General features: G+C 32.7%; 3 protein-coding genes and 1 long non-coding RNA gene across 8 annotated transcripts; 1 reads left to right on the forward strand and 3 right to left on the reverse strand.

Moving 5' to 3' along the window:
* Positions 1–841: 841 nt before the first annotated feature.
* Positions 842–28,375, reverse strand: LOC126739482 (zinc finger protein 808-like). Of its 5 annotated transcripts, XM_050445170.1 has the most exons (9): positions 28,187–28,331; positions 28,007–28,128; positions 27,658–27,877; positions 27,442–27,588; positions 16,648–17,203; positions 16,207–16,592; positions 10,012–10,303; positions 9,642–9,940; positions 842–3,490 (listed from the first exon to the last, which is right to left on the reverse strand). In XM_050445170.1, exons 1-9 carry the CDS (start codon positions 28,195–28,197, stop codon positions 3,160–3,162), a joined length of 2,364 nt encoding a protein of 787 aa, XP_050301127.1. In that variant the 5' UTR covers positions 28,198–28,331; the 3' UTR covers positions 842–3,159. The 5 variants fall into 5 exon arrangements, with proteins under 5 accessions (XP_050301127.1, XP_050301125.1, XP_050301126.1 ...); XM_050445168.1 differs by having other exon boundaries at positions 28,007–28,375; XM_050445169.1 differs by having other exon boundaries at positions 27,658–28,121.
* Positions 28,376–29,881: 1,506 nt separating this feature from the next.
* LOC126739822 (pinin) lies at positions 29,882–32,542 on the forward strand. The gene is made up of 2 exons (XM_050445644.1): positions 29,882–30,468; positions 31,057–32,542. Exons 1-2 carry the CDS (start codon positions 29,995–29,997, stop codon positions 31,873–31,875), a joined length of 1,293 nt encoding a protein of 430 aa, XP_050301601.1. The 5' UTR covers positions 29,882–29,994; the 3' UTR covers positions 31,876–32,542.
* Positions 32,543–36,735: 4,193 nt separating this feature from the next.
* On the reverse strand, positions 36,736–54,641 carry LOC126739365 (polyribonucleotide nucleotidyltransferase 1, mitochondrial). Its single transcript, XM_050445013.1, has 8 exons — positions 54,451–54,641; positions 54,090–54,384; positions 53,797–54,034; positions 46,194–46,943; positions 45,947–46,144; positions 45,586–45,860; positions 37,042–37,275; positions 36,736–36,984 (listed from the first exon to the last, which is right to left on the reverse strand). The coding sequence occupies exons 1-8, from the start codon at positions 54,576–54,578 to the stop codon at positions 36,856–36,858; spliced, it is 2,247 nt and encodes a 748-aa protein (XP_050300970.1). The 5' UTR covers positions 54,579–54,641; the 3' UTR covers positions 36,736–36,855.
* Positions 54,642–91,386: 36,745 nt separating this feature from the next.
* On the reverse strand, positions 91,387–104,859 carry LOC126739366 (uncharacterized). The gene is made up of 3 exons (XR_007661610.1): positions 104,795–104,859; positions 91,934–92,239; positions 91,387–91,877 (listed from the first exon to the last, which is right to left on the reverse strand). It is a non-coding gene; the product is annotated as an uncharacterized LOC126739366 (long non-coding RNA).
* Positions 104,860–144,179: the final 39,320 nt, after the last annotated feature.

Consider the following 144,179-nt stretch of genomic DNA (forward strand, 5'->3'; position numbering starts at 1 on the left):
AATTAAACAGAATAAACACACTTACTTCAACCTCTTCGACTGTACTTATATCTATTCTGAACTCGTTGGGATTCACGTCAAAATAATTATAATTAACTGGCCTTTTGTCAGGCATTATATTAATTTTATAATACCCTGAATGCAAGCTATAAACTGAATGGACGAGGATATAATTTAACATAAGCAAGTGAATAAATATACTGACTTTTGTTATTTTATAATGTGCCAACGTTTCAATTCCGTGTACATATTTTGCCTACGCTAGAACAACCGATGCAACGAATCAAGCCGAACGAGCTTAGCGTTGGCAGAATATGAATATGCGTACGGGCAGGGCTATACTCGGACTAGTTTTCTTCATATCTGTCATCGACCTGCCGCTTGTCAATCAAGTTGCTCATTATATTCTATTTGCTTCTATTTAAATTTAAAAAAAAGGTCATAATAATTTTTGTATCAATTATTCCCAATTACCTCTTTTAAAACATTATTTACGAGGTAAAAGTTAATTCATAAAACGTAACTTTATAGAAATATAACTCCAAAACTGTGACTGAAAAACTTCAATGTAATATAACTAGAAAAGATGGAAAAGCATTGTTTTCTCTCAAACTACTGATAAAATGCAGAAATTAAAAAAATTTCAGACAGAACCTTCTGACATGTCAGAAATATATGATGTTATTAAACTGTCAAAAAACTGGAATTTAAAGAAACCAACAATAATTTATATAAAATTTATTAAATATTTTATAAGGCTATAATGAGTACCTACAAAATTATATATTTGTTTAAAAAATAACAATGCCAATAAGACATTTTTACTTAACAATTTTAATACTTAAAATACAAAAAATGGCTGCCATAAATAACATGTTGTATACAAAAAAAAACGTGGATTGCACATAAAACACAAACACTCTTAATCTATTTATGTGATGTAAATAAAATTTGTATTGCCAAAAATCTGCACAGAATGTACTCGGTTTAGGGATATTTTTGGCAATATTGCTATAAAATTTGCTATAAATATTGCTAATAAATGTCATGTAAAGCTTACAAACTATTATATACAAAGTGTATAAAAATAATACTTTATTTATGTACAGGTGAGGAATTTATTTCTGACACTCTGAGAAAATTATACACTTTAGAATCAGTGTAAGGTATCTCAAAAAAATACATTTATTAAGATAGGGTTACCTGTTTTTAAAAATAATATTTTAATTTGGATATATCCATTCAAAACGAATTTATTGAATGCTTTGCTACAATATAGGCAATTTTTTTGCACTAATTTGCTCCATCTTGTAGCTATAGCTAAGTGCTCATTGAATTTCCCGCCTTTTGGCGTTAATTACAATTTGTCTCTTTTGTGGCTAAATACCACCATGTCAATGGGGTTCAGATCAGGCGAGCGCGGCGGCCATTGCATGACTCCTCCCCTTCCTATCCATCGATTATTTAAAGTAGCATCGATATGTTGCCTTACGATTCGGGTAGAGTGAGAAGGAGCTTCCTTTATCGTGTTGCAGCCACATGTCTTCGCGTGTTGCTAGAGATACGTCTTTAAGAAAATCGTTCAAGTTATGTTGAAAAAAATGTAAATAATCCTACCCGTTAAGTCTTCTTAATAGCTTGAATGGTCCAATTAATTAGCTCATAGATTGACTGAAAAGTGACGCTGAGAACGATCGTTTCTCACTGTTTAGGATTAACATAGTCCCAATAATGTAACTTGTGTATATTAAAAATCCCTGTTTTTTTAAACTTTCGTTATTCCACACTTGAGGGTGTCGTTTATTACCATGCAACATTTCTTTAATCATTTTTACAAATTATTTGACAAAGTATGTTTATTTTTCTTATTATAAAGTCTTTGACCTTATGAGAATCGGAATTAAATAAGATTATTTTTTCTGATAGATGTTAATTTTTGATCGTACATGTTCTTTATAGCAGCATCAATTCAAACATCAAATCCAGCATCAATTTGTATGTAAAACTTAAACACATTGATCAATTATCATTTTCTAAGTAGTGAAAGGAGCAATTATTCATGCAAATAGTACTTATGAAAAAATACACGTTTCAAGGAAATAATCGTAAAAAATATCAAGCAAATACCTGAGGATAGTCTTTTTATAATTTTTTTTACAGAATGAATTACACTATTTTTATAAAAAACACAAAAACGGTGATAACTTTTAAACCATCAACAATCGGATAATAATATATACGGTTTGTTTTATTGCCAACTTAGAACATTGAAAGGCTAGAATTAGTAAACAACAAGAATGTTTCACTTGAAGAAGTAGTCCATTCTTGCAATGGAGTTAATAAATCAATGGTTAACTGAAAGTATCCAGGCCATCCTCCAATAAATTTATTTAAAAGCATTAATCCAACATATTTCGGACATTTCTATCATCAGAGATAACAATTATGAAGTTCTGTCAATTCATCCTATAGTTCTAGTGCCTCAGACAAACGAATTAAAATGGCATATTAAAATACATGTGAATGGGACAAAACTTGGATTTATTAAAATACATTCACATGTATTTTAATATGCCATTTTTATTCATCACCTTCACTCTAATGAAGAACGTTCAAAAGACGCATAAAGAGTTCATAAACGGTAATATTCTTTATAATTTAAAGCATAATCAGTTAATAAATATTTATTATGTAAATATTTTTTGACGACGTCACTGTTAAATATTACTTGTATCGGTGGAATCAACAATGCGATCGAGCGGCGTTGCGATGTTGTCTAATATACGTTATTTACATTTATTTAACTTTAAATGATGACATCCTTCTAGAGTATTTTATCATATTTAATAAAAAAAAACAAAATAGTATGGTTTTGAGTCTGTCAAAATAAGTGACAAATTTTTATGATATTATAAAGGGTGTTTTTTTTGCCATTTTTACATAAGCATTTGGTAGCATTGCATCAGAGATGTTGCAAACAAATAACTGCTCATAGGCCCTTGCAATGTTCTCAGAATACAAATGTCTTCGTCTATTGCCTCCTTTCGTTTGGACGTCTACTTTTAGGACACCCTGTATTGTGCAGATCACCAACGGCTGATTCTAATGTGTTTAATTTTCAAATAGAAAAATTATTTACCATTCACTTTCATCCGTCTTTCAAAATCCACCGCCGTGACCCAAATTCTGACCCATATTCGGCACAACGGTGACTCCAGTGATGCTTCCCTGCGGTTGCGGTGGAGGGTAACTATATCTGGGCCACTGATCTTCTCCGTAATTCTCTACCACCCGATGATTCTCCATGTGACGCATCAGATAAACTTTTCGGTGGATTTTGTAAGAGCAGTAGGTGCACTGGAACATCTTATCCGGGTTCACGTTGTGCGTTTTCCGATGTTTGTTTAGATGTCGCTTCGCTACGGTCGTGTAGTTGCAATCTGGACAGGAGAGTAGAGGCACATCGGGAGAATCCTTAAGGTGACGTAGCCTGAATAAAATAAAATCTTAATTTTATCAAAAAATTACATACTTGTCTATTATGTAGGTACTAGCTCTATTCATAGCTAAATATGCTTGTAGTTTAAAAACTGTTCAAATCATGTAATGAGTTTTTTTTAAATCAAAATAAACCTATACATTCTTTAGTTCTTTAAAAAAATTAAATATTGGTATCTTCATCGATATCAATTACTTAGCTTAGATAAACGGCCGAAAACATTACCAGAAAATGTAAAAAAAGTCATCATATTACGATATCTGAAACAAAGTTCTACTGGTACTTGTATTCGTAGAAAAATCGCGGCAACTCAGCCCCAAATGCGACCTCGTATTTTTCGGAAAATTGCCGAATTATTTAAAAAATGTATATCGCCTTCTCTATAAGGTGTCATACGATAATATGAAACCTTTAAATTGCTTAGCAACCATGTGGATTCCCAAGAGAGAGAAAAGGAACAATACCTTAAAAAACCTTAATGAGATTTTGCCAGAAAATCTGAAAATGTTTTGGTTGAATATTCCAACTTCTAATTTACTTTTTTTCTCAGAAATGGCCCTGTTTTAATTTTATAGTGTTTTCTTTATGCACATTGATTTTGTTAAAATCAGAATAACGCAATAGCTCTATTCAGCTATTTTTTCACATGCAGGTTTTGCCTAATGTGGGGAGTGTATACCAGAAGGGGCTAAATTATTTGTGGCTCTTGAAAAATGTACCAGCGTTCTGTTTTCATTCTTGCGCTGCTTTTCATTATTATAGTTTATAAAATTATTAATGTTCCATATGTGTTTAAAATGTCTTTGAAATTACTGCATAGAGAAGTATTTCTAGAGAAAAAAGGGAATGAGAGCACTTTGAAAATTCGGAAAAAGTAATTTTGCAACCTCGTTTTTGAGCACAAAAATGGGCTCTAAAAATACGATATCTCAGCTAATATGAGAGCTACGTGGAATATGCGTACAAAATGAGACCCAGTCAATTTTTCGAGTTATGAACTTGTGTCGAATAAATAGAAAAAAAAAACGATTCAGAAGGACGAAACCAAGACAAAACCGTTGGAATTTTTCCAATAGTGCCTATAGAAGCCGAGATATCGACAAGTTTGGGATTTTTCATTCTTCGGGTATCCCCCCTTCGTATCGAATATTTTTACCAAAAATTGACATTTTCCAAAATCGAACCAACTATACCAGCGGCTTGCTCCCATCACCTACATTATGAAAACACCGAGTTATAACGGGAGTCGAGCAGAACTAAGGGAATAAGAGCACTTTGAAAATTCGGAAAAGAATCGACTTAATTTTTCGATTTCGGTTTTGAAAATAAGATTTTGAAAGACTGCCCTTTTGCTATGGGTAGAAGTAATGACTTAATATTCTAGGACAATAAAGCATTCAGTGGGAGCTTTCAAACGATGTCATGCGATCATGACTCCCCTTTCTATTTTATACATACTAATAAAGTCATGTAAATAAATAAATGTTATTATGCAACAACAAAATATTACATAAAAGGTAACGTTCACATAATGTGTTCTTCCATGCTACCTAAAAAATACAGCATTAGTGGCCAGTTTCAATACAATACTATTTTATACTAAACTCGTTTCTTAAACTTACTTAACATTACAATAAAGGTATATGTGAATCTAACAGAAAAGCCTTGTAATTCTTCTTAAAAGTGAACAGTGAGCATGATCTTATTAATTAAGTTGTAGACTTCAGAGTTTAACAAAAATACACCCTGGTAGGTAAATGAGTTTTTCAAACCTTCAGTTCTATGCACTGGTATTTGAAATCTTACAATGTTTCTTAGGCGGTGACTATGTAAATCTTGTCTTGCTGTGAAATAATCTGAAAGATATTTAGGGTACCTCGACTTGTAAATTCTATAAACAAACTGACCAAAATGTAAAGCTGCTCTCTCCTTTCATATTTTAGTATTTTATTGTCAATATATGTTGGTGTTATGTGATCAAATTTTTGTATGTTGAAATCAAATCTCATAGAGACGTTTTGAGCTAACTGAATTTTGTTCTTCATTTCAAGAGTGAGGTAATTGTAAAAAACAACATTACAGTAATCTAGCTGTGACCAAACAAGAGCCTCCACAAGCATTAATTTGATATTTTTGGGCAAATAATATTTAAATTGATACAAACTTTTAGGTAAAACACGCACGATAATTTTTTATTGACATGTACCTGAAAGTTTAGGACCTCATCAAAAATGACACCAAGATTTTTTGCTGATGCTGAACAAGGAAGGACACTGTTATTTATATGAAAAGTAGTAATATAGGGTCTACCAATAAGAATGATATAAGTTTAAATTGCTAAAAAATAAAAACAAATTGGTTAATTTCTATGATTGATGTTTCATGTGGTAGTTTTTTATGCAACATTATGTTTTAAACAAAATATCATTAAGATGTCCACCTCAGCTACGGCGGCAGAAGTTTAGACGATGAACCCAATTTTCAATCACTTTTTCTAACAAGTTGGGCTGAATTTCGCGAATAACCCTAGTTATGTTAACTTTCAACTCATTGATGGTTTGAGGATTGTTAGAATACACCTTCGACTTCACATATCCCCAAAGAAAAAAGTCCAGGGGAGTAAGATCACAGGACCTTGGTGGCCAGTTGATATTGCCATGTCGCGAAATTATTCGATCTTCAAAACGCTCTCTTAATAAATTAATTGTGGCTCGGGCGGTGTGTGAAGTCTCCACCATCAATTGCAGGCCAAAGAAAGTTTGTTATCATGTCGCGGTAGCGCTCTCCGTTGACTGTCACAGTACGCCCCCCTGCATCCTCAAAAAAGTATGGACCGATAATTCCACCGACATGCAAACCACACCACACAGTCACTTTTAACGGGTGTAATGGCACCTGAACTAATTTCTGGGGATTGTTCTGACACCAGAAGCGGCAATTTTGCGTATTGACAACGCCACTAAGACAAAAATGGGCCTCATCTGAAAAGATGATTTGTTTCCCAAAATCGGCATTTTGTTCCAACTGCAACAGGGCCCAGTCGGTAAACGTTCTTCGCAAACCATGGTCAGCAGGCTTCAATTCTTGAGTTAGAACCATCTTATATGGATGTAGGCCTAAGTCTTTCTTTAAAATGCGCCACAGAGACATTGGTGAAATGCCTAATTGCTGAGAACGGTGCAAAACAGACACATTGTTATTCGCGTCAACACTTTCTCTTGCAGCGGCGATATTTTCAGCGGTCCTTACACTTTTTTGTCGCGTTGGTGGCTTATTATCCAGAAGAGTGTACTCCCGTTCAAACTTATTAATTGTGCGGCTTATTGCAAGCTCAGAAGGCCGTCCACAATGGCCAAAATCTTCTCTAAGAGCACGATAACAGGCTCTAACCGATTGCGCATTTTCGTAATATTTTTTCACTATAGCTATACGTTGCTCTTGACTTAAACGATTCATGATGAAATGTCAAAGTATACTTAACACAACTGACGCTTGATCCGCGTTTTGACACATACCATTTTGCGTACATGGCCCACTAAACTTCTATCACTTCTATTGGTAGACCCATTATTAGATTGGAGAAATTGCTTTTTTAATGTATTAGAACCTATGAGAAAGTATGTGCTCTTGTTAGCATTCAAAATCATCCCATGCTGTCTTGACCATTTAAATATTGAGTTAAAGTCCTCATTAATTTGCTGCATACATTGACATGCATTATGAGGTCACACACACAATCCGGATAGCAGCTGTGTGTCATCTGCATAAAGATTTACAAAACAAAACCGAATTTGCTCTGGAAGATCGCTAGTTGTAGAGGTTAAATAATAAAGGCCCGAGGATACTACCCTGGAGCACTCCATAACCAGTGACGACAGGGTTAGATCTTGCTCCATCCAGCTTCACAATCTGTGTCCTCAGTTGAAGATAACTTTGGAACCATTTGCAAACACTCACTGAAAAACCGAAGAGGCTCATTTTAGCCAACAGCATCTCATGATTTATGAGGTCAAAGGCCTTACAGAAATCTAACAGTACCAGGCAAGAAGCACAAGAGGAATCCATATTGGCTGATATCTCGGAAGCTACTTTTGTCAGGGCTGTAGCGAAGCCACCGTAATATAGAAAGCCAGAAACATCATCCCACTCTCCAGCAGCTACGTCACGTCGAACGTCTATTGCCCGAACGATTTGACTTCCTTGCCCGGCCCGGCATTAGGTATGCGCTCGGTAGGAAGGCATTAGGAAGTATTAATAATAACTTTTAACATCTTTAAATCTCTAATATCGGACGGATATGAAGAAAATGATTTAAAATGCTCATCTCAGAGAGCCGTCCTCACCAAGCTTGCTGTTGGAATTATTTTCGACAATTCAGATATCAATCTTGAAATAACATGTGACTGTGGAATTCTTATGTCAGATCTTGTAAAAAATGCGGTATTTAAGTTTTCAAACATTTTATTAAATAATTACCGAAAAGTCCAAAATAATACAATCCATGCCGCCAAACTAAAAAAAAATTATAGAGAGAAAAGAAAAACAAAATGTGTCCAAATCAAAAGATGAAAACCAAAAACCAGAACCAAAGACCAGAAAATATAAAAAACTTTCCAGTTCATAAAATTAATTTATTAAATTTTTTATTCTGTTTTTATCGAGTTTTTTTATCTAGCTATTTGAGTTTACTTCTGTTGGTGTTTTATTAAATTCGTGTTAAACCAACTTTCATATTATTATATTTATTATTTCATTATAATTATATTTATTTTTTTTTAAGAGTTTTGTATTTATGTTTTAATTTATTATAAATATATATTTCGGAAGGTATTAAAAGCTTGTATGGGTTATTTGCCTTATATTTATACCTTGTTAAAGAATGTTATATTTTTTTACTACTACCTACTATTTGTATTTTGTACTACTACCAGCACACTATCAATTTTAAACAATTATTTAGTATTTTATTAAAACTGTTTTAAACAATATTACATTATATTATATTTATTATTTTCCTAAGAGTTTTGTATTTATGTTTCAATTTATTCTATTCTATATATGTGCATACATATAATATACTTTGGTAGCTATTAAAAACTTGTATGAGTTATTTGTCTTATATTTATAGCTTGTTGAAGTATTTTAGATTTTTTTTATGTTGTTTTGTTTTAATAAAAAATATTATTTTGTTTTTTTTTTGTACTACTACTACTATCTATCCATTTTATTAAATAATTATTTAGTATTTTATTAAATTTGTTTTAAACCATCTTACAGTGGTATATTTATTATTTTTTTAAGAGTTTTGTATTTGTTTTAATTAATATTTATAAATATATATATGTTTCAGTAGTTATTAAAAACTATTGTATCATATAGGCCTTATTTGCCTTATATTTATAACTCATTAAAGAATTTGTTGATTTTTATATCATTTTTGTTTTAATAAAGAATATGTTTTTATTATTTGTACTTCTTTCTACTAACACACTAATAATTTTATTAAACAATATTATCATTTAAACGATACACAATGATAAGATTATGATTTTAACAGCGGTAGTATTGAATAAATACGGCTATAACATACGAACGACACGGGATACTCAGACGTTCGACGTGACGTCACGACTCGAGGGTTCTGGCTTTCTATATTACGGTGGCTTCGGCTGTAGCTCTTCCATGATTTTTCCGAAAACCAGACTGTACTGAGAGTATAATTTCATGCATATTTACAAATTTAAGCAACATATCCAACACTATTAATTCAAACATTTTGGCAAAGATGGGTAAAAGAGAAATTGGTCTTGGCTCTAAAAGATTTTCAATTCTATTTTGCTTTGGTAGAAGCTTGATAATAGAAGTTTTCCATATTTGTGGAAATTCCCCTTTGTGTAGAGATAAATTAAACACCTTTGTCAGAAATGGAACAATAAGCTCAATGCTAAAAAGAACAAGATTATAACTTATTTGGTCAATACCCATACTTTCATGTATTATTATTATTATATTATTGTAGTGAAGCTTATTTTAATTTTCACAAATTTAGGGGCAGACTTTTTTCTATTTTGACCTCCCTTATATCAAACAACCCCTAAACCGCCACTGATAATAATATGTGCAAAATAAAGTCGCTACTTACCTATGCTGCACCATATTAGACTTCCTCTTCGTCTCGAAGGTGCAAAAATCACACTTGAGCATCACCACCTCCTCCTTACTTTTATGCACCATCAAGTGAGACTTAAGTTGCGCGTTCGTAAACGTTTGATAATCGCACGATGGACATCGGAAGATCTGCGCTTTCGATGGATCCGCGTGTCTCTTCATGTGCCACGCTAAATTCCGCTTCAGTCGCGATTGATAGGAACAGTGCGGGCACGGAAACATTGTCACTTCGTCGGCGTTTTTGTGGTTTATACAGTGGTTTTGGAAATTTACCTAATCAAACATAAATTATTTATTTAAATACAAGCAAACCTTAGTCATCTTGTAAATTATAATTAACTTACTTTGCTGTGGGTCTGGAACGGACAATCGGGACATTTAAACTCCGGGTTGTGCGTTTTTTTGTGCATTTTTAGCGAGCGGTCGTTTTTGCTTTGAAAACCACATACGTCGCATAAATATATCCGATTTTTCGGGTTCGATGTATGCATTTTCCGATGTTTTACCAGCGCGTAGGCCGATTCGAGGTCCTCATCACACACGTTGCAAGAATACTTTTTATGCTTGATCGAATGGGTTTTAAGGCTGTATTTGAAAATGGTTTTAAAGTCGCACTGATTACATCTGTAGACTTGCCTAAACACAGAAAATACAGTTTAAAATTTCAATCTTCATAAGACTGATTGATGTTCATTTAATATGTGAGAGCTTTTTGACAACCTAAATTTAATTTAAATGAAGAAACGAACGCAAAAGTAAACTATGCTTTATAACTTTGCAGATAAATAGCTTTAAAAGATGTCACACAATGTCCAAAGTAATAAGGAAGAAAGGTGTTGAATAGTATAAAAGAAATGGAACATGTATTTTTTGTTTGATCCACTATTGCACTTATAGTCTAAATTTTTCTTACGTTAATGGAGACCACATAAAAAAATAGGATAAAAAGACTAAAGCCACAAATCTATGAAATCAGTGGGTTTAACTGTTTTATTTATTGATTTATAAAAACACTGCTGAATAACGTAAATAGTAATAGTATATGACGGTTCCCCAGCGAGAAGTTCGAAATTTAATAAGACAAGTATTTAACAACAAAGTTATCGCAAACTGTGGACCTGTAAATTGGCCAGCTAGGTCCCCAAATATTACACCCCTCGATTTTCATCTTTAATCTTACAAAATAAAAATGAAGTGTTTGAACTTCGTGCAACTCTAAAAGAATTAGAACACAGATTTCGGGATGTCTTAAATAATATAAATAGAAACACCCTTGGCAAGGTAACTAAAACTGGCTAAAAAAAATATAAAAAATGCATTTTGAATAGTTTAACTTAATATTATAGTTACAAGTAGTTAGTGTTGTGTTATTTATAAATTACCTGAAAAATTATTGTTATTTATTATAAAATGTAATAGTAAAGAAAAGTTAGTAATTATGTAAGCATCGATCGAACAATAGTTAGGAAGAAAATAGTAATTAACTGTACGGCAAAAGGCTTTCGTAGTCCTGGCCAACTCTTGGTCATTATTTGACATAAAAATAAATTACCTTTATGAAGTGCCATACATCATTTTAAAGGAAAAAAATACTCTTTTTATTTGAGCAAAAAAAAAGGGAATGGCCGCCATAAGAAAAAAAACTTGATGATGAGCATTACTCTTAAAAAGTTAATTTTAAAAATATTTTAAAATAAGAAATATACAGCATTTTTTCAAAAATGTAACTTTTTGATTTTTCAAAAATTTACAATATAAAATCGTTCTCAAAGAGGCATTGGATTGGCAATTGAATACCCTACAACTTTTTTAATGTAAACAATTTTCTATCTTTTATAGTTTCCAAGATACCATGAAACAATGTCATATGCTAAGTAAAATCTGTATTCTTGTGACGAATTCATTGGTTCAAATTAGGTATTTTTAAAAAAAGTAGGTCTTCTTGTTGTTTTTTATCGTTTTTTAATTGTAATATTCATAACAAAGTCAGGTAGGACATTGAAAAGAAGAAACGAGCTCAGAGATTAATAGATTGAACCTCAGCTCCTAGGTATATAAAAAATCTATTATACCTCAAGTAAATTATTGTATTTAAAACTTATTGAACTTAAATTAAATTAAGTATATCGAACGGTATCGTTACAGATTTAACTTCATATTTCTTTTAAATATGTACGTGAATAAGTCTATTTTCTTCTTCTTTTCAATTGTTGAGTGTGTGAGATAAAAATGTCTAAATTGATTTTTGCTATAAGTGACGTAATACCCAAAGTAACTCATTACAATATATGTTTATATATGTATATTATATAAACATATATTTTCAAGAAAGTCGCCAGATTTTCTTTGATCTTCTAGCAAAAATGTTCATTATTGCAATTATTAATTTCCTTTGAAACTCAGCAGCTATTATATTAATTTATAAAATAATTAAGTATAAAATCCTCATCCATTTGCTTCAAGAGACCACACAAAATGTAAACAAACAAGCAAAAAACAAAAAACAATGTCACGGTCTCATAAGCAAATTTTTATTGGCTACACTTGTTTCATGTATAAGCAAGGTATAAGCAAGTAGTTTTACAGTGTATGTGTAGGTCTTAAGGCCTGATGATGCTCTGCTTATACAGGGCGAAACACGTGTAACATTGTTTTTTGTTTGTTTGTTTTTTAGTTTGTTTATATAAAATAATTAAGGCTTATCGATTTTTTTAACAGAGTATTTATTACAAATTTGGCATTCAAAATTCAACAACATGGATTTCACACATTCCACGCCTGAGGAAATCTTAATGATTCACCTATATATGTGGTGCAAAGACGTTTGGTTGGGTTGATAATGACTTATTGACTAATAAAATAAATGCATTAACAAAATACCAAAATTTAATTAGATTGGATTAATGGAATAGAGTTGTCTTTACAGATGTAAAGTTTAGGTATATATACACTTTGGTCGATAAGGTTCCCGCATTAAATTCTGTTTGAGCTTATGGGATCATCTTATTCAAATTTAGTGTGATTTAATTCAACTAATTCAATTGAATTATTGGTGCAAAAAAAGTATAAAACTCAACAAGTCAATTAAAAATGTCAAATTACTTAAACAGTATTAAAAATCTAAAGGTTACACATACAGTAGTGGCCAAAAGTAGATAGACAAAGTATTATTTTCATATAATTGTTTAAAGATTTACCCACAGGTCCCCTAGATTTTAAATTATTGTTATTTGTAAGGCGGTCTATAAAAAGATACCAATAAATTTCAGTTAAATATTTTGCTTGCTATCAGATAAAGCAATAATATAAATATAGCTGGTCAAAAGTAGATAGACAAAAACAATTTTGGAATTATTTTTTTGCCTAGATATTTATAAAATAAAATTATTATAGTATTGCTTCTCTTTAACTCAAGGCGGAATTAGATTCTCTCTTGATTTAAGACAACGCATTATTAATGCATATTGCGCGGGTGATCGTCAAATTGATATTGCTCGTAGATTTGATGTTAAAAGAAAAGCTGTTTGGGTAATTATCAAAAGATATGAAAGGACAGGCTCATTAGAGCCAAAAAATAAATCTGGTCGACCAAAAAAACAAAAAAAAATGGACATTAAAGCTGTACGCAAATTAAAACAAATTAGCCAGAATAACCCTTTCATGATTTCTCGTCAAATTCAGATAGAATTACAGGCTCTAGGGATTTGTAATGTGTCAAGGACCTTAGGACCTCCTTCTGGCCAGCGTTTAAATCCCAAGTTCACAAAAACCACAGTTAAGCATAGAGGTGGATCAGTGATGGTTTGGGGTTGCTTCTCAGGTTATGGAATGGGCCCGTTACATTGCATAGAGGACAGGTTTATGTACAGGGATATTCTCAGAGATGTTATGTTGCTCTATGTCGAAGACAATTTACCACTGAGATTCCAATTCCAGCAAGATAATGACCCGAAGCATTCCTCCAAAATTATGAAGCAATTTTTCGAAGAAGAAAAAATACCAGTTTTAAAATGGCCATCCCAGTCACCCGATCTTAATCCCATCGAAAATTTATGGGAAATTGTAGATCGTGAAATTAGGGATTTAAACTATTCAAATAGAGGTGAATTATTCGAACGGTTGCAACAAAAATGGAAAAATATTGGTTTTAAACTCATAAACAATCTTATTGAATCAATGCCACGTAGATGTCAGGCTGTAATAGACAATAATGGGTATTTTACAAAATACTAATATTGTAGATGGTTTAGTTTGTAATTAAAAAAAAATACTTCCGAAAAAAAAAGAGTATTGGTTTTTTTTTAAATTTGTCTATCTACTTTTGTCCAGCGTATATTTAGTTATTTCTTATTATTTACCAAATTAGGTCAGTGTTTCTAAAGAATGATTTATTATTTTTATACATGTTTATGTTGCCCATAATATACTTAAATATTTTTATTATAGAATTTTTATTTCCTTTGATTTTTTAAAAAACCATTTGTCTATCTACTTTTGGCCATTACTGTACATATAAAATTAATCTAACAATACTAACATAAAATCGATAAAATGAGAACACTAAAATGGGACTTACAGCAATCTCTGTAATCCACACATGCAATCACCCTTAAAGGTTGCAGAAAATATATTTTGGGCATATGTGCTGAATGACCCCAATTAATTGAATATACATCATTAAGGAGTGGAAATAGTCGAAATAGGCTTACCTGACTTTTGGAGTCGATACGGAACTAGCCAAGTTACGGATAAGGAAAGTACATTTTGATAGTCTGGAAGCCACTTCATCCACATGATATTGCCATGTCAAACCTTTATCCAGAGTAACACCCAAGAAGCTCACAGACACGACCAAGGCCTTTTGATGAGTAGCAGCATCATCACGAAGGGAAAAAGTTCTGTGTTGGGTATTTGATTCATTCAAATATAATCTATTAGACACAGCCCAATTTTTCCGAAAAAAAAACCAGATGACTTATGTGTGCTAAGACAGATATTTGATTTTTTTTAATCGAAAATCATCAGCATACGAGTAATGACGGTATATGCACCACAGTTGGGCAAGCCATTAGCATACACCAAAAATAAAATAAGGCCAAGGAAAGATCCCTAAGAGACCCATACTGAAGCACCAAAATATTAGACCTACACCCCTCAAAGAAAACAAACTGACTTCTTAAATAGGGCTGCAATATTTTTAAACTTTTATAATCAAAGCCATAAAAATTGGATTTTATGAACCCATTTATGGTAAAATGCACTGGTTAAATCGTAAAAAGTAGCATGGTTATAACGACCCCCTTCAAATATCTCAAGAACCTTCTCGCGCCAACTGCCGTGATGGTAGAAAGTTCCTTCCTAAAACCTAGAATTAAGTTCATTCTAATTCCTAAGTAAAACCTCAAATATCGATAATTGGAAGAAGGGAAATAGGGAAATAATTTACAGAAGGGCCTCGGTATCTACAGGACGGGCCTGCCTAAGTACTCTGGTGTAACTTCGTAAAATCACATACTATTGAATGAGAGGATAGAGGTTCAGACATATACTGGAAATCATTTAAATAAAGCGTTTGACAAGAAAGTTCCCAACTTGTTTAAATGCCCCTTGAAAAACCTCAATAACTATTTATTATTCTATTGATTTAGAGTTAATTTTTTTTAATTTCTACCTCAGGCTAATAAAAAATCAACATTTAAATCACGGTTGCAGTTTTAAATACAACATTAACATAAGGAAAAGCATCGCAAGGCAGCAATGTGATAAACCTTAAACCGAATAAAGAAATCAATGAAATATTGTTATATCCCTTTCTTTAACTTTAGGCTCTGTTTCTCTAATTTTAGGCTTTGTTTATGATTTTAAGCTACATGTTAATGCATGAGCATTAGTATTTTTGACACCCAAGAAAACCAGTTGCCAATAGTGTATATTAAGTGTAAACAAATTGGGTTAAGCCAGTTAAGGCAAAGAGCAGATTGTGAATCTGTATGTTTATATATAATAATATAAAAAGTGAACCAAGACTGAATTTAATTAGACGTAGAAATCCTAAATATATGAAGCTGCCAAGCTGTTCACCTTTTAGAATTTTGTTAAATAAATGTACTTAAGTGTTTCCAACTCTGTGATATAGATATTTTAAATATTAATGCACTATGTCTTAAATAACATATGCTTTAAATAACATTGCTTTAACAAATTAAATAGATTCAGTCCTCTTCCTTTTAAGTGATTTCATTTTTTTATTTTCTAAAAATGTTTATGTTTGTGAATGTAATGGGCCTTTATTGAAACTACATATAAGTGTGTTTTACTCTCATTATAAATAAATTAAAAAAAAATTAAAAACTTTAATTTAAAATTGAATTAATAATTTAATATTGAAATGGATTGTGTCTGTTTCAAAATAGTTACAAGATTTCTCTAACATAACTTGCTTTAAAACTGTTCTCATAAAAAAATAATAAATGGACTAATAAGTCGTTTAAGGCAAATAGATTGTCCAGCATCAAAAAAAATTTATATAAAAAACTTACTTTTCATGATTTAAATGCGCCCTCTGCCGATGCCCGTCCAAACTCTCCTCACTTTTCCCAATAAAATCGCAATGATCGCAAAAATGAAACATCACCCGTTGCGGGTTTTGTTCTTGATGCTTCCTCAGGTGGTGTACGTAGTTACTTTTGATTTTCGTCTGGAAGATGCAATTTCTGAACTTGCACTCATAACATTTCGATTTTTTCTCGGATTTTCCTATTCTTGTTTTGTCCGGTTTTTCGAACTTTAAATGCGACCGTTTAAGGTGCAAAACAAGATAATGTTTACTTTTGCTAGTAAAATCACAGTCATGGCATCTATATAAATCAGTTTTAGTCTCGAATTTCGAATCAACAGAAACGAAATCTGGTATGTCAGGAGGATCCTAAAAATGTTATTATTAAGGAAATATTGAGTGTGAAAATTTACCTCAGTCTTACCTCAATTTTCTCTTTCTTAACTTTAACGGGCTTCCCATCCGGATGTTCCCTATCTATATGTCTCTTCAAACACGGCTCCCAATTGGTCTGATATTTACAATAAGCGCATTTATGCAAATTAATCCCGTTACTATCGTTAGTAGAATGCCTGATTTTTTTATGAATTTCCAGTTGCTCCCTTGAAGCTGCCTCATAGCTGCATTCTGGACATTTAATACAGCTACCCGGAGCCTCTTCTTTTTTAATTTCATTCAAAATATTTTTGTCTTGTTTCCCTTTGTCTTTAATCTTCTTTGCCTTATTATGGGCCTGTATATGTTTTGCAAACATGACTTTGTACAGTGTTTCAAATTTACACTTTTGACACTTATAGGATTTGCTCTCCTTGTGGCTCAGCTGGTGCCTTTTAAGGAATTTTTCATGATCTGTTTGAAAGTGACATTGGGAACATTTCAAGGTTTCTGCGATGGGTTTTTCTTCTATCTTTACCGTGTGTATTAACATATGACGTTTTATGAAGGCCTTCAAGTTTGTTTCATAGTCGCAATTGTTACACCTGGAATAAAAAAGTATTAATAACAGTTTAAGTTCAATTAATTTAAACTTAGATTCTGGTCTTTTACTATTTAAAAAGCTTTACTGTAAGATTTACTGTAATGACTAGGCTTTTCTGATACTATTATGATACTATATACTATAATGATAGTCTTACGGCCAGTAAATGTCGCAATTGTATCATTATTACTTCGATTGACTGACATTATCTGTCATTTCAGGGATTGCCATGGATGATAACAAATACTGTAACCGTCTAAATGAAAGAACGGTATATCGAATTATAAAATCATAAATAATAATAATAATTAGTGGCGAAGCGCACGAGTAGACAAGGTAGACACTGTCTACCCAAAATTATCCAGTTATTTGTCATTAATTTATCGCGTAATTATTTCATGTAATTGTTGAATTAAAATTAAAAAAAAAATTAACATAGAATGTAGTCGCTCTCCTTACTATTATTATATAGTATATAAACATGATTAATCCGAAGGTGCGCCCCACCTGACGCACCAATTAAAATAAAAATGCAGGGCTGACACCCAACTAATGTATACGAGCCCCAGGAAGACACATTGATATTTTGTCTTCCGAAATTTGGAGCATCTAAACGAACCAAATACGCATCAAGCAGGTGACATAGGTCCGGCCGCATCAATATTCAGCCTATTACGTCTGCGAAATTTACTCGCGGGAAAAATATTCGAGCTTTTGTCTATCGAAGTGGACCAACTATTTTATTATGCTGTTGAGGGTTATTGTTTATGGACACGCTTGATCTGGTCGGACGCAATACATCTTCTATTTTGTTGTGTTTTGATGAATGCATTTGGCATTTGGTGCGGGCGCGTGCTATACTAATTTAATAATTAGTATTTTTATTTTTGGGTGTATAAGAAAAGGTTTTTCTAGTGAATATTTTAGTGGTTATGTATTTTAATTGTGTTTTTTTGAAAGTAGTACTTATCAATCAGCGTTTTTTATGAATATCTCTCTATGGGGATTGCATATTTTATTCCTTTAAAGAAATATAGAACTTCCTAATTTCCTAAGTGGTTCTCCCCTGAACTTAGAAAGTTAACTAGGAACAAAAGGAGTGCTCATTCATTATATATGAGAGATAATACAGACGAAAACTATATGAAATTTTCTCGCCTTAGGTCTGAATGCAAACGTATGTCTGATTTGTGCTTCCGACAATATATTGAAGGGATAGATTCCGGCTTACAGAATGACCCTAAATCATTTTGGAAATATATCAATGATAAGAGGTCCAATTATACCCTTCCCAATACCCTCTTTTATGGTGACAAGCAAGCGTCCAGTGGTTTGGATATTGCAAACATGTTTAAAGAATTTTTCCAAACTGTTTATTCTCCTGGTATCGATAATAATCAGCTGCAAAATGGTCCCGCTAATGGTTTAAATTTAAACATTACTAACATCTTAACATATGATATATTTGAAGGTATTAGTTCACTCCCTAACAAGATTACTGCAGGCCCAGATGGGATTCCGAATTTTCTCTTGAGGAAATGTGTATGTACTCTTGCCATTCCTTTATCTTATTTAATGCTTCCTTACAAACATCCACATTTCCAATTGCCTGGAGGGAAAGATTTATAGTGCCATTGTTTAAAGCTGGCCATCGGGATGTCATAGATAATTATAGAAGTATTTGCATTCAATCTTCAATACCTAAACTTTTTGATAGCCTTATAGCTAATCAACTTTCTTGGTTATGCAAAGGCTTAATATCAGATTCACAGCATGGGTTTTGCAAGAATAAGTCTACTGCCACTAACTTGATCTGTTACCAATCTGATCTTATGAGTAAATTAGAAGATCATAAACAAATTGATTCTATATACACCGATTTTAGTAAGGCGTTTGATCGTATTGATCATCAAATTCTTCTGTCAAAACTGATCTCCGTAGGGTTTCATGTTGATTTTGTGAGTTGGATTAAAAATTCTTTAACTGGCCGTATTTAAAGGGTTAGGGTAGGTGGACATCTTTCTGATCCTATCAGCGTAACATCAGGTCTCCTCTACATATATCACCCTTATTATTTAATTTATTTATTAATGATATAGTTAACTGTTTCCTGTATAGTCAGTGTTTGATGTTTGCAGACGACTTAAAATTTTGGAGGGTGGTTGGTAATATTGTGGATCAAGAATTACTACAAGCAGATATGGATCGCTTAAATAATTGGTGTGAACAAAACAATCTTCATTTAAATGTTAAGAAATGTTGTGTTATTAGTTTCACTCGCAGGATCAACCGGTTTCAATCCAATTACTTCATTAATAATGAGCCACTGAATTATGTTGCATCTATTAGGGATTTGGGAGTTATTTTTGATGAGAAACTCACGTTTATTGATCATATTAATTCAATTTCTGTAAAAGCATCAAAATTGCTAGGGTTTGTTATGAGAAACTGTTCATATTTCTCAGTCTCTTCAACAAGAAGGGTTTATTGCTCCCTAGTAGGAACTATATTGGAGTACTGCTCTGTAGTTTGGTCTCCATACCACCAGATTCATATCGATGCTTTAGAAAGAGTTCAACATAAATTCCTGAGATATTGTGCTCATAGAACTTTAACTGTTATTGAGAACCATGACTATTCTTATATTGAAAGTCAATTATCTATTCCGACACTGTGGCAACGCCGTAATATTTCTGGTGCTAGTTTTATATATAAGATCGTTAATAGGCTTATTGATTGCCCTGATCTGTTGGGTCTCATACGATTTAATGTTCCTCATCACGGGTTGCGCCATAATGTAACCTTTAACATTCCATTCCACAGAACATCCTATGGAATTAATAATCCTATGGATGAATTTGTTAAACAATTCGAATATTGATGTGTTTAACATAAGTTCCTTAATGCATCTAAAGAGGTCACTTACTTCATAATTGTGCATAAAATTTTGTATTTACATTCTTGCATATAAATTATTAAGGTTGGTTCTAGTATTTGTAGTATAGGTGTTTTTTACTTTAGTATTCATTTTTTAAGTAGGTTTAGATTATGACAGTTGTTTATGTAAATGTTATTGCTTTGTAAAATTTACAGTTAATGGGGTTTTCCCATATTATAAATAAATAAAAAAAAAAATAAAAAATTAAATTTTTATCTATCTATCTTTTTATGCTAGTAGTAATTATTTTTTCTTTTTTATATCACTACATAATTTTACTCTTTGAGTTAATATTCATGCGGTTTCATTCTCTATTTCATTAAAGTGAATAATATTGAATACACATTTTTTTCTAATTAACGATTTTTATTTGTCTACCCGAAAAAAAAGCTCACGCTTCGCCACTGAATTAATAATAAGCATTTATTTCCAACAGGCAACTTGCCCAATAATAGGAAACAGTTGCAAAAAAATGAACAATATAGTTTAAAGAAAAAAAAACATAAAATGATGAATGAAAATAAGATACAGTATTAAAATTTGATTTAAAAGTTGTATTTTGATGAGGTATAATTTAATATACTATAAAAGTCTAAAGTTAGATATAATTCGTTGACAAAAAATATTATGCCATATAAACTGTATGAAAAAGCTAAAATAGAAAAAGTATAAGACATTTGCATCTATTTTTAGCCTTTTGAATTTTATAGCATGCAATAAGAAATGCAACTTAGTCATTTTAATCATTCTCAATGGTTTCGAACTAATAATTTAAGCCTGTATTAGTAAGAATCAATATATTTGGAGACCTGCCTATACAACCAACATAGGGTGACTTCGCCAGTAAGCCGGACATAACCAGTTAGCGGACAAATGGCCTTTAACTTCAAATAATAACATATACCCGAAATTTATAGATGGCGTAAATGCACGTCACTGTCCATCCATGTTATATGCTCAGACTCAAACATTTTAAGCAACATAACCTAAAATATTCATGATCCAAACGACCGTTAAAAATCAGCTGTTAAGTGTCTGTGATTAAAAAAAAATAGTAGAAGTGCACATTTGTATGGTAAGTTAATATACCTAATTAGGTTTTAAATCATCAATTCTAGACGTGTATGTATTAGTCATAGCATAAAGATGCGAACTATTCTTTAAAACAGCGAGATTTTTCTCATTTATTTTAAAAAACGTGGTGGTCGGATATTGGAATATATTGTCTGCGAAATTTCCAGTAGTCGGACAGGTGTCCGCTTACCGGTAAATTTAATCATTAGTGTTTGCATCTTTATCTGTTTTGTGAAAAGTATGTATTGGTGTTTCAAAATATGCACACATGTTTGTGTCCGACCACTGGGCTTTTTCGTTTTCGGTATTGTTTCCAGTATTCGTCCACATATTTTTTTCTATGTTTCTTGCCCTAATTTAGGAGTTTTTTCGTTCAAGGTGAAAAACAAGCCATGAATTCCAATAAAAAACGAACACGAGCTGCTTACTCAGAAGATAATTTAATTGCCGCCTGCCAAGAAGTCCGCAACGGCCAAAAATGAAGAGACGTTTGTCGCCAGTATGGTATTCCGAAGTCGACTATCCTGGACCGGATTAATTAAGGGTCTGTCCTATGGGGTCTGATCCAGTTTTGAGTACCAATAACGAAAAAAAAAATAGTAACATGGTTAACAACCTTAGCAAAATGTGGATTTCCTTTGAAAAAAGAGGAATTCTTACTAGCAGTTCAAAAAATTGTTAAAGAGGGTCACTTAAATACAGCATTTAAAGATGGACGTCCTGGCCAGAAATGGTTTTCTGGATTTCTAAGAAGACATCCAAAATTGGCAATGACATCAGCAGAATCACTGGATTCTTCAAGAGTAGGGTTGCCACGAGACGAGACGAGATTAAGAATTGTCTCGTCTCGTCTCGAAAGTTCGAGACAAATATTTTTCGAGACGAGACGAGACAAGCTTATGTCTCGTCGAGACAAGACCTTATCTCGTCTCGTCTCGTTTTGTCTCTAAAAGTTCTGATACCTATGTAAAAGCCCAGGATAAAACTTAAAAATTTAATAGACCCCAATAAACAATAAACATATTATAGGTAGTTAAGTATGAAAGTTAAAAAATCATATTCGATTTTTAAATTAATTGGGCAGGTAGGCATGTAGGGACAGATTTTTTTTAAGATTTAATAAAATATTTATATGAGCACCCCATTAAAGTCATGCAAAACGCATTTTCCAACAATCTATAGTAAGCAATAATATAAAGCAGTCATAGTGTTTTTATAAAAGCGGCAATAGCGGAATATTGAAAATATTTTTATTGAAGATATTTTTCTGCTGTTAATAGGTATGTTGACAACTGTAGCTTAAATGCATATAAAATATGAAAAAGAAATGCGCAGCTAAAATAAAAACAGACGTGACTGGTCCAAGAGATTTAAATAAACATACCCCTAAATTCTAAGGATATTTTTTCCAATCTACCCACCACCTGTTACACAAATCGTAAGCCCATTAGTATAATAATGGGGAAATAAAAAAATAATCAAAACCTATTCCGTGATTTTAATGACAATTTTACCAATTATTACTGGAAGCATTTTACATATATCGAGACGTCTCGTCTCGTCTCGCCTTGTCTCGAACATTTTTATCTCGTCTCGTCTCGTCTCCAAATTCGAGACAAAATACTTTCGAGACGAGATAAAATGACTTCGAGACGAGACGAGACATCTCGTGTCTCGTGTCTCGCGGCATCCCTATTCAAGAGCCAAAATAACCAAAGAATGTATTAAATTATGGTTCCAAAATTTAGAAAAATATCTAGAAAAATGTGGCTGTGCTGATCTATTAAAGGATGCAAGTCGAATTCTAAATGCCGACGAATCAGGTTTTAGTCTTTGTCCTAAATCTGGCAAAATATTAGGCCTTAAAGGTCATAATGTATATAATGTAAAAAAAGGAAACGAGAAGGAGAATCTCACGGTTCTAATGACAATTACAGCCAATGGCAAAATATGTCCGCCTGTAGTTGTTTTCCCTTATGTACGGCCGCCAAAAGCAGTCGTAGACAGCATGCCTGAACATTGGGTTTTGGGAAAATCTAAGTCAGCTTGGATGCGTTCGGATATATTTTTTGAATTTGTTGCCAACAGCCTCAATAATTGGTTGACTGAACAAGATATACAGAGACCCATTTTATTTTTAGTGGATGGTCACCGCTCCCATATGTCTATGGAAGTAAGTCGATTTTGTGACGAAAATCAAATTATCCTTTATGCATTGCCCCCAAATGCAACGCATTTAATTCAGTCAGCAGATGTTTCAGTATTCAAGCCTATGAAAGAATATTGGCGACAATATGTACGAGAATGACGAGCAGAACACAATAAAATTGTTACAAGTGAGTTTTGCCCTATATTCCTTAAGGTTTTAGAACACCCAAACATGCTGACCAACATAAAAAATGGGTTTAGGGCTTGTGGACTTTATCCATTTGACCCAGAGGCCCCAGATTACAGTAAATGCGTACAAAATACGCTTGAAGACATGCAGCAAAATCACAACCTTAATGAAACGGTAAACCTTAAAACCAAAATAACTTTAAAAGATTTAGAGAGTGCATCAAAAGTGATAACTATTTTGAAACCGGATTTGCTGGACAATGGAATTGATATTGATGTTTTGTTAAATATGATAATAATGTTGAAAATAGATGAAGCTGAAGAAGAAAAGGTCGAGCGTCCTGACGTAATTTTAGAGGAACATAAAGAAGTTTTTATTGATGAAATGTTGGAGCCAAACTTATTTAAAAATGTGATGGAAGATGAGTATGTATGAGGTTGGCTATGACGGAATATTGGAGCCAGTTGCTAACGATGAACCCAAAATTGTGGTCTTAGAAAATCGTCTATTGCCAAGCAATCCAAGCATGGTTAATATTTATGAAAACCCTCAACTTTTTTTTAAAGTAATTTTTTTAAAATGATTTTAAAGTAATTGAAGCCACAGGAAAAAATACACTGGACAAAAACATTACAAATAAAGAAAAATCAGAAAGTAACAGTAAAACAAAATACAAAACCAAAGTTGAGTTAGCTTTTCAAAAACATCTTAAATTTCCAAAACCATTAGAAAAGAAAATCAAAACAAACCGAAATAGTAACTTTCCAAGTGCAATTTCATCTAATGAATGGAGGAAACATTATGAAGAAAAATTGAGACAAAAAGAGGAAAAGGAAAATTCAAAGAAGAAAAAAAAAGATGAAGGTGAAACTAAAACAGGAAAAAAAACAGTGCAAAATAGAAAATCATTAGCTACGAAAATTCTTAATGACCTTGTTAACTTATAAAATGATAAGCAAAGGTGTGTAAATTGTGAAGAACTTTTGGACAGTGACGCCGAAGACGAAAATGACAAAAATTTTGGTTGCGACAAATGCCCTAGGTGGTATCACATGGGATGTACAAAATTCAAAGGTTTACAATATTCTGATGTTCAATATTAGGATTTTATTTGTGATATTTGTATTGACGCATAAATAACAGATGTTTACTTGTTCTAGAAATTTGTTTTTATTTTACTGCCAGTATTGTAATAAGTAATAAGTTTTGTTTTAGAAATGTTTAAGATTTATTTTATATCTTTTATTTCTGTTCCTTAAGAGTTTTATATTTTATTTAATAAATTTTTTTGTTTTTAAGAGATTTTTATTATTTGGATCTTAAAATTCATAATTTCTTTATTACGGCTCTGTGCGATATCGGCCCTGTCTGACAACCGGCATAGCCCGGTCGACTACTAGCTGGCGCTGTCCATTCACTGGAAAAAAGCAAATTTTTTGGATATATTTTATTTAAAAATACATAAGTTATCGTATAAAATGTCTAAATTAGCCATTATGTAAAGAAAACGTTAAGCTATACAACAAACTCTTATTTGTAAGGTTTCAACAAAAAATTATTTTTTGGAATCAATTTAAAGTTAACTTTCATGTTATCTGTCCGAGCACTGGCAAATTCACCCTATTAATAATTTTCTGGCTTTTAACGAAAAATCTATAAAAAAACTACAATTAACCCTTTACTCATTGAGAATATACTATAGGTAGAAAAGTTTATAAAGAACCGGCTGCTCAATATGCGCACAAACCAATTTTTCAACACAAAATCGATATAAAATCCGGTGGCAGAGAGAAAAGACGACCGCAATATATTTCTCTCGCTTCTTATTAAAGAAACCGCAAGAACAAAGCAGCCGCCGTATTTCGTTTCTTTGTACCTACCGGGGATTTAAAGCCTATGACGTAGCCTGAAGGCCTACTCAGTGTCGTCTCGTACGGGAAGTGAGTTAATCGTGTTATAAGGCATTTAAAATCTGTTGTGTGTGTTTTTTTTTAAAGTATATTAGTGAAATAGACTATAGTTTTTTTAGTAAGACTATCCGATTTTTATTGTAAAAGGTAAGTAAAATTGGTTTAAATTATTCAATTGTCTAATAATTTAAAAAAATAAATAAAAATTAATTACTGTTAAGAATTATATTATTTAAAATATACTTTGATTTAAAGTGACAAAATAATAGGTATTTAACTTGTAGGTATATACGTACAGCCTAGAGTGTGCATGTGTATATTAATTTTTTTACTTTCTAAATTTTTTTTAGACGTCACCTAATAAAGTAGGCAAACAAGGACAAATAATTCACAGCCAAGGGAGAGATATTATTTCTAACGTGGCAGCTTTTTTTATTTTATTGTAGGATGTTTTCAAATTTTAATTTTTATTGTATTGATAACTTACAATAATAGTATATAATTATTTTAGACAACGTACGTTAGCTGCCACTCGAGTATCCCAATCAACTTACAGAAGAGTGGTCCAAGAGTCAGAAGATATAGAAAATATACCTTCCTGTTCCTTTACCAGTCCAAGGAAAAAAAGGTTAAGAAAATCTCAGAAGATTGGTAACATTACTTTGACCCAAATTAAAGGTATAAAACAAATAGTGTATGATTTCTACATAGTTGAAAAAAGAAGACCTACTCTAAAATGTAAGTACAGTATATTTCAGTCAGTTGTAAAACCCAAGTAATTTACTTACCCTATATTGCAATATAACACCAGAATATCCTGTAAAAACCAAGTTGGACGACCTAATGGAAAAGCATGGACACATTGTGTTACGCTTGCCTCAGAGCTTAATCCGATAGAAAAAACTTGGGCAACTGTTAAGAATTGGGTGGCAAGCAGAAATTTCACTTTTAAATTGGCGGATGTCAAAACTTTGATGAGGCAGAAATTTGCGGAAATTTCGAATGATGCGTGGATAAATATTTGCAACCATTTAGACAACATAGAAAAACAATATTTCGACAGTCATCACCTTTTTGATGAAGCATTGGATTCTTTAAAATTTACAGTAAATACAGGCTCATCTGATGAAGAGATAGAATGGTCTTCATCGGATGAATCTGATTTCGGTGGTAATATATTATCTGATAGTGAATAAAAATATATAATATGTAAAATAATGAAATAAAACTTTAAGCTTATACCAATTTGTTTCTTTACACAAGTCGTTTAAAATACCTAATCCTTAAAAAAATGCGAATAAAGAATAATTTTCAGCTACCTATTTGAAGTCCTGTTTTAAAAATAATTAGCGAACTGTATCCTCCTATAAGTAAAACTATTTTTTATTAGATTTTTTATGGGCACATCACAGTGCTAAAAAATATAATTTTAATTCATCTAAATTTTTTTTAAACGAATCTCGGAGCAATTAAATTTAAATATATGCATTCTTAGTTGGTATTTCAACTAAATCAAACGCACTTATAATATCGGTAGCTATACCTGCTAAAAATCTAGGGCTATTTAAACTCTAGTACAAATAAATATTATTAATTTTAACAAGTGTGCCGCCTCCACTGTCTTCAGACCTCGACATAGTCATCTGACCTGATCGATAGAATAACGAGATGCGCGGATTTTGCCGCCTGTTGATGTCACCGGTTCTTTATAAACTTTTCTAACTATATAAATGAAAGAAAAATCATTTCTCTATTTGATATTGAAGTATTATCCCTCTGAAATTAATAAATGACTGAAAAATAATTGTATGAGCTTTATTTTTACACAATAAATGCAAATAATGATCTAAGAGTCTCAAATTCAGGAGTCTATTTTCATAACACAAGTAAATACTTACTTTAAAATTATCTATATATGTACCAAATGCATAAGATAATATATTAATGTTTTGATTTGAGATGATTTAAATATCACTTACCGAAATACATCTGGAGGAATGGATGGATTTAATTTTGGTATTAATATTGTAGGTTCCTCTTTAACAATTTCTCCTGACTTTTCGTGCTGTTCTATGTGAATGTTCATAGTTGCTTCTTGAGTTGTCACAAACATACATTCTGAACACCTAAATAGCATTGATAGTTATAATCTTACTTACTGCAAGTATAAATCTAAGAAATTAACTAAGCCTTACTTCAAAAGATCTGGAGCACCAATCTGAATGTTATGAGTTAACTTGTGTTGCCCCCACATTTCTGAATCAGTAGTCTCAAAGGTACAATAGTTTACTGGGCATTTAAGAACTGCTACATTAAGAATGGGTATAGTGGGAATGGTCAAATCTTGGGCCCTAATACTGTTTACATGTTGTCTATCGAATGTTTCCGCCTTAGAGTTGAAGTGGTCTGCCTGCCCTAAAATGTACAGCTTACTATAGCTATCCTCATTAATATCAAAACCCTCTCTGTAAGCATTTATTGAGAACTGTGTATGAGTTGATAAATGTTCTTTATAACAGCTTTCCATGTCTGTTTCAAAATTACATTGTGAGCACTGCATTATAATGGGTATTGAGTCTTTTATACTGCTATTCTGAGGTTTCCGGTAGGCCTGGTGGTCGTAAGATGGTGTGTTTCGCTTCTGGTGCTCCACCAGTATCTGCAAACTGTGATTTAGACTATTATGCTGCTCCAGGTAATATTCGTGGTTGGTGTAAAAGTTACAGTGGGAACATTTAAACGTTTCTACCGGGACCTGGCCATCGGCGTTATGGTTCTCTGACATTCTCACGTTATTTCGAACATTTAATATACGAAAATTAATTTAAAAAAATGAAAAACGGAAACATTTTATTATTATAAGTTTAGCAGCTTTGTTTGTGTGGCCTTCGATGTCAACAAACATCTGTCTCTGTCAAGTCAACCGGTCTTTGCTGACACATCTAGTAACAGGAATAGAAGACTCTTAATACGCTGCAACCGTGTTGCTACAGCAAATATAATTTTTTTGTTTTTTTTTTTTAATTTAATTATATTGCTTTCGTGCTTCGTTTTCTTGATTACTTTTACTATATATAGTATCGGCTTGAGATACTGTCTGCAGTACACGTTTAAAGAAGTTAAGTCCGTCCCTGATCTGGTCTGTTGCTATGTAGCACAAGCCATGCTGCCATACGTAATTGAGGGACTTCTGACCATAACCTCAAAGTTTTGATGTATGTGAAGATAGCGTCCGATTGATACCCAGCAACCCCAATTCGCGAACGCAGCATATGTCGGTTGGCAGCGCCTATTTATAGTCCGCGCCCCTCTTTTACCAAAAAACTGTCGCTTGTAGAGGCACGCAATCATCTAAAATCGGTTTAGATATGTATTATATATTATAGAAAAAAGTTTTATTCAAATTGTCCATGAATCTTCCATTGAGTTCCAGTTTTAGGTGGCCATGCAATCTCGACTTGGGGCAGCAACTACTACACTAAGGCTCACTTCATATAAAATTATTAAGGATAATGACCTTCTCTATTACCTCTTTAACATTTTCGCATCTAAAAAAAAGCTTATTTTACCTCAAATAAGCCAAACAGCTATAGGAGTAGCAAGAAGTTACGAAATTAATAAATTTCTTAACTAGAGAGCTAGTATAGAGAACTAGTTAAAAGAGCTAGTATACGGTCGATATTCATTCAGCGATAAATCGAGAACGCAGCATATGTCTTTCGCTAGCAACATATTTATAGTCCGCGCCCGCTGTTATTTAATCGATATAATGCATTCATAAGGAATGTTTAAAACTTTTTATCCAGATATTAACAATTACTATGTTGATACGGGAAATTAAACCACTTTAGCGGCTAAACCGGTTAATTAGAGATAATTCAGTTTGGCTAGTGTTTATGAAAGGGTTAAAAAAGGAATTCCACCTTAAAATTAAACAGCGGTTTACCGTTGCCAACTTAGGAATTAAAAATAAAGGTTGAGCTGATTAGTTAGTTTATTAGTTAAAAAGTTGTTTTTATTTCATAATTCTTTAACTTTTGCGACAATATAAGCACAATCACAACAAAATCAAAGAGGAAAAAAGCCGTCTCGGTTTTCAAATTTTTGTAAGTTGACAGCACTGAAAATTAATGTGAATTTGGATCTTCTCTCGTATACACGGAACCTTAATGCGTATTATGGTAAGATCAACCACATATTTAAAACGTTTTAAAATATTGATAATTAGTGACGCTAAAACCGCGTCTACATGGGTTTTATCTTAATTCGCAATTCGCATTAACGATTGAGTGTAAACATGGTAAATGAATCGATTAAATAACAGCGGGTGCGGACTAATAAATTGATCGCTAGCACCGGATGTAAGTTGCGTTCTTGACATTTCCTAACAACCGTTCATGTCAAACTTGTCATTGTATCATTTTGTCAAATTTGACAGTTTTACGAAAAGTTTGTTGACGGAAATCTTGTAACCACATTTACAATTTGCACTTTTAATTACAGGCCGCGACTGCCCTATATTTAAACCCGAAATGGCGACAGAAATCTTAAAATCGTTCAGTCATCTGCAATCGGAACTAGAAGAGGCGAGAAGCAGCCTTAAGGGGGTCGATGAAAACATTAAGAAACTCATCGGTAGAGACCCCAACGAAATAACACCCCGCCAGCCCATAAAACGGACCCTGGAAGAGCCCAAGACGCGACAATCGTTTTCCAAATTCACCCGTTATGAAAGCGATGATAGTCCGAAGCCTAGACGAAACCAAAGTTCACTGTCAGTGTTTAAAAGGTTGTCTGATAAAGTACCTGATGATCATGTAAGACTACCTTCAAAGGGGCTGATAAGCAAAGTTATTGCAGCCCCTAAAGAAGTGCCTAGTAGGCAGGCTGTGCTTGATAAGCAAAATAAAGATGTAAAGTTTAAGGAGAGGAATAGGAGAATGTTTGGTGCCTTGTTAGGTACTTTACAGAGGTTTCAGCAAGAGGAGACTAAGTTAAAGAAGAAGGTAGGTTTTTTTCAAAATTTCAGACCTAAAATAAGCTTTATGAAACAACATAAACCAACAACTAAACTCAATTTCAATATAAATTATTTTGTTGGAGACTGTTCTAAACTAATTTATATGGTTTTAGTAATAACTGATTTGCCCCAGACTAAACCAGATTACACTGTTAAAAGTGTATCTATCTGTCTTTGATTGATTATTACATGAATTTGTAATTTAGGAGTTTTTCAGTTATTATGTAAAGTTTTTATTAAGAAAATGCTATATTGCATTTAAGTCCATTAAAAGCAAACCCTTCTCAACTAGTTGGTGCTTCTTGTATTGTGTTAATTATTCAACTTTGGGAGGACAAACAACCCTATTGGTATATTTATCAATCATAGGTGGTCAATATTCATTAAACTAGAGCATATAGCATATCATATACGATTTTGTTTACACAGATTACAGTAATATTCATGTAAGAGTTTTGAAATTAATACTCAAATAACATTTTTATTACAATTTTTTTTGACACCAAAAAAGTAAATTATTTTAAAAATTAATCCAACAACCTTGTATACAAAATTTAGTTAGTTTTTATTTTAGGAAGATAAGAGGACCCAAATAGAAAAAAAAATTGAAGAACATGAAAAACAAGAAAAAGAAGAAATCAAAAAGGAGAGGCAAGAACTATTTTTAAACAGGAAAAAGAAGCAACAAGAAATCAGGATGATAGAACTGAAAATGCTCAGAATGAAAGAGTATACTGTATGGGAACAGACACAGAAACCTAGAATGAATTTTATTATTTCCAAAGCAAAACCCCATATACACTACCTTCCTAGGAGGATGTGTGATAAAAGCAATGAATTACTGGACAAATCTAAAAAGAATATTGAAGAGCAAATTGAAAAACGGAGGAAAGAGGTGTTTGAAGAACTGAGCCACATAGAGGAAAGGATGAAGAAGAACTTTGAGTTCAGAAATCACATTGAAAAGAAAGAGGGAGAAGAGGAGGAACAGGAAAAAACTGGCGATAAACATGATCGGCATCAAAGTGATAGTGAACTGGATGAAGATGGAGATGCATTAATAACTACACTATCACCAGAGCATAAGCCACAAATTGAGGAAAAAGTAGCAGAGGAAAATCAAGAAACATCTAATAATCAGGAGGAAGAAAATAAAACTTTAAATCCTCAGGAGGCTTTTACAGAAGAAGATTCACAAAAAAATGAGACTCAGTTAGATGAACAAGTTGATCCAGAAATTAATCATGAACTATCTAATAAAGTTGAGGAGCCAGTGGTGACTATAAAAGCAGAGGTGAACACTGATAACTGTCAAAACAGTGATACCACTTACACAGCTGTCACTGAGGGTGATCAGAATACTTCTGTAGTGGAGAACAATGAAAGTATGTGACGTATGGAGTATAGACACATAAACACTTGGGTTTCTAGGTTTAACCATTGAATGTTTTTTATGGTGTGTAAATGAATGTTTTCTTTTGTGATGTCTGGAAAATGATCCTATAATATTGTTTTAGGAAGCTTTTGCTAAGAATAGCAGATTGTTTTACAATTAGAAATAAATTTTCTAGCCTTGTAAATACATGCTCTTAAAAAGTTTCAATTGAAAGTTAGAAGTTATTTTTAATAATAAGATGCAAATGATAATTATGAATTCAAAGAATATTAAAACCCACTTTCTTAAATACCTAAAACTGTTTTTTAGTGACCTATGATAATTTTTTGATTGAATATTGTAGGTGTTCATGATATTACTAATCAAGCAGCAATAGATCTATCAATGTTATGGATGTTAATATCAATGTAATAGGGTTTTTTGGGCAAGAAAACTTAGTGTACATTATTTGTCATGTTTCCACCTGTACTTACAGGGTTATTCCATGAGTATTAGAAAAAAACATTAAGAGAAAGTTGACCCTTCCTGGCAAAAAAGATTCTGATTTCAAAAATATAGTATGTAAACATTTAATCACACCATTTTAGAGTAATTTAAGCTTTAGCTTTTTAAACACTATTTTTTGAATATTGTTGGTATTTTACATTATAATTACTTTTTTCCTTATATGCCTTTTATTTGAATTAAGGATTTATTATAGTGGGTTATCAACGGCTTAGTCATGGATTGCATAAACGTCATTGTAAGATTTTTAACGTTTATATGTTTTGAAAAAAGACAAACTTGAAATAGTTTGTGTTTTTTTATTCCAACAAAAATATGACCAAATTAATTAGTTACTTATTTTGGTGGGTATTACATCACTAGCACAGTAAATATCAATAAAGAAGACAACATATGCTTAACAGATGAAAAGTAATTATACAAGCCAGTAAACTGAAAAAACTAAATACTTTAGGAAAACAGCATATAACACTTAACAGTATACAAAAATTGAATTGACTCAAAAGCAGCCGAGATTTCAAGCTCACAACTTCAAAGTATATGCTACAGGCAAGAGAGAATTTAATGGAGAGTTTATACAGGGTGTCCCGTTGAACTTGTGAAACCTTTTAACTGGGGTTAGGTATTCCTATGGGCTATCGAATATGTCATTATATGACCTTAGTGAAATGTTTACAGTTTTCGAGTTATAAGAGAATTTTAAAGTTTTTCAAAGATTCTGACCAAATTTTTTCAAAAAATCTAAACTACGCCAGTGACAATATCTGTCTAACTTTAATAACTTTACAATATTGTCCAATCATAAAATGCCTTATGAGTAATCACTTTTTCAAAGTTCTTCTTTATTGTGGAAATAATACAGAGAGGTCCCAGGATTATTGCTTTTTCACTTAATTACTATTTGTTTTGCTCTTATACTGTAAGAGAAATAATGAATGTTTTATCGTGGCCATCGGTTTAAAAACTTCCCAATTTCATAATGGTGAAAAAATATGCTTATCTCATAAAAAAGTCATGCTTTTTGCTATACTACGAAACATTCTTTTAGAAACAGTTAATAATACGGAAAACTAAAAACTATATTTGCATTAAAAATCACATCTATTTTTTAATGCCTAAAAAACAAGAAGGATTTTTTGTGTAAGACATTTGTCTCTATATAGGTTATAGGTTTCTGTGTTTATCAAGCAAAAATGTAAGACCTCATTACAAATCAAACCTGCCAACATCCGACTACCTCTGGAATTCAAACAAATTATTTGTTCGAGAAAACAATTAAATTCAAACTTGTCCAGTTTCTTTTCAATATCCTACCTAACTTTAATTTTCCTTTTATTGAAACTGAAAAGAACGAAAAAACCTATTTATTGAATAAAAAGACCTAATTTAAACCAATGATTCGGTAGTCAATTCTACTATCGTTCTGTACCTTGGTAGAAAAAGGGCCAATGTCCAAATTTCCTATATTTGAGTTATAGGCATAGGAAGTTAGTTTATTAATGACTTAACATTATTGAAAAGGCCAAAGTCCAAAATACTTGTGTTTTAGCAAAATAAACAAAATACACAAAGGCCTATGTCCAATTCTAGTTAAAAGAAAAAAGGCCAATCTCTGGACTTAGGCCTTTTTAATATATTAGAAGAATAAATTAAATGGCCAAAGTGGTCCAATATTGACATTGGCCCTTTTGTATTATTTTATTTAGGAGATTGGCCTTAAGATTTTAATGCGTACCTAGTTTTTATAACCTCAAATTTTTAGTGTAATTTATTATATTATTAGTAAACTGTGTTCTGTGTTTGAATAACGTTAAATTATCAAAATGAGCAAAAGGACCCTGGAAATTTTGCAGAGATGACTGAGAAAAAACGTGTAAGGAATGAAAAAAGTTGGATGGAAAATGAAAGAAGGGATCGCAAAGGAAAAGAATATAAGACAAAAAAAGGAATCCTACAAAGGGCAAAAGAGCTAAAGGAGCCATGCGAATGTATACTAAAATGTTGGCAGAAAATGTGAAGATGTCCAAATGCAGAATCTATTTAGAGATTTCTACAATTTATTAAGGCATGGTCAAGATCAGTTTATAGCAGAAACTATTAAGGAATGTGCAAAATTTAGAGAACGACAAAGAAAATCAGCTGATAAGCAAATTAAACCTAGTCGAAGAAACTTTTCAAGAAAGTACTTTCTCATAAATGAAGATCACAAGAATTTGGAGGTTTGTCAGAAAATGTACCTAAATACTTTTGATTTGACCCTTAAAAAAGTGAGAGTAATTGTCGAAAAAAAAAGATTAAATGATTTAAATATTTGCTCTTCAGACGGTCGGGGAAAACATCAAAATCATAATAAAGTTACCGAGGAAAAAAGAGATTTTATTAAATCACATATTAATAGTTTTCCTACATACAGCAGTCATTACTCTAGAGAGAGGACATCAAAAAAATATTTAAGTCCCGATCTTTCAATTGCCCAAATGTATCGACTTTACATTCAGTATTGCGAGGAACAAAACATAAGCTCCGAAAAAGAGTCACTTTACAGACAGATTTTTAATGAAGAATTCAACTTATCATTTCATGCCCCTGCGAACGACACTTGCTTTAAATGTGACAGTTTAAATGTAAAGTTAAAGACATTTGATGGTAAAAATCTTACAGAAGAAGAAGAAACAACTAAAATTGAAATGTTGGAACAAAGAAACGCTCACTTAAACCTCTCTGAAATGGCTTACAAACTTAAGTCACTAGATAAAGAAAACAGCAAGAAAGACATCAAATTTGTTGTTGCATCGTTCGACCTACAAAAGTGCTTACCTACACCATATTTGCGTAATGGCGTTTCTTTTTATAAAAGACAACTCTGGACTTATAATTTAACTGTTCATCAGACTTCAACTGCCGGCAATTTGGGAATTTGCTTTTTATGGGATGAGACAATTGCTGCTCGTGGAGGTCAAGAAATTGCTTCATGCATCCGAAAATACATCTTGTCATTACCAAAGGAAACGGAAGTTTTAAATCTTTATAGTGATTCATGTTCGGGGCAAAACAGAAATATTTTTATGTGTACTATGATGAGCTATATCTTGAAAGAATGTCAAGATCTAGGACATAATTTGCAAGAAATCAACCACAAATTTATGGAGCCTGGTCATACTCATATGAAGGTCGACAAAATCCATGCAGCAATCGAAATATGCAAGAAAAAAACGACTGCTGAAATAGAAGTCCCCCATGACTGGACTAATTTTATAAGAACTGTGCGCCGAAATCCACCCCTACAAGTTAAGGAAATGTTACAAAAAGACTTCCTAAATTTTAACAGCTTTTGACGGAAAAATTGGTTCATAGAAAAAAAAAATAAGATTGCTGAAGTTGTTCCGTGGATGCGGATTAAATGGATGAAGTTCTCCGTTGAACACCAGTTTCAGATTTTTTACAAAACGAGCTTTAACGATAGTAAAGAGTTTAAGGTTGTTGACCTGAGAAGAGGTTCTGTACGAAACCGGCCTACGATTCTGGATACTGATGTGCCTAAACCTATAAATCAAGAACCTTTACCATTGGCAGATCTTAAAATCAAAGATTTGTTGCCTTACATTAGCGATTATAACAAACCATTTTATGAGAACTTATAAAGAACTTCCGACTTAAATGTTGAAGATATAAAAGACCCTGAGCATGAAGAAAATAACTAACTTTCTCTGTTATTTTAGCGTAGGTATCATAGGCAGTAAAGATTTATGGCCACAAAAAATTAATTTTCTAATGCTAAAAAATACGAATTTCGTGTACAAATAAAGATTATTTTCGTAATTGCGATTATTTTATTGTAGCAAAAAGGCCGATGTCCATTAGCTTTTTAATACCGCCTTGGCCAATGTCCGCGCTTAGGGGCCAATGTCCATTTTTTTTGAAATTTAGAAGACTAACAATACATTTTCAAAAAGAATCCCTCCTTAAGATTTAAAATCCCAAAAATAAGTAAAGTAGGAAAAAAGGGTCACAATTTATAAAAATATAAAGTCAATCCATCTCATTAACCCTGTTTTTCTCAAAACAGCTGAAATGGACATTGGCCTTTATTCTACCAAAGTACAGCGTTATCAAGGTACAACTTTCCGCAATCAGAATAGCGAAGAGAAACGTTGCATATCCTCCCTACCTGATTGCTTCTGCACTTTTTTTACGATTATATTATATTGTCATCCTCAGAGTTTTTAAACCTATTGCACAATTTACATATTGGTTGTGTCAGATAAATTTCGATTTTCTAGACAGTAATAATGCTAGCGACGTATCAACTGACAACATTCAAATAATTGAACATATCGAAACAGACAAACTACATTCTTTTAAAAACATACACGTGTATTTTATTCTTAAACAAAATCCTGATAAAAATAATCACAGTCTTAGTAATATGTACAAATCTTTAAAAAAATGTCTATAAACGTAATTTATTTCTGTTTAAGAAGCTTTAGCGGCAGTTAGAACTTTTCTAGACAGTCTCATGAGGCCTGAAACTGGATCTCTTCCAAAATATTTCACTTGCAGCTCCTGACCGACTTCTAGACCCAAAGCTGACGGATGACCCACCTAAAATGGTGCAATAATATAAATTTAACATTTAATTAATTGTATCAAGAGTTGTACCTTTCTTGTGTCCAATTGTGAATTATGTAACAAAGCAGGGGGCATGCCTGCATATAAAGTCACCATAACCCCAATATCTCTAATTTCCACAATAGTCGCTTTATAAATGTCCCCAAATTGTAATTCTGGAACTCGTTCAGTGGCTAAATTTTTTTCTATAATTTCTTTGGCTTCGTCCATGGCGCTCTGATTGGGTGCGAAGATTTGGAAAGTCGTGTCTTCCAGTTGAGATACCTAAAAATTAAATAAAGTATTACAAATTAAAAAGAAATTATATGAAAACAATTATATCATTGATAGTTCAATCCAATCCAGTCTGTTACAAATTGGGGGGTAAAAGATACAAAAAAAATTGATTAAGCTCTAGTTTTAATTTGTAAAGCCAATTTTAATTTTTACATTCAGGATCCTTTATAATTGATTGGGCTGTGGTCTATTTGAAAGAAATCGGGATATTAGACTTATTAAAATATATTGTAATGCCTACTTAGTTCATAGGGCTATACAGAATGTAAATTTTTGGCTTTTGTCTTATAAAATAATAATAATATATCACAGAGGATTTATTCAACGTCTTTTAATTGCAAAGTCGTCATCAATGGTTATGGAATTAATATAAAAAAAATAGTTTATTGATTTATAATCAATCAGTTTCTGCCAGATACTTATCTACTGATAGGTAATATAAAATAATCAATATTAATAAAGGATAAAAAAAATAAGCCAGACCTTATAAAACTTGGCACGAAACACATTCGTTAGATTGTTTTAAGAACCAAAAATATAGTTGATTCGTATCCAAGAAAATACTAAAAAAATCAGAATTTATGAATAAGTTGTTTTAATCTAACAACATCAAATGTTATAGGTCTCAGTGGGCATACTATATTATTGAGAAAAAAATTACTTTTTTGTAGCTTTATGTTTTTTAGAATAATACACTAAAAGTTTTTGACCTAGGTTTATAGTAAACCCATAATACATACATATAGCCTATACAGGGTGTCCTGTAATTAATTGGACATAGGTTAATGATGTAGGATACCTGACATGAAAATAAACCGTTTGAGCTCAATATCGCTTAGCAAAATGTTATTGATTTTCGTTCTACAGAGTGTTTTTTAACTAATTTTTTACCAAACATTTATTAAAATATTTTGGAATCCACTGGACAGATTAACCTTGCGTACTCTTATTATTTGGGATGAGGAACACGAATATGATATCTATTTAGCCATTGCCACATACAACAACATTGAGTGATTAAAAAGGTCATGACTTTTTTTACCTACCTGTACGCACATTTGCGAGTGAAAATAATAAAACAGCATTTAATTTCAGTCAAAAAAGGTATACTTCTTTGATCTCCAAAAAGGAGACCTGAGTTTTCGAAATAAACGCATTTTTGTATTAGGTTGCGTATGAACAAATTATTATCGGAGTTTTACAAAGTAGGCTTTGCCTAGGATGAACACATCATAACTACGACCTGTCAAGGTGAAGTATTAATAAGTAAGTCTTTAATTTGGCTAAAGCTCGTGTGTTCTTGTTGTGTTATTTTCGCTTAAAAATGCCGCGTCACAATGATTTTTCTAATGCTCAGATGCGGGATATGGTATGTGTATATGGTCAAGAAAATTTTCGTAGTCGAAGAGCAGCGCAGCGTTATTTAGATCTGTATCCGGATAGAAGGCAGCCAAATCATCAAACATTTAAAGCGTTGTACGATAGATTAGGCGAAACGGGCTCATTTCGTTCAAAAAACGTAAATCCGGGAAGATCAAGGATAATTGGAGCAGATATGGAAGATGAAATTTTGGTTCGTGTCATCGAAAATCCTGAAACCAGCACAAGACGTATTGAGGTAGCCACTGGTGTAAGGAAATCTTCGGTGTCCAAAATTATACGCCAAGAAAAACTGTATCCGTATCATTTCACTCCAGTTCAAAATTTTCTTCCTCAAGACTCCAATTCAGTCAATTTTTAAGAGAGCGCCAATTGAATGATCCATTTTTTTGTAATAAAATTTTATTTACAGATGAAGCCACGTTCACAAGGGGAGGTGTTTTTAATTGGCGTAACAATCATATCTATTCGATGGAAAATCCTCATGTTTTCCAAGAAGACCATTTTCAACATGAGTTTTCAATAAATATTTGGTGTGGTATCTTTGGGGATTGTATTGTGGGACCGTTTGAATTGCCAGCTAAGCTTAATGGAGAACGTTATCTAAATTTCTTGAGGAATGATCTACCCATCCTTCTAGAAGATGTGCCCCTAAATTTAAGACGTGATATGCACGATGGTGCACCGGCACATTATTCACTGCAAGTCAGAAATTACTTGGACGAAATGTATCCTCATAAATGGATTGGTAGAGGTAGTGAACATCCGTGGTCTGCGCGTAGTCCCGATCTTAATCCCTTAAATTTTTATTTCTGGGGCTACTTGAAATCACTTGTGTATAAAAATAAAATAAATAACCGTCAGGAATTGTGACAAAAGATTGTGGAAGGAGTCAATACCATCAGAGCCCAAGAAGAATCATTGTTTGGAGTCAGGCAAAATTTAAATAAAAGAATTAGACAATGTGTCTTAGTGGATGGTGAACATTGAACAATTATTATAATCAACAGCCTTTCCTAATTTTATCGTTGTTAATTAAATTTTAGATTAAGTGTTCATACGCAACCTAATAAAAAAATGCGTTTATTTCGAAAACGGTCTACTTTTTAGAGATCAAAGAAGTATACCTTTTTTGACTTGAATTAAATGCTGTTTTATTATTTTTACTCGCAAATGTACGTACAGGGAGGTCAAAAAAGTTATGACCTTTTTAATCACTCAATGTTGTTGTATGTGGCAATGGCAAAATATATATCATATTCGTGTTCCTCATCCCAAATAACAAGAGTACGCCAAATTTTAGGATAATCTGTCCAGTGGATTCCAAAATATTTCAATAAATGTTTGGTAAAAAATTAGTTTTAACACCCGGTAGAACGAAAACCAATAACATTTTGCTAAGCGATATTGAGCTCAAACGGTTTATTTTCTTGTCAGGTATCCTACATTAACCTATGTCCAATTAATTAACATGTAGACAAACTTTAACCATCGAATCCTTGGTCAATTTGAAGACGAAATGTTCATATGAACATGGGTCTGTAACACTTTCTTTTAGTGTAAAAAATTACTAAAAAAAGTGATCATATTGTTCTAAAGAATTGTAAAAGAATAGAACGTATTTTATTTCAAAAGTAAAAGACACACAACTTAACACTAACAACAGACACAGACTCATCAAACTCACTCACTGAATAAGAGTTTTTTGATATTGGCTTGTATTGTACTGCCTGTACCACTCTATCTTCTTAATTTTTTAGGGTAATGCATTGTATATTTTAACACACATATAACACAGACTTCATCGAGATGTTCATACTTGTAGGCAAAACTTTGTACAAGTAAAGAGAGTATATAGACATAATTCCTAATTTTTTAAACAAAGTTCGTATAATTATTTTTTGAATTACAAATATTCTTTATATTGTCTCTACATGAGATCCTCAAAACATTATGCCATAGGCTATAGGTGAACGTACATATGCATAATAAAACTGGATTATTGATTGCCTATTGACAATGTTTTTTTTAAGCTTATAAGTATTTCATTACCATCGCTTTGTCAATCTAAATTTTTTGTGTAAAGTTTATTTATTTATTTAACGGTATCCACCAATTTTACAAAAATAAAATAACACAAAAGATACTAATAATAATACAACTTAAGCTAGATAATAGTAAGACATAAATCAATCAAAGTTACAAATTAATTTAAAAAAACCTGTTAAAGTAACGAGTGACTAATTAATTAATTAATTTAAGAGAACTCCTAAAACTGCTAAAAGAAACGTGCAAGTCAAGACTATATCTATCGAAAGAACGTTGCATTCTAGTTATAGGATTATGCTGTCCATAAGAACTACTATCAAAATCTACATAGAAAGAGTTTTTTCAGTCTAGTCCATTTTTGCGCCCGAAATGCAGCCTATTTAAAAGATAATCACAATCAGTCATGCCAGATATTAATTTAAAAATAAAACACAAGTCTGAATTATTACGCCTTAACTCAAGTAAGTCCAAAGAGAGAACTGACATGACCGACTTGTAATCAGTATGACCATTAGCTAATGGAACCTTAAGTTTAAAAGAACAATTTCTTAAGAATTTATTTTGGACTTTCTCAATATGCGATTTATAAAATGGAGACCATACGGGACTAGCATACTCCAAACCAAAACGGACTAACGAACAGTACAGAACTTTATAGACAGAGCATGAGAAGTCTTGACTGAATCTAGTTTATTTCTTACAAATAATCCTATATCATCAACAAAGATTGTAAAAAGCAACGGACCCACATGTGACCCCTGAGGAACGCCAGATGGCACAGAAAAGCTGCTAGATAAGAAGTTATTAAGTCGTATACATTGCGATCTACCCAGTAGATAATCCCTTAGCCAACAAATAACATTTGATCCAAAACCCAAAGCTTGGAGCTTTGCCAGTAGAAGCGCATGATTAACTCTGTCGAGCGCCTTCGAAAAATCCGTATAAATAGCATCAACTTGTGAACCCTTACCAAAAGCATTAAACAAATAATCTTCATAACATATTACGTTAGTAATAGTGGAACGACCTTTTTGAAAACCATGTTGACTGTTAATAATAAGGCCTTTACACTGCCATGACAATGGGCTTGGAAAATTTAAAAAAAAATATATATATTTTCCCAAAAATAAATACAACATAAGTTTATAAGAACAAGGACGTTTATTTCAAGTTGTTAGGGTAAGTATTTGCAAAGTTATAAGGCTGCTAGTCTGGGGTTTTTTATACCTCCTGAGATTCCGTCCCAATTACGCGCTACGTCATAGACGCCGACGCGACGCGACGGTATATTATAGAGCGTTCGCTAGCCAGCCAGCCACAGCCTAGTGCCCAGGCGTTATTTTGATAAAGCAGCGTGCGCGGTCGACATGCTAGCGTCGGTCGTTGCGTCCACTTGGGCGCCTGTGACGTATCATCCCGGCCGCGCTGGTACAAGGAAAAAATTAAACATGGCGTATTTATTCGAACTTTGAAAATTAATTGTGAAGTAACTATAAATGCTAGAGAACTGAAATAAATTGCTAAATTTAAGTTAGAGCCTGCTCTTTTTTGCTAAAAAATAATCGAATTGTCGTTTCCAAGCTCATTGTTTGGTTACAAGTGCATCCAAAAGTTTAGGCAAGGTTGACTGTAATCACTAGTATTACCAGACTTAAATATCGGCGTAATATACGAATTCTTCCAAAAAAAAGGAAATACTCCCGACTTTAAAGACAGATTGAATAAAGTGCAAATAGGCTTCGACAGAGTACATACACATTCACGAAGTAGCAAGCTGGGTATGCCATCCGGTCCCGCAGAAGTGTTGCTCTGTAAGCCAAGAATCTCGTCAAAAACCTCAACTAAAGATAACTCTACAAATTTGACATCGAATTGATCCACAAGCCCTGTCATGTAATATTCAGGTATTTGAAATGCTTTATCAGAATATACGTTTGACAAATATTTGGCAAATAAATTAACAGTATTACCACCCTCATCACTAGTTTCATCATTAAAAAACACATGTTTAGGAATAATATTTGACTTTTTAACATTGCTTACATGTTTCCAGAATAACCTAGGATTTAACAATAGATTATTATCGGTACGAGAAATATAATCGCGGTAACACTGACCGCTCAACACACCGCATGACTGCCGAAGCCCAGAGAAAACCAAGTGGTCATCACTTTGCAATTGAGACTCCTTAAACTTCTTATGAGCAATCCTCTTACGTAAAACTAAGCTTCTTAACTCTCTTGAAAATCATACAGGAAAGCTACCAGTATTATAGGACTTAATAGGCACAAAATAGCTGATTCCTTTATACAAAAGGTCATAAGACTTATTTAGGGAAATATTTATATCAGAAGTGTTGTTAATAAAGGACCAGTCGATAGATGCAAGAAAATTATTTAACGAGACAAACCCAGCATTTTTGAAGTCAAAAAACTTTACTGAATATTTCAGAGACCTTGACATATATGGTACTGAAAAGACACATTCATACGGAGTGTTTCGAGAGCCAGTCACCGGCAATAAAAAATCATCCGCCAATCCAGAAAACCCATTAATATTAGAAAAACAAAGATCAAGAAATGTGCCTTCCGGATTTGGTAGCTGAAACATTTCTTTACCATCTAAGTAATTAAATACCCGTCCAAGCAGTGAAGCTGGTGCGACATTCGAACACCCATCCGACAAGGTAACTTTAAGATTTTGATTTTCATTAAACCAAATGCAGCCAGGTAGGTTAAAGTCTCCTGCAATACTAAATAAGCAATTCGGATGGGCCTCAAAGATCTCCAGTACTGTATCACACAAAGTACTGTAGTGACCCATATCAGATTTTGGCGGCAGGTGTAAACCACACCAAAAACAATATTCTTAAGATTAAGTTGTACAGAAACAAAAACTTGTTCTAACGATGAACAAGAGTGTTTAATTAATCGCGGTTTTAACACAGCGAGTAAAACACCCCCACCATTCTACTTAGCACTTGTTAGGGCACTTCTATCACATCTAAATACTTCATATGCCGTAAACTCCAATTCAGATGACAAAATGTCCCGAAACAACCATGTTTCAGCCAACGAAATTCCATCATAACTGCATGCGGATATTGTTTGCTTCAAATGCTTCAGCTCAGACCTCGTACCCCCAGCGTTAAAATAATACATTACCAAGGAATCACTTAATCGTTTTTTGGACCTCGTACAATTCTCTTAGAGATTGATGGAACCCCATTGGTAAATTTAACTATCACATCTTCACCTTTTTCCTTTCTTTCTGCCAATTCTCCATAAACTTCTCGGATTTCATCACGCTGTAATTTGGTGAAATCCATTTTAATTACTATATTGCTACCACCTAATTTCTTTTTCTCTCTCAAACATTTTTGTACAATCTCGGTATTATTAAAGCACACTTTTATAGACCTATTATTGGCTCCACGACGTCCAATTCTACAGACCTTAAAGGGCTTAATATGATCTATTCCCAACTTATTGGACAGAACATCAAGTACGAACTCCTTATCATGACTAATTCTATTATTCATATCATCAGAATTACTTTCCTGAACATTAAACATCATAATATTATTTTTGCGCTCATTTCTATCATTTATCTCAGAAATTATAATGGAGTTACTATTCTTAATCTTATCATTTGTTGGTTGAGCAGGGTCGTTTTTAAATGTTTGAAGTTTCTGTAATTCGTCCACGAGTTTATTAATTGTTGATTGCTGAGAAACAATAAGTTTATGCAATTCAATAATGCCGTTCATCAGATCACCAATGGAAGCATTTCTCTTAGACAAAATCTCAGGTAATGATATTACATCGCCCATTCCTACATTTTCCTGAACAGTCTTTATAGAACTAGAGCTTTCATTATCATTATGAACACCAATACTTGACAACCGTCTGTTGTTAACTGTACAACAAGAACTACCACTCATGACTCTTCCTCTTTTTCAAAGTCACATACATTTTATCAAATTCGGTTTTGGAAAGATTAGAGCAGCCTTTGTGAAACCAGGAACGACACAAGCTGCATTCAACGGAAATTGCTCCTGATTTAATTACTTTATCGCAACTGCTATACAGTTCCATGACAAGAAACTCAACACCAATAAAAACACAACGACAATAAATTAACGAAAGTCCTTACTTTGCTACTTCGTTGACTCAATGCACAAACCAGCATTAGACAAACACATCAAAAGTCCATACTTTGAACTGTTGTTGTTAATTATATATTTACACCTGACCATAGGAATTTAGTGTAAAATATACAAAACATGTGATAAATAACTACAATTGGCAATGCGGACAGGTGACTCGTTAGTTTTGCTAGATCAATCAGAGCAGCAGGCAAAATGAGAGGAACCAAAAACTGTTACGATCGTATAATAATATCACCGAAAATACACTTATAAGTACAAAGCACCTTCAACAATGAACTTCTAATTAATTAGCCGAAAAACTATCATTTTGTCAAGCATTTTGCAACAAACATAAACACGACTATTCGCTAGGCTGCCGCGACGTGTTAGTCCCAAAAACTTAGTTTCGTCCGATTCATATACAATGATACTTTCAGAGCCTGCCTTTTGTTTTGAAAATTGATAACATTTAATAAAATGACAAAGGCTGCATGTTTCGCTCGACTAGAGCACCACCAAACCATAACATACACAAAAAACCTAACATATAAATAAACAAAGCTTACAAAGTACATGTAGGGTACATTGTAAGCTTTGTTTATTTATATGTTAGGTGTTTTTTTGTCAATCAATGAACGTAGGTAATAAAGTGTCATATTATAAATACTTCCAATGGTCTTTAAATTTTAAGTCAAAAGTGTCAAAACAAGGTCACTCACTTGAACTCCAGTTTCGGCAAACAACTTTTTTAAATTAATTCCTCCTACACCTAAAAATTTATGTCTTTTATGCGGTTCAACTTCCAATTTTTCCACTACCGGCCAATTGTCTTTCTTCGCTTTTCTCGGCTGGGGTATGCATTCGTGCATAATTTGTAAGATTTGCCGGTGTGCATGTTTTGCCTTTTCTAACGCTTCCATTACTATTCTCAGTGGTAGACCGGGAATTTTTATGTCTGCTTGTAAAGCTGTTACACCTGCTTTACTACCAGCCACTGAAATGGAAACAATAGAAAAAAATAATTAAATTATGATATCTTTAATTTTAGGTTAAGAAACTATATTTTTTAAAAAATCATACCTTTAAAGTCCATATCTCCTAAATAATCCTCAATCCCCAACAAATCAGTCAGCAGTCGAAAATCCTCAACATTACAATTTTTCTCATCGTATTTAGTGATTAAACCGATGGCAACTCCAGCCGCGGGTGAACTGACCGGCACTCCTGCATCCATCAGTGCCAAACTCCCCCCACATACACTGGCCATCGAACTGGAACCTTAAAAATTCCGTAAACCCTCGATTTAACGTGATATTTAAACACTTACCATTAGATTCCAGTACCTCCGACGTGAGCCTTATGGTAAAAGGAAAGTCACTGGGTATGGTAGGGAAAAGTCCCTTTTCTGCCAAAGCGCCATGTCCCATTTCCCTCCTTCCAATTGGTCCAATTCGACCAGTTTCTTTAGTAGCGAATGGGGGGAATTCATAGTGGAGGAAGAAGTTCTTTTCTTTAACCCCACTAGTCACTATACTTAACGGGTCTAGTTTCATGGCACTCTCGTGTGAATCCAAAGTAACTGTGCATAAAACTTGAGTCTGGCCTCGGGTAAACACCGCCGAGCCATGCAGAGGTTTATAAAGATCCACTTGACAGCTGATGTTTCTCAACTCGTCGTGTTGCCTACCATCACACCTCTGCTCTTTTTCAAATATTAAATTTCTGAATATTTGCTTCACCAATTTATTATAGCCCTCACTTACTAAATTTGAGTCACTATCTGGGAATGAAAATCGGATTTTTTCCAAGACATTTCCTCTGACCTCATTCAGGGCATTGTCTCTGGCAATCTTATCTAGGGTGTAATTTTGAAAAATTTCTTTTATTCTCATTTCCGATAAAGATCGCAGGGCTTCATTGACTTCTTCGCTAAGGGTAAGGATCGGGTCTATGGCCCTTTTGGGTTTGCCATGCTCCTTTCGAAGGGTTTCTATTTCACTTATGATGTGTTGAGTCTCTTTTGTGCCTTGTTTTATTACTCTCTGCAGCTCGTGGATTGGTATTGAGTCAGCATTGCCTAAGAAAAAATAAAGACTAAAAGTGTAATAGTTATTTATTAAGAGTTAGACTTTATTTGGACTAATAGGAAGCAATGGCTTTTGTTTTGAAATTGTAACTAAACAAGGAAAATAATCACATTTAAGATATCGTATATATAAACGGCAAAAACGCAAATGTGCAAAATCGTAGTTTTGCAGAAAATGCCTTTGAAGTTTTGCAAAGTCGTCAAAAATTCACATTGTGCTTTTCTTGTTTGATATTAGACAATTAAATTTTTCTAATAGAGGTTTAAATTATGTTTACATTAAATTTTGACATTTTTGTTTTTTTAGATGTTTACAGCACATTCGTTGTTTTGTCGTTGCAAAATTATTTAAAAAAATGTGTATTCGTGCGTATTAAAAAAAATGAAGTATGCAAAATATTCTTTATTTAACGAATTTAAATTACTACGTACTGACAAAATATCTTAAATATGAAACCAAAGGTAGTTTTTTTATAAAACAACGTAACTTAAAAACAAAAATAATAATAGTACTAAAAATTCAAAGTCTCAGCTCGCTTTTATGTTTTATTCCGAATCCATAACATCACTTTCTCCTTGATCCGGTGCTGGTAAATTATCGCGAACATCCTTACTTGTTTTTAAAGAGTTATAAAAACCGTGATGTATTTTGCGTATTGTATAATCCTTATTTAATATAATCCTATATTTGGCTACACTTATGGGTAGACTCTCTTGGTAGGCTCTGTGCAATAAACTTTGCTTCGGACGTCCACGATTTCTTATCGGCTTAGAACAATCTACATGTTTATACTCAAAAGTTGGTCCTGTAAGATATTTTTGAGGGCTCACCTTTCTCATAGTGAAGAGAGCATACATTTCTCCAGGGAATCTTACTAAAACAATAATAGTCTACAGAAAATGTTTTGAAATCTAAAAAGTCATCAAACATAAAATTCTTGACATTCTTGGCTGTGGAGATATGCGCGAGTCACGAATAACTTGCGCCCAACCGTCAGGTGTATAGACTTGAACGTGTTTCGTCTTCCTCTCGATTTTAGAGTGAATAGAGTCGCACTTCATTTCTGTGTGGCTAGTTTCGAAAGATTGATGATCCACTGTTAATAAAGTTGGGTGGTTAGCGCAAAGTTGGAGACACATAGCTGCAAAAATACTGTTCTTTTGTTGCCCTCCGCAGCTGTCAGACATCATTCGAACAGCTGACATCCCATTATGGGACATGATAACATCGTTAATACATGATGCTATCTCATTAGCTTCCCTCTTACCTTATGTTTCGTCCCAAACGTAACATCCTACATCCTGATTGGCCAAGTTGTAAATAGTTAGGTTGTACACCGCCAATTTTCCTAAGTAGAATATTTGTCCAGCAGAGCCTTTTTTGTGTAGTCAAAACGGCCTGAAGATCAAAATTAAGTGCTAAAATGTGGGGATTTTCTTTTGCTGTAGCTTTATCATCATCTCGAACCTTTCTAGCTGCTTCTTTTTTTTTCCAAATGCCTTTTAAATGTTGCTTCTTTTTCATTTTTGTCCTCTTCAGATATATTTTTTTGTGCAATACATGTCTTGCATTGATCTTTTTTAGGAACAAAGAAACTTAATTTATATTCCCTAAAAATAGACCGATATTTTTCTAGGGTAACAGTCTTTATATTTTTAGCTCTACAGGCATCTTTGTACATTTTATACATTACAGAAATGTTTAGAGAGGCATCCAAGTATCTTCGGTCGTTGCCCTTGAGGCAGTAGTGTGATTCTACGGACGGAAAGGACAAAATATGTTCTCTTATGAACGCTCAACCTCAGCAGATAATTTATGTGAAGGTGTATGCTTTCCACGCCTGTCTTTTTCCAAAACTCCTCTACTGGAATTGAACAGAGCTTCTCATTAGAGCATCAGTAACATTTAACGTTGCCATAAAAAATTCTCTACATACGATAAATTTTTTTCCATCGACTGTGAAAGAGTATACACAAATAAAGGCTTTTCGCGAGTCTTCCAAGTTTCGCGTGGTGCGTTTTTTCGGTTTCTGCTCTATATGTAGCCCCTAAGACTGCCTTTGATCGTCAGAAGTGCTTAAATTACGAAAATCTCGGTATATATTAAGGCGGTCCTGTTCGGTAACTAATGTTTACTGTTCACTAGCATTACTGGTAGTGGGCTGTGGCCAAGTATTTGAACTTAACTCTTGTAATACTTTTTCGTTAGAAGGTAAATGAACTGATTTGAACTCTGAATTAGATTCATGCTCCTGTTCCAGGTGTGAGCCCTTGAAGTCATTAGCTGAACCTGCTAACGAAAATAATAATATATTCCATGTAAATTTTTATTTGGTTGAATATTGCTTCTGTACCCTTTACAAAAAAATATTCTGTAAAGTGTACCGCGGAGCCAATATTTACCTACTTAAAAATTGTACAACAAAAAAAACACAAAATGTATAACAAAAAAAGGGTTTTTTATATTCTGCTCGGCGAAGCATCACCCGATATATAAGCTATACACCACTGAACATTAATTCCTCATTTAAACTTAATTATATAATCCTAATCTTTGTATATTTTGCCATATCAAAAATAAAAAAAATAATATAAACTTATTCTTAAGATATAGGCATACCAAAGTTTATTTATAATAAAGTAAATTCTTTTTAGAATATTTTTTTATATTCATAAAAATTATGAACATCATCTGTGAACAAACACTTAATACAACAAAACATAATAAAACGTGACAAAATAACATTTCTTTAAAGAAGATCTATTGAATGGCTAAATAATCAATTAATTACATAGCTATATCAACAAATTAAAAATGATATTAAAAATATAATCTGAAATATAAAAGTATAACTTACCATGTAATTCACGGCCAAGCTGCATAATTTTTTTTGCTCGAGAACTCATTTTTATGTAACTAAATATAGCACTTTATTAATATAGTTAAGTCTCTTATTCATACAAATAATTAATAGCACGAAATTGATACATTCGCGAATGTAAATTGATATGTTCTTAAATACCTTCAATGGTAAAAGCACGAAACTGGCACATTCGTAAATATAAACTTATAATGTGGAAATATTTTCAATGGCAAAAACACGAATATGGCACATTCGTTGTTTAAAGCTTTGGAACAAAACTAAGAGCTCCACTCTCGCGGAATGGTTATTTAACTTTGGTGGGAGTATGACGTCACAGTCACATTCGTGCTTTTGTCATTAGAAACTTTAGAGTTTGTTGATATGGTTAGTGCAGACAGGCGAAAATCTGTAAATTTGCACATTCGCGGTTTTGCCATTGGAACGACGATATGGCATTTGATTAAAAAAATTATACCTTTAACACAAATTCAAAACTCGATGTTAATTAAAAGTATTAATAACCACTTTTGTTCAACTTCTGAAAATGTGACGTTTACAGACTACCTAAATTCTATTTCAATGAGAAACATACGAGTGAGTGAGACTTAAAATTAATAATTAAATATAGAAATAATGTGCCATACATAGTAAATTCTACCTCAAACAATGTTAGAAACAATAGAAAAAACGTAAATTAGCCCCATTGCAAGTATTTTGCTATAATGTTGGTGGCCTAAGAACTAAAATTAATGAATTAAAGTTGTTTTATGCTCGCACTATGATATTTTGATATTTGTTGAAAGTTGGCTCTCTGATGACTACTCCGATGCTGAACTGTCTGTAAAGTCATTTAGTCTGTTCAGATGTGATCGTTCACCTTCTTCTAGCAGCAAAAGTCGCGGAGGAGGAATTTTGATATATATCAGGGATGTTATTGATTCAAGGAAGCTTACGTTGGTGTATGATTCAGTCGAACAATTATATATATTATGTAGAATTGGTAGTATTAGCTTTATAATTGGGGGAGTTTATATTCCCCCAAATTCTGCAATTAACTTATATGAAAGTCACTGCCATACTGTTGACATTTTCAGGCAAGAATATTCAAGCTGTGATTTTTATATTTTTGGTGATTTTAATGTACCTGATTCAAGTTGGGGGAATGACGACAATGGTGTGGTGGTGACTTGTCCTTTAAACTCGGGCGGGTCTAGTTTTAGGTCAGCATTATGCTTGTTTGAGTTTTTATCAGAATATTACAATTCGAAATGATAGGCTTGTTTATTTAGATCTAATTTTTTCAAGCAAGCAAACTCTTGCTGTAATGGAAGCAGTTGATTGTCTTTTTGAGGGGTCATTAAATCACAAAGGGTATAATTTTGAAATTGATTTTAGTTGTGAAACTCAGTCGAATTTAAACTATGTAGAGTTTTATTATGATTTTAAAATGGGTGATTATATTGGTATTAATAATTACTTATGTGGAATTAATTGGGACTTGGTTTTAAGCTCAGCAGACATTAATATAGCAGTCTCACATTTTTATCATATACTGGATATGGCTATAGCACTTTTTGTTCCCCTAAAGAGATACAAAACTTCAAAGTTTCCTAGTTGGTTTTCAGCTGAATTAAGATATTTAGTTAGGCAAAAGAAAATTGCACACAAATGCTACAGGGTCAGTCATAATGTGGCAGATTATATTACTTTTTCAAACATTAGGGCTAGATGTAAAACTTTGACTGATATTTGTTATGATAATTATATTTCAAACTTAGACCAACTACTCTACACTAACCCTAAAAGTTTTTGGTAGAACATAAACAATATCAATTAATAAACTTCCTAATTTAATGTATTATAATGATAATGAGTTCGTTAGCTGTGAACAGATAGCTGAAGGTTTTGCCCAGTTTTTTTCAACAGTCTATAGTCCTATTAATAATATAAACAATAATGGTGCTTTTATCAATCAGCAAGCAAAGTTAAATATGACCATTCCTAATCCCACCCTTTCCATTGGGTTGATTTTTGATAAAATTACCAAGTTGCCACCCAAAGTTAGTTCAGGACCCGATGGCATTCTGAATTATTTTCTAATAAAGTGTGTATGTACTATTTCATACCCTCTTTTTATAATTTTTAAAAGATCTTTAGATTCTGCAATTTTTCCAACCTTGTGGAAACATAGTTTTGTAATGCCAATTTTTAAATCTGGCGACAATAGCAAAATCGAGAATTACAGAAGTGTTTGTATACAATCAGCCATTCCGAAGCTCCTGGACAGTCTTATCTATGATCAATTATATTTTTATTGTAAAGAGTTGTTACTTAGCGAACAACATGGATTTATTTCTGGAAAGTCTGCTGTGACTTATTTGTTAGTGTTTCAGCAGAATCTGTTGAATGCCTTGGAGAGGGGATGTCAGCTGGATGTAATCTACACCGACTTCTCCAAGGCGTTCGACAGAGTTGACCATAGTATTTTGGCAAAAAAATTGGATATTTTTGGATTTTCTAATCTTATGGTGAATTGGTTTGTAAATTCCCTGTCAGGGAGGACCCAGCAGGCACGAATAGGTAATGCAAGATCAAGCTATATTAATGTCACTTCAGGTGTTCCACAAGATGGGCACTATTCACCTTTGCTATTTAATATTTTTGTGAATGATATTGGTGCCTGTTTTGAGAACAGTGACTTCCTTTTATTTGCTGATGATTTGAAGTTTTTTAGAGAGATTTTATCAATACTTGATCAGATTTTGTTGCAAAGTGATTTGGATAGATTGAATGAGTGGTGTGTTAACAACAATTTGTTTTTGAATGTAAGCAAATGCAATTATATAAGTTTTCTCAAGCGTACTAAAAAGGTTGTCACTTCATATAACATTCAAGGAAGTACACTTCAATATTGCAGCATAGTTAAAGATCTTGGTATCTCGTTTGATGTTCATTTAAACTTTAATGCACACATAAACAATATTGTTCTCAAATCCTCTAAGAATGTGGGTTTTGTACTAAGGAACTGTAAAGAATTTTCTATAGAGACCTGTAAGAGGTTATACATGTCATTGGTTGTTTCATTGCTGGAATATGGCTCAGTGATATGGTCGCCCTTTTACATGAATAATTGCTTGTCCTTGGAAAGAGTTCAGAACAAATTTATTAGGTTTTGTCTCTATAAACTTCGAATAAGAATTCCGGATGATCATGTTTATGATATTGTTTTAGAAATGCTTGATATGAAGACATTGAGACAAAGACGGATATATTCAGATTTAATTTTTTTGTATAAATTATTGAATGGTCAGATAATTTGTCCAGAACTTCTGATGACAATACAATTTAATATTCCATCTAGGAATTTAAGGCAGTATCGTATCTTTTCATTACCATTTCATAGCGCCAATTATGCATTACATGCTCCTATTGAAAGAACTCTAAGAATTGTCAATACTAGGGAGGTTGAAATTTTGGGCATTTCCTTATCTAGATTTAAGAGTCAAATAAGAGAAATTGTTTAATTTTTTTTTTTTTTTTAGTGCAATACTGAATATTATACTTTAGTAGGGTATGTTTTTAGTATTTTTAGAATTCTGTTATATTGATTTAAGTTATAAAACTATTTTCTGTATTTTACATTTATAAGTTTATTTTATTTTACTGTTAAGTATGGTTAGGTTCAATTGATTTTGTATTTAATTTACTGTTGTAATGGAGTTGATCCCGTAAAAAAAAAAAAATAAATAAAAAAAAAAAAAAAAGTACAGATGCTTGTGCTTTGGTCACAAAATGTATTGATATTTCTTTGACCAGTAGTAAAGTACTTTTTGAATTGAATTTAATTGAAATATGCTTCTGTAGAGTAGTCTTCGATTAGACTTTACCATACTGTAATTAATTTTTTCTGTTAAAATATGAATATTGAATATTTAATCAAGGCTATATTTATTTATTTATAAGATTACTTACACACTTACCTTCAAGCATAACCACCAAATTCCTTTTAGTGGCAGATATGATTAAATTTAATTTAGATTCATGTAGTTCCTTTCTAGTTGGATTTATTAAGACCTCATTATCAATCATTCCAACCCTAACAGCACCTATAGGGCCATTCCATGGAATGTCACTTAAAGCTAAAGCTGCTGATGCTGTATTTATTGCTATAATATCTGGATTATTTATACCATCTATTGCCAACATGTTACATACCACCTAAAAAACATATATTTATATATCTAATATTGAGTATACCAATAAAAATGCATACTTGAGTGTCATAATAATAATTATCTGGAAACAGGGGGCGTAAACTCCTATCAATTAACCTGGAGGTTAAAATTTCTTTTTCCGATGGTCCTAATTCTCTCCTAAAGAAATTGGTGGGTATCCTACCTGCCGCTGCACTTTTCTGCCTATAATCAACCACCAGAGGTAAGAAACTGCTTGGACTTGGTTTTGCTTTTGAAACTACTGTCACCATGGTAGAGGTGTCGCCAATGGTACCCACTGCACATCCATCAGCTAATTTTGCGTATTGGCCAGTGGAAATTGTTAAATTACGACTAAAAATTAGTCAAAAATGGTAAAATTGTCGTTTCCTTCACATAACCTAACATGGAAATTCTTACCCATTTGAAAACGCTACGGTGGCTTGAGGATTCTTGGCTGCCTCGCTAATTGCTGTAGAATGATTTCGTTTGTGTCTTGTAATAAGCCGAAATAACTTTAGGCGAATGGTTTCTTTTAAAAAATGCATTTTACTAAATTAGTTTTTCTGGGAAAAATTAAGAAAACCCTAACCTACAAAATTTTAAATCTATGTTTCTTTCTCTCTCTCTCTCCTTTCAAGATTGGGCTTTGCAACGGGGCATTTTACCCAGATATATTTATCTGTCACAATTTTGGCATGACTCTTTCTCATCATCTTTAGGTCATTTCCTTTTGTACGTTTAGTGCATTGGGAGGCCTATTTTGAAATTTATTTTTATTAAAATTTAAATCTGAGAGATTTTCCAAAATTGTATGTCAACATCCTGTATTGCTAAAATCACAGTATGAAAACTCTGTTACTGTGAATGTGATAATAGCAATAAGTATTTACATTTGACAATGACGGATGATCATAGTCTTAAATTTAAACAAATTAAAAAAGAAATTTTCTCTGATATCTATCAGGGAAAGTTCTATCAATATTTGAATTTGCCGAACATTCATGGGATATTTTTTTTAGAAATAGCATAGATTAGGTAATAATTGAGTGAGTCAAATTGACAAAAACAAATTATAATTAAAGCTACTTTTAAAATATCTTTGCTACTTCTGTACTTTGGTAGAATAAAGGCCAATGTCCATTTCAGCTGTTTTGAGAAAAACAGGGTTAATAAGATGAATTGACTTTATATTTTTATAAACTGTGACCCTTTTTTCCTACTTTACTTATTTTTGGGATTTTAAATCTTAAGAAGGGATTCTTTTTGAAAATGTATTGTTAGTCTTCTAAATTGCAAAAAATGGACATTGGCCCCAAGAATCGAAAAACAGTGCGGACATTGGCCCCTAAGCGCGGACATTGGCCAAGGCGGTATTAAAGAGCTAATGGACATCGGCCTTTTTGCTACAATAAAACAATCCCAATTACGAAAATAATCTTTATTTATACACGAAATTCGTATTTTTTAGCATTAGAAAATTAATTTTCTGTGGCCATAAATCTTTACTGCTTATGATACCTACACTAAAATAACAGAGAAAGTTAGTTATTTTGTTCATGCTCAGGGTCTTGTATATCTTCAACATTTAAGTCGGAAGATCTTTATAAGTTCTCATAAAATGGTTTGTTATAATCGCTAATGTAAGGCAGCAAATCTAACAAATCTTTGATTTTAAGATCTGCCAATGGTAAAGGTTCTTGATTTATAGGTTTAGGCACATCAATATCCAGAATCGCAGGCCGGTTTCGTACAGAACCTCTTCTCAGGTCAACAACCTTAAACTCTTTACTATCGTTAAAGCTCGTTTTGTAAGAAATCTGGAACTGGTGTTCAACAGAGAACTTCATCCATTTAATCCGCATCCACGGAACAACTTCAGCAATCTCATTTTTTTTTTCTATGAACCAATTTTTCCGTCAAAAGGCTGTTAAAATTTAGGAAGTCTTTTTGTAACATTTCCTTAACTTGTAGGGGTGGATTTCGGCGCACAGTTCTTATAAAATTAGTTCAGTCATGGGGGACTTCTATTTCAGCAGTCGTTTTTTTCTTGCATATTTCGATTGCTGCATGGATTTTGTCGGCCTTCATATGAGTATGACCAGGCTCCATAAATTTGTGGTTGATTTCTTGCAAATTATGTCCTAGATCTTGACATTCTTTCAAGACATAGCTCATCATAGTACACATAAAAATATTTCTGTTTTGCCCCGAACATGAATCACTATAAAGATTTAAAACTTCCGTTTTCTTTGGTAATGACAAGATGTATTTTCTCCACGAGCAGCAATTGTCTCATCCCATAAAAAGCAAATTCCCAAATTGCCGGCAGTTGAAGTCTGATGAACAGTTAAATTATAAGTCTAGAGTTGTCTTTTATAAAAAGAAACGCCATTACGCAAATATGGTGTAGGTAAGCACATTTGTAGGTCGAATGATGCAACAACAAATTTGATATCTTTCTTGCTGTTTCTTTATCTAGTGACTTAAGTTTGTAAGCCATTTCCGAGAGGTTTAAGTGAGCGTTTCTTTGTTCCAAAACTTCAATTTTAGTTTTTTCTTCTTCTTCTGTAAGATTTTCACCATCAAATGTCTTTAACTTTACATTTAAACTGTCACATTTAGAGCAAGTGTCGTTCGCAGGGGCATGAAATGAAAAGTTGAATTCTTCATTAAAAATCTGTCTGTAGTGACTCTTTTTCGGGGCTTATGTTTTGTTCCTCGCAATACTGAATGTAAAGTCGATACATTTGGGCAATTGAAAGATCGGGACTTAAATATTTTTTTGATGTCCTCTCTCTAGAGTAATGACTGCTGTATGTAGGAAAACTATTAATATGTGATTTAATAAAATCTCTTTTTTCCTCGGTAACTTTATAATGATTTTGATGTTTTCCCCGACCGTCTGAAGAGCAAATATTTGAATCATTTAATCTTTTTTTTTTCGACAATTACTCTCACTTTTTTAAGGGTTAAATCAAAAGTATTTAGGTACATTTTCTGACAAACCTCCAAATTCTTGTGATCTTCATTTGTGAGAAAGTACTTTCTTGAAAAGTTTCTTCGACTAGGTTTAATTTGCTTATCAGCTGATTTTCTTTGTCGTTCTCTAAATTTTGCACATTCCTTAACAGTTTCCGCTATAAACTGATCTTGACCATGCCTTGATAAATTGTAGAAATCTCTAAATAGATTCTGCCTTTGGACATCTGCAAATTTTCTGCCAACATTTTAGTTTACATTCGCATGGCTCCTTTAGCCCTTTTGCCCTTTGTACAATTCCTTTTTTTATCTTATATTCTTTTCCTTTTTCTTTGCGATTCCTTTCTTTCATTTTCCAGCCAACTTTTTTCATTCCTTACACGTTTTTTAGTTTTTTCTCAGTCATCTCTGCAAAATTTCCAGGGTCCTTTTACTCATTTTGATCATTTAACGTTATTCAAACACAGAGCACAGTTTACTAATAATATAATAAATTACACTAAAAATTTGAGGTTATAAAAACTAGGTACGCATTAAAATCTTAAGGCCAATCTCCTAAATAAAATAATAGAAAAGGGCCAATGAGCATATTATGGACTTTGGCCATTTAATTTATTCTTCTAATATATTGAAAAGGCCTAAGTCCAGAGATTGGCCTTTTTTCTATTAACTAGAATTGGACATAGGCCTTTGTGTATTTTGTTTATTTCGCTAAAACATTGGACTTTGGCCTTTTCGATAATGTTAAGTCATTAGTAAACTAACTTCCTATGCCTATAACTCAAATATGGGAAATTTGGACATTGGCCCTTTTTCTACCAAGGTACAGACTTGTTTCAAGTCAAATAAATATTTTTTTCAATTTTTAAAAGAATGCTTGAGTATGAAATATTTTTTTTTTGTTAGTCGATATATATATATATATCAGAAGACGCGTCTGTTCAAGAGCGATTACTTTGCCATTTGAACGAATTTGTATGAATTTTTCTTAACATGTTATCGAATGAAAACTGTTTTCTTACTACCTTTTTTCACCTCTACGACTTGAATCGCCTTGCTGATTCTTCTTAAATTCGGTTCATCATTTGGATTCCTCCAAGGATTATTCGTTCTATTCTTAGTATTAACAAAGTGGTGGGTATGTCTCAGTCCAAGATGTATAGGGCATTCCATTTAAAAATGTCTTTTGTCAGATCACGATTATAAATAACTCATCACTTTTAATCACACAGAGAGAGCAGCAGCAGACAACAGAATACGCTGATGGATTGAAAGTTAAAAACCGCACCCTGGTCTAATACCATAGGCTGCTAGACGGATAATATGGCAAAATGGGGTAATATTATATTTTTTTAAATGATTTTACTAATACTTTAAAATATAAATTATCCTCAATACGAAGCAGAATTCACCTTGGTTCTGTATATAGACTTTTTGACAGCCTCACTATCAAAACTCACTCAAAATGTGACACCAAACCTGAGAGAAGAGCAATTTCAGTATTAAACATATATTTACTTATTGCCTCTTTCATTACTAATTTGTTGGTAGTTATTTAATTTATAATATTTACTAAGTAACACTACTAGTGAATTGAGTAGAGGGTAATTTATTGGTAATTTCATAAAATTTATATTGCTTTTATACATTTACTATACTCTTTTGCAACACTACGTATAAATTCTACTTTGCAAACTTTGCTCTTCATACAACAAAGTTGCTCATTAAATTGAGTTTATACATTGTGGAATTTGGAAGAATTTTTATATTTAGTTAATATTTTAACAAGAATATAAAACTGTTAATTTTGATTGTATAAATTGTGATTTTTTCTATAGTCTCATTATAATTTAGTAATACATTTGTGAATTTTTTATCTTTTGTTTCTGCTGCTATAATGTTTACTTGTTCACTATTTCATTGCTAATTTGTTCATAGTTATTTAATTTATAATATTTACTAAGGAACATTACTAGTGAATTGAGTATGCAGTAATTTCTTGGTGATTTTATTAAATTTTTATTGACCTTTATTCCTTTATACATTTATTATAAGCTTTTGTAATACTATAAATAAACCCTGACTTACCAAGTTTGTTCTTCAAACAACAAAGTTCTTAATTAAATTAAGTTATAAGTTTATACATTATGGAATTTGGAAGAGAAATTTTATACTTTATTTAAAGTTTTAACAAGGTTGTACAGCTGTTAATTTTTATTGTGTAACTTGTGAATTTTTTGCTATAATCTTTTCTTATAATATAGTAATACCTTTTGTGAATATTTCTTAATGAATTTCTAAATACCTATGTATTTATTAGGAAATTTATGGGTCTTTCAGAAATTATAGTACGCAAATAGAAAAACTAACGAATCGAGGACTTCATTTAATATGGGGACAAAAATAGTCCCGATTTAACATTTTTTCCATCTGCCTACTATAATTTCCAAAAGGACCACATATTTTTCACTAATTTTAAGCGCAAGGTATAGTAGACGGAAATTTAAATTTGACGCCACAAACCCATTTTCACTTCCAGTCAGTACGATACCTCGACATTCAGAGGGCGCAACAGTCAATGATTGGTTCAGTGATTGGTAAGTAAAAAGTATTTTTACTTCTTAGTTTCTTTTAATCTATGGATATTGTTTGTGTTTTTCTTATATGTTGGATTGTGCTAGTTTTGTGTTCTTTTGATTGTACTTTTACAGATTTTGACTCTTTGTATTATAATTAAAATTCTGTTTATCTCTTGTGTTCCGAGAGCAAAAAGTATAATAAGGAAGTTCAAATATAAATGTTTCTATATCAAACATGAGTTGGCAAGGGAATGAACGCAAGTTTATACTAATGTAGTAAGACATGCCTCATTTCCGGATAGTCCAATGTAATTTAAACCAGATAAGGTTCATAAGTAATATAAGTATTAAATTTCATATTTTTAACACATATTATTAAAAAAAGGGGGTCAATTTTGGGCCAGTTTTTATAAACATATTTTCCTAATAATATATAATAGCAATATTTTTTTAATTGACTTAATGAATAAAAAAATCATCATAAACAGGATTTTACCTTGTTTTTGCATTATATTAATCTGAGAGTATGGCGTTAAATTGAATTGAATTGCCGAAACAGTGGGCTGCCAAGGCAGTTGTGCATATAGGTCTCCTAATGGACCCGTCATGCCCCACCAGGGGTTACCAGAGCCCAACGGCCTTAGAGAAACCGATAAGGCTCTCTTGTCTGAAGGACTTAAAGTCACTCGATACACTGAAAGTGTTACCCAAGTATTTGAACCTGGCGCGCGTGAGTGCTGGGCACTCCCCGACTACATGGTCAACGGTTTCTTCCTCCTCACAGCACCATCGGCATTCCGGGTTGTCCGCAATACCAATAGTATGGAGATCGCTTCTTAAGTGCCAGTGACCGGTTAAAAGACCTGTCACTATCCGAATTTCGCGTCTTTTTAGGCGTAGTAGAATTTTGGTGAGACAGGCAGAAGGCCCACCTATGTGCGCTTTGGCTTGTCTCATACCAGGGGACTCAGTCCATCTTCGGTGGGTCCACTTGTGCAGCAGACCCTTCATTGACGCGACCGCAACGAATTTAGCGATACCAACTATGGGTTCCGACCCCATCGGCACATTCGCGGATTCCAGTCTGGCAAGAGAGTCCGCTTCCTCATTACCTGCATGGCCTGCGTGGCCAGGTATCCAGACGAGCTGGACCCTGCAGCCAACCTGCACCAGTTTTTTCAGGAGTATGGCGTTTTTTATTATATTACACATTTGAAACTCACGTCTGATTGAAAAAAAATTAAACTTCCCACGTAATGTTTTTTAAAAGAAGTGTATTTACTACGGCCGTCGGAGGGCACCACCGTAACAACTTCCTAATTCGTATATAGGCAGTTGCCCATCTATAGAGTTATCCCTTATCGATGGTGGTCATTAATTAATTTTCAAAGGATTAGCAGTTCAGGTATATTTAATATGTTCGTGCCGCCATAGGATCCCGATCGCCACCATATAGGCTTCATACATGTGGCAGCACTTTAAATCATCACATGATCCAGAAACCAAATTTTAAAGAACCGTTAAATAGCATCTTAAAATGCGCGCTGTGCAATAACCCAGCTACGATGCTGCTTCTTGCCAAGTTTTTTTTCGAAAAAAAAGCAAAAGGAGAAAAGAAAAGAGCGACCATGACCTTACCCTACTATGGGCATACTCGCGCCGCTTTCATTCATAATTAGCCGCCTCTTAGAAAGCGGAGGCAAAACTCTCTCGGCAGAGCAGCTAAGACGATAACTTTCATTTCTTTAGAGCAGCCGAGCTCAATTTTAAATTGTAATTTTATATAGTGCGCGGCGCGCGCTTTTATAAACTGAAAATTGCGGTACAAGCGGAAGTTGGCTTTTCTTTTTTTTTGAATTTTCTTCTCTTTACTGGTTTTGTTTGCGAATTGGTCTATAACAAGTAGTTACAGTTTAATTTTAAGTTGGTTTGTGATAAAGTGGGGGAATACCGGCCCCTTATGAGAAGTTTTAAACGTTTCAGAGATTTTAATGACTTAAAAATAAAAAAAAGGAGGTTTAACAAAACTATAGGAAGTTTGGGAATAAAATACACATTTAGTAGAAAGTGACAACGGTTTTTAAAAAAATACAGAGTTCTAAAAGAAAATATAAGTGGTCGGAACTACCCCGCAGTTTGGGGGTAATATCAGCCCTAATACCGCACTTTGTACTTATTTTGTACGAATATGCCTTTCAACAGTTTATCTCTGTTTCTTTTCTTATTCCCTCTAACTGAACGTGAAACACTTGAAATTATAAAATCTTCTTCTAGAAAAAAGTAATCCAGTATAGACGAGATCCTATCTTCTGAATTTATCATTTCAATTTGGATATTTTCTGAGTATTCTATTTAGTGGGTAACTAGCAGAAGTGTTTAAGTATATTGCTGTCCTGTCCGTATTGTCAAAGATCTTCAAAAAATCCTAAAAAAAGACTTGTTGCACTTCTTTTGGTATACTATTATCTAATCAGTTTGGATTCAAAGCTGGACTCTCTACATCAGATGCTATAATATCTCTTTATAAATATCTTGAACAATTTTGAATTGAAGTTAAAATCTGTTAGTATCGTACTTATTTACTAAGTAAGATCTTTCATTATGGTATAAGGGGCCCTGCTCACAAATGCCTTAAATCATGTTTGATAGATTGAAAGTTAGTGGTTAGGTGGCCATATCTAAGACCTATTTTATTTTTAATTTTTGTTAATGACTTGCATCTTCTGCCTAATGACAACTATATAACACTTTTTGCGGATGATACATCAACAGTTGTCTCGGGTACTGACTACTAGTCTCTACTACTAGCTGAAACTGCAGACTGGTTCCAGAAAAATGGTCTTTGTCTAAATAGTTTGAAAACCAATTTCATTTTCCGGAGTTATTTAGGACAGGAGCTTATTCCTCTGGTCATTAAGCACTCTCATCCAACAAGACCCTGCCAAGTTCTTAGGAGTTGTAATTGATAGACATCTATCATGGGATCCTCGGGTGGAATCTGTATGCAATTGGACTATGTGGATACATATACTCTTAAAAAGCTTTTATTAGGCCTTAGTGCATTCCACTGTATCCTATGCCTTGTAAGCTAACTTTATATTCTGCTAGTTCCGCAGAGTCAAGCTTCTCAATCAAATAGTAATAAATCCTGTCAAAGGGTTCAGAGAGCTTTAAGTATTCAGAATAAGTGGAAAAATTTTCTTCCATGTTGTTCAAAATAGACTTTTGATACAAAATCATATTTCTTGAACCTGGTCTCCCTATTATTAATTCATGGTATTTAGAATAAAAAAATAACGATTTCAGTTAAATCTTTAGGTATTTGAACAGTCGGGTATATTAATAATGCCCGGGATGTAAGATAAAAATATAGCAAAAATGTACAGAGATTTTTTCATAAAGGGCAAGGAATGTCTATGTGGACCAACATGAAAGCCTATTGGGTGAAAAATCAGATGTGCTGCAAATGAGGATTCTGAAGCCTAATCTATGGTTGCGTTATGTAGAGGACAAAGTTGTTTCAATGTTGTAAAAATGAGGCTAGAAAGAGCTGATGCAATTTTTATGCAATGTTTAAGCACAGAGGGCAGGAGAAAATGGCCAAATAATTTTTTACTTTGGGGATATCATCACGGAGAAAAATTCTTGAACGTGAATGAAGATGAAATAACTTGTGCCCAGGTAATTAAAACACGAAATAATATTTGAATCGAAATGTTGCAGATAATTCTATCAGGGTAAAGTTCCACAACAGACTGGGTAATAATGTTTAGCGCTAATTAGATGCGATTGGCTAAGTGCATTCGCCTTTTTTTGTATGTCTATTGCATCTAAACTATTGCACATGCTTTAAGATAATATGTAATTTCTTATGGTCGGTGCTTTCGTTTCCATACCGGTATATTTTCCGCATATAATATTTTTATCAACGTCTAATAATTTTTGATAAAAGTATAAGATGAGATGATGAAAATAATAAAGATCCAAGTAAATAATAAATTTGTACATCCCTAAATCAGTTCATTGATTGCTTTGCAAATAACAAACTAATTATCTTATTATTGAAAAAATCATTTTCTCAATTAGTCTGTATAATGGCACTTAATGTATTTAACGTCATATATGTATATCTTAAAGTTGTTTTTCAACCGAATCTGTAATATTTTCAATATCAAATTAGGTCATGTAAAAGAAACTCTATAATGTTTTTTATTTAATGTTAATTTCAAAAGTTAAGCTCTACATGTAATTCGACGTTGGTTTAACGATGTTTTATTGACTTAAATTTAAACTGTTGGTCCGGTAAAATATAAAAGTTAATACAAATTAGACAAATGTTGAGAAAACGACCTAGAGCATTAACAGAAACTCAAGGCTATGAAGCTCGGTACTGCTAATGCATATTGCTGCACATTCTTGGGATTCTTAATGATTTCCATGAAGAATAAATTTTCGGCAAACAGGTTAGTTGCTCTTGAATCGTATTTAAAAAATTCGTATAGGCGTCACCATGGATCTTCATGTTGTCTTAGTAGTTCAAAACTTTTCCGAGATACAGATTGTAATAAGTCTTAAAATTAATGTATTGAGTTTACGCCTAAATGGCACGGGTCAGTCAAACTTATTTTTACCTGGCAACGTTAAAGGGAGATTAAAGGCCCTAAAGGTGCCCAAAGGTCATTTGGCCTGATGGTCTACGTGTGTATTAGATGGTAAACATGTGGGACATATGGGAGGGCTGAAATAATAAATTTGTTTTAGGGGGCTCATGAATGACATGGACAGAAATCAGTTATGGACTACGGAAGTTCTCTTTTTTTTTAATTTAAAAACTTGGTTATATATGAGCTATCATGTTGCATATAGATACTACTCGATTTACAATAAAATAATATATTTCAAAACATATTGTTTTTTCTTTTTGAGTCAATTAACTGTAAGATATTTCGCATTAATTGGGCAGGGTATCTCAAGTTTTTGCAGTTCTACTTAACCTTCTAAATTATTAGCTTCATTTTCGGATTCGCAAACACTAGATCGATAACATTTTTTTTAGATTATAAGGCTCCTTCACTATCCAACTCTTTTTCATGCATTTTTAAGTAGAATTTTCTATAAATTGCAGCGCAAATATATCTATTGTCAAAATAAGTCTATTGAATTTTTTAGTCGATAAAACAATTAAAAAAAAACAATCTAACAAGAAGTGGCTTTATACTAGAGGCAACTAATAACAAAAATTATTCAACGTCTTGGATATTACCTATAACTGTGAATGAAAATGAATTAAGCAAAATATATTATATATTTTGCTTTTTTCTTAATTTTTTTTGTTTTTTTTTTAAGACATGTAAAGAAACTTCTAAGATATATTCATACGCATAAATTGCGTCCTATACAAATGTGTTTCTGTTTTGTTTTGGGGTCTTGCTTCTAGTAGAATCTCTTTTATGGTCTTATTTTTGATGTTTTTTAATTTTTTTAGTTTTTTAAATAAGACTTTTTTAATCTTCTCTATTTTGAGGTCGTTGTGGATTTCTTCATTTCTTAGGAACCACGGATCATCTATTCTGACCGTTCAGAGGATTTTGTTTTCGAAAGTTTGTAGTTTTTTGATATGTGATTTTGAGGCTCTAATGAATGCTTTTGAACCATAAGTTGGTTTGGGTCTTAATACTTGTTTATTATCTAATTTTAAATTAATACTTGTTAAGTTCTTTTTTTCTTCTTTTTTTGAAGTATGTTTACTCGGTTTTCCGTGGCGGTAAGTGTAGATTTTACTTTATTTATTTACATGGATAAACGAAGTTTTTCATTTACTATGTTACAAAATAAATCAGTGTTTTCCTAGAAAAAGGCTTATAAAATGAGAAATAGAAAACCATGAGGCACAGCATGCCTCGGAATTTCGGTGAAAAATCTCCGTTTTATGACTAAGTTGTGCAAATATAGGTACTACTAATGAATACATTTTTTTTTATCATCAGAAGTACCATACTCTATACAGAATGACAACTAAAGCAGAAAAGACTAAATATTATAGTGACATAATTTTTATATTTTTTAATACTTTGTTTTTTTTCTATTATTGTTTAATATGGTTCCTCTAACTACTGCTTCTGGCAGCAGTTTTACTTATTTCACCTGTTTTTTAATTTTTTTAATAATGTGTTTTCAAAAATTGTGTAGTTTGGAAATATGTACTGGCTCTTCTTAAGGAGGCTAGGGGTAGGGAGACTGATCAGTATGCTAAACGTGTGTACTTGGCTGAAGTCACCATAAGGCAGTGGAAAATTATTGTATATATAAAATTTTGCAATGTGTTGTTTACTCCTAAGATTTTTTATTATATTAATTAAAATACAGTTAATAAAATTAAAAATAAATCTCAAATAGAAATAGTAATAGTAATATAATAAAAATTGTTAAGGCTGGAAAATAATAAATTAATAAATCAAATAAATAATCAGTGTTAATAAAAAACAAAATAGAATAAATGAAATGATTTATTTTGTAGGTTTGGCCTTATTTTAGAATTTTATTAACGTGTCACATTCATTCTTCGAAAGAATTTACAAAATCAAGACTGTTATATAGATATGAAATATTGATTAGAAAATAATTTATATAAAAATAATATAATAATTTTCTATGTTAATTTATTTATGTTAATCATTTTCGTTTTACAGAGAATGTTGAATGTAGAAAGTTTTTGAATTAAATTATATAAAAGGGAAACATTAAATTACTTTAAATAATGAGAAATACATCATTATTTTACACTTATTTAATATATTACATTATAAGAAATAATTTTGTTTGCTACTGTTAGTTTTTATTTTTGTTATTTTTGTTCATCGAATATTACTCTTACCTCTAAGATAAATTTTGTAAATTTATTACAATCAGATTTAAATTTGAGGAGGTTAATTTGCCATCAGGCTCTGATGGGGCTATATGAGCCACGTGATTGACAATTACATTTTTAACTATTTTCCCTTTTCTACGCTGTTTTGGTTTACCCTAAAAAATAATTTTTGACAATAACAACAGTAATTAAAAATGTAATTTAAACAATAAAAATGTTATTACCAATTGTATTGTATTATTATTTTCATTGGCATTGGGACCTTTTTTGGACTAAAAAATCGCAGATTACATTACCTGAGACTTCCAGCTCTGCATTAGAATTTTTCTTAGTATTTTCCTTATCATCACATTTGCTTATTAAAATTTCAAGATCATCCTACATAACAAGTCTAAACAATCACAAACCATTCATCATCGCAAATATAAGCAATAACTGTTGCAGTTACAAGAAATTGTATAATTTGGCAGTAAAAGGAAACTAAAGTTTCTTTAGAAAAAATGGTTATCAATTGAAACCAATGTAAGAAAAAAGTTACAACGACGATTAAGCATTTACTGGTTCATTGGTTGACGATTTTCCGCATTTACAATTAATGTACATGCCATTCTTCGTAAAGTATTTTAACTCCTATCAGGATCGATTATTTTACGACATATCTTTTCAAGGAAAGTGCAATTCGCATCATAGTTATACGATTAAACGAATAGATTAACGATAAACGAACTATTTGAAAAAAAACGGGATATTAGACTTCGCGGTCACACTAAAATTAAAAAAACAAATGTATAAAACAAAAACACGTCAAATGTTTTTGCCTAATAGAGTATTTGACGTTTGGAATTTTTACCCGTAGATGTCATAACTGCTCCTTCTGTGAACTGTTTCAAGAATCGTCTGGATAGATTGGACATGTTTAGTAATTAAATTTGGAAGCTGACATTTGAAGATTTATTCAAATATATTATAATGCCTACTTAGTTCATCGAGCTATACAGAATGTAAATTCTTGGCTTTTATTTACTAAAATAATAAAAATAAAAATAAAATACTATACTGACCTATATGGAGTCCTAAAAAGAGTTAAAAACCTTTCTTTTACAAAGTTACAACGCCTTATCCCCATTAAAAGTGAATTCAAAACGATGGTTATCAAATATTCTCTTTTTGCAAACGTCAAATTGATGTTATGAATTTGCAGTTTTTAGGATGCTTGTACACAAGATTTTGTCTTTTTTTTTCGTACCCAAAGAGTTATAGTATCTGGATGTTTATCCGATTCCAGATCCCTTAAAACTGGAGTAACTCAGGGTTCAGTGTTAGGACCACTATTATTTTTGCTCTATGTAAATGATTTGGGTTCATTAAAACTGCAGGGCAAAGTGGTTCAGTTTGCTGATGATACCACCATTTTATGGAATCATAGAGATTCTGATAATGTTAGAGCCCAGGTTTTTAAGGATCTTAAGATTTTATCGGAGTGGTGTGCTGCAAACAGGCTTGTATTTAATGTGGGCAAAACCTTTATTATGGGATTTAAGTGTGACGTTCAGGGCCTTATGTTTAGTGAAAACTCCCCCTTGCAAAACAAAGAAAGCTGTAAGTTCCTTGGTATTACCATTGATGGTCGCCTTCGCTTCGAAGATCATATCCTAAATCTTGCATCAAAATTATCCTCTGGATGCTTTGCAGTAAGAATGGCGGGGCATGAGCTGGGAGGGGTAGTTGCACGTTCAGTGTACTTTTCTCTTATTGAGTCCCACCTTCGTTATGGCTTGCCTTTTTGGGGTTTAAGCAACAAGGGATTATTAAACATAATTTTTGTGATTCAAAAAAAGGCAGTTAGATACCTATGTTCCGCTGGGTTAAGAGATTCTTGTAAACCTCTCTTTATATCTCAAAAAATCCTAACTCTTTTTATCTTAGAAACAGCTACTCTTATTCATAAATGTCCTAAACCTCCCTCTAACACTGGTCATATGACTCGCCATGTTAACGATTTTCCCTTACCAATCCCTACATCCTCCCTCACCAAGAACTCACTTATATACCTTAGCAAAAAAATTTACAACCATGTTCCTCTATGTATCAGACAAATTTTAGAAGTTAAGAGATTCAAAAAGGAATTAAAATCACTTTTATTATCCAGGGCATATTATAGCCTTGACGATTTTTTTAATGATACCTTTTAACCTGTGCTCTGACATCATTTTAGTGTTTTAGTTTTGTTTCCTGTTAAATAATGTAATTTACTTCTTCTAAATTCTGTTTTATTGACAGCTTTACTTATTTTTTAATGAAATTTATCAAAAAGATGCTTTTTTTTCTCAATCTGTTTTGTTATGATTAATTTTGGTAATGTGTGTAAATTTTATGGTAAAGTGTTTTAGAAGTTATGTTTGTTTGAAATTTAAAGTGAATTTGGAATTTTTTAGTTTTTAGGATGCTTGTACACAAGATTTTGTTGTCTTACGTAATATAGCACATTTTCTTTCTTTCTTTCTTTCTTTCTTTAAAGATATGATGAATTTCATAGCAACTTCTAACTTATATTCCTAACTCAATCTTTACGAAAATATTAAAGACATAAGTAATTAGTAAAACCTTGACGGCCAAGAACGTCCAAGCGTCAATGCTTCTTTAATTCATTCCCAAAAACTTCAATCTCCTACAAAATTTATGACACACCAAAAATTCCAGACTCATGTAATATTCAAGAGCAACTTATCTTAAACAACCCTTATCAAAAGACCTAAAATATACCACCACCCTCTCCCCTCCAGTATAAAATCATACATCTCCAGAAAAAAAAGAATCCCGAAGGCTATCGACCGCGTAACTCCTTCTACCCCCGCACCCTACAGCCCACCCACCCCACCAACCCCACGTTCCTATCGCATGTCCAATACACACGTATCGCACGTGCTGGTGCCGGCCAGTGTCCCTTCGTGGTGACACATGCGCCATACGACCAACCGAATCGATCGAGCGGCATAAGGGTGGGCAGTCGCGTCTCTTCATTGGGCGGGAGGCGGGGCTAGTGGTGGCTGCGGGGGTAATTACCCTGGACCGTAAGGGTGGCGGGTGGTAATGGGGCGAAGGGAGAAAGGGGGTGATCCGGCGACCGTGTGATAAATAACCCCCAACGACAACGAAATGCTCTCAATGTCGAGGATGATTAATTAGGGCGGACGCCACCGCAACACCGGGGATGGATGGATCAGATGGTGATGCAGTAAAGTTAGTTTCCTTTGTTAGATGTGCGGTTTACATGATGGAGTAAAGAAGAGAATGTGCTTTAAGTAAAGCTAACTATACTAATTTCATTAGAGAGACTATTGGATGCTATTTGGAACTAAATATATCGTGTGTTAAAAAAGTTCTGCATCTTCTTAATAATTCGTGAAAGCGCCCTTTTACCATAAAGTATATAAAAATTATAGGTCTCTTAAGATCTGTTTTCAGATCTACATTAAATAGAGAACTTTGCATAAGCAAGAGGTATCACAATAAGTAGTAGAGACCGAAATTGTTTTTTTTTGTAGAATGGTATATTTTTTATGCATTTTCTAATTCTACACATAATTTTAACACAACTTCATGTAATAACTTCAACACTGTTGACTGACCGAGTGGAATAGTTTGTCACACAAGATGGTTCCATTGATTTTGATTGGCTTATTTTTGACGTACATCAAATATGATAATATTGACGTTAATTACATTTTAACTGTCGTATTTGACTACTGTCTTTTTTCATGTTCTCGATGGGTGGAAAACAAGCTCTCTGATTTTCTTCCAGTTTAACATTTTTAACTAATTTTATAGCTTTTTGCAGTTTTTTGTGATTTTCCGTTATCATGGTTTAATAAATTATCTTACAAGCGTGCAAACATCCAATTATCGTGCAACTACACAGAGCAGAGGGCAGATAAATTTTTCAATTATGACATAACTGTTTTCTGATAATGTTGAGGTGCATTTTGGATGTATCGTTTAATTTTAATTGATTATGATTTAATCCTATTTTGAACATATCTCTATGTCACAGTTCTCAATTTTTACATTTCAATTGTAATTCTTAGATCTTTATCCTCGGCAGATCAATGTCAGGAATTTCCATATCCTTGTCTTCATCTAAGTTAAGATATTTGTGCAAATATGTTTTATGCACTAGTCTGTACACTAGTATTTGCCCAGACAGTCACAAAAATCATAGATGTTTTAAATTTCCGTTGAACTCATCCTTTCCAACAATTTTCTGGTTCCAATTTTAATAACCTTGATAATCCTGACTTAAATGGCATGCTGTATCATGTTCATCAGATAAAATTGAAATGCAAAGTGAGCATAATTATTCAAAGGCCCCTGACGCAAAAAACTCCTACTTATATGCAAACTAGTCCCAAAGTGTGTCTCAAAATGTACCTAATTTTTGTTGATGTTCAAATTGAGGGAGAACATCTTTATTTAGTTAATAAAGAAGCTTTAAGTTCATTTCAAGAACAAGATTTTTCAAAAATCATGGTTGCAAATCTTAGTTAAGTTCTAATGACCCAAACATCTTACTTGCTAGATCTTGACACTGTAAATCTAGATAACATGCTAATATCCTCCAACTCTGATTTCTCAGCAGGAGCCATAGTGACAAATACTATTTTCTTCTTAAAAATAAGATAGGCTTATACTATTTTCTTATGTTTCATGTTCCTTACTTACTGGAGACAACCCAACTGGCTTGTGACACATTTACCCTATTGTGACTAACCAAAACCAACCAGTAGAAATTTAGTGATAATGCAAGTTCTTTTAAAGTTGCATTAAAAATTCTTTATTTTGTTTTATTAGAATCTTGTTTGGAATAGGTCAAATTTAATACCGAGGGGGACATTTATTGACAGAAATTGCGTTTTTTTGACGTATGTATATTCTATATAGATAATACTCAAATATTCAATCAACGTTAATACCATGCTTACAGTTCACAGTATTTAATTGAGACTGTATTGTAACTATTTTTAGGCATTGAAGGCCCTTTGATATATCGGTTTCAATTCATCAATACAATATTTAAAAGACAAATTAGTCTTGCTTTCTTTTATTTCAAATTTGCTCTCATATATTTCTGATGTTAATTTATAATTATTGTTAAGTATTTATATCTAAATATCTTCAAAGTTTCGACTTAAATGTCCTAAGTAAGCAATTTTTCTTGAGAATTTAATTAAAACCGAATAATATGTTAGCTGATGTGTTAATTGATGAAAAAAATTATGAGTGATGTCTGAGATATGGAATATTAGCATTTATTTTTCTTCCGCAACTTTCAAATCCAAAATTAACAATTTTAATATGATGTGGGTATTTTTAACCTGATAAGCATATTGTAAATTTTACAATAAAACTAAATTCTATTTAAATATATCTCTTATCTTAATATGATGAACCTGCAATTCTGCGAATATCTCGCAATAGATCAGGTTTAAATTTCCCGCCTCCTGCCATCCAAGTTGATAGCCCCTGTCCTTGAAAACGTCAATAGAGATATCAATGGAGTTTCTGTCTAATCATTAGGCAACACGCATTTCTCTATCTTTGTGTTTTGGGATAAAAAACATTTGCTATGTTCAGGGCCTTGAAAACTTTACGATTTAGGGAACAATAAAAAGCTTCTACTCCTCGACATTTAGATGGCGCTAATACTTAAACTACCACTTTAACCGAGGCTAGACGATAGGTCAAGTATCAAATTATGTCATATAAAATGCAGCCATTGTTTAGAGTTCTTTAGCTTACACATGCTTTCTTTTTACTTTTCTCTTCTCTTACTGTGAAAAATCTTAACAATATTGATCTGTTCTCATACTTCGCACAATGTTTTTCCAGTTGTTTAGTTCATTGAATTGTGTCAACTGTGATTAGTTTTCTTTTGGGTGTGCTGACATGTGGGATACTGGAATTTTTTTTTTACAAGAAAAAAAGGTGGTTTTCAGAGTTGTTAGTTATTTGATTTATAATAGTTACTAAGGAATACCACTAATAAATGGGTATAACCTTCCTTAAATGAAGTGTCCTTCCTTCCTTAATGGAGTATCCTATAACCTTTCGTTACACCCTGTATAAATTCTATTTTGCAAACTTTGCTCTTCAACAACAAAGTTCCTCATTAAATTAAATTGTAAGTTTATACATTATGAAATTCGGAAGAATTTTTATATATATTATTTAATATTTTAACATGCATATATAACTGCTAATTTTGATTATACAAATTATCAATTTTTTTTCTATAATCTTTTTATAATATAGTTATACATTTGTGAATTTTTCTATCTTTTGTTTCTGTTGCTAGAATGTTCACTTGTTGCATATTTCATTGCTAATTTGTTGATAGTTTTTTTATTATTATAATATTTACTAAGGAACATTACTGGTGAATTGAGTATGCAGTAATGTCTTTTGAATTTTTGACCTTCATACATTTATTATAACCTTTAGTAACACCCTGAATAAATCCTAACTTACAAAGTTTGTTCTTCATACAACAAAGTTCCTATTTAAATTAAGTTATAAATTTATATATTATGGAGTTTGGAAGAATTTCTATATTTCATTTAATGTTTTAACAAGCATGTTTAACTGTTAATTTTTATTGTATAACTTTTGCATTTTTTGCTATAATCTCTTCTTATAATATAGCAATACATTTTGTGAATATTTTTTGTTTCATATTTTGTTTTGTGAGCAAAATTCAAATTTGGCGCCATACTCAAATTTTAAATTACCCGCTATTATGACGTCACAGACCCATTTTCACTTCCGGTTAGTACTACTGCTCGACATTCAGAGGGCGCAACAGTTAATCGGCGTTTAGTGCCCTATTGGATCTTGTGGAAGTTTCCTATCAAAGAAGTAATAATCTATGGCGACGTTTTCTAACACATCAGACGTATCAATTCATATTCAGCTCTAATTCTATCTTGTAATACGTTAATATTTACCTGCTTTGTTGTATAAACTTTATATTTCAAATGACCCCCAGAGAAAGTAGTCTAGGGGTGTAACATCAGGACTTCTTGTTGGCCATTCAATTTCACCTCTTATGCCAATCAAAAGATTTGGAAAACCGTATCTAAGAATCTTCTTACATTAACTTCAAACTCCTCATCTTGTTGAAACCATATTTGATGAAAGTTAGCATTAGCAGGTGTTATTTTTGGTACAGTCTGACTTCCCAGCAAAAATTTAAATTATTATTTACTTAAATAATAAAAAAAGTAGTTTATAAACTGTGATAAAAGACAGCAGAGAACAAGAAAGATAAATAATTTTATATATTTAATTTACTTTATTTTCCTTGGTAACGGTAGTAAACTTAACTACCGAAACATTGGTATAAATTAGGTGATTTTATTCAATAAAAATGTTATTGCGTCCTCTTCAATTTCAATAATACAAACAAAATTAAGTATAATATTAGAAACAAGAAACGAGCTTAAAGGTCGATAGATAAAACTCAGTTCATAGATATACAGATCGTGTTATCGTGAGCTACGTATTACCCAAAATAATGGCAACACCGCTTGGTTGCGGCTTGCAGGTGGTAGAATTTTTCGTTTTTATTTTTTGAACCGGGAGTCAGCAGACCTCACTTTGCTGTGTTACTGCACGTAGCATTAATAATTTTTGAGCGTTATTTTCGTGTTTTTTTCACTATGGCTGTTTATACCCCTTCCGAAAGAGTTCAACTAATTAAATGGTTTTATGGAGGCAATTCGGCAGTACAATGTAGAGATTTGTATTCAGTGACATTTGAGAATAGACCGATTCCTTCTGCAAAAACGGTTTTAAATGTGGTTACAAATTTTGAGACATCTTTTCGTCATCAAGATTGTAAAAAATGCCACACAAAACGTCAAGAACCACCTGTTGAAGTGGTCCAGGATATAGAACGGCGGGAAGAAATGGTTTGCAGTACCCTAGAACTTGATTCGACACGGTCCACTAGAAGTGTTGGAAAGGAACTGGGAATGAGCAATAAAACTGTTGCTCGTATCTGGAAAAAATATGGGTACAAATGTTTCAAGTATTGAAAAACTCAGGAAATATTTCCTGAAGACCAGTTGCGAAGAATGGAATTTTGTAAAACCATGATGGAAAAGGCAAATGAAAACGAATATTTTTTAAAAAATATTTTGTTTTCTGATGAATCTTCTTTTTCTTAATGAATGGCAAACATAATCCTTGTTCGTTATTGGTTTCAGGAAAACGAGCACAGAAGTTTTCAGTTTCGTACCCAGTATCCTTAGAAATTGAATGTTTGGGCAGGTATTTTGGGCGACAATGTTATAGGGCCATTTTTTATTGATGGCACTTTAGACGCCCAAAAGTACTCTGAGTTGCTGCAAAACCAAGTTCATCCTGCCATTCAAATCCTACCTGATGTAGTAAAAGAATTTTTAACAAATACTTTTCCTAACCGCCTTATTAGTGGGACTGGCGATATTAAATGGCCCCCTAGATCTCCAGATTTGTCTCCAAATGACTTTTATCTTTGAGGTTACCTTAAGCAGACCATTTACAAGCATGAATTTAGTAGGCCAACAAATTTAGAGGAGTTGCGAAATAAAATTGTCGAAGGTGCCAATTCCATTTTACCTGAAACTCTTTTAGAGGTGCGAAATAGCTTTTACGATAGGTTAAGTTTTTGTTTAGCGAAAGAAGGCGGTTTATTTGAGCCTTTTATTTAAAAAATAATATGTTGTTAAGTTTGTTTATTAGAGTTTTATTTCTGATTTTTATCAGAGTTGATATTTTATTTTTTATTAGAAAAACGCTTTAATTTTCATTATGCAAAACACAGCATATTAAACATTTTAAGATTACAATTCTATGCGGGTTTTACACATTGTCATGTCTGTAAAACCCTCATTAGAATAAATATTTTAAAAATGCATGGTTTTTCGCATAATATTTTGGGACATTTTGTCGCCACACGACACATCTCCCAAGAAAGTCAGATGTTTACTAATCCCGTCCTCGGGCCGGCCGGGGCGGTGCTCTGTCGCAGGCACTCGTAAACGCGCGACGTTGCAAAATTTCGCCTCTATGCGGTTTCCTACAAGTAACGAACGAAAACACGATCTGTATATTTACACTTGAAGACACCGAATTAGAATGGCAGGACAATGTGAAATACCTCGGAATAAACCTCCACAAGAGGTTGAACTGGGGAGATCACATGGCTGCCAACATAGCAAAGTGCAAGAAAGCAATGACACAAGAAACAAAGCTGCTTATAATAAAAGCAGTTATGAGAGCTCAGCTGACGTATGCCTCAACGGTCTGGGGGTATGCGTCCAAAACCAACATCAAGAGACTTTCATCCGCAGAAAACCAGTGCATTAGGACCACCCTAAAAGCACCTTGATTTATTAGGAACATTGATATACATCGAGACATAAATTGGACTTCGATCCCCCAATTTATACTCAACAAGGCCCAAAAATTCTATGAAAAACTAAGAAATCATCCATGCCAAGATCTGCAACACCTAACAAACTACGATCCAGCAGTAGAAAGACAAAGACGGGTCTATTATAAAAGACCCAGGGATTTGCTTACAAGCATCCCAGAAATGATTGAAGAACTACGAGCCCTGCCGTAGAAATACGGAGATACAGGGAAGAGACAGCACTCTGAAAAGAGGCGCTCTTCTAGAAAAGAGCAAGAGGCAACCGAACATAGAGGTTCCGGTTAAGCAGGTTTTCCGACCCGTAACCGGGCAGTGGAGGTGAGAGGTCAAACCTTGCTTGGTGAGTGGTTTAGTGGGTATTTCTATCTAGGAGAGTCCCACACTATCCAGCTCAAGGTAAAAGAGCATTCCCTGGGTGTGCGTAAAAGAGCATTCCCTCACCTTACCAAAAAAAAAAAAATCTGTATAAAAAGATCGCCTCAAGTAAATCATTGGATTTAAGATTATTACACGTATTTAATTAAATATAACGAAAGGTGTCGTTATAGATTTAAGTTTAGACGTAACTCCCAATAAAATAAGTAAATTATTATGAATTCGTCACAACAATATAAATTTTACTTAAGATAATAATAATCAAAATGTATAAAATCGTAATAAATTATATAACTATATGAAAATATATAATAATATTAATAAATGTTTTTTATGTACTCAACTTAAAAAAACATACAAAGTTTCATGTGGAAAATACGAGTAAATAAAAGGCTGATAGTGTGAAACTCAAGTGTGAAAAATACTAATATCTAAATTTAGAAGCATTTTTATATAATATTTATTTTTATTTTTTTTTAATACAAATCAAACAAAATTTTTAAACCAAACCAAAAAGCTAAATCAATGCCGGACACAAGGTTCAGAAGGCTATTTACTGACCATCAAACATCGTTATTGTAAATAAATGTTTTCTCACATTAACTGAAATATGTAAAGAGTGTAAGTTGATATCAAAAAAATTAATTGGTCTAGCAATATTGTAAGAAAATTACCGTTTAAAGAGTTCAGTTCGATGTCTGGGAATTTGAAACGTTTTTCTTCGAAGATTCAAATGAACATGAGTACTAAAGGAAATTTTACGATAAAGGTAAGGTGGGCTACGGTCTTTTAAAATTTTATAATAAAAACACAATGAAATCTACATTTAGACATATTCAGCCACTTTAGTTCAGTCAATTTATGTGATACATGATTTCATCTGCAGATGCCAAAAATAAGTCGAATACACGAATTTTGTAACTTTTGTATTCTTTTCCTGCCCTCGATAGTCCAAACACCACCACCAATTACATTGAGATAAAACTAGCGAGTCACAAAGCAAAATTTTATGTTTATATCCTAATACACTTTGACATTATCCAGGGTGGCCAACTAAGAATGCAAGTTACTGTATATTTGGCGCCATACTCAATTTTTAAATTATCCGCCATTATGATGTCACCTATCCGTTTTCACTTTCGGTTAGCTCGACATTCAGAGGGCGCAACAGTCAATCGGCGTTTAGTGTTCTATTGGCTCTTATGGAAGTTTCCTATCTAAGAAGCATTAACCTATGGCTACGTTTTCTAACACATCGGGCGTTATCAATTCATATTCAGCTCTAATTCTCGGAACGTACTCATTGCAGAGGCTTGCGGTAAAAAACATTATATTATACTAAAACGGCCAAGAGAAAATATTTTAGAGTTTCTAAAATGACCGCTAGGGATCGTAACTGCGATTCGAATTTCGATATATTACTTTAACAGAAGAATACTTGATATTCTCTAAAAAAAAAGAGTGGCGGCAGGGTATTCAAAGGTTATTCAGAGAGTTTTTCCACAATTATAATGTTTTTTACTGCAAGCCTCTGAAATGAGTACGTTCCGAGATACAATACCTCGCATTCTAAGTTGACAACCTTGTATATGTAGATATATACTTTGTCATTATCCATAATAACTTTTCCAAGCTTCGGACCATTTGCTCTAAAGTCCTGCTAAAAACCAATTGACCGTAACCGTCCCTTCCACCCTCTCACATGAAGGGTCGAAATTACCCAGTAAGAAGGGAAGCCATCATGCTACAGTAGTGTATAAAGTCCATTATCCCACATGCGGGGCGCCCTTATCTTCCAGAAAGCAGCGGTAGCAGGACCCTCGATCCAAAATGGCCTTCGGAGGGGGAGCGACGTCAAGTTTATGGCGATCCTGGAATTTACGGCTGCCAGTTAAGGTCCCAAGAGATGACCGTATATATTCTTCGGTCGGCAATAGGGACGGAATGGGGAGCGATGGTGGGTTTATTGTATGACGGGGCGGAATCCGAAGCGAAATATATTGGCCGTGTAAAATGCCCCGCTTCTTTAATAGATTCCTTCGGTTGCCTTGATGGGCTTTTTCGACATGTTTATGCGACCGCTTGAGGAATATTAATAGTTAAGGGATATATTTGGGGAAAGGTCTATTAGGTATTTGGTAGGATCTAGGAGCTTATCGATAAAATCCTTACAGTATAAACTAGTGTTGGGTGATATATCGCTGGCCGCGATTTTTCATACAATAAATAATTTTTCATTAATCATAAGCGTTACCGGTGATTTACTTTTTTTAAAAACGGTGATCGGTGATCAAAGTGAATACTGCAATCGGCGAATTGACGTCGACACCAGCATTGGATGACCTCCGAAAATATTATATAATATCATTATTTTTATCGGAGTTTCAGAAATGTAGAGAATACGGGGCTTAGAGGATTTATTTATGCACTAAATCCTTCATATCAATTTCCTAATAGAAAGAAAATTTACATACCTGCACAATATGAGGAGTGCCTTAACAATTGGCGTCCATTTATGAATAGTAATGTTAAAAAAAAAGGCTAATAATTGATTGCTGGACCGCAGTCAATATGGAAAGTTTCACTACACTCACTGTCCATTTCATTGATGCTATATTCCAATTTAGATCTTTGTTGAATTTTCACCTATGAAAGGCTTACAAAAATAAATCGAATTGTATCAGATTGGATCCTGTTAGAAAAAAGTTATAACGCTTTCAATATTAAAAACGCTACCATTAAAGAATTATGATAGAAACAAATTTTTACTGTTTTAAATTTGGTCAGTGGCGGTTGCTCCATAAGGCCGTGTGGCCGCGCGCCCCTCCAAGACAATGTGCAACACCAATTTTTTTTTTACATTTTACATTGTGTTACTAAGTAAAAATTTAAACTAAAAAAAGTCGTATCTAACCATCACATTCGCTCTTATCTATAACTCTTCGTCCTCGTTGGCACGTGCACACGTGAGAAGATTGAATCATATGGCTGGGGCTGGGCCGCGCAAAAACAGCGCCGTCCGCCTCGACATGTACCGATACTACCGATAGTACCGATGTAGGATTTCGGCGGCGTGAGCATGCACGAGGCCCTGTAATATTCAGGTTGCATAAGGTCAATTAGGGCGCGGATTTTCTGCGGCCTGATGTTTTTATTCTGCAAGGAAAGGCGCGTTTTAATCGGCAATTAACGAGGTACTGTTTTGTCGATATTATCGATTTTTGTATTGGTGGTATCGTTATTGGGCTTTGAGGATTTTTTTACGTTTTATGATGAATAATATTATTGAAATCAATTTTGATAGACTGCCGTTGGCCGATAAGGTCAAAATTAAAGAACTGAGAAGGCCCTTGCCAAATTTAAATTTAACGTAAACTAGTACGCGAAAAGCCGATAACAGATCTTTTACCCGACGATTTTCAAAGGATATTTATGAAAAAAATAAGTGGATATGTGGGTGTGAAATAAGAAATTTGTTATTCTGTTTCCCGTGTCTGTTGTTTTTTAAAGCTGACTCTAGAATGGACTCCAACTGGGCAAGGAAAGGAATCAGTGATTTACACCATCTTCCTGAGAAAATGAGAAAACATGAATCGTCTCGTGACCACATCAATTCTTGCACTGCTTTAGCTATACTCGGTTAGGTTAATATTATGACACAGTTAAGCTCTGCTTACAGAGAAAGTATTATTTTACATAATAATAACGTCGAGAAAAATCATCATATATTAAAAAGGATAATTAGTTGTGTAAAATTTTGTAGTGCTTTTGAACTAGCACTTAGAGGTCATGATGAAAGAGAATCCTCAGAAAATCAAGGAATATTTAAAGAGGTAATTAACTTTACTGCAGAGCTCGACAATACATTAAAGGAACACTTGCGTACGGCTACTGTTTTTAAAGGGACCTCAAATATTATATCCAAAACGAAATTCTCGATAGTATGTTACAAGTATGTAGAGAAGAAATTTGCAAGCAAATTGAAAATGCTGACTATTTATCAATCCAATGCGACGAAACCACTGATGTCTCGAATTATTGTCAAATGGTGTTAATATTAGGTATTTTTATGAAGAATCCATCCGTGAACATTTTTGGGTTTTTTTAAGGGTTACAGATAAAACAGCCACTGGATTAAAAACATGCATAGAAGATCAAATTGATCCCCTAGTTTTAAAAACTCCTCAAAAATTGATAGCACAAACTTATGATGGTGCAAATGTTATCAGCGGCTTGAACAACGGTGTTCAAGCTCAAATTAAAAAAAAAATACCCAAATGCCCATTTCATTCATTGTTATGCCCATCAATTAAACCTAATAATGCAGAAATCGGCATCACAAAACGCTAAAGTTCGCGTGTTCTTTAGTAATCTCTCAGCAATACCCGTTTTTTTTTCAAACTCATCTCATCGGTGTGACGTTTTACAAGAAATCATAAATAAAAGATTACCAAGAGCGGTTGTTACTAGATAGAACTATAATATTCGCACAGTTAATTTTGTTTACGAAAATCGCAAAAAACTTATAGAAGTGTTTGAAGAAATTGAAAGTAGGTGTGAAAAAGGCGTTACGTCAAATGAAGCTTCCGGTCTACGAAAAGCATTGGAAGATCCAGAATTTGTTTTTTGGTTAACACTTTTTCACAGAATTTTACCACACGTTGACATACTGTACAATCAGCTTCAATCTAATAATAAAGACAGCGTTCAGTTGCAAAAAGAATTGTTAATTTTTGAGAAAAATATTTCTAATATCCGAAATGAAACTGATTCGATTCAAAAGATTGTCGAATCCGAATTTCCTACGCCTAAGAGAAGACGAACCGATGATAATTTTCGAAGTGTTATTGCCAAAGAAAGTTGTGATACAATTACAACTCAAATGAAGGATCGTTTTTCCTATCGGGGTCATTTGCAAGCCGCTTACCTGTTTAATACAGAAAAATATTCAGAATTTTCAAAAAAGTTTCCTGTAGCAGTTTTAGATGATGTAGCTTCATTTTATCCAATGCTGACCAAATCAAGGCTAAGAACAGAATTAGAGGTAATCTATTCGAGAGATGATTTAAAAGAAATAGTTGGAGCAATGAATCTTCTTTCATTTATCATGGACAACACCCTTCATGAGACGTTTATTGAAACGTCAAAAATATTAAAAATTATCGTGACAACTCCAATGACCACGGCAGAAGCAGAACGTACTTTTTCTACGCTTAAACGCATAGACATTTTTTCGCGAAATACCATGCTTAATGATAGACTAAATGCTCTGGCTATGATGTCCATTAATTGAAATTTGGTGCATGAAATAAATAATTTTGATCACTAAGTATTCGAAAAATTTATTTCCATGAAGGACCGTCGAGCGGATTTCTGTTTTAAAAAATAGCTCCTCTCGCTTGTTTATAATGTGTAAATATGTTATTACCATAAAATGATCTCGAAATTAGTATTCTAAAATATACCTAAATGGATACCATGGATATAACAATAATCCATGTAAATAGTAAATACTTACCTTATTTTTATGGTTCCTTTTTCGTACTAAGAAAATGCCTTTATTCTTAGTGAACTGACTTATATGATATTATTAAAAGACTACTCTGATATTACAGTTTTTTTTTCGTTGAGTTCAATCGATCCTGGATTCAATTTAGGTAAAAAAGATAGGTAAACTTTTATTCAAAACGTGCCATTGTTTTCGTTTTTTTTTTGTTTCATATGATATCATTATTAAAAAAAAAAGAAACCATTTTTTAACGAGTTTTAGGCGTAGCATTGCAAAAATTTATTTTTTTACTGTGCCCCTCCTGGCACAAACCTCACGACACGCCACTGAATTTGGTAGTTAACCCAAGCAACACACGACAGTTAAATAAACGTTTATTTTTGGTTTACACCAGGTATACATTTTTGATTGAACAAATATCGGATAAAATGTCCGCGTGATATACGTTGAGAAATTTAATATTATGTTAATGTTTTATTCTCGTTTAACAAAAAGGCTTATTACATGAATGAATAGAATTTTGAGGTCATGACTAAGACTTTTTTTTTAAATAACTTTACTACCAATGTAGATATTTTTTAAATTTGCAGATGTGTTTTATGCGTCAGAGGGCATTTTTCGACGTTGTGCAAAGAAAACATTAATTTTTACCAATGGCGTTCGTAGGGGATCTGTGGTAAATATTATTTAATAAAAAAAAGTACACCACAGCATTTTTCTAAAATAAATTTTATTTTTTAAATCCTTGTTTAGTTTTGAGCAAATTTGTATTCTTCATTTTTTTTTATTTCTATATTTTATTTGGTATAATTATTGCTTCATACCCATCATTGCATTTCCTATTTTTTTCTAGATTCCTTTGTGTATGATATTCCAATATTACACTATAAGATATATACTTGTATGAAAAGTATATCGTATCCTACATAATCGCCGCATATATGTGATATCGAGGTCATTTTATCACATATTTGAGGTGTAGTGGTAGAGGGTCTATGTAGCTAGCTATGTAAAGCCCTTGTCACTTTTTGCTATTTTCAATGCCGAAATTTTCTTCCTTCCTCTTGAAAAAATATAACCTTAAGGTTATATTTTTTTATCGCCTAAAATTTTCATGAAAAGCATTTTTTTCAGGCAATTATTGTCTGCAAAAAAAACGTTTTTCATTAACCCTACCTTTACCCCCCCCCCCACCCACCCCACACAACTGACCAGTAAGAAATTATTTTTAAAAAATCATTGTTTTCCAAAATAATACGCATCAATAACAGCTGGTTTCGTTGTTAATATCTAATCTAATAACACAGTTTGTTTATTAAAATTTGATATAATTATATATATGTATCTTAATAAATATTTAATACAAAAACAGTGCTATTAAATTGGATATTATGGAGGAAAAACAGGGATTTTTTAAAAGAATTTCTTACTGGGCAAATATTTGGGGTGGGTGGGGGGTAAGGGTTGTGTTGATAAGAGACAATGTTTTTGCAAAAAATATATATCTAATATTTAATTTAATAACACAGTTTATTTAAATTTGATATAATTTTTTGCATAAATATTTAATATAAAAACAACGTTATTAGATCGGATAATATGTACGAAAAATAATTCTCTGTTAGAAGATTTTCATCATATATTTGAGGTGTAGTAATCGAGTTTAAAGACTAGATATGTAAATCCCGTGTCAATTTTTTAAAATGCCAAAATTTTCGCCCTTTTGTAAATAAAATCGTATATGATATACGTATATTCTACAGTTTAATAAATTTACCCTAACCTCACACGGTTGATAAATATACCAAAACCAGAAATTGAATAAAAAAATGATAATAATATATGATGTATTGCTTGGGAAAGATTCTCTATTATTGATCTTCTTACTATAGTTAAAGCGATTGTTGGATATCTTTAATAAAAACAAATTTCAGAATTCATGGCGTAGCCACACGGTGAAATTCAACATTTTATGTGCTTGACCGCATTGTACACAATAGCAATTTTAGACTACGGAAATGTGCCTATTTTAAGTCCGCCTGAATCAAATCCATAAAAGAAACTTTCGAAAGTATGCTGCCATTTGAAAAAACAACACAAACAGATTCTTATTATATGTTTATTATTATATAGTACTATACAAATCAATACAGAAATAATAAACTCCCTTAAAACAATATTTCAAAATAGCATTCTACGCAACATGCAATAATATAATAATGCAAAGCAATATAATACAGTTAAAGGGCCAGAAGTCCATTCCTTTTCTTTTAATATATTTTTTGCAACCTGAATCTTATTTTTTTAAATGTTAACGTTTTTTAATTACTTTGCCACTTTAAGCGCATTGGTTGCTTAGCTTTAAATAACAAGAAAAAAACCGCATTTTAGATTAATTTTCCACTATTATGAACGAAATAACTAGTTTAATTTTTCTACATTAAGCATTTCTTAATAAAATAATTCAACTTTACTAACTGATTGATACTTTGTGAACAAATTAAGGACCCAAGGCTGCAACGTAGAACCGTTGATTGAATATTTGGGCAATATTAAATATTAATAATATTAATATATATTCAATCAACCAAATTGTCAATCAAATCAAATCAACCAAATTCCAAATATTCAATCAACGGTAGAATAGAAAGCATCTCGACTCTAACAACCCAATTTAAAACTCTAAGCGTTTCAAAAAAAAAATTCGTTATCTCCCCATACCATCTGTAACGTTGACATTTCGTGCTGACAATAATGCACTTCAACCCTTTACCAGGTACACAGCTGGAATATTTTTAATCAGAACTTCCATATGCAAATTCGGCATTTCAATTGTTACATATTGTGCCTCGTACCGGAACGATATACGATGTTTTGCTACCTGAACCATCCCAAAAGACCCTGGATTTAAATAATAAAAAAAATTATTGTATATATTTTGTTTTGGGTCGGATAGGCAAAGTGTGGTCAAACGAAATGGGGTAGTAAAATATGCCAATATACTGGGTGTGTCATTTAAAATTTCATTTTAGATTTTTTCTAAAATATAATATAAGCTCTCGAGATTATCTATCGATCCACCTTTATCCAGGATCCGCTGGATCAGAGGGATAAAAGGCAGCGAGCAGGTATAAAAGCATGTAAAGCATATAAGTGATAGATTGCCTATTCCGGCCTGTCAAACACACTGTGAAGCCGTTATAAATAAGTTATTAAAGTGTTTCTGTGTGCATGCGTGCCTCCATATTGATCCATGGGGTTTCTAATATATGATGGAGTGATCCATCAAGGAACAGCTCGTGGAAGGAGGCATTAAGAAATTTTCGGAATAAGATTGAATACTGGACTTATTTTATAAAAAGTAAATATTAACGATGATAATCGTATACATGTGTTTCTGCACTTTAGCTACCTTAGAGTAATGTTTTATTTATTTATTTATTTATTTATTTATCAACGGAATCCATTTACATTGTAATTTAAGAAAATATATAATAAATTACATCTAAGCTTGTGAAAAATATCACACTACATATCAGTCTATATAAAAACTCCATCTCCTATCACTTAAAATCACAGTAAGCAATAAATACATCATTTTTATTAGTAAAAAAAAATTGCCGAAGCAGCCAATAAAAATTCATAATTCAAAACAATTAAAACAAATATCCAAACTACATAAACCATAAAAGTTATAATTACAAGGATATCACAAAATAGGAAATGAAGGCGACACTGACTTAATTTATTTTATATTATTTTGATTTATAGTTATTTGGCATAACTTAAATGGGTAAGATATGTTTTTCCTTAAAATATTAAATTTTTGTAGACTAGTGTTGTTTTACAAGCATTCCTAATTATTAATAAAATAAAGATTGTTAAAAATATTTAAGGGATAAAAGAGGTATATTAGTAAGATATTTTGTTTTTTTTAAGTGCGCAGACGGAATGGGCTTGGTGGGGAAATAAACTGAAAACATTTCAGATCCTGCTCTAAAACTGTTTCCCGCATAATGCCACTTAATTATGGCTATTTTTTCGTCGATTGAATAATTCATACTTGTTTTCAAATATCGACTGTCACTGATTTATTGACACTTTCTCTCACGTCAGTGACAATATTCATTTTACTGGTGCTCGTTTGGTTTTACCTGAACCGAAAATTTGCTAATTTTGCATCTACATTTAATTGAATAATTCAAGATTCGCTTATTAAAATTTTTTGAAACTTTGCACAAGGGTTTGCCAAATTGGTCTCTTCAAAAAGTTATTTTAAATTTTTTCTATAAATTGTACAGGGAAGCCAATAATTCACCCCCTTAAAATTTACATGGGTTTTCCTATGTTCCGCTCGGCGACGCACCACCCAGTATATTTATATATTACAACGACGTTTCTAGTTTAGGCAAGTTCATCTATAATATTTTTATTATCCTATACTATTATTATTGGAGTACCACAGGGTAGTATGCTCAGTCTCCTTCTTTATTCAATTTATACTTTGATTTTGATTAAATGTATAAAATATTCAGAACACTATATTTATGTCGGTGACACTCACCTCATTTCCTCTTTTGACTCTTCAAACCTCAATATTGTTTGAGTGAAGACTTGTCAAATCTATACGATCACTCGTTAAAACATTATTTGCAGATGAAGCCTAAGAAATCTGTAGCAATGTTGCTTACTAAAAAAATAATGAGCCCGATCTTTTTTAAAGTACATGTAGGAATCTTGGTTTGTCTGTTGATACTGACTTAAGATTATCCTACCATGTAACATCAAAATTGGAATGTTAAAGGCTTGGTAATGGTTTTAATTAACTTGGTAAAGGTTTTATCGCATTCTGATTTCTGTGACACGGTTTATGACCCTTGCCAGATAACGCGGATAGAAAACGTATAAAAAATTGTAAAATGCACGTATTAAATTCATTCTTGCTAAAAAGTCATTTCAGGAACTGCATAGGGCATATCCAGATGTTGCAAAAAGGCATATGTATTAAAATAATATAAAAGCAAATATAACTTAATGGCTTTAAAGAACTAAAATATAAGTTTTTTTAATGCGATTTCATGGTAAATGTCCAGGATGTCTTCAGTAATCAATATAACCAAATTAGGATTACTTTATTCTGGTGCAATATATATAAGTCAAAGCTTCGAATTACGTACGTCCCCATTTCCCAAACCTAACTTACCGTACACCAAAATCAATTTGGCTTAAAAGCCCCTTCGTTCGCAGGAAACATCAGCAGGAACATAATACGTAATCTGAAAACTACGGTTCCCGAATATATTGGTTGCTTTCGGGGCGTCTTGACAAGAACAGAAGAGCCGAACCGAGAGAGAGTTTCGGTGGTGGTAGTGGCGTCTCATGGCCCAGGGCGGATCCGCAAGACCCCCGGCTATTTTTGCAAATATGAGAGTTTCGCGTATAAGAAAGAGCCCCCCTCGGTTGATGTTGTACGGATACACGGCAGTAGAGAGGCAAAGCCTTTTGAATATTTAAGAAGCCGGGAAGGCTTTGTTGGGTTTTGGTTTCTGTATGCATTACGGGAAGCGGTGCTTATGTAGGCAACTTTAAATTGTACTGGCTAAATAAGTAGACTGTATTATTATTAAGTTGTAAAATCTGCAAGTAATTTGGCCAAAAAACCTTAATTTAACCGTAACAAGCTTGAGCTTAAGCTTCTACCCCTGTTTCCTGCTTTTAAATTGAATTTTTGGGCCCCAAAGGATTTTTTTGTATTTTTACATATATTTTCAAGTTTATATGATTTAACGTACCCTTTGTCAAATAGGACAAATTCTATCATGTTAATATAATGCAACGTCCGCGTGAATTTCTCAGAAAATTTATTTAGTCACCAGGTCTTGACTCCAGTTATGCAAAACGGAATTAATGACGTGCTTGAGAATGTTGTAGTGACCACACTGTCTTTTTAACACGCTTTTATTAGCTCGGGTTGTGTATATGTATGTATTTATTTTAAAGCTTAATTTTCACTGGTTTCTAAAAGTCTGATCAACTTGAAATATTGCACACGTATCAAGGATTGATAAAAATGCAATAATTTGCTAACAGTTTTCCATTATCCTTATTAGGACTGCTAGGATTAATAAATTCTTTTTTAGATCCTCCGTAGGAGAGTAAGAGAGATAGAGCTAGCGCGCGATCTGCGCATGCCTGCACTCTTACTGATTTCTGAAGTCTACAACTAACTCTTTCGAACTTGCTTGGGCACAACGGAGACCAAAATGTAATGTGCAAAAGTGGGTAATAAATTAATATTCATATAAGATGTAATATGATAACCGTGATTACACGCTTCTTCTTATTAATTACAACAAAATAATCAAAACATAAATTTCGAAATTAATTTACGTAACAAAATTTGGCAAGTAAATAAGGAATTAATCGTGATCAAAACATTTAAATTCATAAAGTTTTATTGATTAAAATACAATAAAATAATATGAATTAAAATAAATAATAGTTAAAAAAAACTAAAAGAAGACGCTTTTATTGCTAATCGACCTAAACAGTAGAAAATAATGTTTATTTACAAAGAGTTTTTATTACAGTAGTAGAAGGTTGGACAATCAATCATAATTCATTACCTCAAATAAAAATCACATAGAATAATTCAAATCAAAGGAAAAAGCGTGGGGTGCATTTTACTTCATTTTTATAACTTTTCTCTCATAGATAGTTGCCAATAAAATAATTGTCATATTTTGATATAACAAGCACCCCACGCTTTTTACTCTGATTTGAATTATTCTGTTAAAAACTTAAATTTTATTATGATTTTTATATGAAGTAATTAATTATGATTGATTTTCCGACTTTCTACTACTACCATCATCAATGACTGTTTTACATATAGAGAGAGATGGAGAAGTATTTCGTCAGTGCAAATTATATTCCCTATCATAAAAAATATTTTCTACTTTTTGTATATTAGCAGTTAAACCGTGTTCTTTAAGTTTTTTTAAACTATAATTTATTTGTGACCACGATGTGGAGTATGGGCAGGTTTAATTTATTATAACGTCCATAATAATAGCCAAACGAGTACGATAATACAAATGGGAGCCGTTAAGTGTGGTTGCTAAATTCTGTCATTTTGTCATGATACTGCACCTTCTTGATCAAAATATAGATTAAACCTATTCCTGACAATCTTGGCGCTGGATTATAGATCATGCTAACTGAAAAACGTCTAAATTTTCAGTGTTAAGGCTTCCTGCAGGGGTATAATCGGGTAAATTTTTTTGCAAAAAATTGTGCAGAACGCAGAAAGCCAAAACCATTGATTCGATATTTTCAATCTTTAAATGAATAAGTGTGTAAAAGATACGAAATCCATCCTCAATAACACGTCATGCTCTTGATAACCGATACTTAAATATTGTTCTTTTCTTATTTAACGAGTCCGATTATATTGTTTTATAACACCCGGACGCATTACAAAGGCTTCATCACCCATAAAGACAAATTCAATAACATAATCCGAATTTAAGATTTGAGTAAGTTCTAGAATGTTTAGTTTTCTATAGACCATCAGAAATGCGACCATTAGTTTCTATACTGCAGTAAATAAACTCGCCGTTTGCATTCGCTATGACCATTAAAACTGTGCTATGGTAATTAAAATAATAAGATCCTCTATTGCTAGGAGAACTATCTAGACGTGTTTTCTATCAATTGCCCGAAAACAATGTGAGAACTTCCATTTTGTTTTAAAAGCAGATGCAATATCCATTCATTCCTTTGAATTACTAGGAAACTGATAAAAAAGAAACATTAACCATTATACTTGCCTTTATAATATAATATCTTAGTGTTTAGTTAACAATCTCTTTATTTTTAGGATGTAGAAGATAAATCCAGTTTTGACTAAAGTGCTGCATCTCCTTCAACAAAATATTCTGGGTATCAGACTTGACTTCTTAATTAGTGTGAATATAAATCATCTACGAGGCCCATTTGGAAAAAAACAGGCACGTACAAAAGAAGAGAAAAGATTGGAGTGTGCTACTTGTGCCGACTTATTTGATAGATATGGAAAACATATCGTAGACCGACTACGGCAAATCAATCCCAATCAACATGAACAAATTCATTCAAAAATTTGTTAGTGATGTACTATTGGAAGCTGATAAGGCAAACTTTTACAAAAACTTTAAAATAATAGATATCGGTGAGACACAAGTAGTGCAATTCCAAACATCCATGCCACCACCTATAACGAATCCACTTAAGTTGCAGCTGATTATTATCATAACTTATAACCACTAAATCAATCTAATCAATTTCTGTCCTGAGCTGTTCCAAACTCATCAACAGTATGTAGTAGTACTGGAGGAGTTACGTATGTACACTCTCCGCAGCTTTCTGAAATAAGTCTGGTTGATATAGGATCAGCAACATCCGTGGTATAATACATTAATGAATTTAATCAAATGAGTTAATTCACTTATCTGTTACAGCATGTAGTAGTAAAATAACATATATTATATAAATGTGTATTATTCTAAAACTAAAACCCAACCCATACCTAATTAAAAACTATAACTACACCTACTTATCTTTAAATATTTCTCGTTTAAAGCCTTGTAAATAGCCTTACAGCTTTCAGGAACTATTTTGCTCAATGCTGGTTTAGATATCATCGTTGTGAATTCGAAGTCCTTATAGCTTCTTCCTATGGCAAGATATCTAAGTTGCTATAAGTCTTTCATGAGGTAAAATACCTTATTTCATGTAGATGTTCTGTTTTCTTATATATGGACCAATCAATTCCAGCAATTCATATTACGAACTAGCGTGCATTCGCAAATAATAGTCGTCTGGTTCACCTCTTATTTCTTTTAGTAAATTAATGGGTGAATACTATTTTTTTTTAAAAGCCACTGCCTTGACCTTAATATGTGTGTCTTACTACAATTTATGCCATATCTGTTATCTATACCGTCTATAAGTGTCTAAACTCAACATACTACATAGAACATATAGCATTAGGTTGACTTTTTCATATTGAACTAGTTAAAAGGCCTTTTCGAAATCTATATTTGCGGTGCGAAGACATATTTGCGTTGACGTTGCGGTTCGTTGAATCAGGACCTGTATGGTGAAAGAGGCCTCTCGGTCAGTCATCATCATCAAGCCAAACATACGGAAATAGTAATTTTATAGAAGAGCTTGACTGTTTCTACATTAGTCACACTTAAGTTTAAATTTAAAAAAAAATTAACTAAGTACATAACCGGTAACACGTTCCAGTGCGTGTCCCGGGGGTTGTCTAATTAAGTGGCAATAGACTCGTGCTGGGCTGGACAGTGGTCACTGTGATTACTGGACTGGCCGGACCAGTTTAGACGCGTTGTATGTACATACATGTGTAGTCACTTGTGAAACCCCATACGAAGGGCGCGACGCTTTTTCAAGTCACCATCGGGATAATTTATGATGTTTTAATTTTTATGAGTATGGCATGATAAACTAGCGAATAAGATCTATCGATGCGATGGCTTTGAAAGGCTTCGGCCACTTTCTTAGCCAGAAAATTATGAAAATGTTATAAATGAATTTAGTTAGATATGAAACTCGTCTGTTTGTCGTTTACCTTTTTATCTATCTATTCGTCAGTTTTTAATGTATCATTTTTGTCTGCCAAGGAACCGATCCATCTTCCACAAAGTAATTTGCATAACTCTCTCGAAGATCCACAGACCTTTGAGATGAACGGTTTCTTAAACTATTTGGTAGCGATTGTAATCCTTGTCACAGGCATGACAATTCCTGCATCATGATTTTCTATGTCTACTGTATATTCTAATTGCTGGTTCTGTAGTTTTGCTTATCTGAGCCAATTATGTAATGCGCAACATGCCTTTACAATGGTAACAACTTTTTCAGGACTGTAAGCCATCGGTTTCTCAAACACTCGGAATCTGACAGCTAGAATACCGAAAGCGTTTCTCACTATTCTTCTCGCCCGAGACAATCGATAATTGAAATTTTTTTGCTTTAACGTTAATCGATTACCTGGAAAAGGTTTTAATAAGTACCTACTCTTTCAAGGGAAATGCATTGTCACCAACTAGGACATGACCCTCTGGTAGTATACCACTTTCTAATGCTTGATACAAACTACAATTATGAATTACGCCTCCGTCAGAAACCCGACCATTACATCCTATATCTATGTAACTAAAGCAATATTTGTGATCTACAACTGCCATTAAGACGATGCTGTTCGTTTCTTTATAGTTGTAGTACAAGCTTCCTAATTCAGGTGGTGCTTTAATGATGACATTTTTGCCGTCGATTGCTCCACAGCATCCGGGAAAATTCAATTTTTTTCAAAAACCATTCCCAATAATTTTTTAGTCTGTAGCGGCAGGAATCTGAAAAAAAAACATACATAATATATTCATAAGTAATTTCAACATTTTTTTATTTTATTTTCAGATTTCCGACAGTTCAACCAATGATGATGTAAATAGCGAGGGGAATAAAACTACTCTAGATTCTTTTCGTCAACCGGACACTAACTCAGCACCTTCAACAAAAAAGAGAAGGATTACCCAGCTTGCGAGTATGACTCATCATTTAAAAGATATAGTCGAGACTGCTAACTCGAGGGTCGAAGCTAATGAATTGACATCTTCGGTACACACGTCGCTGACCAACTAAAAGCGCAGCCCTACTTTTGGCATTAGATACACAGGAATATATTCACTTAAATAAAGTTCGACGGCAATATCTTCAAAATGCAAATCTGAACAAAATGCCAGGACATCAGAATCGCTATGTAGCCCTACGTCAATATATCGTAACAACAATCATGATTATTTTGAAAAGCCGTCTTCACAAGCAAGTGAATCCACATCTCAATTTACATCACCTAAATATAATACGGAATACACGTCGCCTGAATACAATACGGAATATCAGCTTTTCCCGAATATGGTACCATCTGATAATATGAATACTGGTGAAAAGCAAAAAATACTACAAATACTACAAAAAAAATACTACAAAAAATGACCTAATTATTTCAGCAATGAGAAATGCCGATGTTGATTATCAGTAGTGATTGGAGCAATTAAATTTAAACCTACTACCTACTTTTATTCTTACCTTGATAAATTCATTTAATGTTTCATAAATGACTTCACAAACTTCTGACATGAATTCTGAAATAGTTGATTTTCCGAGACGAAACAGGTGTGTGAGTGTTCTTAAACTACATCCGGTAGCAAGAAAATATAGAACTGTCTGTAATTTTGTAGTAGCGGGTATTGCATTTCTTAAATGGGTATCTTTACGTTGAATTTGTGACCCAGTTTCATTAAGAGAAAATTGAAACAACTTTCAGACATTCTCAAAGTTCCAAAGTATTCTTTGGGATCTTCTAATGCTAATTCCTTTAGAAGAGAATTTGTAGCTCCTAGTTCTTCTCTTCTATTAATCCATTTTCTTACCCATTGTTATTAGCATTACATTACATTAGTTATTACATTAGCCGATTTACTTTGTTGCATTGCACTGTGTTCATCTCGGAAAACAAAACTCACTTTTATACTATACTCGACTAGAGTGCGAACAATTTTCGGCAGTAGCGAGCATTTTAGTCACTAAACTACTTGCCACTCGACTAAATTACTAGCCTAGTCCAAACTAGGCTTTAGTAGTTTAGTCGTGTGGTGAGTATCCATTAATCAATTATCGTTCAGACCAGTTTAGTGCAAACGTCATCGTGGTGTCGAAATCGACAAAAACAGACGTCGTACGAAATTAAATAAGGCTATAAAAAGTAATTTAAATATTATTTTAAAATGCAGTGAAGAGGAAATATCTGACAAATCAAAGCGCGCATGGGTCTGAAAGTCGATAAATAGACCAGAATTATTAGGAGCATAACACCGTATTTTGAAAGAGTTACAATTTGAAAATACAGTAATGCAATCAGAGTTTTGGAAACTTCATTTAATTATCTTTTGACTAAAATCAAATATCAGATTTAACGCAGAAATACGCACCTTCGGGATGCACTTCCATCAAAGTCGAAGTTGCAATGTATAATGTATTTTCTTGCCACTAGCAGCAACTTAAGAAGCACTGTTTAGACTTAATAAATCAACAATATCTGTATTTATTCGTGCTATTTATGACACTTGAAATTTATTCAGGTATATACCAATAAAACACATATTTATTGCATAGTGTTTTTAATAACAACTGAAAAAACTTTAACATCCAAAGGGTTTATAAACGGTAATATTGTTTATAATTTAGCATAATCTTTTAATAAGAAATATTTATTATGTAAATATTTTTTGACGACGTCACTGGAAAATATTACTTGTATCGGTGGAATCAACAATGCGATCGAGCGGCGTTGCAATGTTGTTGCCTTTTTCTGTAATATACGATATTTACAGTCATTTAACTTTGAATTTTGACTACTTTATTGACCATCTTACTATATTTTATGGAAAAAAAACGCTTCATATTTTATTAAAGAGGAATCAAAGTATTGTTCTGCTCCTGTCAAAATAATTGACAAATTTTTATGATATTATAAAACGTGTTTTTTTGCCATTTCTACATAAGCATTTGGCATCATTGCATCAGAGATGTTTCAATTGAATGCGAATTCTAGCCTTTCAATGTAAGGTAATATCGTACTAATGGCTGTTGTACTATGACTGTTTCACATATAGAGAGAGATGGAGAAGTGTTTCGTCAGTGCAAATTATATTCCCTATTGGGGACTGGTCTGCTACCCGAAGGCCATTTCTTGATCAGAGACAAACCTTAAAAGGAATATTTGCTGAAGCCTTTTCCAGGAACAAGACTTAGTGTCAAATAAAACATATTCAACCGGTTCTCTCGAACCAAAGTTCTTCGACCAAGAAGAATTATCGAAAATGTGTTCGGTATACAGACAAGCAGATTTACGTTATTCGAAAAACTAATATGATATTCTCGGGATAAAGTTAATTTAATTGTTAAAGCCTGTTGCGTTCTACATAATTAGCTCAGATTATTAAAAGAAAATACTCAATCTGTCGACAATGATACAGGTGCAATAAAAGATGGCAATTGGAGAACGTTGCAAGGATTTTATGAGTTAGCCCTACTTTCGAGAACTTCAACAAACCACTTAACAAAAAGAGTTCAAGAGCTTCGAGCTAAATATTCTGATTATTTTGTAGGAGATGGGTCAGTGCCAAACGTCACTAAATTACTAGCCGTGTCTGAACTTGGCTTTAGTTTTTTATTGCCAGTAAGTGGAAAGTTTTAGATATAAAGTAGATATTTCTAAATACTAGTAGATTTTCCAATAAGCTGCAATTTCTCAAAACTTTTACCATGTAAGTTACGCTACGCTATTGATTCTACAATTTTTTAAAGCATCTGCAAACCCTCGTTTTTTTTCTCTGCCAATAAGAACAAATTTCAAGATTATTAAAGATTTTTAAAGATTTAAAGATCAAAAGGACCCACTGAGGCTTATCAGTGCAATAAATGACATAGATCTTAAGTTGATGTTTAGATCAGGGGTAGTAACATATTGAACTGACAACAACAACCAAGTAAAAAAAAACAATAAAATATACATTTCGGTTGGTAGAGAAAACACAAGATATGCATAAACCAGATGAACATTGACAACAAAAAAATTACACACTACAATACCCACACTACAACTTCAATCAACATGGCTCAACAAATCGGGACCGATTGGACGTCCAGTAATTCAAAAATAGGACATAGAATAAATCCCAGGGACGTCCCAGTGATGTGCTTTTGGAACAGTACAGGCAACAAATGGGATCATCCCAAGTTGGTCACATAGACGTTTTTTTGATAGTACTATAAACGTACGGAGGACTTATTGGCTGTCCGGTGGATGTATACGAGACAACAATACTTACGTTTTCCAAATATTTAAAGGATATAGAAGGGATGGTAGAAAAACTATACAAAGGTATATTTTAGAAAAAATCACTTTTATTTTAATATTATGCAGTGATCATATTTATTTTTCACGTGTTATCCTTTCAGGGCCGTGGTACAACCATGATATAATCTCAATCTCTTTCTGAGTAACTTGTGTAATTATTAAGTTAAGCGTTACTTCTTCTAAAACAAAAAATTATTACTTGCAGGGGCTTTAGTTTTTATTACGAAAAGATTTTGCACCTTTAGGCATTTTAGGTTCTTCCCTTTTTGCAGCACTATATACTCTGGCACCTTAGAATAAAGCTAAAGTTGAGGGGGTGCAGTCTAAGGCCTCCAATTTAAAATCACTTTTACTTACCGTCGCGATTACAAAACAACGAAATAGCGACGAAATAAGAGCGAGTTATTTATTACAAAAAATTAGTTGTCGCTAAGGATCAAACTTTCCAAATCTAAAAAGGAACTGGAGGATTCAGAACATATCACAACGGCGCAATGAACTGACCGTCCTAACCCGAATGTGCATTGCAATAACAAAAAGAATCGACGACAACAGCAACCTCTTCATGTCATGGAGTAGAACTAAATGAAAACGGTTTAATAAGGCGCCAAATTTAAATGTTAAAATTAGATTAAAATAAGTTGGGAATGTACTGTTGGCAAAATACATTCGATAAAAAAATATTACATGTAGCTTATTTTTATGTATGTTTAATATATATAAAGATATAAATATAAATATCCAAGAGACCCATGAATATCATCAATTTGATAATCGCAGCCAGGACGTCCAAGAGATGTCCCACGTTATTTTTATTTGTATCATTCCACTTATGAAATTTGCGACTAATATAGTACGTCCCCAGGACAAAAAGTGTTTACTGGGAAGTGCAAATCATTAAAACTCTATATAGGAGGGTAGACGCAATATGTTCCAACAATGTGGACCTCAGCAGTAAAATAGAAAACATTACCAAAGACTTACAGTAGAACGAATATCCAAGCAAACTAATAAAGACAACTATTAGGAAAGAAGCAGCAAGGAAAGAACCACAGTAACTGGAGGATCCTCCAGCATTTTTAATAATTTCGTATATCAAGGAATCTTTGAAGAAAATTAGGAGAATTCCGAGAAAACTTAACCTAATGATTGCCTTCACTTCGAGACAACTATACAAGGTTTAGTATCGAAAACCAAGAATGCCTACAAGACACCAAGAACTACGTATACCAAATCTCCTGTGAAGGTGGAGAGTCATACATAGGCGAGACAAAGGGATTATTGAAAGTCAGGGCCAAAGAACATCGAAAGTGGACCCGAAGAGGAGAGATTTCCAGATCAGGAAGGTAAAACACGCGTGGTCCAATGACCACAACACACATTGGACAGAAGCAAAGATTTTTTGCAAGGAGCAAAATTGAAAAAAAAAAAGAAAAATTGCGTAATGTATTACGCAAAAACAAGGAATCTTTTGGAGATCCCTACTATCAGGACACTGCAGGATAATAGAGATAGTAGAGACAGCACACCTCTAGTTTATAAGCCTGTAGAATAGTTATTGCTATAATCTTACACTTGATACCGGTTGGACATACCTCTTAGCCAAAATGCTGAGCTAAATCTAAAATAAAAACAATGGAAGCTCGAAAATTAGATTTCCTAAGAATCTTGTCGAGTCAGACAGTGCCTCTATAAATATTTCTACATCTGTAAGTTCAATTTTTGCAATTCTTTTTTTTTATTTCAATATGATATTTTCAATCTATTTTAAGTATACAGATTTTAACTACATTTCAGTAGAATATTAATAACTTTAATATTTAACTTGCAGGAAATAAATAGCCCCTAATTGTTTCTAATAGAATTTCTCTTTTTTTTTACAGCCACGAGCCATATTTCAAAAACACGATTAAGGGTGCATTGGTCAAGGAACGACGTATAACATAAATCAGCGTCCGACTGGGCACACCCTCCCTGCCCTTATGTTTACCCATAATATTTGACAAAGGTTCATTTCACCTTGAACGGGTGGTCAGCGGACCGTCAACAAACCGATGAAAGCCTTTTTTAACGAGGATTTGTAAATTTGCTTTAGGGATTAAGGAGTGTGCTATTAATAAATAAATTTTAGGCAAAATCTACATACATTCATAAGCCTTGCAATATATTTTCTTTAAAATGTAATTAAAGGAACAATATACAGTGACCGCCTAAAGCTCTGCATAAATTCGATAAAAATTAGAGACATGATTTTTTGAGAAAACGGTCGGACTCGGATGGCTAATCACCTCGTCAGATCACACTTTTCGTAACGCATTCGCCAATTTACTTCCCATTTCAAGCGTGCATATTATTTTATTATTCTATTTATGATTTTATCTTAAATCCGTAATTAAAAACATAATATAAAATATTTTGCAAATTATAAAAATTATGTGTTTTTCACTTGCTTTTTAACAAACATAAATGAAGAAAGAAACAAAAAAGTCGAATTCTGTCAAACAGAAAATTAGCTTTACCTTCAGTAAGATTAGATAAGCCCCATCAAAGCACATCAATTCTAACGTAAGTCAATAATCGGAGATGCGAGATATCAGATCCATATCTGGCTGTTATTTGCATTCTGCCGTCTGATTTTGCAGAAAATGTAATTTTCCCCGAACGGTTTTGGTTTAATACATGCGATCGTGTGTATGTGCGCCCGGAAAATATGAAAAATATATGCGAGGCAGCCAGTCAACAACTTTATTTGATACTTTGCTTCTGTTTTATTTTATGAACAACGACGTGCTTATGGCATACTCTTTCCACAAGTTTAAATGTAAAATTTTAACAGAATTTAAAGAAAGTGTGAATAGGTTTAAGTAAATTCATTAGCCAATGTAAGACATGTAAGGAATATGTTTGATTACTGAAGAGCTAAGCTTTAGTATCAGTCTTCAGAATATTCAACACAAATAATTAGTATCGGATGTTTTTAGCTCTACAAAGGAAATGTTATCTTCATGAGTCATCAAGCAGGATAATATTTTTTCTTTCGTATTTTCATGATTCACTGGAATGGTAAAGCTTCTAAATGTAAATGGTAATTCTTTATCGTAAAGAAGGCATTTACGTGTAAAATCGATGGCTTATTATCACGAATTTATAAATATACTAGGATTGCTAATGCAAATAGCCACCATGGCCAAAAATAACGGTGGCCGCCATTTTTATAGTGGTTGTGTCCTTTTGATGTTGGTCACTAAACTTTTTCAGTGTTACCAACAAAATATACATTAAATAAAGATAATGAAGTTGACTAACGTTTAACATACAATTTATTATAAACTTATTCAAAAAGTCGTGACTCGTACAGTGCCGTGAACGTTCTTCACTCATAAATAATGAAATAATATTATATAAATATCGTAGTTTAAAAATTAACAAGGGTACCTTAATTTTAAAATACCTTAACTTTATATCCTTAAAATGTGGCCTTGCAGGAGGAATACCGTCGATATTCTGAAAAGCTTTCCTCTAAGGAGTATATTAGGTCGCGAAACTAGTTGCCAGTAAATAGAAATTTTGGAATATCTATACCATTTTTTTCTATACTTCTTTCCTGTCCATTCCAGTTGAGTTGTTTAAAATATTTATCTGGAGCTTCTCTTTCTCTATCTCTTAAATTACTAATTTTTCTTTTTAAAATCCTAATTAAATAATAAAACTTATTTTATATATGTATTGGTTAGCTCATTTGTATTTTCTTATCTTAACCATAAAATACATATTTTTTAGGTACATCATTTTATGTCGTTCACACTTTTAACATTATCAGATGGTGGATAATGTTCATTGACATTGTTTTTAAACTATATTCTAAAATAAAACATATGTGCCAGAGGTTAGAATTGTTCAAATGGGTATAATAAAAATCAAATGATATTCTTCAATAACCTTTGATTTTAATTTCAAAAATTTATTCTTTATTATTCTCATATTTTAAAGTACATGCGTCTATCCCTGTAAGTCAATTGAAAGTTCGTAAATTTTAACGAGATTATTAAACAAGTACAAGAAAAATATCAGAATTACAGCAGCTATCTTAAATTCTTAACTAAATGTAACTTTCCATTTGGTTTTTGTAAACATAACCTACCAAAAAAATTGTTTTGTTTCTCTACAATTGGCACCAATGAAATCTGTCAAAGTGACCAACATCGTAAGAACACTACCACGCAAAATGGCGGCCACCTAGTAAATTTTTTAATGATTTATCCTTTAAACTTTATTGATTTGCAGAGATTTCTTGCATATGAAATACTTGTCTATTGTGTACTAAGTACAGGTTTAAATTGATTCTATAAAAAAACTTTTAATTCTACATTTAAACAGAGGCGGCGGCAGGCAGTTTAGATTGGAAGGTATGGCATTCATTGTATTGACAAATTCAGGATGAAAAAAGTATCTACGAAGTCTTACAGTTGTCAACGAAATTTTGCCCATTACAGTGCTACGTGTTTCCGATCCTTTTTTATGGGGTCGAATCGAGAACACTTATAGAGGTTTTCTCCAAGAAACTTGAAGCATTTTAAATGTGGCTGTATCCACAAATCCAACGAATACCTTGAACAGAGAGAATAATTGCTAATACGAAAGTCCTGAGAAGGATGGGATGGGAAGAAGAAGTCCTGAATACAGTTAGATCTTAGATAGAATATCTTGGACAGATAATGCATAAGAGCCGATATGTCTTATTCCAAGTTACTCTCAACTAATTTCGAATAACCAACATGATAACCAAGGACGCGCTCTCTAGGAAGAAGAAAGACTAAAGAGGTTCTTCGGGTTTAGTTGGTAAATTATAGTATAACCGCTTTAGAATAAAGAACACCCCATAATTATAATAAAATGCTAATTATTTGAGTTATGTAGCTAACTTTCTAAGTTAATTAATGTATATATCTGCTCAAGCAACATTACAACAACCCAGGTCAATGTAGAAAGTTTTTTAAGTATTGTTATATTAACAATTTTGCCTTTGACTGTAAGTAAAATTATCAATTTTCATTTAATCCCTCTAATTAATATTCATCATATGATATATAGTGTAGAAACTAATAATGATTTTGTTTTATGATAATAAATAAGCGAGATAGGTGTACTTTTAACAGGGTAATTTGAGCTAAATTTGAAGATTCTTACGCAGATAAATAAGTGAATATATGAATAGAATCTATGTTTAAATTTATTTTAGATTGGCGTATCATACGTGTAATGATATCATGTGATTTTTGTAAGAATCTCTAGTGACATAACATAATTCAAATTAAAAATTCAATACCTTCGAAGTCTTAGATAGAATTAGTAAGATTATAGCAACTTGTGTAAACTAGATCTCAATGACCCTAATCAATGAATTGTAACTCACTCTATGATAAAAATAAAGGCTTTTAAATACAATATATTTTTATACATTTATACAACATTTTATTTTTACTTAAATTTGTTCTTACATTTTCTGATTTACCAACAATGTTGTGCCACTAGGTTGTTTTTATTTTTTACTACAAATCTTTGCATGATCCTCATTTTCTAACCTCATTCACCCTTCTTTATATTTAAAATTAATATCTTATGCCATATCAGCTCCGCAACTATTTAAAATGCAAAGATACTTTTTTTTAAGTCCTTTGATTCATATTCACATTCCAACTCCCTTACAGATCGAAATATCGAAACACCTTTTCTCACCCCTTTTCTTGTGACGATGGCAAAAATCTCCCAACAATAGTTTGCATAACCCTTCACATAATGATCGGATTTAGGCTAATCATAGGTCACAGGTAAACCGTAGTTACCTGTCCCAATTTAGTTTAGTTTTTTTTTTCACACGGCGATTTCAAAGGATCCTGACGGCTGCGACTCTTCGATCTATTGATACAATTTGAATATTGAAATTGGGTCGATTTGAATTTTCAGGCTTAGGTTTGCTAAGATGGGGTGAGATTGAAAGAAGGGGATTTTTACTAACGGTTTTTTTTAAAATATATATCTATCCAATTTAAATACATAAAAGTTTTTCTCCTAAAAACAACTTAATATAAATTTATTAGGATCAAAGTGTATTTTATTTAAATAAACGAATTGAACTTTTGTTGAAGAAACCTACAAATTCGGAAGTATTAGGGTTAATAGGCAAGATATCAATCATCATACTCGAAATTTCCAATTTCATAGCTGTTGGAATAGGTTTTGAGATATTTTTGATGAAACATAGAAAAATTAAGAAACATTTTATTTTAATTTGTAAATAGACATACTCACTTGCTTTCTTGTTGGTTAAATGTAAATATTTCTGAAACAGTTGAGTTTTGAGATAAGGTGTGTTATACAAAACTTGCTTGGAATTTCGCCTATATTTCATAAATGCAATAAAAAATATAGCATTCCATTTAAAAAAATGACCGATGAGCTCATATCTTTTTTTTTTGTTCCACCTTGTATACAAAAATTTATGAGAAATAATGCGCAACTTAAAATAAAAATCGACGGGTCCGAGTGTTTTCTCAAAAAATCATGTCTCTAATTTTTATCGAATTTATGCGGAGCTTTAGGCGGTCACTGTATATTATTGCTTTAATTACATTTACATTACAAAATATATTGCAAGGCTTATGAATCTATGTAGATTTTGCCTAAAATTTACTTATTAATAGCACACTCCTTAATCCCTAAAGCAAATTTACAAATCTTCGTTAAAAAAGGCTTTCATCGGTTTGTTGACGTCAGTAGCTTGTTTGCGAGTTTGCTAGCGTTACGCGAACGGTGATTTCTTGATTATTTCATAATTTCATTTCGTTCTTGAACAATTTTATAAAATAATTATTGTTGTTGCATGTGCAATATGGCAGGAAGTGATACAGACTCTGAATATAAAAATGGTGCTCTAGGACCATCAACTAAGAAGAAATTACGTACAGAAATTGTACATAAATATTCATATTAATAGAGCTAAAAAAGTTTTAATTTAATCGTGTGGTCTTAAATGCACAATTTTTTTTTAAATCACATTTTTAACCCAGATTCTATTTTTAACTTTCTTATAATGTCCAACAAATTATCTTAATTCTTTGGTAAAATACATTAAGTATATATTATTATTAAAATACGGGGTTCTATAGAATAAGATACTGGTCCTTAAGGGTATTATTTGATTTTAAGAAGGAAAGTTTAAATAAAGCCCCCTATATCCTAAGCCCCTTAACTTTAGAGCTACTGGGTGTTAAAATCCTTCTTCGTAGCTTTAGTAATTTCCTAGATATGCTCATGAAATTTAGCACACCCTCTGAGTATCAACAGCCATTTTTTAATGTAGGCCATATAAGATCGTAGACTAAATATATTTTTTTTAATGTATGTACGCCACTATTTTACCGTAAAATAAAAACTATTTTTATAATCCCCATTCATATTAAGGCAAAAGTGATTTTTTGATTTTTTCCTGCTGATTTTGATGAGACTATCGCAAAAACAAAAAAAAAACATTTTTATGCATGGTCAACTTATTAGTAAAAAACATATTTACATTATTTTACCATTACAGTATAACAACTCTGATTATAAAATAGAAAGAACTCGTCCATTATCTCTAAGAGACCTACGTAACTAGAGAAAAAATGAAAACTCTAAGTCTCAGTCTCAAAATGTCTTTTTAATTAATCAGGTGACATGTTTCGCTAATAAAGCATCATCAGACCTTATAGCTAGATGAGATTATAGCTAGAGATCAGTACTTAGCAGGTCATCTAGCTATAAGGTCTGATGATGCTTTATTAGCGAAACATGTCACCTGATTAATTCAAAAGACATTTTGAGTTTTCATTTTTTCTCTGATTATAGAAATCTAGTCAGTAGTGGTACTTTGATCCATAGCTGATGTTTCGTACCTTTTTAAAAATCAACGTGACTTAGCCCAGACTACAGTGTTCTTTATTACACAATGCTTCAAGAGTTTTTTGTACTTCAGCTGCAAGACTTTTACGGCTTTAATCAGAATACATGGCTCGAGCAACATGGCACTATAATAGAGCACTATAAGTTCTTCTTATTATACTATTTAAAGATATTATCTGGCCAGATAGGTTTCCCGATCTCACCCCATTAGACTTTTTTATTGGAATAAAAATCATTATATTTTTTACCATAAGTATCTTGAACAAAACGGCCAAAGTAATCTCGAAATAAGTGTTTAATAATATGCAATAATTTATTTTGCTTAGGCTCGTACAATATCGCACAATAGCTAGCTACAAATCAAAAATAATGATAATGATAATAATTTTAAAAATAAAACAATGTATTAACGGAAACTTTAGCAATATATTTTAAGTAATCCCCTCATGATTCAACACTATATATAGTATAATAATAAACCTTTACCCTAAATAAAACAACATTTCGAAACCCTTTTCATGCCAAAGGAATTCAACCCACTTGATCTGTAAAGCGTTTAATACCTAAAATTTCAGAAAATGTAAATACCGTACGTTGAAAGCCTCGCGGAAAATCTCTGTGATCCTTATGAGACATAGAGACACACACCAAAGTATACAGGAAGGGTTGTAAATATGCAACAACGTCTTAAGGGTGGAATGCCGGTGGGGTTGGAGAAAAAGGCGGGCGGGGGCTTATTAAAATATCGGCCCGCGGGGAAAATGGCACCTTTTCTTAACGACGTAAATCGTCGGGAGATATTAATTTCCGGGAGAGTTGTAGAACATGACGCGTCTTTTGGAAATTTTGATTAATTTTTGGGGGATAATAATAATTTATTATCCCCCTAGATAGATATAAATAATTTAATAACGGATTTAAGATAGATGAGTGTCAACAAATGACGTAGATTTTGAATATAAGGGATACAATCATTGTCGTAGAGACTTATTATATCCATTATTTATGTAAATTATAAAAAGGTTAATAGTATCTAATACATACTTACTTTTACTCCTTTCCCTCGTCGAAAGCTCTTGTCAAATCTACAAACACACAAAAAAATGATTGGCTATATATAAAAATAAATTAAAAATGTTAAGAAAAAGAACGCTTATAAAAAGTGATATTTTTTTTAAAATTTTTAATCAATTCATTTTAGGCTTGATGATGCTCCCATAGAAGCGAAATAAGTGTAGCTTTTTAAAAATGATATATACGAGACCCTGACTAGAGTTTTTACTTTTGTTTTTTTTTTTTGTGTAGTTTCTTGGAGAAAGAATGGATGATATGTTCTACAATAGAAACATGCCAGCAATGACCCTATTTTCTTACAGATGTGTCAAAAATATTTCTGGCAGCGACATTTTAGAATGTCATATGTACATATGTCTTTATTTAGTACATGGTATATTTGCTGTAGAAATATACCACAAATGTTTCATTTAAAACATTTATAGCATTATTTGATTTAGATCTTATTAAAACAAAAATCAAAATTCACATTCTTTTATAATATATAACACAACAAAAATTACACTTACATTATCTTAAAACTAGGGGTATAAGAAGTGTTACCTACCTGCATAAGCAACAGATGAATTTTCAGTCCTTATAACTACTACAACTAATTTTTTTCAATTCACGAATGCGGAAATTAAACTCAGGAAATTAACCGTTGAAATCTGAAATATTCAACCATAGATTAATATTCAATTCTATATTTTTTCTTCTATATTCGTTTGATATTAAGCTGCATCAAAAGTATTAGAACACGTTGTCGTGTCACACTAAAAAAACATAAAAGTGGCCAATAAGGTGGTGAAAACGACAAAAAGCATAACCTGCAATTTTTTAGAAACCCCCAGTTTTCGTAATAAACTTTATATTTTACCTACCAAGATCAGCAGACAACCCACCATAGTTTTTTTAACAACCGTTAGTTTCATTCTTCATAGGCTTGGAATTAGCTTCTATATACTATGATGATGACCCACTAGTAACTTTTTTTATTATTTAAAGTTTGTTTATTCATACACAGTTCACACTTTAAGGGTGATATTCTTCTAATTATATCTACCTAAAGAATATTTGCCCTAATCGGTGTTTTGGTCGTCGGGGGCCTATCGAGTGGCCAGCCACCTGGCCCGATCTTACACCTCTGGACTTTTTTTATGGGGCTACTTAAAACAAAAGGTCTACGACACCCAGCCAGAATCTATCTTCGATCTATGTCAAAAAATAATTGATACATGTCGCAATATTGATGTTGCCACTTGTCGTAAAGAGCTCTCCAATAGATTATTTTACTGTTTGGAACTTAATAGTGTACATTTTCAACATCTTTTATAGTGAAATAGTTACATTTCTGTGTATTACTTTAAATGGAAATAAAAATGCGAAAAATACAATTTCAAACGATGTATCGCATGACTCTTTTTTCTATTTAATTTTAACTTGCTAAATCAATCGGCGGAGCGCCATTTTTGCCAAATGAGCTTGAGACAAGTAGTATTATTAACAACCTAAATAGTGTGCCAAATTTCAAATTTTTATATAAACGCATTCAAAAGATAAGAGGGAGGGATATTTAAGAGCCGCACTGTATATATAGGTATATAATTTATTATTCGCGCTTGCGGATTGTTCCATTTTTTTTCAAATAAACCTCAAATACCTTTAATACCAAACATTTCGATTTGTTATTATATGACAGCTAAAACTTTCATATGCGAGCAAAAATTAATTAGAAAAATGTTTCTAGAACACTGTTTTACAAAAATCATCGCTAGAATGTAAGATAAATGTCCGAAATATTCGGTCATAAATGATACTTAAATGGTATATTTCTGGTATGTCCTGTATTATCTGAGATGGAACATTCTCACCTTAGCCCTTCCAATAGAACATAGTCTTTATAATTTCCCTTTCAAAAAAAGTGAAACACTCTGGTTAATCAAAGAACAGTCAGAATCTGAATCAAACCGAAAAGGAACAACCTTACCATTTTTGGTTTTTATTCAGTCTTGCGGAAAGCTTCAGTTTTATTTATCAGGATATTTTCAATCGATTGTGGACGGGTAAATCCCACTTCTGATGTCGGAGGCTCACTAATATTTGTTTTCAGACCACATTTTTTTTCACTTGTTAAGACAAGAAAATATTGAAGTGAGATTTGTTTGTACTTATTAATAACCTTTTTCATAAATTCTCTTTTCATTCCTGGCTACGTTTCAATCTCCAATATTTATTTCTTATATAACAAATCATGTTGCATACATAAACTATATCTCTTTACACCCGCAGTGTAGCTAATATAAACAAATAGAGCAGACATATACTAGCGTTACTTTAACACATTCCCCTTTTATCATTAATCCTTTGAATTTATTAATCAAAACTTTTAACGACCTCGTATAAAATACAAAAAAAACCGCAGAGCGAAATCGACAAAGAACGGATTAAATGTTCATCCCATTCAACCCGGTGATGGATTATTTTTTGGTCTGGCACCCGATCTGCCACCACAAATGATCTTTTTTTGTCCCCGATTCGAGATAGACATCTTTCGAGTGCCCTGACGATTTAATTCGAGTGCCATTCACGTTTACGTTTATTGCTATTAACTTTATGGGATAATTGAATGGTTTTAGTATACATTCTATCCCACATAAGGAATAAATAATATTTTTCTTTCCCTATAAACACTACGTAATTTAAAAAAGTAAAGCACGTTAGAGCAAAATGTAATGCATTTAAGTTATCTAGCTGAGCTTTTAGGGGCTTAGAGAACGTGTCGAATGCAAATTTCACTCCGTCAGGCTTTACACAAATACTCGCAGGGGTGACGGGGTTTATAAATAAAAAAGTTGATCTTGGGGTGATGGTTTATATGCAAGGAACGGTTGGGAAAAAGCGTGTGTATTAGGTAATAATATTATTAAAAAAAATTGATAATCAAAGAAAGCGATCTGGTTAGAACGAAAACTGTGTGGCTAATATCAATTTATTATGAACATATCAGAATTATATATCGGTACAGTTTAAGAAACTTTATAATTGTCCACAATATAAGAATTAATATTTATAACTATCATTCTACTAAGCTTTATACTCTGCTATAACCAATAAAGTATGCCTTACATTAGTCGGTGACCGGTAAACTTACGGAAATCGACTTTTGAACCATTAGAATCCTAACAATAAGAAGAAAGTGAATTTTCATATTTAGGCATCATTTTTAAAAAAGCGGAATGAAATAAATATAATTTAGAATTAAAAACAAACCCAATATTCTTAATATTTAAAATATTACCGTAGTCTAGCGTTTTTTCTGTTCGTTAGGTGTGAATTAAGAACACACTACAAAACACAATCACTACTAGAAATATTTATTATCACTGTATCTATTTACAACTATTTATGTCCGACTTAAATGGCGCCCAAATATTTTGAACTTTACTGCACTGAACTGACAACTGACTTCCATCGGTGATGCGGCTCCTTATATACTCGGCAGAACGCTATTCCGGAAGATTGTCGCCAACCTTCGTGACGTGATGTGGTGTTTTACTTGTTTCATTCCGGAATGAGAGAGAATCAGCTTATAGAGTTATAAGCCTATACTAAATCTACAATATATATTATTTATAGGTCTTAGAACCCAAATTTACGCCATTTGCTCTTACAAAATAGAATAAAGGAAAATTGAGAGAGAATAAGAAAAGAAAGAATTTAAATCCTAAATATTGGCGAGTAGGAGGTGTTTTAGATACATAATAAATAGTTTCTAGTTATTCGTTATTTTTTTCTATTTCTCTCACTACTACTGAATGTTGCAGATCCAAGCTACTTAATAGATATGATAAATATATTTGTAGTGCTATAAAGATACCGAAGCTTATAGGACGTCTTATATATAATCTTTATGGGATTACGGATTATAGAAAAAAAGATCAAGCAACCATCTTGGTGAGAGAATCTTAGAGAGAATCGTCACTATAAAGTTAAGATGAGGATGATGATATTAGTTTTGTCAACTTTTAAAGTGGGCTTACAGGTATCTACCTTTTTTTTATCTACCTTTTCTTATGTTCGTCTCCATACTTACAGAATACCTGAAACTTGCTTACTGTTTACCAAAGCAATGTAAATAAATAAGATAATCTACACCTGTTACTATTATTACAACTTTTATGCGAGTAAAACTATTTTATTTTTTATCTTTAAATAAAATACCTAATAAAAATTTACATAGACTGGGATAAAAAATGTTTAGCTGTTTTTCTCGGTTTAGCTAAAGCATTTGATAATGTGCACCACATCCAGCTACTTAAGACCCTTGAGAAATGAGGTGGTCAAGGGTATAATGTTAAATGTTTTTAAAAGTTATTTACATTAAAAATCCCAAATTGTTAAATAAGACAGGTTATATAGCAATCCTCTAAATGTCCTAATGGGAATTCCACAAAAAACACTTGGTCCATTATTATTTACTTGCTAAATAAACTAAATCTAAATATTGATTATGTTTTTCTTTTTCACAGATGATATATTGTATTTGTTCATGAAAACAACTCAATAATTCTTTAGCAGGCAAGTATGACAATATGAAAGGTAACACATACTAAATACTTAAGAATAACTATTGATAGATACCATAGATACCTAAAATGATCAGAACATGTTGAAGATATAAGAAATAGAGTAAGAGATCTTAAGACTTAAATCATATCTATAAATCATTACTGAAATTTACAATACTATAAAATATTTTAGCCTGAGTAGGACTTATAATGCTTATTGTCTGTATCCAATAAACCAATTAAGTAAAACTTCTTAAGCTCCATTCATATGTATATGCACAATTTCCGTACGTAATTTCTTCTTAGTTGATGGTCCTGGAGCAGTTTAGAGTCTGTATCACTTCCTGCCATAATTTCTTATTATTTACCCGAAAATTCACAAAATAAGAACTTTAAAATGAATTTATAATCTTATTCATTTTAAACGTAGAATAATTAATACATTAAAGAACAAAAATTTATTTATAAAATTGTTCAAGAACAAAATTAAATTACGAAATAATCAATAAATCACCCTTCTCGTAACTCTAGCAAACTCGCAAACGAACTGACTGGAAGTATCTATATATTCCATGCACTGGCTATGAGAGGAAAAGAGAAAGAAAATGTTCTTTTGCTCCTACAGTAATATATGAGATGTAACTCTCTCTTTCTATCTCCACTAACTCATATCTCCTTCTTAACTACCGTTCGCCTACCGATCACACTTTTCGTAACGCATTCGCCAGCTTACTCCCCAACACAAGTGTGCAAAAAGAAGTTTTACTTTAATAAAATACATGTTATCATGACTAGAACTAATTATAAAAATATATTAATTATCCCTTTTAGAAGGTCTGATGGTAACCAGAAATGCGCATCTATAGTTGCTAATAATTTGTTATGTATTATATCTCAATGCTAAATAGTATCGTAACAATATTGTAAATACTGACAACTAGCTGATTCTTCGTCATTCCGGAATGACACAAGTGCTAACACCGCACAACGTCTCGAAGGTTCGCGGGAATCTACCGGAACAGCGTTCTGCCGAGTATATAAGGAGTCGTATCGCCGAACTGTTCAGATCAGTGAAGTAAAGTTCGAAATATTGGCACGAGATTTAAATAGAGTGAGTCTCTGCCGTTAAAAAGCAAACTCATTTTATGTGGCGACCTAAACATTGATTTTTCCAGTGTGTGTGCTGCTCAAAAATCTCTCCAGTTCATTTTCGACTCTTTTGGCTTAATCATGCACAGTACAATAGCTCTAGTACAATTGATTATGTCGTATCTTCCTTTGAGCCAGATTTCATCGATTGTACTGTCTTAAGCTCAGGTTTCTCAGACCATGAAGCAGTGTTAACAAAGTTTTCCATAACTAAATCTAAAAGTAAAAATGTTCCACGCAAATTAGGCCGTATTTTCTCGGATAAAATTTTTTTACATTTTAGGCACCCTTGTCGATCAACTGACTGGAATATTCTCTCTGACGACGTTGATTCAGAATTCTCTAGATTTGTAAAAACGCTATCTAGTCTTTCTCACAAAACCTTTCTTTTGAGACCTCTTAAAAAGAAGCAACATGACCCCTGGTCTACCCAAGGTTTGCGTACATCTGCTAAGAATATGCGCTTATTATCTCATCTTAAGACATTTTCAGACAGCGCTTTTTTCATGAATACGTAAGACTACAAAAAGATTTATCAGAGAACTTTAAAAGCCGCCAAGGATATTTACTATAATAGGAGACTGGCGAAATCTAAAAATGTGGCTACGGAAACATAGACGATTGTTAATGCTTTGAGAAATAAGCCTTCTTTGTCGAATACTATCTCCACTTCATCTGAGAACCTTAATGATTATTTTGTAAATGTGGCAAATAATTTAATGAGTACCATAACTCCTTCCCATGATCCACTTTCATATCTTCCTATTGCAAATGAGATTTTCCACAATTTTTGCTTTACACCCGTAGTGTTACCAGAGCTTTGCAGTTCAATTAGGGAAATCAAAAACAAAGGCTCTTCTGGAATTGATGGACTTACTCTCAAAATGTTTTCAAATCTGCCCGAATGTACATTATGTCATCTGATTACTCTAATTAATCAGTCTTTTCAAAAAGGTGTTTTTCCTAACTGCTTTAAATTGGCGATAATAATTCCACTACATAAAGGAGGAGACAAAGATCAGTCTTCCAAGTATCGCCCTATCGCTCTTCTTCCCACACTTTCAAAAATTATTAAAAGATTGGTTAAAAAAAGACTTCTATCATTTTTGCTAAAATATAAAATACTTACTTCCCATCAATTTGGATTTTTAAATAACAAATGCACAAATGATACTATGTTTTCTCTTTTTAATAATGTATACTCTAGCTTAAACAACCAACACCCTACAGCAACAATTTTCTAACGCCTTTGATTGTGTTAATCATGACATCTTATTAAAAAAGTTGCAATATTACGGGTTTAGAGGAGTGCCTTTTGAATGGTTTAAGTCGTATCTCAATAACAGAAGTCAAGCTGTGAGAATTGATTCGACTATGTCTTCTTGCAAGCCAATACAAAGTGGAGTGCCTCAAGGTTCCGTACTTGGCCCTATTTTGTCTCTTATCTTCATCAATGACATTGCTAATCTAAATATTAACGGTAAAGTCTGTCTATTTGCTGATGATACTAGTTTTACCTGGAGTAATCCGGATATTTCTACACTTCATAGAACCGTATAAAGTAATTTAACTACTATCAAATCATGGTGCGACTCTAATCTCCTTTGTCTCAACATTTCCAAAACTAAAATGTTGTCCTATAAAAATACCTTACAATCTTTTGTACTTGGTAACGCAACAATTGACGAAGTTTAGTCTGTAAAGTTTTTAGGGCTAACTGTTGACCACTCGCTAAAATGGGACACACATATTGACTATTTATCAAGAAAATTAAGCTTGTTTTGCGTAAGATCAATTTCTAAGGAGCTTATCCTGTCTACTTCTAGAACAGTTTATTTTGCTCTTTTTGAATCGCACCTTCGATACGCCCTTCCATTCTGGGGTACATGTAGTGCAACTCAATTTGACCGTATTTTTAGACTACAAAAGAGAGCTTTACGTTATACACTGAGACTTAAATACAGAAGTCATTGCCAGCATTTCTACAAAAAATTTCAAATATTAACTCTTCCATCTTTATTCATATTTGAGTCCGTTTGTCTAATACGCAAACACGGTTCAGTATCTGATAAGCCTTCCCATAATTATCCACTTAGAAACACGGAACATGATCTATACTTGCCTACCCCACATTCAGAGTTGGTCAAAAGTTCCATATTATATAATGCAAAAAAATGTACAATCATCTGCCATTGGAAATTAAATCCATCACATCTTTTTTTGCATTTCGTAAAGCATTAAAAGCATTCTTACTGGGGAGAGCTTTTTACACAGCTAACGATTTTTTTTTTGTAATCATTGATTTGAAATTTCGCACTAGCTGATTATGTATTTTTACTATCTGTACATGTTTAGGTATGTTGCTATTTTAGGATTTTTTATAATTTTTTTACTTTTTTAAACATTTTTTACATTTTTTTAACATAGAGAGATTTTTTAATGATTTTTTTTTGACATTGTATACATTAAATTGTATATTTTATAATTATATTTTTGACAACTTACAATTTTTAAATTGTATTAATCTATATATATTGTAGATATTCTATTCTATTCTATTTTATTCTATTTATTTATTTATTTTTTTTTAAATTTTGTTTTGTTTTTCTTTTCTTTGATTGTGTTTTGTTTGTATTTTTGTGTCTTTTTTGTTTTACAGCTTTATCTACAAATTGTAACAATTTCTTGACAATAAAGCATTGATTGATTGATTGATAGTTGTTAGTAAATACATTAAAATATCTCTGTTAGTCATGAGTGATCGTGTTTTCGGAGTGAACAGTGTTCATAAATATGACCATTTTCGATTGTTTTAAATCACACCTAACGAACGAGAACAATGCTACACTATACTAAAACTTTGCGCATGCAGGTGCATGATAGAACTTTTGGAACATTTATTAAGAGTCTCTTAAAATATTAAAGTTATAAAAATAGAGTTTTCGAAGTCCGATTCATGCAGTTTGTCCTATTTTCTTCATAAAATAAAATCAATCGGTGGGTCACGCGCGCCAACTTCGGCACAGTAGCTTTCTGATATTTTACTTTCGGAAAAAGTCCCTGTTTCTCTCCGAAAGTCGTTAAAATTCAAGAAACGCTCCCGGCCGACCCTCTTTGGCGAAATCCACCAGGAGAATCGTAAAACACCTCCAAAAGAAGAGAAAGGTTTTACCAAATTACCTCCATTAGGTTACTTTATGTCATATCCAATTGGGAAGTTTGTTTTGTATTCGCCGGGCGTACAGGTAACTCGGAAGTGCCGATTAGTGTAAAGTTTATATCAACATCTGAGACAATTTTATTTTATTGCTCGAACTTGAATTTTATAATTTAGAAATTGATATAATATTAACCTGATAGAATTATAGAGATAATATGTACTTTGACAAAGACTAGCTCCAAAGGTAGCAAAGTATGCCAAATAAAACATAAAAAGATCCTACCATCAGGTCAGAATTACAAAAGGGGCGAGATAAAGCATCAGCTTCCGTAACCCGTCAGGAAATGAATATTTTTTACGCTGTACCGGTTTGCCCTAATCAATCTTTTGTCCTTTACGGCCCTTTGTGTTCCGGCTAGGATATATTGGATGCTGCTGCTGTTGTGTAATCCTTTTTATACCTGTTTCGCTTTTCACAATTTAATGATTTTCGGGGATGTTTGTTGATTGTACAAGTGGGAAAAGGAGGATAAAATAGAAAAATTGATAATAGGATTATTTGCAGGTACAAGTAAAGTGTTTGATGTACTCGAATTGGATGTTAATTTAAAAAAATACTCAATTTGTTTCAGTGTGAGCTACTGGGCAGGTGGACGAATTGAATTTCTAAAGCACTCCAAAGTCCATATATATAGCCGATAACTTCCCACACATTCTTCTCCCACTGAGTATCTCCATGGTGTCTACATATTTTCTACAGACATTATAGCGTTTTCCCGTTCGTTAGATGTGAATTAAAACAATCGAAAATATTTAAAAAATCTATTTATACATACACTACAACAACACGATCAGTCACGTCTATTATAAATATTTATTTTTACTGTATTAACTTAGTAATCTGAAAATTAGATAATCTGAAAACACTAATTCCTAGAGATCCAAACACTATTTAGAAAATGAAACGATGATATAGAAAATAGATGGAAAAATCGAATTCACTGACCACTGACTATTATCAGATCTCATTCCATTGGCATTGGGTGGCAAATTGGGGATTTTCTCTCATAAAGGTTATTATTCGTGACTGTTAAGGTTACGTTAAATGGAACTCTAAGGGCTTGAATTTAGGAATTTGGGAATAACACACACATCTCCTAGATCATATATGAAATGAACCAAGTTCTTCTGTATATAGCCTGTTCCAATCTTAAACTCCTTTTGTGATATACTAAGTTGTAAATTGAGAACCAAGAGGTACCTAAAATAGGGATTTATATAAACAAACATACTCGAAGCATAGTAACACGGATTTAATCCTATCAGGTAATACATACCTCTTATATATCTTGACCAAATTAAGTAACTAGCAGATAAAGTTCAATAACTTTCTCTCTTGGCGTCAGTCAACAGAAAAAGAACAAATTAAATTAGGTCATCTGTTACATCAATTATGAGCCATAGAATCACGAACTTCGTATCTATATCGTCTGCATCAGCCTTCGTCCTTATTTAATACGTGGATAATGTATCAGCATCCTTATTGAAACGTATTTCGTTCACTGTTTCTCAAAATCGAATTATTGTGAATTATCTGTGTTATCATAGAATAATATATAGAGTTGTTTTTTGTACTATATAAGCCCTTGCTAATTACAAACCCTCATAAAATCATCTATATTTTGATTTTTATAGATGGTTGTACATACCTATTAATGTGCAAACACTGTACATAGAAGTGAAAGCTGTAAATTAAAATTGGAAAGAAAATAAAAGTGTTTTTAACTAAATTTGTTAAGTAAATACAAGAGAAAATTTAAATGAAGATCATCATTTTCATGGTATTAGAATTTGTAAGATTTAAGTTTATCAGAATATTAAAACAAATATTTTGAAGTGCATGCATCTATCCCAAGTTAATTGAGCTTTTGTCTCATTTTTGCTGAGGATTACTTTCTTTCATAAATTTTTACGAAATTCTTAAAGAACTACAAGAAAAATCTCAGATCTAAGGCAACTATCTTAAATTCTGAACTAAATGTAACTTTCTATTTTGTTTTTGTAAACATAAGTTTCCCAAAAACTTTAATCGTTTTGTTTCCCCACAATTGGCACAACTGCAATTTGTCAGAGTGACCAACATCGAAAGGACACAATCACGCAAAATGGCGACCACTTAGTAGTGGGCATTTACTTTTCATTGAATTGGCAGTCCAGGTATATTTATTAAGTTTGTGCAGAGAATACACAAATACTAAACAAATAAGTAGGTAGTACAGGCTGGCAATGGCGTTTTCTGTTTGTACCGTAAACCGGGGTTACTTTGTCACCTTTTGAACACACTTTTACTTGTAACTCCGGTATCCTTCGGAATTTGGGTGGCCAAAAATTATAAGTATACCGACGAAATCATCCTCTACAACTACAACTATGCTAATTTTTTTTATAAAAAGCGATTTAGCTAAAAAAAATATATTGATGGTGACAAAGTAACCCCGTGGTTGGGGCTACTTTATCACAAAGTTTTATTAACGTTTAAAACACCTTAAACGACGTTATACTGACAAAGAAACCCCAGATATGGGGCTAAAATATATTGGCGTGTGTCATATAGGTAGGTACCTATTTTTTTTTTACATCCAAATGGTGAAAAACACGAAAAATAAACAACTTGCTTATACAAAAGTTGAAAAATATTTATTTCTAGTAAACAAACCAGAAAACAAAACAAGAAAATAGAAAACAAACTTATACATACATTTTGGTATCGGTAGGTAGTAGGCAATTAATGCCTAAATAAACAGGAACTTTGATACACAACCTTAATGCTGTAGTAAACATACAAAAATATTCAACTTAACATAAACTCAACAAAACAAAAAGTGAAACCTTCACTGAGGTTAATCAATACGGCACTAAACGTTAAGGCACTAGACTTTAGTTAGGCACACATTCGTCTTCTTCGTCTGTATGATAGGGATCTTCATCCGAACTATCTTCACATCTATCACAAATGAAATAGGGATCCCTACTATCATTATTACAGATGCCATAAATCCATTTTTGGCATTTGCAGCATTTTATCCATTCAACTCGATATTTGTAGTTTTCCCACAAACACTTACAGATGCCACATTTGTTTGAATCATCTATTTTTCGTGTCGATTTTCTTAATAGGAGATTTTTTTCTTTACCCTTAATACCCAACTTTGATTTATTTGTTGCGCTCTTCAAATTTCCTTTAGAGGTGGATGGGTCTGCATCATCATCAACAATATTCATGGCGCTCTCACCTACTTCTGAGGAGGTGATGGACGAAACATTTTGCCCTGGTTCTATTTTTTTTCCTCGTTTTCTTTCCTTCTCGGGATTTTGAACTCCCCTAACCCTCCTTTTAACAACTCAACTTAATTTTCGTCTAATGTTCTCCCAATTTCTTTTTCCTGAACAGCAGTATCGGGAAGTTTTCGTAGAACCTCTTGCGCATTACATGGATATAAGCCGGTGGTGCGAAATCCTGATATTAAATTTTGCGACACTGTGTCACTAATGGCCACCCAAAGTCTGTTCAGTAAAATGGGAAATTGTTCTTTTGGAATTGACCCAGGATATCGACTTTCTCTTCGCCACATCTAATGGTTGCATTAGTGCCACATCTAATGGTTGCATTAGATGTATGGCATTGGGAGGAAACGGGCTCATATATATATTATGTTCTTGTGCTGCCTGTACGACACTTAAGGCAAAATGGCTGGCCAAGTTGTCTCCTACGAGGATCACTCTTTTTCTAGGTTCTCTTGTTCTTAGGACATGTGGAAGTAAAATTTCCTTAAACCATATCTCGAACAAGTTGGCGTCAAACCAGCCACTTGGACTATTTTTGTAAACTGTTCCTGGTGGGCCGCCTTTACACCAGTTTTCATAAATATTATTGGCTTTATATACCACCATGGGTGGCAACAAGACTCCACTGGCGCTACCGCAGACCATTATGCTAATGGCTGTCCTGGAATGATTTTGGACACGTTCAACCCTTTTCGAGTTTCGTGGAATAATGACTTTTCTAGCACCGGCGTCATCAGTGACGTTTGTTTCGTCATAGTTATATATATGATCCCTACTAGAGTCTAATAATGCAGGTGTAATATTTGCCAAAAACTTCAAAACATCCTCTTGGTCCACTGAGGATCGGGATCTTTTGATATTCGAGGCTATTCGAACAGATAAATTGTTTTGTTTGATGAAAGCACTAACCATATCATCCCCAGAGGTGTTGTCTTTTAATACAGGTATAACAATACCCTTTTTGTCAGGGTATTTTTTAATAACAGCCTTTATATCTGCCTTTGTTAGTGGAAATCCCCATTCTGCCACGACTCCCAAGGATCTTGATATTAACTCTTCTTCTTCCTTACTGAGGACTGTCGGATGTCCAGCAGACTTTGGGTGCCTTCCAAGGCATTTATAGACTAGAGTCATGCGTGGGATCCTATAGGTTTGGGCCTCTAGTTTTTTGCTCATATCACTTCGAACGGCCTCCACTGCTTTTTCTAAATTTTCTTTGCTATAGTTGGCATATGGCCGGCTGCCAGGGGTTTTTTCGTAGGTCCTCATGATTTAATTAGTTACTTGGATCTATTACAAAAGAACTATCATTATGTTTTAAATTGCAGCCGCACATTTTTCCCTTCATAAAAAAAACAATGGCGCGCTACTGGACGTGACAAAGTTACCCCGGGGTGACAAAGTAACCCCGGTTTACGGTACGTTCAGTGCAAAGTAATTATTATAAACTTCAACAGTGATGTAATAAACAAATTCTTGGGCAAATAAGGAAAAACATTTTGAATATTAAAAAATAACTTCCCAGGATCTGATTTCTTAAAATCATTTATAAAAGGAACCATTTTAATATCATAATGGCTTCAAACTTAAAGCGATCCAGAGCATCATTATCAATCATCCTCAGTAGATAGTGATGAAATTTTAAATTTAAAAAAAATTGACTTAGCAAATAAAAAAGTGAGAAGCTCAAATTGGTGCAACATGATAAAATGAACGTGACGAACGTGACTGATGATTCTGGCTCTAGAAAGGTGGTGCTGTCAAGAAACACGAAGAGAGTGCAAAGAGTTCAGAAGCATTCCGGTACTATCATCAGTTTAATAGTTTGTAAACATGCTAATAAAGATCTTTTACCACTGATGGTTGTGTATAAATCTTTGAATGTTTTAGGAGTCAAGGTTGATATGAACTTATTCGAACTGTGATGATTGATGTGCCTGTATTCGCCACAATGAAAAAAAAATGAAGAGATATTCTCGATCAGTGGAGTCAAGACTGTATCCCGAAAGAACAATTTCTGAACAGATTGTGGAAAGCGGTAATTTAAAATATTTTACACAATCTCAAATCAGGATTTAGAATAACTGGTTTGCATCCTGCACATCCTCAGGAAGGTTTGAAGCACATTCCTGTTAGACTAGATTCTAGAAGGTACCGACATCCAAAGAGTCTTATACAGCAGCTTGGTTAATTTGTTAAAAGAGAACCATGACACAGAGGTTTAGGGTGAGAAAAGTCAAACCTGGAAGTAATGCGTCTCGCTCTAATATTGACCCTCATGTTTTTGAAAATTCTCCAAACGTTTCCGAGGAATCTCGAACTACAAACGAAGAACTGGGACTCTTTTCATCTAGCGTTTTGCATGCAAACAGCAACTCCCTACCAGGAAGAGCAAGAGGAAAGATTAAATGGAAGATCATTTGCAAAGATTACAGAGGACCAATTGACTGAATATATTATACGAAATGTAGCGTATGGATTTATGAATCCTGTAATAAAGACAGCAAAAGTCGTTATGTTGAATGCGAATACTGTGAGTATTCGGCAGATAATAAATCTCCATTCGATAACAGTGATGTCAATAAGGACTTCCAAGTTGATAATGATTAGACATCGTTTTTTCTTGTTACATTTGTGATTTTCTTCAAAGAATTATTGTTTTATTTTATCAAAGTCTTTGTAGGAGACAGTTTTTTATTTTCTTATAACTTGTTTCATATATTTTGACTAAAAAAATATATTTTGATTAAAAAAAATATATTTTTACTCTAAAAATATAATATTTTTAAACCATTATTTGATTGAACGATGGCCCTTATTATAAAATAGGTTCCCTTTTTTTCTTAATCTGACTTAGGGTTAATATGCGCAGAATAGGGCCTTAGAATGCAATTTATGAAGATTTTTCCATGGATTTTCATAAATGCAAGCAAGTTACCCCAACTATGAGGTAACTTGCAATCCAAAAAGATTTTTTCCTTGGGACTTGGATTCTTCCAATTTTTATACCAGCTAGCCTTTAAATAGGTCGGTACAATATATATTTTTTTAAGTTATAAAGTTACACTGTACGCCGCTACCTTGGAAAATGTACGGAAAAGTGTGCAAGTAGCCGCAATTTACAGTACGGATTTAGTTTTTTCCCTAAAGAAACCAAGCTTTTATTAAATTCTATTCTTTTACGTTTTTTAAGTCAATATTCTTCTTATAAGCAATATCTTAAAAGCACTCAAAGATATTTAGTTTAAAAAATAGTATTAGTATATTTATACAATTGGTTTTATCAGAACTAAATAAAAATTGCAAATCGCTAAATTTATTTATTATTAAATCATTTAAATACAATTATATGCCATTAGATCCAGCATCAGCAGCCATGTCATGATGAAGCATGTAGTATTATAAGTATTAAAAGCATGTAGACGAATTGTTTTGTTTTAATATTTTATGACATGTCATACATAATTCTATATAGATGAATTACATTTCTTTTCTCTATCAACATTTTAAACTCTTAAACCCCATTAGGTATATAAATGCTTTGAATTGAAATTCCTATCTAGAACTAAAAGGAAGCAGAAGCATTCTAGGTTCTCCCCATCAGCAATAAAACACCGCGTCACATGCAACCCGGGCAAAATCCAAACTGTCAGAGGCAGGGTGCGGTCACAGATGCCATCCCGGATCCTTAATTTAGTTTAAGAAATAGTTTCTGGAGGGGCCCCATCCGGAAATAAACCTTAGAAAGGGGCCCCGGAATTGCGAAATTTATTACTGGGGAAGCGGCACGGGGAGAGAGAAACAGGGACATTTTGAGAAAACACTACACTTTGTTACCATCGAACTCCGAAAATCGAAAACAGGCTTTGGGGAAAATGAAGCGATTTATCAGGATCGGACTGTTACGATCCCCCTCTTTTACTGAGGCTGTGGGTGTTTAGATTAAGTGTGTGCCTTTGTTGGTTAAATTGATGCCCATTTGTTTCGCGTTTGTATAGTGTTGCTCCATTTTATAAATAATTTAGGAGCGTTGGCTATTTACGTGGCAAATTTTTAATGTTTTTTTTTTCTATCTTTTTGTGCTCTGATGTTTCTTAAATGAACTTATCCATTTAATTCTTTTATGATCAGATTTTAAGTAAAATAGGCGCTAAATGAGCAATAACCAACCCTGGCAAGGTTGTTTTTAGAATTTCATTTTAGACATGTATGCAACCGAAACACAAAGTATGAACACAAAACAAATAACATGATATTCCAAGAACCCAAATTGATCAATTCTGTGAATCCCTATATGATAAAATATGTTATATATTTTTAAGCACATCAATCGTCGATATTCTTTAATTTAATTTGTGGAAACCAAAATTCAAGACACTAATTTGTTCTTTATTTCTCGGAAAATAAGAGGATCAATTAAGATCGTTAAACTTGAAGAACTTGGACTGCTGGACTATCACTTATTCAGGATCGAAACAGCTTATACGAATCGAGCTCTATCCAGCAGACGTTCTTTGGATGCGAGCATCACTGGCTTCGTTTAATCTTTCGCTATTGTTCATATATGGACGTTGATAGTCAATACCAGAATGACGCGGATCGTGTTTTTCTTTAGAATCCTCTTGTTATTTTCTTCTTGTTATTATTTCTTGAGAGACTCATTCATATTTTTTCTGGCTTACCCATAGTGGTTTAACGTCATCTATGACTACATAATGCTATGTCTACATAATCTTATGTAAGATTCAAGCTGAACAATTCAAGATCACCTGGGTAGACATTTATCCCCACTAATTCCACGGTATTCAGTTTAAGGTAGATCAGTTAAAATCATCGCCCAATGGTTTGTCTGCAAAGCAGTCCTTCTCTGTATGTGGTGAAAACTGGATGACAAATAATCCGTGATTGCCATGGATCATGCCAGCCCGTTCCTCCCTGATTTATACATGGGATCAGTCTGTTTTTAACAAAACGACTGTTCTGCTCATAATGCGATTATAGTAAAATTTTTAATATTAAATGTTTTTCTAAACCGTCTGCTCCAAATTTTTGCTCAAATGACTTTTATTTTTGGGGTTATCTTAAAAGACCATTTACAAACTGAAATTTAGTACACACCAAATTTAGTTGTGGGAGAAAATTGTTGAATGTCACAATTCCATTTCACCAGAAATTCTAAAAAAAAAATAATTTTTTAGCCAAAGAAGGAATCCTGTTTGAGTCTTATTTACAGAATTAATTTCCGTTAAGATTATTTTTAATATTATTTTTATAGTGTTTACATTTGCCTGCTTTTATCAGTTTATATTTTTAATTTAATTAGATTTCTTTAAAAAAATTGGTATTCATTATGTAATACACAGCATAATATACATTTTGAGATTACGATTATATATGGGTTGTACTCTGATGTATGTAAAGCCTGCATCAGAAAAACATTTTAGAAATGCGATATTTTATTGCAAGTAATACAGTTAACCCCATCGTACTGTAAAACAGCCACGCAGTAGGAGAGAACGCACGAAATATAGGCGTAATAATCGATTCCCCAACCTGTATAACAGTTTCTGTATATAGTTATTTATTGTAAGGTATATTACTTATCATATAAATAAATGCCAATTTCAAGTAAAGTTGCAATTTTAGACTACGTTCGTCAGTTTCAGACTAAGTTTTGAAGCAATCAGAAGTACTTTTTTTTGATTAACTTTGATAAAAACTAAACAAAAACAAAAATTAGAAATATACATTAGCAATTAATTTATGAGAAACTTAAGTTGTTTCAAAAAAGCAATTCATTAAAGTTAAATTTAATGATCTAGAAGACCCTAAATGAACACTTTTGGATAAATAATTTAGATGTAAATTGATGTCCTAGGAGTTTGTTGTCGTACCCTTTACAAAAGTAGTGTTTGTAAATATTTTAATATAAATTTAAAAGGGGTATAAGAACAATGATATATACTTACAAATGCGTAAACTATGATTTACAGGAGCAATTGTGTTAAAATTAAGAATGAATTTGTAAATTTTACCCTGCTAAAAATGTATGTTTGCTGTTAAGTTCGCAATAGTTTCTCACAGTTTCTCACAGAAGAAAATCCTCACTCATCAATAACAATGATGCCAAACATAACCAAAATAACACATTCTCAACGGATTTTATTCAGAAAGTAGAAAGTAGACATTAGGAAAAACAACGGCAACAAAGCTGCGTCACTATTAATTGGGAAAAAAAATACTTACACACTAAATGCAAAAAAGAAGATAACATCGCTCACTGTTTGGGATTATGACTTAGTGTCAACGATCCACTTGCACTTGTTGGAAACCAGTAATACCGTAAGCCTAGAGAATGACTTGTAGATTTGTGTTATTAGGTCGTAATTTGTATTGTTATTTATTTTATACTGAAAGATTAAATTAAATATTTACTCGATTCTTTTGAAATTTGGCAGTATTACTTGTTGTATTAAGAGGCTAATTTAGCCCTAATTAGATTGAAAATGTAAGGTCCAGTGGGGTCCCGGGGGACATCTTAGCAAATATTATTGGCAAAAAAATGTACACCACTGCCTCTTTTTCAACTTTAATATTTGTTGTTTGATTAAGTATTTAAAAATACAACTTATTGTTTTCGAGAAAAAAAAATACCGTTTTATTGCATGCCACTGGACATAATTGGTTTATTAATTTTTGGTAAAAAAATCACTGGTGCCTTGGAAAACAAAAAATCATTTCTACATGGAGGTTTGACATTGACAAGTGTCAATTCTCCTAGAAAAATAATTAATATTAATAAACAATTAATATTAAAAAAAAATTATCACCCTGTATCTTGAAAAATGTGCATTTCCGGACCCATGTTTATAGAAAATTTTTCTCATATTTTTTTACAAGGAATCACCCATTGAAATATCTTCGTCTATTTTCCGAACACCCTGTATATCTCTGAGAATGGATGTATATTTTATTTTAATATTTACTAAGGTAAGTTTATTTAAATTGGCTGATTTTGGTCTGAAGAATATGTGCTGTAAAGATCTTTTATAAACAGACTGTATATTTTTGATATAAATAAAACCCTATTTTCAAATAGTAAGATCCAAGCGGTTTCTCGCTCGTTACTGCCTCAAACCTTTACGCTAAATAGTTATTCAAAATAAAACTTTTTTTACAAAAAAATACCATAAAAAACCACTTTGATTTTTCCTCTCCATTAAATCCAACCTTTCCCCCCATCGGGTTTTTCCCATATAACCGTTCCGTCACATGTGTGAGCCCGCCCAAAATGTCAATGCTTATCCGAACTAAGCGGGGGGGACAACTTGGATGGAGTGCGCGGGTGGAAAAGGGAAAGGGGGAAAAGGTGGTAGTCGCCCCCTGTCCCCTACGGTCATCCCCTCTCCGCTCCCACCCGCATATATTCCATTATGCCCTCGGATATCCAGGGAGAGTCAAGAAGGGATTTGGGGATGTTAAAGTTGGCGATTGAAAAAATACGGAGGCTGGGAGCAGATAAAATATATTGGAAAGTTAAAATATATGATAAGGCTTGAAATTTCATTTTTTATATAAAAGACATGTGCCTTACGCTTTGACTGAATAAATGTAGTACAAAATGCAAATGGTAGAGGCAAGCGATGAGGTAATAAGGTTTAAATTCTCTTTATTTATTTAATCTTTTAGTATAAAGTAAATAACAAAAAAAATTATAGCCTAATAATACGTATCTGCAAATCCTTTTCTAGGTTTATTGGATTACCGATTGCTAGCGTACGGTACAACAAAGCTAAAGGGGGTTTTCTTTCGTGATATATGGGTTTTGGAAATAGGTTAACATTCTTGTCAAGAGATGGCTCTAGATTGAGTTGACCATTGACCCTAAATCATAATCCCAGACATGCTATCTTCGTTTTTACATTTAGTGGGTTAACGTATGTTTGTTCTCAATTTATTATAGTGACCCGTTGTTGCCGTTGTGTTTCCTAATCTTTATTACTAATCTTTCTACTTGAAGATAAAATCCTTTAGTATTGTGTTATTTGAAATATGTTTGGCATCATTGCTAATGATGAGTGGGGATTATTTTCTGAAATTGTAACCTAGCAGGTCGATTATCGCCATGTTGATTCTTTTTCTGAAGGACTCTGATCAATGAACCAAAAATCCGAAAGTCAACCAAATTTTGAGGTAACACATAATTTCCTTTCGTCGTTCCTTAAGACGTTGTGTCTACCATGTGTACACTAATTAATGATATCTACGGTCCCTACGGTTCCCTACCATCCCATACACTATTCATTACATGTGCGTGCCACATGTGCTCTTAAGACCGGTTTATACGCCAGGACTAAACGTAAGTTTTGTCGGATAAGACAAATCTTATCATGTAAAACGGAACATGTAAATAGCAAAACGTACGCCTTATCACAGCGTTATGAAATCCAAAGACAAGTCGGAGAACTGAATATGGGAGCCTTTAAACTCAATAATATGCAAACTTTTGGTGCTGCACAAGAACATCTATAAACCATCTTTGATCAAATGACCTTCTTGAATGATCAACTTATACCCAGAGCTTCTCTGAGAGTGCTTATCAATATTATTTATTATTATTAAAGGCGAATTTAAATCAGTGACGAGGTTTTAAACTACAGTTATTCAAAACAGAATTAATGACGTCATTGAGATTGGAGTCGTGACCGACACTGCCTTTTTTTGTGAAAACGATTTTTAATTAATTTATTATAGCAACCATAATAGTAGCCAAGCGAATACGACAATACAGATTAGAATTATCTGTTACAGTCTTGGCGCTGTATAGTATTTGGCTTCTTGTACCTCGTTGTAAAGCGTGGAGTATAGCAGAGTCACATCTGTGATCTAACTGAAAGTTGTCTAAATTTTCAGTGTCAAGGCTCCCTGCAAGGGTATAAGTATCGCGTGAATTTTTTCGCAAAAAATTGTGCAGAGCGCAGCAAGCCACTGTTGCGAAATGCATGCTCAATAACACGTCATGCTCTTGATAGCCGATAATTAATTTAATAAAGTATTCTTCTTTTCTTATTTAGCGAGTCCCGATTATATAGTTTTATAAGACCAGAACGCATTACAAAGGCTTCATCAATCACAAAGAGAAATTCAAGAACACGATCCGAATTTAAGACTTGAGTAAGTTCTAAAATGTTTCATTCTATATTGACTAGCAGGCGGTAAAATTTGATGTGACGCCACCATCAGAAATGAGACCATTAGCTCCTACATGCAGTAAACTCGCAATTTGGTTATTTTTGCTATTTCTATTAAAATTATAGTACGAATTTTTTGGTAATTGAAATAAGATCTACTATTGCTGGGAAGAACTATGTGGACGTGTTTTCCATCAATTGCGCCTAAACAATGTGGGAACTGCCAACATGTTTCAAAACCATGTAATATCAATGCAATGTGGAACTAAAAAAAAAGCATCAATGATTATCCTTCCCTTTATAATATAATATCTTAGTGTTTAGTTAAAAATCTTTTTATTTTCAGAATGCAGAAAGTGAAGAAGGTGCATCTCCTTCATCGCAATATTTTGTGTATCAGACTTCTTCATCAGTGTCAACAAATCGTCTACGAGGCTCATCTCGAAAAATACAGGTACCTCCACTAGTGACACGATTATGAGATTAACCGCTAGTGCTGCTTCCTCCATATTGGATACCTTTACTCAACATAAATTAGAACGAACTAATCCCAAAACTAAGGAAAAAACGTACAAGTGTATACACTTCTCACGTACGTTTTATATTCCACTTTCATTTCCAATAAAACGTACGTTAAGTCCCAGCGTGTAAACCGGCCTTTAGTAAAGCCATTTAAATTTCATGGTAAAGGTAGTTAATCAAAGGTAAATCCCTATTATGGGAAATGTTTCCTATTGGTAACAACTACCTGTATGATCTGGCCTGGATGTGAAACCTCCAAAGCAGTACTATACCAGTATCTGTTGCAGTAAGGACACTTGTTATTTATTTGTTTCATGTATTTAACTTTAAAATAAAGTCAAAAGATATTTAATTTCTTTGTTTTTTTGGCCAAAGGTAGACTTTCATCAGGTACATTTTCTAATTAATCATTTTAAAAAGTTTCGATACATAAACCTCTATAGATATGTAGTCGAAGCAGAATGTTAAAACTATTTTTTTTTTAGTTTATCGGTGATTGCTTATTTTTCTAACAGTTGTATGTAAATATTAAAAGTAATTGATTACTTATTATTAAAACTGATTGAATCTCATTTTGTGTTTGACTAATTAAACTTTTGTCAGTTATAAGTTTCTGATAAAGTTGAGTATGTTCCAACAAAATTGGATGGCGCCGCAAGGTAAGGATCTTATTTGAAAAATTCATGTCAAAGTCACGACCAACTATAGTATTCCTTTATTTTTAAGAACTATCACAAAATTTAGAAATAAACTGGGTTACAAATTACTAATTAATAGTAATTCACTTACGAATCTTTCTGCAACTAATGTACCAATACGAGTAGTATTACGCTTACGACTTTCAAACCCGAAAAACCCGAAAAAGCAAATGAACTGGAACGATACGAATAGAAATATCTTGCTGAAGCGTAATTCTGGCTATCGTTCTTCCAGATATAGCGAGAGCAGTGCATGTGTAGCGAGCACATTTCTTATCTGTTTTGCTATGGCAGCTTTTTCTTTTCGAGACATATGTCTCTGAGTTTTCGTAGTGCGAGAGCAAAACCATTAACCAACATTACTTTCATGTTGTTAGTATTTCTATAATGAAAAATTTAGCATCCTGTAAAGCGTAAGGTTGATAGAACGCTTTGCTTGGCACAAAGTCAGCAAAATGGAATCATTATGCTGAAACGTTATGAATCTTATGCATTATGCTTATTTGTTAATGTTGAAAACTAGAACTAAAACGCTTTATTTAATAATAAATTTTAATAAGGGTGATAAATATGATCCTTGCAACTATTGGTCGATATTTGGAAGTCAATTTTAATTATAAATTCAAAAATACTTTATTATAAGATTTCAATGCCCTCACTTAAAAATCTGAGAAAAAAAAATAATAAAAAATAATAAATGATACATTATAAATAAAGCAATATCAATAACATAAATTAAATATAGACTGTAGAATTTAATAAAACAATTGAGAATAATAAACAAACAAATGGAATAAAATATACAATAAAGACTAATAAAAAAGCTATACAAGAATTCAAGGAAAAGTTAGTTGTATATACAAAAGTAGTTCAACATAAATACAAGTAAATTGATTTTAAATTACAACACATTTTTAAAATTAGGAAAATTGGACTGATAAATTATATCCTATAAAACTCCTCAAGGGAATATTATGCCCTACCTATCAACAGTTTTTAACTTCCTTATTGAAGTAAATATTACTTTCTATGTTTTTAACTCCCAGATGCAAATGTATGTACATTTTAATCACTTCATAAATAATTAAATTTTTTATTGAGTTGGTTCTTTAGATCCTAACTTGGTACTATTAAGTATTGTCACTCTTGCTTCATTATCCTTCATAAAACCTTAAAAAATTAATACCAAATATTCGATTTGGTATTAATTTTTTAATTGCGATTCCATTACTCTATTATCACCCTAATATCACGATCAATGGCTTCTCTTAAAGTATTATTGACTGTTCCTAGCCCTAGTATTGATGTATCAGCAAACAGTGCAAATAATCCTCTAATGCTGACGCTAGGTCATTAATGTAAATAAGAAACAGAAGCAGACCAAGCACTGAGCCTTGAGGACTCAATACTCTGACCTGCCGACAAATCATATTTATTCCTATTACTCCAGTAGGATTAAAGCCAGTTAAAACTTGGACCTCTAAAGCCATAAGAGGAAAGCTTTGACAGCAGTGTTTCCCGATACAAGCGATCAAATACTTTTGAAAAATCGCAGAACACTGCCGTAGACATCTTTCCATGATTTAGCCCAAGGTACACTATTTTAAGAAAGTTAAATATTGCCTTACATGTACTTTCCTTATTTTGATTATCCAACTGTGTCATATTAAACAAGTTATGTTTTTGAAGAAAATTTATTATCCTTGACTTAAAAAAATCTTTTCGATTACTTTTGATAATAAGGGAAGAAGAGAAATAAAGCGATAGCAAAATGGATCTTTTATGTCAATTTTTAAGATATTGATTAATACTGGCTGACTGTATAACAATCTTAATAAAACCTTATATCCTAGTCGTCTGGATAAGTTGGAGATACTTCATGGCTTTAGATGAGCTTCCTGTATGGATCTTATGGCAACAGATGAAAAAATACTGGAAACTATTGTAATCTCTTTAGGACTTACTCTGTCAAATTTTTCCAAAGTCCTACGAGGCTCTATCATTGAGCCCATATAGTTTGTGTTTTATTTTAATGATTTGTGCAATTTTCTAAGGCTGGATTCTTTTTTCTTATTTATTATACTAAAGATAATACAACCATGCTTTCATATAGTTTGAGAAAAATAAACTTAGTTTATAAGAAGTTATCTTCCAGCCATCGGTGAAGCGAGTAATAAACTACTGGGCTTCATTGTATATGATAGACTGGTATAGCATGTCTAAATAATAGACGATGTTTGCAAGTATTTTATAAATATTTTTCATCTAATACTATGTTTGTGAGAGGATTCATAATTGCAATTAATTTATTACTCATATTATGCATTTTTTTATTCGTACATAAATTTCTTATGGTGCTAATTTATGCAAAAATTCCGCTCAAACAATAAGGATCTTTCGACTCCAAAAAAAAAGTTCGATTATTATTATTATAATACAAGAGGTGTAGAGTAGCTGAAAAAATCTCATAAAATCAATACAATTTCTCATAAAAGCTACATACAAAAATAATCCGCTAATTCCATTGATTTAGTTGCAGAGTAGTCATTGGCACCCATATTCAAATACTGGATAAATTAGAAACAGAGCAGAATAAAGCAGAAAATTGGGAGATCTGTTATAGCACCTAAGTGAGAGCCATGCTCTCAGTCAAAATTAGAGAACATGGTTCCACCAGAAAGAAACGACCTTCTACTAGATGTAGCTCGATCAAAATATGTTAAAGTATATACAGTAGTACAAAGTATGTTAGCCATTGAAGCCAAAAGTCTATTAGAGGTCTCTGATATGATATCAAATCAGGTTTACTATATAAATATAGCATCTTAAGAGAAGATATGTCTATGATTCATAAACATAAACATCTACATATTTTAATTTATGTATATGACTCTATTATATGATAAATGAGATTTAATGCATTTTGTCTCCACTCCTGTTAAACATTTACTCGGAAACTATTTTCAGAGAGCCCCTATTAAAAAAATACGGGATTTATTAAAGTGTATGGAGTCCGCAGCACTAATATAAAATATGTAGATGATACTGTAATCATAGCAGATCATAAATCAGACTTGCAGAGACTCATCAATCAGATTACACAACAACTTCCAAGACCAAATTAATCGATTTCTCCAAGGTATATTAGCGAAACACTTTTAATCAATAGAAAAAATATCGAACAAGTATCCTTTCAAATATCTTGGCACCATAGTCAGTTCAATGTGCGACCCGATTAATAGAGCAAGTCAGGAAAATTTTCATCAGAATTAAGCAGTTCTCATGAGTTTTGATTTCAGCGTAGAGCTCAGAATGCGCATGATCAGGTGATAGATCTTGATCCGATAACTGTAAGAAGGATTGAGACTTTTGAGATCTAAATAGATCCGCATGCTTCGTATCTTATGGATTCACCGAGTTACAAACGAAGAAGTATTAAGAGGAATGAAAAAGACAAAAGAGTTAATAAACATCATTAGAGAGAGAGAAAAAAACCAACCACCATAGAGGCCAAAACTATGACCACCTGTAGCTGATGATTAAAGGAAAGATTCAGGGAAGAAAATCTGTTGGAGACGTCAGAAGTCCTGGTTGAAAAACATTAGAAGATGGTTCGGGTGCACTTCCACTGAAATTTTTAGAGATGCTGAGATTCCTGCTGTATTAAGGATAATATTAACCATATGGATTTCCAACCTTTGTGAGAAAATGGCGTAAAAAGAAGAAAAATGTGAATCTCTGCATGATGCATAATATGCTTACTATTGTAGACCAATCTATATATATATAAAAGAGTTTGTCCTGACTGACTGACTCATCATCGCAGAGCCCAAACTACAATAGCTAGAAACGTGAAATTTTGCCAACGGGTTCCTTTTATAATGTAGGCACTGGATAAGAACGGATTTTCCGAAATTCCACCGATAAGGGGTAAAAAATGGGAAAATTGTTACCAGTGACCTCGAGAACTAAGGGGGCGTGGCTTCGGAGTTTGAACGGAGACTGCCCGCACCAACGAGTCGCAGGCATCTTAACCATTTTTAAGATTATTTGTGTCTTGGTTTTATAATAATTATATTATATTAATCGCGCCCCTTGACCTCAAGAAAAACGGCGTGGCAATTGTGGGTTGCATGTACTATCAATAAGGCGAGGCTTCGGATTTTATTTTTGTGTATTGTGGGTTGCATGTAAAATCATTAAGCCGTGGCTTCGGATTTTATTTTTGTGTATTGTGGGTTGCATGTACTATTATTGGAGGCACTCTTCGACTTTTATTTTTACGCGAGCAACGCCGCGGGCATTCAGCTAGTATTATTATAAATGGATTTAAATGAGACAAAATGCAAACAGCATTTAATTTAAGAAATCATAGTACTGCTTTGTTTTTTAATTTTAGACTCCCATACTAACAAATTCGTTCTTCCACCAAAGTGGAACGTAGAGAAAAATCACGCTTTTAGCGATTTAACATTTCTCGTGCAACAATCTGTGACAGGCTTGCCGACTTCGCATATATTGTCTTTTTTTATATAATATACGGCGATTCCTTTGTGTCATTTTAAAACAAAATTTCTCTTTTATCTTTGTCATGTAAAATTAAATTTTAGGTCCTATTTACCTGAACGTAACCCTCGAGTTCGTTTTTCGTCAGATTGATTTTTTTGTATGAAAATAAAATATATAGATTATTTAGTTATGGTTTCCAATAATATATAGGGTGTTCACTTCAATAAGGTGTTCAATTTTGGATGAAGCCGCTCAAGTTGAAGTTTTGGGTCATTTTGGAATAAATCCTAATACTTCATTACGCAAAATTGTTGCTGCCACTGGTATTTCATTAGGCTCTGTTCACACAGTTACCAAACTTTATAAATTTCATCCATTCGAAATGAAAATATTGCAAGAGTTAACCGAAGACGATTTCCATAGGCGAGTTGAGTTTTGTGAAAAAATGACTGAAGCGATTAATGATAATACTATTCATGTAAAGAATATCTGCTTCAGCGATGAATGCACATTTTATCTAAATGGATTTGTTAATAAGCATAACTGTAGATATTGGAGCAATGAAAATCCTCATGCATTTGTAGAAGGACATACCCAGTACCCTCAAAAAATTAATGTATGGGCAGGCATTTTAAGAAATAAAGTGATTGGGCCATTATTTAATAATGGAAATTTAAATGGAGACATTTATTTGGATATGTTGGAAAATACCATCAATCTGCTATTCACTGAATCCATTGAAAACCAAATCGATGATGATGGAAACCCTATACTCGATAAGGCTGAAATATATTTCCAGCAAGACGGCGCTCCTCATCACTATGTTCTTCCAGTTTGGCAATGGCTAGACGACGAGTTTCCAGATAAATGGATAGGGCGAAGAGGGCCTATAGAATGGCCTGCTAGATCTCCTGATATAACGCCGTTAGACTTTTTTCTATGGGGTCATTTGAAATCTATTGTGTTTACTTCCCAACCTGAAAGTTTGGATGAACATCGTCAAAGCATCATCGACAGCTGCCATGATATCCCACAACATGTTTTTGAAAATGTCCGTCAGGAATTTGAACATCGCCTATATCATTGTTTGGCCAAAAACGGGCAACATTTTGAACACTTATTGAAATAAAAACTGATATTTTCATGTTTTTGTTTTCTATCTGAACAAATTAAGATAAACAAAGATTTTTCTAATTTTCTCGAAAACGAATCGACCGATTTAAAAAAATCAAACGTCAAAATAAAAGACTACGAAAGACCTTTTAAACAAGCTATTACTCGATACCCCTTGCCATTTAAAATTTTTAAGGGGATGACCTGGGGGGCAATGGGTGAAAGGGGGTGAAGTAATTTTAAGTTAGAAAGTTGTCCCCCTTGACAAACCTTTTGACGTATTTTGGCGTTTTTGAACAGTTTTTAAACAGTGGTTTTCGATAAATCCGTGTTGGGAAGTTTTCAAATGAACACCCTGTATGTTATTTCAACGTTTAACTAACAACGTATAAGTCGAATTCTCATTTATATATCCCTATCTCAATCTGGGAATTAGAAAAATATAGGGATAAAGTGATGTATTTTGGGTATAATTTGACAAATTTTAGAGAGAAAAACACTGTTTTTAGGCGGCGCAGAGACTATTTTAGAAAATATGGAAAAAAGTGGAAAAGTCGAATTCTCATTTATATATCCTTACGTCAGTTTGAGAATTAGAAGAGTATGGTGATAAAGTGATGTATTTCAGGTATAATTTAATAAACCAAAGAAAAAAAACACTATTTCCAGGCGATCCAGAGACTATTAAGAAATTGGTGCGATGATAAAGAAAAAGGTGGAAAAGTCGAATTCCTATTTAAATATCCCTATCTCAGTCTGAGAATTAGAAGAGTATGGGGATAAAGTGATGTATTTCGGGTATAATCTGATAAATTAAGGAAGCAAAACACTATATCCAGGCGGTCCAGAGATTATTAAGAAAATGATGCCATGGTAAAGAAAAAGATGGAGAAGTCGAACTCTTATTTATATATCTCTATCTGAGTCTGAGAATTAGAAGAGTATGGGGACAAAAGTGATGTATTTCGGGTATAATTTGACAAATTAAGAAAAACAAACACTATTTCCAGGCGGTTCAGAGATTATTAAGAATGTGATGCGATGATCAAGAAAAAGATGGAAAAGTCAAATTCTCATTTATATATCCCTATTTCAGTCCGAGAATTAGATGTATTTCGTGTATAATTTAACAAATTCAGGGAGAAAAACTTATTTCAACCATTATGTATATACTTATGTAAACATATTTATATATCTATGTAATGTATATGGATGTTTCATAAAAGACGATTTATTATTATTGTTATTATTATTATTAAAAACAGTATTTCCAGGCGGTCCGGAGATTATTAATATAATGATGCAATGATAAAAAAAAGATGGAAAAGTCGAATTCTCATTTATATATCCCTCTCTCAGTCTGAGAATTAGAAGAGTGTGGGGATAACAGATTCCGGGTATAATTTGACAAACTAAGGGAGAAAAACACTATTTCTAGGTAATCCAGAGACTATTAAGAAAATGAGGCAATGATATTGATAGCATTGGATTTCGATGGTGCTCATTAATATTTCGAACGCTCTATTTAACCCTTGTTTAATTTAAATTTAGATTAAATTTAATTTAAATTTAGTAAAACATCGGATGTAACAAGCTCATCCCTAAGTAGTATCTATCTATTGGTTGAATTTATAATTTAGTTTAGTTTAATTTGGTCGAGATTTTAACTTTCTTCTTAAAAATCACAATCGTCAACCCGACGGTAAAATGTTGAGCTAAATAACTTTAATATTTGACTTGGTCTAATTTTTACCAGCAGTAAGAAAGAAAAAATTGCCTCAAATATTCACTCTACTGGAATTATTAGGCTAATATTAGGATATACCAATGACACCCAACGCTTCTTTTTTTATAATTAAATTCTCGGGATAAAGGTAATAATCTTTAGAATCTATGGAGGTTCGGTTAAACAAAGAGGATTGCAAAAAAGGATTGAAAAGGGAGAAAATAAGTAAAACGTAAATCATATTAACTTTTAACTATTACTTTTTATTTTAGTGACATCCTTTTTGACTTTACCATTTCATTATGAAACACTCGTCCCGAGTTTTTTTGATAAAAAAGCACTAAATTTCACATACATGTTTAATAGGTAAAATGTCACTTCTTTCTAATTTCTCTAAATTTATAATTAAGCTGTAACTGCCTCATACCATTGAGATACTATTCGCGTCTCAAAAATCTTTTTGATCAAAAAAGGATTTGTCCTATTATTTCACCAAAAGAGATACGATTTTAATAAAAGGGTTATATATATTGACATCTAGGTCACAATTTCCCATGACGCTATACAGTAGCGAAAAGGTATAAAGTTACCAACCGATAATTGATGCGTGAAATGTGCATCTCTCATCCAAAGAAATCTTGACACAGTTCGTTTGCTCTATTTTTTTTATCCGACAACAGTCGACGGTGTCAGATTCCGCCGGGGTGCAACGGCTTACCTGAAACACAATAAAAAAAAACACCCTGAAGACATAGACCAGGGGGTGCCGCATACACATTATTATAGGGTGAGAAAGGGTTAGGCGAGAAAAAAAAAACTATGCAAAAAAGGGTCTCTCGCTCTCTATCGGTGCATATGCAAAAAGCCCTTTTTGCCAATAAGGGTGGACCGTTTTTAATATATGGGATTCCACGGTCTTTGTTAGGGAACGGTATATGAATGGTTAACTAGATGTATTCAAAAACACGAACGCGACTGTCATAACTGAATGGTAATCAATGAAAAATTGATGGTAGGGCCCGTTGCGTCATTGATTTTGATTCTTTGTAGCGGCCCTAGACGAATCATCAAATGTGCATAAATATCGTATATCTCCGGTGTACGCGGGATGCTGTTTACACTCGAATGGGTTTTGGGTCCAGACATTTGACAGGAATATTTTATGTTTCGTGGTATTTATTTTTTTCTTTACCCTTTTTTATGACAGTCACCCTTTTTTGTGTTATTCAGGGATCAATGCACGACTGTATTTACAAATATCATTTTATTTTTAATAGGTTTCAATGTGGAGTCTAATATTGGTATGATATTAAATTCATTATAATTTAAGCAAATAATCATTAAAAATAAAATAAAATCTTTTAATTAAAAAAATTTAACAAAGTATTAGTTTTAAAAATTCTTTTATTTTTATTTAGCAGATATTTGTAAAAATTTAAAATAAAGATAAATAACCCTAACACAAACATTTTACGGAACAACGCTCATAGGCCTAAAATATTTTCAACATTGCAGCATTGCCGCTTATATAGAAAAATGGCGATACCTTTTTTAAATAGATGAGTCTTTTTTAATCGTACATTTCTATATCTATCTTTAGCAGCTTTCGAGAAAAAAAAATGCGTGTTATTTAGAGGAACTATTATGTTGTATTATTCTTTTTTCTAACGGGGTTGATTCCGAATAATAATAAATTAACATCATTAGGAGACAAATTTGTCTCGTTATTTCTGTGTTATAACTTACAAATAATAAACAATACTGGTAAAATTGTTGCATGAGTTACTTACTTAATTCAATATTAAGTATATGGAACGGTATCATTATAGATTTGAGTCCATATTTCTTTTAAATACGTGAATAGGTCTATTTTCTTCTTGGCTCATGGAGTGTCAAACACCACATAGTAAACCGTTGATTAAAAAATAGTTTAACCAATAATACATTTTGAAAAAACAGAAGGTTTTTTGAGACTAGAATTTTCAAACAATTAAATAAATCATTAGATTTTATCAAATAGATATTCTACATATCACTTATTTCTTCAAACCGATAACTTATTAAGCGGTAAATCCGTAAGCACTACTACTTATTAAATCATTATTTTCAATGGACAATTACTTAAATTTTACAGCTTCATTACGTTAGCCAATAAGGCGCTTAACAAAAAAATTAAACATAATAGAAATAAATTATTTGAACTAAAAAAAAATAAAAAGCACCTGCTCCGCATATTAGAAAGGTCGAATCAATAATAAACATTTTAAAACGGAAACCTATATAAGCGAGGCGCAACGAAAGAGGCTTAACTGGAGGCCTCAAAAAAGAGAGTGGGCGAACTTTATATTTCATCGGCAAGTACAATATTTCCCTTTTCAATAAAATACTCCGAGCACACACTCCCGTTTGTGTACCTGCTTAATTTCCATCGTCCTCTATTTCCGTTAAATTTTCAGGGAGGTAGCTGCGCACAGGGTCGGATTTACAAAAGTAAAGCATATCATTTCTTAATATAGTTTCATGTTTATATACGTTTTGTTCATTTATAACTTATGATAATAGGATATAAAACACATTTTCTAAGTGTGTGTAAGATTAAGATTCTTGAAAATAATATGCAATAAATTTATACACCAAAAGAAACTGTACCCTCTTCAATCATGACTCAGAAAGGGACGAGATATCAACAATAATTTATCCATTATATCATCAGAAATTAAGAGTGCTCAGGAACAGCAGTTCTGATATTGCTGGACCTAAAGACAGTCTACAAAAATAAAGCTTTGCAATGATTCATAGGAGTCCCAGAAGACTTTAGGAAAATATACCTAAAAGACATTAATAATTCAGAAATTATCGGTCCAAGCCAGGTAAACAAAGGTTTGGCACAAAGATCAGCACTCAGCCCTAAACTATTTAACATCTATTGCAATAAAATAGGAAATTCCTTTGCCGAAAATGTTAAAATACTCCATTTTGCTGACGACATCGCCTTACTAGGGATTGGAAACAAGCCAGAAGCTCTCATAATCCAAACAAATAACACCATAGCAGTAGTAACAGAATGGTTGGAAGATCATGGGTTAACTATGTCACCACATGAAACTTAAGGCATCCTTATAGGAAAAAGGAACCTAGAGCAAAGTAAGGAACAAAGTAATCAGTAATCAACACATACGTTGCAACACAACCATTGATAGGGAGATGAAGGGTACCTTAGTGGAACATGGGCTGGAGCAGATTCAACCATCCTGCTTAACTGCACACTGCAAATTGGACACTGTACAATTTAAAGGATTCATGATTGTGCTTGGAAATAATGAAAATAATCCCTATCAACATACTACTAGAAAGCGGAGAGATGCCATATTCATCACCAAACAAATAAAAAAAAAGGCAATAAAATAGAACACACCAGTATTTATCAGCTTTGCCGATCTAACTAAAGCATTTCACAGAGTCCAACTAGGCGACCCTCAAAATTTTGATCGAAAAAGAAACATTAGCCAACATAGTTAAAGTCTCTTCGATTTCAATATCGCCAATTTGACTGAAACTAAAAGAGGGCAACATACTACGAAGAGTATTTGACAAGGAAATAGCCTTGACATGGTACGTGAGATACACAATGAAAAATGATGATATGAAAGAGACAGAGCGAGAAGAGTAAATAGAATACTCGAACTCAACTGCCTGGAAGAGTTTTTTTATATATTCCAGGTCGTTGAGTGAATTTAAATATCAAAGAGAAGGAAGAGTGAATAAGAGTCTTTCGTCTTTTTTTCAGTCAATTGAGTGCATTTAACCATATGGAAGAGAGAGAGAATAGTAAATAGGGGATCCAATTCAACTGCCCTGAAAATTTTTTTAAATATTTCAGGTAGTTGAGTGCATTTTACCATCAGAAAGAAGAAAGAGTGAGAAAGAGACTCTAGCTTAACTGCCTGGAAGAGCTTTTTGTTTTTTTTTTCTTCAGTCCCTTGAATACATTTAACCATATAAAAGAAAGAGAGAAGAGTAAATAGAAGACTCCGACTGAACTGCCTGGAAGAACTTTTTATATTTTCCAGGTAGTTGAGTGAATTTAACCACCAGAGAGAAGGAAGGTGAGTAAGAAAGTCTAGCTCAACTGCTTAGAAGTGTTTTTTTTTCAGTCACTTGAGTGCATTTGACCATATGAAAGAGAGAAAGAAGAGTAAAGCGAGACTTCAACTTAATTGCCTGGAAGAATTTTTCTATTCAGTCTTTCTATTCTCTCTAATCCAGGTAGTTAAGTGCATTTAACCATCCGAGAGAAAGAAGAGTGAGTAAGAGGCTCTAGCTCAACTGCTTAGAAGTGTCCTATTTTTTGTTCAGTCACCTGAGTACATTTAATGATATGAAAGAGAGAGAAGAGTAAGTAGGAGATTTCAACTCGACTGCCTGGAAGAATTTTTTATATATTCTAGGTAGTTGAGTGCATTTAACCACCAGAGAGAAGGAAGGTGAGTAAGAGAGTCTAGCTCAACTGCTTAGAAGTGGGTTTTTTTTTTCAGTCACTTTAGTGCATTTGACCATATGAAAGAGAAAGAGAATAGTAAATACGAGATCCAATTCAATTGCCTTGAAGAATTTTTTAAATATTCCAGGTAGTTGAGTCCATTTAACCACCAGAGAGAAGCAAGGTGAGTAAGAAAATGTAGCTCAACTGCTTAGAAGTACGTTTTTTATTCAGTCACTTAAGTGCATTTGACCATATGAAAGAGAGAGAGAAGAGTAAAGCGAGACTTCAACTTAATTGCCTGGAAGAATTTTTCTATTCAGTCTTTCTATTCTTTCTAATCCAGGTAGTTAAGTGCATTTAACCATCCGAGAGAAAGAAGAGTGAGTAAGAGGCTCTAGCTCAACTGCTTAGAAGTGTCCTTTTTTTTGTTCAGTCACTTGAGTACATTTAATGATATGAAAGAGAGAGAAGAGTAAGTAGGAGATTTCAACTCGACTGCCTGGAAGAATTTTTTATATATTCCAGGTAGTTGAGTGAATTTAACCACCAGAGGGAAGGAAGGTGAGTAAGAGAGTTTAGCTCAAGTGCTTAGAAGTGTCTTTTCTTTTTTTTTCAGTCACTTAAGTACATTTAATGATATGAAAGAGAGAGAAGACCGAATAGGAGACTTCAACTTAACTGCCTGGAATAATGTTTTATTTAATTCAATTACTTGAGTGCATTCAACTATATGAAAGAGTAAGAGAAAGAGAAAAAAAAGAGATTTCAACTCAACTGCCTAGAAGAATATATTATTTATTTCAATCAGTTGAGTGCATTTAACCATCAGAGAGAAGAAAGAGTGAGTAAGAGCTCTAGCTGAACTGCCAGGCAGTCTTTTCTACTCTTATCTCCAATTGCAATCTGCTTGAATTGGAGAAGACCCTAATTCAAGCAGAAAAATATTATTTGATTGAACGCGCTATTTACTAGTCTTTAAATAATAACAAAATGAAAATAGGTAAAACTTGAAAGATCTATAAACATACAACTGAGGGATTCTAACAGCAAATTGATTAAGATGGGTTAATCTTATGAGCTTATTCTTCTCCAATATAGTACTAGATGAGATAGCAAAAAAAGGCAAAACAACAGGAAGAGGATACAGGATGGAGAATAATAAAATTAATGATGCTATACTGACATATGTTTTCATATCAGAGTATGAAATTATGAAATTATTCTAAAATAATTACTATACAGATTCCAAGACCCTGGACAAGAATATAAGATGTTTGTATCTATCGAGAAGACACAATAATTTACAATACGTAATACCCAACAACACTGACTGCAAAAACTTCGACAAGTACAATTTATTAGCTGTAATAATATCTAAAATAAGCACCTTAGTTTAGGGAGTATTAAATAGTTAAGGAAGAATATATATAGAAAACTTAGACATCTCATCTCATCAGATACTGAAAATATTAATAAAATAAACGAAGGAGACGAAAACAGCAAAAAAAAAACGGAAAACAGGTAAACTAATAATCAGTTATCACGTTTATCACGTTTTCATTTTGTTTTTCAATTAGTGTAGTATGTTTAGTGTAAATATTTTTGTTGTATATTTATGAAACTTTGATCATATAGTCAATAACTAATTATTAATTTTATGAGGTCAGAGTGACTTGATTTTTAAAAAACAATGTGCTTCTATTGGTTAGACTCTAATAACACATTTAACGAACAAGTATGTTTATTAGTGAAATATTACTTTATACGTTTCCTTATTCCATCTCTGTCAAAATTGGAAAGACCCCGTTTTCTCCGAACAGTAAATCGAGGGACTCGTGGTTACCTTGCGATATACGGGCGAGAGCTGCCGCGTCCACCCTTCTATGCCCCCTTCGCCCAACCCGCCCCCTCTAAAAAGGGTCTCCCCCAAGGGATAAGGGGGATGACGGAATGGGGAATCGAGTGTGCTGGCGACCCTTAGCGTGAAGAACGACCAGGAGAAACCGATCGAAGTCCGGGTTTCGGTGGGGTGTGGCACTAAGAAATGCCCACGCACACTTGCTTTGGTCATTTTTTTAGACCGAATTATTATTTTTTTAAATTAATTGATGCAGCCTCAGCTTTTATTTTCTCCCCTAGCAAGCCCTATTGTTTTAAACCCTTTTTATGTCACTTTCTTTTAGTCAAAAAATCACGTTGACTTTATTATGTGGATGGTTTTATTGTGCCTTTTTCTATGGCTGCTTAATTCGTTATTTAACTACCGTAGACGTCCGGATGTCAAGCTGAAACAATAGGTTTGGCATAATGTATGCGCATGGTAGGGCACAGCGGTACTGAATTTCAAAAGACGTAATGCAGGTTTAAATTTAGGGAGAATTGAAATTTCTTTCAAATGGTAAGCAATTTTGCTTTTTGCTTGTTTCACTAGTCATACTAAAATTAGTAATTTCAAAACACTATATAAAAATAAATATATTTTTGCAATAATTGATTTTAAGAAAAGTTTAAAAAGTGCTCAGGAGATGCATAACTTAATTGGACGTGACTTTTAGTATTAATGCTCGTGTATAAGATTTTATATAGCTTATTTAGCACCTTTTGAAATATGATGGTTATAAAATTTCATATAAATATTTTGTTACTATGTGAACTTTGATATTTCCTAAAAAAATGAGAATGCATAGGTTGAAATAGTCCACCTAGAATATACACAGTATACAGGCTTGATTTGAGGCCTCAATATTAAAATGAAATAAATGAATAGAAATTTAAAACTGGCCAAGGATAGGTTGGTGTCTTGAGGTAGTCACTTAGCAGATAATTCATATTGTTCATGGGACTGTATTCTTGATGATTTCCATGTCTATTTATTTTATTTGTAATTGCTAATACATCTTTGAGCATCCATTTTTTAAACCAAGAATTGGCCTATTTAAACCTCCACCAAATGTCTATACCCTTTTTATTGAAAGGGCTTTCAATGTTCTAAGCAGAGTATCCAAAAAATTCACATTTAAATTTTAGAGAGTCACTTCTATAAAAACGCACCTAAGAATGCATAGTTTGCTATTTCTGTACCTGATAAAAGCTATGAGAAGCTGAACTCAAAAAATAATTTCTTTTTCCCATTTTAACCTACCCCAGATTTAAGTCCATTCATGTTCGGAAATTATTAGAAAATTATGCTTCTGGTAAGTAAAATAACGTAAGATTCTGACAGGAATCAATGCAGTATGGACAAAAAAAGAATTAAGAGTATTGTCGTATCAAAACGGTGTTTGTCGTATTAAGTGAGAAAATCTATGTAAGAAAATTTCGAGTTTATTTAAAAACCTACAGAGAAATTCAACAATTATTATTTTCTAACCTTAGTTATAATTGTTGAATATTTTTAGATATGAAAAGTTCAGAAATAAGTAAGTTTTCTTAATTAAATATCCCGTAAATATGTCACTTATAACCAACGGTGTTACTTTCCTGGCTTACTTCTATCAAGCTTTGTAAAATAAATATAGTTTTAAATGCTTGGTTTTTAAGAAATAGGTGACAAATTAAAAAAAAAATATTTTCATTTCATAAACAAATAAAAAATTGTTTATTTTGCTAATCTAAAAAATGAAAAAGTCAATTATCAAATAAACATAAATAGGCCCGAAGCCAAATTAACAGTTTTGCTTGTTTGGTATGTAAGTAAATAGAAAAACAAGACCTAAAAAACATCATCCTTCCAATTCGATTATTAAGACCATGGTAGGTAACAGCTTATATCCAAGAAAAATAAAAAAATAAAAAGTCTCTGCCAGAACCAAAAATTAGGTAAAATTTAATAAAAAAATATTAATAACTTTGGTAGTATTATTTATGCCTTAACTAAACTAAAACAAATAAATTTAATTATATCCCAGTATGAATTTTAACCCCACTGATAGGAGAAGGAGTTCATTTCCAACATTTAATGAAACTTATTATTAATATACTTTAAATTTATCATTATTAGACCTACCCAAATAATGGCCTATACATTTTATGCTACTATTAATAAAGCACTTGTATATAACTTAATTCATGATGTTGTAAATGAAAGAAAAAAATGCAAAAGAAAATGAGATCAAACTAATCGAACTGGAAAATGATATTCAGATCGTGAATTCTAAAGACTTGGCTGACAATATTATGGAAGCTGGCGTAAAAACGGATGATACAGTAGAAAATCCTTCCGTTCAATTTAAACTAAAAAAATTATGACAAGCATCAATGTATTTACCATCTGTAACAAAAATTATATAATCAAATACATTAGTTATCTGAAAAATAACTACACTCTAGGTAAGGATGGAATATCAACAAAAATTATAAAACTCTTTATTTGTAACTACTAAAACCGTTGGTGTATGTAATAGTCGTAATATTTCATACAGGCAAAGTACCGCACCGGAAGGAATCTGCAGTAAGTCCTCTTTATAAAACATGTAATAAGCAGCACTTAGAAAACTATAGACCTATAAGTGTCATTTCTCATTTTGCCAAGACCATAAAAAAGACCTGATACCCTACCTTAACCAAAAAAAACAATCTTTCCAAAAAGCAATTTGAGTTTTTTACTAAATATCTCGTGGTATTCCTTGACTTACGTATACATTTAATACAGTTAGCCGTTCAATCTTATTGGAAGTGCTAGAAAAATATGGTATGAGAAGAAATGTTGTATCACTCTTAAAGAATTATTTATTGGCTACGGTTCAATATACCAAAATTCAAGATAGTATTAGTGAGCCAAATAATAAAAAACTGGTAGCCACAGGACCTACTATTTTTAATATCTATATGAATAATAAATTTTTTATTGAATATTACCCAAATATTCAATTAACGGTATAAATGAGATAGAGTTACATAGTAAGAGAGTTTCC

This window comes from Anthonomus grandis, chromosome 8 (genome assembly GCF_022605725.1).
Source record: "Anthonomus grandis grandis chromosome 8, icAntGran1.3, whole genome shotgun sequence".
Lineage (NCBI taxonomy): Eukaryota > Metazoa > Arthropoda > Insecta > Coleoptera > Curculionidae > Anthonomus > Anthonomus grandis.

What these genes read in the sequence shown, in the direction of transcription:
- LOC126739482 (XM_050445166.1), bottom strand. Translation starts at nt 28,247, where the DNA reads ATGTCAGAGAACCATAACGCCGATGGCCAGGTCCCGGTAGAAACGTTT. An exon ending in TTAAGAAAGAGAAAATTGAG is followed by an intron (nt 16,593 to 16,647) that starts GTAAGACTGAGG and finishes TAACATTTTTAG; the next exon opens with GATCCTCCTGACATACCAGA. An exon ending in GCGCATTTAAATCATGAAAA is followed by an intron (nt 10,304 to 16,206) that starts GTAAGTTTTTTA and finishes TTCTGTGTTTAG; the next exon opens with GCAAGTCTACAGATGTAATC.
- LOC126739822 (XM_050445644.1), top strand. Translation starts at nt 29,995, where the DNA reads ATGGCGACAGAAATCTTAAAATCGTTCAGTCATCTGCAATCGGAACTA. An exon ending in AGACTAAGTTAAAGAAGAAG is followed by an intron (nt 30,469 to 31,056) that starts GTAGGTTTTTTT and finishes TTTTTATTTTAG; the next exon opens with GAAGATAAGAGGACCCAAAT.
- LOC126739365 (XM_050445013.1), bottom strand. Translation starts at nt 54,578, where the DNA reads ATGCATTTTTTAAAAGAAACCATTCGCCTAAAGTTATTTCGGCTTATT. An exon ending in TTTGGTGGTTATGCTTGAAG is followed by an intron (nt 46,944 to 53,796) that starts GTAAGTGTGTAA and finishes ATTTTTTCTTAG; the next exon opens with GCAATGCTGACTCAATACCA. An exon ending in GGAGGTACTGGAATCTAATG is followed by an intron (nt 46,145 to 46,193) that starts GTAAGTGTTTAA and finishes GGAATTTTTAAG; the next exon opens with GTTCCAGTTCGATGGCCAGT.